The sequence below is a fragment of the Diospyros lotus genome, chromosome 6 (assembly GCF_014633365.1).
Source record: "Diospyros lotus cultivar Yz01 chromosome 6, ASM1463336v1, whole genome shotgun sequence".
Lineage (NCBI taxonomy): Eukaryota > Viridiplantae > Streptophyta > Magnoliopsida > Ericales > Ebenaceae > Diospyros > Diospyros lotus.
Genome location: NC_068343.1, coordinates 43,150,883 through 43,295,061, shown reverse-complemented (window position 1 = coordinate 43,295,061; position 144,179 = coordinate 43,150,883). Strand labels below are relative to the sequence as shown.

General features: G+C 35.9%; 4 protein-coding genes and 2 non-coding genes across 6 annotated transcripts; 4 read left to right on the top strand and 2 right to left on the bottom strand.

Annotated features, from left to right (window-relative positions):
* Positions 1-49,775: 49,775 nt before the first annotated feature.
* On the top strand, positions 49,776-51,765 carry LOC127804546 (uncharacterized). Its single transcript, XM_052341421.1, has 3 exons — positions 49,776-49,934; positions 50,266-50,568; positions 50,806-51,765. The coding sequence occupies exons 1-3, from the start codon at positions 49,776-49,778 to the stop codon at positions 51,763-51,765; spliced, it is 1,422 nt and encodes a 473-aa protein (XP_052197381.1).
* A 20,847-nt stretch (positions 51,766-72,612) lies between these two features.
* Positions 72,613-74,258, top strand: LOC127804270 (uncharacterized). The gene is made up of 3 exons (XM_052341105.1): positions 72,613-72,896; positions 73,532-73,626; positions 74,230-74,258. The coding sequence occupies exons 1-3, from the start codon at positions 72,652-72,654 to the stop codon at positions 74,232-74,234; spliced, it is 345 nt and encodes a 114-aa protein (XP_052197065.1). The 5' UTR covers positions 72,613-72,651; the 3' UTR covers positions 74,235-74,258.
* A 6,803-nt stretch (positions 74,259-81,061) lies between these two features.
* On the top strand, positions 81,062-84,659 carry LOC127804545 (uncharacterized). The gene is made up of 3 exons (XM_052341420.1): positions 81,062-82,757; positions 83,876-84,020; positions 84,575-84,659. Exons 1-3 carry the CDS (start codon positions 81,062-81,064, stop codon positions 84,657-84,659), a joined length of 1,926 nt encoding a protein of 641 aa, XP_052197380.1.
* LOC127805358 (small nucleolar RNA R71) lies at positions 81,491-81,597 on the bottom strand. Its single transcript, XR_008024095.1, has one exon. It is a non-coding gene; the product is annotated as a small nucleolar RNA R71 (small nucleolar RNA).
* A 5,837-nt stretch (positions 84,660-90,496) lies between the features above and the next one.
* On the top strand, positions 90,497-92,563 carry LOC127804544 (uncharacterized). Its single transcript, XM_052341418.1, has one exon. The coding sequence runs from the start codon at positions 90,497-90,499 to the stop codon at positions 92,561-92,563; it is 2,067 nt and encodes a 688-aa protein (XP_052197378.1).
* Positions 91,037-91,143, bottom strand: LOC127805394 (small nucleolar RNA R71). The gene has a single exon (XR_008024127.1). It is a non-coding gene; the product is annotated as a small nucleolar RNA R71 (small nucleolar RNA).
* Positions 92,564-144,179: the final 51,616 nt, after the last annotated feature.

Here is a 144,179-nt window from a genome sequence, read left to right as displayed (position 1 = left end):
ATATAAATTAAAATTAAAATACACACCAATTAGTACTACTACTAAGAGAAAAACACATGTTGCATATATTTTAATCTTAATATTATTTTTAAATTTTAATTTAATAATAATTTGAAATATAAACTTTTGTAGGATTGGATCGAAAAATATATGGAGCTTAAAAAGAAAAATACAACTACCTTACTGTGATGGAAATATAATAAGGTAATTTCAATCTCAAAGTATATTTTGATATGCATATTTTCAACAAATGTACTAATCTATATTTTTTTTGTTTCATAAATTACCAAATTATTGTGCATGTTTCTTATTAGGGATACATACAAGTTGATACGAAGATTTTTTGGAAAGTAATGAGGAGGAAGTTCGGGCAAACACATGTTTGAAGACATGTTATTGACACATTTTTTGTAAAGCATACATATATTATAAAGATTTAACTCACTTTTTGTAAAATTTTGACCCACTCTTTAATTTGATGAATGACAATATAATGTTTATTGGCAGCAATAACACTAAATGGTGTGCATTTTAATTTTAATTTCTATTTGTAGCAGTATTAGTAGTAGTATTTGATATTTGATTGGCAGCAATAGCATTAACTGGTATGTATTGTTTGATATTTAAATAAATATTTAATTTGTTCAGATTATAGAATACTTCTTTTAATTTAATTTTTTTTATTTTTTATTATAAAACATTAAGAGAAAGGAAACAAATATACAATAACTTTATTTTTTATTTTTTATTCAGTGTTTAATCTTAATATTATTTATACCGTGCCTTTAGGCACGGGCATTCCCTAGTTATATTATATATTAAATTATAATATTTATTTATATATTATATTTTATCTTATATTATTTATATATATAATATTACAATAAGATAACTAATATATGTAATAATAAATGGCGTGAATGACATGTGCATATTTACATATATATATTATTAAATAAATCCAATGGCAGTGGCGTGAATTGAAGGCTTGGGCTAGGGCTCTATCCCATATATATATACTAGGGAATGCCCGTGCCTAAAGGCACGGTGTAAATAATATTAAGATTAAACACTGAATAAAAAATAAAAAATAAAGTTATTGCATATTTGTTTCCTTTCTCTTAATGTTTTATAATAAAAAATAAAAAAAATTAAATTAAAAGAAGTATTCTATAATTTGAACAAATTAAATATTTATTTAAATATCAAACAATACATACCAGTTAATGCTATTGCTGCCAATCAAATATCAAATACTACTACTACTACTGCTACAAATAGAAATTAAAATTAAAATGCACACCATTTAGTGTTATTGCTGCCAATAAACATTATATTGTCATTCATCAAATTAAAGAGTGGGTCAAAATTTTACAAAAAGTGAGTTAAATCTTTATAATATATGTATGCTTTACAAAAAATGTGTCAATAACATGTCTTCAAACATGTGTTTGCCCGAACTTCCTCCTCATTACTTTCCAAAAAATCTTCGTATCAACTTGTATGTATCCCTAATAAGAAACATGCACAATAATTTGGTAATTTATGAAACAAAAAAAATATAGATTAGTACATTTGTTGAAAATATGCATATCAAAATATACTTTGAGATTGAAATTACCTTATTATATTTCCATCACAGTAAGGTAGTTGTATTTTTCCTTTTAAGCTCCATATATTTTTCGATCCAATCCTACAAAAGTTTATATTTCAAATTATTATTAAATTAAAATTTAAAAATAATATTAAGATTAAAATATATGCAACATGTGTTTTTCTCTTAGTAGTAGTACTAATTGGTGTGTATTTTAATTTTAATTTATATTTGAAGCAATAGTAGTAGTATTTGATATTTAATTTTTTTATATTTGATTAGCAACAATAGCACTAACTGGTATGTATTATTTAATATTTAAATTTTAATTTAATTTATTCAGATTACAGAACAATTTTTTTATTTTTTATTATAAAACGTTAAGAGAAAGGAAACAAATATAAAATAACTTTAATTTTTATTTTTTATTTAGTGTTTAATCTTAATATTATTTAATCTTATATTATTTACATCGTGCCTTTAGGCACGGGCATTCCTTTATTTATATAATAAAACACAACGGTTTTTGAAATAATAAAAAGAGTATATGACACTAAATTTCTAAAAATATTTATATGATAATATTCAAAAAAAAAATTAAAAATTATTAAGAAACCATACCACGGGATGGGCATTTTTCTTCCATTTGCCAGAAGGGGCAAGCTTTTCTTTTTTCCTTTGCCTTTCCCTATAATAATAAAAAATAAGTAGACTATATTTATAATTTTTTTTAAATGATAAGAAAATGCATATCCAATCTTGAAGTAACTTTTAGGCTTACCTCACGAATGCGAATAGTATTAAGATCACGTTCATCGCGAATAACAACATTAACATTTCTTTCTTGAAAAAATATAACCTATACATGTAAATATTTTAGAGTGATAAATAAAACTTTATACACATAAATAAAAAAATTAGTAAACGAAGTCGATATTAAGGTTCGATGTAAGTCTCCATCCACCTGTAAAGTATGAGGAAAAAAAATTAGATATGATAAGTATTTTTTTTTTTTAAAAAAGAATAGGCCTTACATTAAATTTATATGAAGAAAAAAAAAATTTACTTGACCAAAAATAGTAATATTGTCCATAACTGTTGTACTTCAACCTAAAAAATAAATCAGTTGCTACCAAATTAGATAATAAAATTAAATATTTTATTTAAATAAATAACGAAATCAGATAATAGAATAGATGATGAGAAGAAGAAAAAAAAATATAAACCAAAATGATAAAAGGCCAACCCAATGTTTAGAATAAATTTATTTTAACAATCACATTAAAATTAAAATCAAAACCTGGTATAAATAATTATCAGTTGGAAAGTCTAAGATGAATAATTAGAAAGTAAAATTAAGGAAGATGACGACCCTGATTTTTTACGCCTAAATTTTTTTTTATAAAAATAAAAATAAAATAGCATTTATGTTGGGTTAAATGAGCTTTCGGGCAAATTGGGTCTTGATAGAGGATTTGCTTGGTACATGAAATTATCATTGACTGTTTTTAGTTGCTTAATTTAAATTTAGAATTTTCAATGAGTTATAATTTACGTACACTCCTCTTATGAGTTATAATTTTTCTCAGAAAAACTTAAATAAGTTATATTATATAAAAGAATAAACACTTATATTTGAGTCCAACTCATGAAAAAAATAAAATTGTATAAACACATAAATGGATCCAACTCATTTTCGTCCCATAAAATTTTTAAAAGATAAAATCATATATTTGGATCAAACTCAATTGTACCCAATATAATTGTTAGATAAAATTAAAATGTTTGAATAAATTAAAACTCATTTTCTTTTCTTATATTTTTTTGTTCTTCCAATACTAAATTTCTTTTCTCTAGAAAGATGACAAAAATTACAATTTACAATTTTTTCATGGATACACATATATATGACACTGATTTACAATTTAAATTTAATTTATTATTTAAATTAATACACATACACATGACACTAATTTAAAATTTAAATTTAATTTTTTATTAAAATTAATATAAAAAAATCTCAATTAAAACTAAAGCTATATTACATGAAAATGTATATGAATGGGTGAGATGAAATTTAATATCTCTGACCAAAGTACTTAATTAAACAACTTTAATTGAATTAGATCAAATGGCCCATTACCTAAATTCTTAATTATTACTAATTTTAAATATAATTATTATGAATTTGTATTTATTATTTTACATTATAATTATTATAAAATGGCCCACTACCTAAGTATTTATTATATAAATTATTATTATGGTCCCAATCTTTGTTTCCAATGAGATTTAATTGCCCTCAATGTGTACAAAATGGGTACACATTAAATATATACCCACAGCGCTTATACATACATTAAGAATTTTGCTATAGGCGTATACACATTTTATTATATATAGCAGAATGTACACACGCACACACAATGCTGAAATACACACGCACACACAATGCTGAAATACACACACACACACACAGCAGAAATATACACACGCATACTGTGTGCTTCCTTGCTTCTTTAATATATAATATAGATTATTATATATACATACATACATATATGCAAGCACGGCAGAGTGCTGCCTTGATTCTTTAATTTTTATACATACATACTACATCTATGAAGGAGAGAGAGAGTGACTGAGAAATCAAAACAAATTATATATACATACATACATATATGCAAGCACGGTAGAGTGCTGCCTTGCTTCTTTAATTTTTATACATACATATTACATCTATGAAGGAGAGAGAGAGTGACTGAGAAATCAAAACAAAACCCAGAATGAATTGACACTCTCAAGATTTGCAGCAGACTCACCACAAATATGGAGAGAGAGAGAGACCCAGAAATCTGAATCAGCTTGCAAGAGAACAAAACCCAGGAACCATGCTGCACAAAAAACCCACTGCGCTCTCCATCTACCTGAGACCAAATACAGACCCACATTATATAAATATAGACCCACATTATATTTTCTAGAAGAAGAAGAATATATACATACACACAGTTGCGATATACATACAGTGACTTAAAGCTTCATGCGCGGCGGCAGACATAAATGAAGATCAGCAACCTTAGAGTAAAACAAATAGAATAACAAAAAAACAAATAACACAACATAACGAAAATGCACATACAAACACAAAATCTAAAGCTTTGATAAGAGCAGAAAATGCACAGTGACTATATATATACATACAGTCGCGATGGATATACACAATGACTATGCACAGTTACTAAATATACATACAGTCGCGATGGAGAGAGAGATAAGAGATGAGAGAGACACACAGTGAATGAGAGATACACACTTTGAGCAGTGACTTTGAGTAGCGATGGAGCTTCATGCGCGGACAGCTTCGGCGAATAGTTGAGGGAGTGGGAGAGAGGGAAAAAGAGAAAGGGCAGTAGTGAGTGAGACCAAATGTGACTGAAAGAGTGGGAGAGAGACAGAAAGAGAGAGGCAGCCGCCCACATGTCCATCAATCAGCCATCAAATTGGAGGAGGATTGTTGGGCGGGAAGAATTTTAATCTCAACCATCAAATACAGCAAAAAGAATCCCAGCCATTGAAATGTCTCAAAAGTGAGACATTTTCAAAAACAGTTGTGTTTTATTATATAGATTTTAAAATTAATTTTATAATATATATTTTTCTTTTTACGTCCAAATCTTCAAATTAATTTCCTTTACCAGATTTTTACAAAAAGAGATTAAAATAATGTAAAATCCATATAAATACACATCTATGTAGAAAAATTAACACAAGGTTAAGATAAAAATTAAATAAAAATATGTAAATAATTAAGCCCTATCACTGGAATCTAGTCCTCTAGGTTCCATTGGGAATACTCCAAATCTGCATATAACACCAATTATCAGGCAAATATAATACGGCTGAACTAACCTCTTACCCAAACACTTAGGGGCAGGCACAAATCCTAAATAAATCTCATTCATACCATCTTACGATCCATCCTAACGTGCACTTATCACCCCCGCAGGAATATAAATTGGGACATAATCTCGCAAACAAATCAGCAAAACTCAACTTGATGCAGCCTGCCCCTATTCGATTCACCTAAACCTCCCTAACTCTACCCGACAACCTTGGTGTAAAGGAATTCGTCCCCCAAAAATTGACTCAAATTACGCTCTGATACTAGCAATGTAAGCATCCCCGCCCGGATATCCCAACCACCCGAACTACCTGAACGAGAGCGCCTACAGAAGGAGAAAGAATGAAACACAAGACAAAAACTACCCTGGCATGCATACACAAGAATGAAAATAGCGGAAGCTAAGCTATACACATGCTATACTGCGGGTACTTCGCTAGCACAGCGGTAACATGATAAATAGATGAATACAGACTCATGTGCCAACATACATGAGACACGAGGAATGACCTGGTACATTAAAAAATAAGAGAGTCAATCCCTCTCAAACATTAGAGTCAACTAGGGCTGACGGGGGAAAAATGAGGACTGACGGGATTACCTGTACACCATACTGACTTTGCCGCTAGATGTTGTCTCTCTTGCCCTTGACCCACGCTACCACTACCTGGACTGATGGAAAACAAAGTGAAATGAGAGACTTAGCAAGCATAAAGAAAAGAAGGTTGAACATATCCAGAAAACTTTCCCCGGAACACCAACCCCCAAGCACACACAAGCTATGAGACTCCAAACCACTGCAAGAATTTAAGCTTCTTATGATAAATTAATTTGTCATAATAACTGTAAAAATTGTCATAACATAATTATAGTGACGAAATTGGTTTGTCACACATTAGTCACAACAAACTTGTCTTAATAAGTATATTGTGACAAAACCAAGTTTTGTCACAATATCATCAATTTTATTGTGACAATGAGTATTTTGTCACTTAAACTAACTTATTATGACAAATTATTTTGTTGTAAAATAAAATATTTTTTGTCACAATAAGTACTATTTAGTCACAATAAATCTAAATTTTATATACAAATCATATGTTTTATCGTGACAAAATGTAACTAGTGAGAAAAAATATTGTCACAATTTAAATAGTGACAAAATTTATTTAACATAATTCTTAATATGATAAAATAAATTTTATCACTTATTAGCTAAATTGATAATAAATTTTTGTTACACATTTTATAATGACAAATAATTTTGTCAATCATTTAATATTGTGACAAATATTTTTTTGACAATATAAAAACAATGACAAAATATTTTTTAAAAAATTATTTAATAGTGATAAAATATTTTTCTCAATGTTTCAATAATGACAAAAATATTTGTGTCAATTTATACAAGTGAAAAAAAAATTTAGTAAGAAAATATTAACAATGATGAAATTATATTTTCAGAAAATCGTAGAGTGATAAAAATGTTTTGTTAAAATTGAAATATTTTTTAATAATCTAATATTGCTTGATATTTTTAAGAATTGTGTCCCTATATAATTAGCAATGAAGTAATTCAAGCAAAAAAAAAAAAAAGAAATGGCAGCTCAAATAGGAGCAACATAAGTATGACGAATATTGAAACTAATATTACTTAATAATTGATAATCACTTTGCATAAGTTAATGTTGTTGAACAATCTAAACAAAAACAAATATATTGATTCTCCTTGTATGAGCTAAAACTAACTCACATAAGCTTAATGAGCTAAAAAAGAACTTAAAATGAAAGAAAATCGTTCTATTTAACAAATGAGTTCGACAATAAATCTCTTAAAGAGGGTATTAGGCTAGGAAGTCCACTCAGAGGCATCGATTGTCCAGCTCTCTTTGTCAAGGCATGCCTGCACTTCAAATAGAAGGAACAATTAGAACAAACAAATCAATGCAAACCAGTATATATATGGTGATAGAGAACAGAATTATTTCTCATTTATTGCACAACTAACAAGCCATTAGGAAACTCATAGTGAACTTTGCAGATAAAGAAAGTTATTAACATTTCACAATTACAAAGCATATAGCACAGCAGTAAACAATTTTTGAAGTGAAAACCAATATATGGTTATACTTACAATTTTTGCAAGCTGGTAATTGTTCCAAGCGAGAATAGAATTGGACCATGAATATTGTTTCCACTCAAGTTTATGTAAATGTGCAAGTTAAACCAAGGGATTGAAGATGTGCCCAGTCACAGTGACTATCACTTTAACAGGCTCAAATCAATTTTTGTAAGTGGCTTTTCTTGTTCACTACCATTTCATTTACATTAACAATTTATGACTGACCCATTTTTTCCAACCCCAAGCTAACATGGTAAAGAGCATAATCATGTTACCTTCCTCTCTAGAAGCAATCTTATTATCTAGGTAAGTCAAGGTCTCTCCTGTTAATTACAGTGCACAATCATGTTCCTAGGTTAGAGATGAGGAAGTCTAGTGTTAGGAACTAAAGCTTTAGGAATAGAACACATCTTCAGTACATTATTTGTAACTGTTTGAAGATTATATTGATATCAAGAATTAGAGAGTAAGATTTAGTGATATTAGCTTAAGAGACTAAGAAATCTAAACTTGAGAGGTTCTGTCTTCTTGGTTGAAAAATCTATATCTTGTACTGTAACTATGTGAAATTAAGTATATCTTAACATTTATAACTTTCAAAAAATTTTATTCAGAAATTCTTATCTTATAGCAGAAATATAAAATACTTCAATTTAATTTATGCATGCAGAGCATTCATTAAATATGTCAATGGATTGCAAGAGATCATAGCAATACCAATGATATATACAATAGAGCACATACCTAATATCAATTTCTTGTTTCCTTGAACTATGTCATTCCCAGCAACGTTTACAAGGCAAAATTTCAATTGCTGCCCAATCTTCACTAGTTGGTTGCAATTTTCACACACTGATGATCTAAATCAATGTTCGCGTCGTCGGTGTGGATACTCGACTGCACACCATGACCTTGTATATGAACTGCCACTAGATTCCTTGATTTGGATCACCCTGGGCGCTTGGAAACGCTTCCCATATTCTGGTCGAGAGTCGACCGGCCACGAGAACACGATCTTGCCGGCGAGGACCCAGCAACCAAGAGAATACCTATTATAGGGTTTGCATGCTCACAGCTACAATTTCAGTAAAAATCCAATACCAATAAAAATCCAAATACAATCAGTAAAAATCCAATAACAAAATTACATTTAAATTCAATTATTCTAATTGGAACAACCCCTAGATCTAGGTTTTAATTTTTAGAACATACCTCTCAGTGATGCACATTCTCAAGCGGTGGTCGATCGAGTTACAATGGGATTTGAGGGAGAACCAAATTAACTCATCAATTTCGATCAATTCTATTGTTGATTTGGGGAAGGATTTTGAATATGCTTTGAGAGATGAAAGGGCTTTGAGAGAAGAAGGATTTGGGGAAGGAAGGGTTTGGGAATTTGGGGGTTTGGGGTCAAAACAAGCGGGGCATCTCCCGCTTTTTGGCTTTTTTTATTTTATTAATTAATATCAAAGTTAATATTATTATTACAAAAATTTAATATCTGTAATAATTAATATATTTTTAATTATAATAATATTAATTATTTAAAATATTTTTTATTTTCTTCTTTTTTCTCCACCTTCCTCTCTCTCTCTCTCTCTCTCTCTCACTCTCGAAACTCATCCCCTTTTCACTTTTCGACTCCACCTTCCTCTCTCGGTAGCCACTCAGATCTGCACCTGCCATCGCTGTTGGTGTCGCCCAGAGCCGACTAATTAGTCAAAAATTAATTATTATTTTATTTTCTAATATTTCTTTTATAATTTATTAATATGTTTGTTAGGATATCTAATTAATATTGAGACTAAAAATTTATGACAAAATATTATAATAAAATATTTTTATCACTACATGTCTTTTATTTGTTTATTATGATAAAATATTTTGAATTTCTTTTGTCACTAGATTATTATTTTTTATGCCTTGTATTTTTATAAAAAAATAAATTTAATAAAATTATTTTTGTCACAAAAAATTGAATTTCTTGTGACATACATATTTTTATCATATTTGTTTTTATAATACTATGTTGTGACAAACTATTTTTGTTATAAAAATTATTATTTATTGTGACTAAAAAATTTTGTAATTACATCTTATGTAATTAAATATTGTGACAAAATTATTTGGTCATATTATGTAAGTTGAATTGGCGCAAAAAATTTGGTGCCAACTTGATGTGACAAAATTTTGTGACAAAAATTATTTTATCATTATAAATTATCTACATCACTATATTATGACAAAATATTTTGTCAAAATATTGTTTGTCACAACTTTACTCACTTTTTGAATTTAGCATGAGAAAACTCTATTTTGTCACAATTTTGTCACAAAAAGATACTTTTTGTGACAAAATTTAATCCATCACAATTATTTTTGTCACAATATACCAAATTTCTTGTAATGAACATAGTATAAAAGCGTAAATAAAAGCACGTAATGGTCCCTGGGGCCCACACAAGACACACGGCACCCGAGTTCCATACCAACGTGCCACTGCCTTGAAAGGTAACATAGATCTCCAACAAACATGTGTGCGTCATCCTAGGTCGGTACTCCTATCACCCGTGTGATCGCGTCGGTACTCCCAACACTCGAGCTTTAGAATAGTCGAGCTATAGGCTCCCTCGGAATGCTCCTCCCATCCGAGACCTATGAATTGTCGGTAACCATGCAATGCACATAAAAATGCAAGGGCTTAGTGAGCATCAACTAGATACACAAATGCCCATATATCCAGGCATCAGGCCATGTTCCGCCCATATAGTAAACCACACGCGATGCATATGCCCATGTCAGATGCAATCTAACCATGCTAGAATGTCTGTGTCCAACCATACTCAATAAATGAATACCCTAACATGCATCCCCTACCCATGTGCATATCAAACCATGAACAACAATACAACATATCGAATCATGCAATAAATCACATAGTGGCAGAGCTAGTCAGCAATGTCCGGCACCAATCAATGGTCAGTGACTAGGAGTGTCCGCCCGACGATCCACTTCAGGGCCATACAATAGTCTACTCCAACGTCACCAAACAGATAACCCCATTGCTCGATAACCCTAGCCGACCCACACCCGATAAATCCATACATAAACCCGTACATCTAAGAACGTAGTCCCCAAGCTGGGTTCAACATCATTCCGAAAGGAATGGGGGTGGTACAAACCCCTGTAAGCTTTCAACAACTAAAACTTATGAAGTCCCGGATTTAATTTAAATTAAACCCAATGAATAGCAACTCAATAAGTAATGCTAGGCGTCGAATTAGAGTAAGAGAAGTCATAAAATAGAAGAAACAACGAGCTCTTACACGACAGTTGTAGGGTTTACAGAGGGGGTTTAGAGCTTGCATTTACACTGCCGTTTCTTGCCTTTCTTGCACTCCCGCTGCGAAGTAAAATGTTTCATAACAATTAATAAAATCATAACTTACATTAAGCAAATCTAACCGTGTAATATAAATAATTTAATCGTATAAAATTCTTAAACATATAATGCTTCTAATAATTTTTACCCACATACCTAGTCACTTTTCATACCAAGACAATCTCGGAATCTCCTCATTTTTCTCATATTTTCTTTCTTTCTTCTTTTTTTTCTTTTTTCTTTCTTTTCTTTCTTCTTCTTCTTCTTCTTCTTCTTCTTCTTCTTCCTCGCACCTTCTTCCCTACGCACACCAATGGCCACCCGCCATAGCCCAACTCCACCAAATGCCGCCACCTCCTCCCAGTAGCACCATCAACCACCCCCGTAACCGGCTCTGCCACCAACGGCCTCACCACCGCCATATGCTGCCAACGCTGCGAATAGCAAAGACCCCCCTGCACTAGCCAGCCTGCGTGTAAAGTGTTGTCACTGCTGCTTGGCCTCCTACCACAGCTGTAATACCCAAAGTTTTTTTAGGCATTGTTGTTCAAGAAGTAAAACTTTTCCTTGGAAGTCGAAGGATATGGTGGATACATGTGAAGTTCCTAGGTAATCACCAAGGAACAAATGAAGGATTTTTCGAAAGATCAAGGAAACTATCGCGTGGAGGCATCGTCTTAAGGTATTTTGGAGAGGTTTAAGGAGCTCTAGGGCTGAAGTGATATAAGTGCAAAGAAGTTTTGGGCTAAGGAGCTATTTATAAGAAGTTTAAAATATCTTGTAACTAATTGGTTAAGGAAAACCAAATGCACAAACTTATAGTTAGGAAACATAATCATGAGCAATTATGAGGAATGTTGAAAAATCTAATTAACATGTGGTGGAACATATCTCAATGGAAACATGTCACAAAGGGGTGAAATGGTACAAATCACTAGGGACACGTGGCGCGATCCTACGAAAGCAATGATTACCTACCTTATCCAAGTGACACATGGCACACTCGGATTGGCCGTAGATTCCTATAAATACCAAGCCTTAGAAGGGAAAATCTCACCATTAATCAAAAGGGAAAAAGGAGGTGAGTTTAAGAGGAGAAACCTTGTAAAAGAAGGAAGTAGAAAAATGCTTTGCTATAAAATTTGGATTGCCATCGTAAAAGGAGTGAAACAATATCAAAACAAAAATGTAAGTCAAATTTATTTCCATGGTTTGATAGATAATTGAATAAGGGTCATGTGGGTTCAAACAAAGGTCAAATTAGAGTCTGGACGAGGGAGAATGGGCCAAAAAAGCATCAAGAGGTCAAAATAGAAGGGGTCGCGCGTGCAGCTCACACGCCACCTGCTTGCTACGAATGCAGTGCATGGGGGTCCTTCCCCCAATGCATGTGGGCACGTGAGGGGCCCCTTTGGCCCAAAATTTTGTAGTGTTGGTCCTTAAATTTATCCCTAGGTCCTTATGTAAAAATATTTTAGGTTTGAGTTACGAAAGTATGTTATTTTTGCAAAAAAGCATTCCCGAACCCTGTGAACAGTACCTTAACGCTTCCAAACCAACAAGCTGAGTGCTTCTTGCATCCTTATGATACATACTAAATATTTTTTCTTCACACGAGTAAGGGTGATTTGATAGAGCGCATATTTTCATATTATTTAGCCCTCATATTTAGTCTTTTTGCACGTTAGTTGTGTCATTTTATTCATCTTGATTTTGTTTTATTTTATTTTATAGGAATTGGGATTCACACTATTTTATTTTATTTTAAACAGATTAGGGTTTCCTGGGTCATAAGGAATTTTGATGGCAAGAAGGGAAACAAGGAGATTGGAGACAAAGAAGCAAAAGTGTGCTGACAAATTTGACCTTCTGTGCTTCTTTCAAATTTTTGGCCAAGTTATAATCTCAGAACGTGAATGATGTCTTCAGAGATATTGTAGAGGACTTCTTGGGATTTCTGAAATGGTATGGTTTGTCCAAATCAGAGTTCTTTTGGGCCTCCAAAAATCGCTTCAAAGTTGGGGCCGAAAAGTTGGGTCAAATTAGGAAAGCTGCACAGACGCTGAATCTTTAAAAGGCCATAACTTGGGCTTCCGATATCCAAATCAAGTGATTAAAAATCCAAAATTCATATACTCTTCCTGATCTACAATTTTTATGAAGGGTCCGAAGCCCAAAACGCACTTTATCCTATTCCAAATCAGCTGTGAAGTTTCAGTAACCTAGGGTTTCCTCCCTAAGCTCTATTTAAGCACATTAAGAGGCCATTAGGGGGGGATTATTCTTTTCTCATGTGAACAGTAGCCAATTTTCCTTTTCTCCATTGTTCTTGTCAAGATGGAAGGCTAAGAATTTTGTAACCGGTTGCATGCCATACTCCTTATCCGGTTTGAATCTTTGGACATTTTTGTATATCTGTTTTCATCTTTAATCCTATGGTTTTGTTTCTTTGCTTCTTCTCAAGTGTGTATGTATTTTATGCGATCGTATGAATGCATGCATGATGCTTGGGCAGATTTGACTAATAGGCTCGATTGGGGTATTGGTTTGCAAGAAACAACATAAACTTAGTGGGCGATTGTTCATGTCGGTTTCAAATCTGTGTGCTAAAAAATTTGAAACTTGTATATTGATTAAGAAGATCTTCTGTGATTTTTATATTTGTTTCGATTTAGTGTTCGGCGATTGTCAAGCATTTTTTTTAGATCTGGGGATTAAAGATAAATAGGTTCTTTATATGGTGGATGATGATACCCGGGTAGGGAGGAAAGGTTGCAACTGATTGCATCTCGGTTTACTGTGTTCTTGTTTATTTTGTTTTCTGTTTTTCATCAAAAAAAACCCCCCGTTTAGTCTTGTTTTGACAGATCCGTTTGAGGTTCATTGGGAGACGACTTTGGGTTGCACCCTTATTGCAAATCCGAATCATTATTCATCTAATCTATCGGTGTTCGACAGCCCGACCAGGTGATTACTTGCATAAGCACTACTTTCCTTTAAACCAAGCATTTTCTCTTTCTTTGTCAAGCATCACTTGGTGTGTGTGGCTAGTTGAAGTCAGGATCTCATGTTAGACTAGTGAAAAGTCATGGAGATGTGAGAACAAGATTGATCGTCTGGGGTGATTGCAACTCCTCGGCGTCACTACCACACAGGGGGTTTCATGTCATTTTGCATAACTCATTTACATGCAAGTTATCTCTTTTTTCTACACTTACTTAGATATAACTATCTAACTTAGGTGTCTGATACCCTTGGAACATTCAATGTTCCAGGTGGGTTAGTCTTGATAGGTGCCTTGGAATCAAGCTAAAGGAAAGGAAAGGAAGTGGTTCTCGGATAGCTAGCTTCTTTACGTTTTAATTGTAAAAGCGTTGTACTATGGCTTTAGTGTGAGTTTTAATTACTGTAAAAAGGGAACCTAAATGATCCCTAGATTCCTAGGTTGTATTATGGCTTTTCAGGAGGTTTTTATGTTAAAAACATATAGTGGAAGCCTTAAATATCTAGCTTATGGTTTTTATAAAGCTTTCAAGTTCGATCCTTTGCTTCCGTTGGCAAAGGCTTCCATAAATGGCCCTTTAATTATCATGTGGTTGCTAGCGTCATCATGCATCTTTGTATACGCGTTTGGAGAAAAGAAAAGTGGGGCGTTACAGTTGGTATCAGAGCTGGATTTACATAATTCGATTTAGTTTCCTTACATGATTGACTTTGAGGATATTTTTGGTTAAATACAGGGAATGGACCCCAATGTAGTTGAACATCAAAACCAGCGCATTATCATGGGATAGTGGACCATGTAACTAGGGGGAGTGTACATGATTCCCGGATATGCCTTAGGGGATTTTCTTGATGCTGTGTCACCTACCATTCTAGAGCTTCCACTAGACGTAGTGGTGCCATATCTGGTAAGACTCCAAATAGCCTGCTTAGTTTCCTTACTCATCCCTGAGTGGAAAGATGCAGGAAATCATCTCATTATTCATGAGGTTCACCCCGATTTCATAACTTTCATGAACTGCTTACGTGAGGTCGAGGCTCTCGTGGCTGATCACGTCATGCCTGCGCTTGAGGAGGTACCCATGTAGGAGCCCGAGGAACGTGCCCTGACACCCCCATCTGGGTCCGAGGATGAAGAGGGATTTCGGTTGGAGGTGTAGGAAGACAATTTTGGTTCATGTAAATTTTGGATATGTATATAAGGGAAGTGGAATAGTGGCAGATATGGCTTATAGATATGTATACATAGAATAAAAATAATGGCGGATATGGCTTATATATATGTATACTTAGAATAGCAAGGTAGAAAGGTTGTGGTAAGGCGATGAATTGCTATGTATGAACAAATAAAAGGTGGTGATGTAATATACAAGATGTTATAGTCATACTAATCTTGATGGTTTATGGTGACAAGTTATGTAAAACATAAGGAAGAAGGAACCCAGAGGAATGACACCTAAACTCGATGAGTAAATGGATTAAGGTAGGAAAGAGTAAGTTGATCGTTCGGTAGGTTAAACCACTTTATTGCCATAACTAAGAAGCATATTGGATTTTGGGAGGCAATTTTGGTTTGACATATAAAGTTCTAATTATTGCTTTGGGGTTGTGATGGTTATTATCATTTGGAGATTTGTTGATTGCTACTCTTTAGGAATTTGATGAACTAGGACTAACTGAATTATGTTGATAAGGATACCTTGAGTAATGGTTTGTGAAGTGAACAAGTGATTGTAGGCGAAGGATTAAGAACCTTGACGACAAACAGACCTGGTAAATTGTCGATGTTGTAGGAATTTTGGAGATGTATTATAAACTTAAGGGCCTTGAGTATGTAACAAGAACCCTAAGAGGTTGTTATAATATGGAATTTGGGACTTAGGGATTTGCATGCTTGATAATGGCTTTATAAGACCCCTCATATGGGTATGGATAGGTGGGTGATTGTCATATAGAAGGATATGACGTGTTGTTGCATGCTTTGTTCTATTAACTAGGTGTACATCTTTGGGAGAATATGTTTATAAAATTGTCTTTAAAATTTCTTGTAAATGGTTTTAGATTGTAAACACTTGCCGAACTAGGAACCCTAGGCGCGGAAACAATATTCAAGAGGAGGAGATGCAAGACCTCCACGAGGAAGGGATGGAGAAGCCCCAAGGTAACCCATTGCCAGAAAGGAACCAAGAAGGAGGGACTCGTACGGATCAAATGGAACGGGTCCTAGAAAGTATGGTCACCCTTATATGAGGAACGCAACCAGCGGGTCAGGCTATCCCCCGAAATCCTAATGTTAGCGATAGGTTCTAGTGGTTGAACCCGTCCATTTTTTGAGGAAAGGCAGGGACCGATCCCTGTGAGAATGAGTTTTGGCTAGAGCAGATCGAAAAGATCTTTGACTTTATTGGCTGTGAGGAGGAGGACAAAGTTGGTTGTGCAACTTTCATGCTTCATGATGAAGCTGACCAATGGTGGAAAATGATGCAGAGAACCCTGCAAGGCCTCGAAGGACAAGGTACGCCAGTTACCATGTGGGTGCAGTTTAAGGAACTTTTTAATACGAAATACTTTCCTTTGTGTAAGAAAATGGAGAAAGGCCGAGAGTTCATGAATCTAAAACAAACTGAGGACATGTCCGTCGCCTAATATGAAGATCACTTCACAAGGCTAATTAAGTATATGCCTATATACAACCTGGACGAGGAAGCCAAAGCATAGAAGTTCCTTGGGAGACTGAAGTGAAAGATTCAAATAGCCTTAAGCTCCTTGGGGACACGCACCTATGTAGAAGTGGTGCAGAACACCTTTATGTTGGACCGAGGTGGGAGAAAGACAGATTTTGGGACCTGAAATGGTGCAACAAACTAACGAAAAGATTAAAGTGATTCATGAAAAGATTAAGGCAGCCTAAATCCGACAAAGCTCATATGCCGATAATCGAAGGAGGAGTTTGGAATTTCAAACTGGAGACAAGGTATACTTGAAGATCTTACACGAGGGGAAGAAACGAGAAAAGTTAAACCCACGCTACATTGGGCTACGTGAGATTTTGGAATGTATTGGGCCAATAGCATATCGGTTAGCACTACCCCCATCAATGTCTGGCGTACACGATGTGTTCCATGTGTCTCGTCTATGAAAGTGCGAACCCGATCATTCCCAGAAGATTCCAGAAGAAACGGTTGAGCTACAAGAGAACTTAACCTATCCCAAGGAACCCATTGAAATCTTGGACCGGAAAGAAAAGGTGTTAAGAAGCAAGGTGATACCACTAGTGAAAGTGTTGTGGAAACACCATAACATTGAGGAAGCCACTAAGGAAAGAGAAGAAGAAATGCAGCAGAAGTTCCCACACCTCTTCAACCATATGGAGACCTAAGGGGTGTATTTCTAGGACGAAATCTTTTTTTAAGGGGGGGAGGATGTAATACTCGAAGTTTTTTTAGGCATTGTTGTTCAAGAAGTAAAACTTTTCCTTGGAAATAGAAGGATACGGTGGATACATGTGAAGTTCCTGGGTAATCCCCAAGGAACAAATGAAGGATTTTTTGAAAGATCATGAAAACTACCATGAGGGAGCATCGTGTTAAGGTATTCTGGAGAGGTTTAAGGAGTTCTAGGGCTCGAGTGATATAAGTGCAAAGAAGTTTTGGGCTAAAGAGCTATTTGTAAGAAGTTTAAAATATCTTGTAACTAATTGGTTAAGGAAAACCAAATGAGATAACATATAGTTAGGAAACATAATCAAGAGCAATGATGAGGAATCTTGAAAAACCTAATTAACATGTGGTGGCACATATCTCAATGACACATGTTGCAAGGGGGTGAAATGGCACAACTCACTAGGGACACGTGGTGCGATCCTACAAAAGCAATGATTACCTACCTTATCCAAGCAACACATGGCACACTCGGATTGGCCATAGATGCCTATAAATACCAAGCCTTTAGAACGGAAAATCTCACCATTAATCAAGAGGGAAAAATGAGGTGAGTTTGAGAGGAGAAACTTTGCCAAAGAGGAAGTAAAAAAATACTTCACCGAAAAATTTGGACTGAGACAATAAAAGGAGTGAAATAGCATTAAAATAGAAATATAAGTCAAATTTATTTCCATGGTTTGATAGATAATTGAATAAGGGTCGTGTGGGTTCAAACAGAGGTCAAATCAAAGTTTAGACGAGGGAGAACGGGCTAAAAAGGCATCAAGAGGTCAAACCAGAAGGGGCGGCACGTGCAGCTCACGCACCACCTGCCTGCTGCTAGTGCAGCGCGTGGGAGTCCTTCCCCTAGCTCGTGTGGGCACGTGAGGGGCCCCCTTAGCCCAAAATTTTGTAGTGTTGGTCCTTAAATTTATCCCTAGGACCCTATATAAAAATATTTTAGGTTTGAGTTACGAAAGTATGTTATTTTGGCAGAAAAGCATTCTCGAACCTTGTGAACAATACCTTAATGCTTCCAAACCAACAAGGTGAGTGCTTCTGGCATCCTTATGATACATACCAAACATTTTGTCTTCACATGGGTAAGGGTGATTACTTGTATAAGCATGAGTTTCCTTTAAACCAAGCATTTTCTCTTTCTTTGTCATACATCACTTGTTATGTGTGGCTAGTTGAAGTCAGGATCTCATGTTAGACTGGTGAAAAGTCATGGAGATGTGAGAACATGATTGATCGGCGAGGGTGATTGCACCACCTTAGCATCACTACCACACTGGGGGTTTCATGTCATTTTACATAACTCATTTACATGCATGCTATCTTTTCTTTCTGCACTCACTTAGATATAACTATCTAACTTGGGTGTCTCATACCCCTAGAACATTCAACGTTCCAGGTGGGTTAGTCGTGATAGGTGCCCTGGAATCAAGCCAGAGGAAAGGAAAGGAAGTGGTTCTCGGATAGCTAGCTTCTTTACGTTTAATTGTAAAAGCGTTGTACTGTGGCTTTAGTGTGAGTTTTAATTATTGTAAAAAGGGAACCTAAATGATCCCTAGATTCCTAGGTTGTATTTATGGCTTTTCAGGAGGTTTTTGTCGTTAAAAACATAGTGGAAGCCTTAAATATCTAGTTTATGGTTTTTATAAAGCTTTTAGGTTCGATCCTTTGCTTCTGTTGGCAAAGGCTTCCATAAACGCCCCTTTGATTATCATATGGTTGCTAGCGTCATCATGCATCTTTGTATACGTGTTTGGAGAAAAGAAAAATGTGCGTTACAACCACTGCAACCAGGTCAGTCACCAGCCAACCCCATGCCGCTGCAGCAGCTCCACCCTGCTTCAGTGTCGGCCATGGCAGCCCGCAACTGCACCAGCACGCTGCCACCGCCGCCTCGCGCTGCACCCGGCTACCTTCGACCAGCCCTCGGCCACCAGCTCTTTTGGTCGAGCTCTCTCCCTCTTCCAATCTCTCGGTTCCCTACTTCTCACGAGCTCTCCCTCTCTCTCTCTCTCTCCTCTGTTCTAACTTCATAGAAAAAGCTACTGTGCAAAACTTAGCCTCCAAGCATATGCGCACAGCCACACATATATAAACATATTAATTAATTTAATTTAATTTAAGTTAATTTGATTTACTCTTTTATTATTATTATGATTATTGTTATTATCTCTATTATTATTATTTTTACCATCATTATGATTTCTATTATTATTTTGTTACCTTAAATCCTCAAATACTCAATACGGACCTCAAATACCAAAATTTGATAATTATTAACTGCTCCCGATCAAATTAATAATCGTTAATTATTCCTGAATTATCGAGATATTACAGGGTACCCCGTCCCTAAATAACTAAAAAAAATAAAAGTAAAATAAAATTTATTTAGCGACGGGAAACCCCGTCTCTAAATAACTAAAAAAATAAAATTAAAATGAAAGTTGTTTAGCAACCGAGTGCCCCAACCCATCGCTAAATAATTAAAAAAATAAAAGTAAAATAAAATTTATTTAGTGACGAGACACTTGTCGCTAAATAATTAAAAAAATAAAAGTAAAATGAAAATTATTTAGCGACAGGAAATCCATTCGCTAAATAATTAAAAAAATAAAATTAAAATAAAAGTTATTTAGTGACGGGTTACCCCATCCCTAAATAACTAAAAAAATAAAAGTAAAATGAAATTTATTTAGCGACGGGTACCCCGTCCCTAAATAACTAAAAAAATAAAAGTAAAATGAAATTTATTTAGTGACGAGGATATCCTATCACTAAATAACAAAAAAAAAATAAAATTAAAATGATAGTTATTTAGTGACGGGGTACTAATTAACTTATATATTAATTTTATTTTTTTAGTTATTTAGTGACGGGTCCCGTCACTAAATAACTAAAAAAATAAAATTAATATATAAGTTAATTAGCAACCAGATTATCCGTTGCTAAATAATTAAAATAAATAAATAAAATAAAATTTATATGGCAACGAGACATCCCTAAATAATTAAAAAATTAAAATTAAAATAAAATTTATTTTGTGATAGGGTACCCCATTGCTAAATAATTAAAAAAATAAAAATAAAATGAAATTTATTGATTATAGCTAAATAATTAAAATAAAATTTATTTAGTGATAACTATCCTATTGCTAAATAATTAAAAAATAAAATTAAATAAAATTTATTTAGTGATGGGATATTTTGTCATTAAATAATTAAAAAAATTAAAATTAGAATGAAATTTCTTTAGAGACGGGATAATCTATCGTTAAATAATTAAAAAATAAAATTAAAACTAAATTTATTTATCTACGATATAGGGTGTTGCTAAATAATTTAAAAAAATATAATTAAAATGATATTTATTTAGCGACAGATATTTTGTCGCTAAATAATTAAAAAATTAAAATTAAATTAAATTTACTACTCTGTAGCTAAATAATTAAAAATGTAAATAAAATTAAAATTATTTAGAAATGAAATATTTCATCACTAAATAATTAAAAAATAAATTATTTAAGAAATTTAAAATTTTGAATTATTTAAACAAATATAAATATAACTTCTATAATACACTAAAACATATCGAGAGTTTAATTTTTATTTAAAATTTTCACTTAATATATATAAATTTTTAATTATTTAGTGACGAATATTACTTAGTATATATAAATCTTTTACGTAATATATATAAATCTTTCCACCAAGTTAAGTTGTGTACTGAATATATATAAATCAGGACCACTTAACAAATTGGTATAAAATAGTGCATAAGAAAATGAGAAATAATTTGTCAATTTGATGAGTTATATGATTCAAAATTTTATCCACTCTAAATAAAATAAGTGTAGAAGGAGATATGGGTAGCCCGCAACATGAAGAAAATTTTCACTAAATTATTTATGCGGGCTGGGGCCGCCATCTAATTAAAATATGATTACTTGACAAAAAGATTATATATAATTGAATACAAGTTTTCATATTGAATGGTTTTATAGTCCAAATGAAATTATGCATCTTATAGAAATTTTTCTCACTCATCTGTTGATGTATCATTAATTTTCTTGATAATAAATTAATATTTTATAATACCAATTTAATTTTTTGAATCCAACCAGGCATTTTTCTTAATTAAGCTTTTTGATTTCTCTTCAATTTTCTTATCTTTAATGCATTTGATAAATTAGCACATACTGGTGATTAAAAAACTAAGATGTGATATTGTATATGACACTTTTTTAATTTCATATGAGCATACATGCTACGCATTATATATCTCATGTAATTTCTTCTTCTTATTAATCTTATTGCCAACTTTTTGTTGGTTCAAATAAGTTCAATCATAGATCCAACAAGCACTATAAGTAAATATTTTTTTTTTTAAAATAAGAATAACTTTTCATTCACCTAAACAACAAACATTACAATAATTTTATAGATAGAGATTCAATACAAAAAATCTAACGTAAACATTTGGATCATATCATTATCTCAAAATAATTTTTTTATTATTTTAAAATTTAAATGAGATTGCAGAGATCAATGGGATCGTTCACGTCCTAAAGGAAAAATATATATATACACACATGAAAAAAAATTAAATTAATATATCGATCAATGATCATACGGACAAATGCATCCAAAATGACATAATATTACGTAAACTAATTTTGATATATGCTCTCTATACTAATCAAGAAGTACTTTTCAAAAAATATATAGAAATTCCTAGAAGAAATTTATTTTATCATTGGAATTGATGCAACAAGTTTTTTGAGTAATACCCAAATTAAGATTATTTTTGTTTGTAATATTCTATAATTCTATATGCATGAATCAATCAACCAAAATTTATAAAGAACCCCAATATTAGCACAACCAGTGATCGAATATTTGATAATACTTAACATGATGTACCAAGTAATAATGAAATTAAAAATTTAGCAATTAATATCAAGTGCCTTCAACATTTATAGTGTAAATTCAAAAACATAAATATAGGGGCATAAAGATTCAATGAAATAATCTTGATGAACAAGAATTATGATTTTTAATTCTATATTTGATTTATTTGTATATTTATATTTTATTATTTTTTAAAATTAATTTATATCTTATAATTTTTATATTTATATTTGATTAATAAAATATTTATTTTTATTAGTATTTATATTATTTATATTGTTTTATATTTTAATTTTTAAAAATAAAATATTATATTTAAATATTTTAAAATTAAATATTAAAATAAATAATATTTAGTTTTTATTATTAATTTTATAATATAATATTTTATATTTTATATGATATTATAAAATATTATATTTTATTATATAATTTACTATTTATTTATATTTTTTAATTTATTTTAAATCCCCCCAACGTGTCCCCTCCCTGCCCCACCCCTACCCCCCAACCTCCTCCCCCCCATGTGTCCCCTTTCTCTCCAGCAAAATTGATATCCCCCCCACCCAATTATTTTAATCCCCCCCGGGCTGCGTTCCTTCGTGCGTCTCTCCCTTCCTTCTTCAGTTCAGCATCACTCCATCTTATAAGGTATTTTTTATTTCTTTTATTTATATACTAGGGAATGCCCGTGCCTAAAGGCACGGTGTAAATAATATTAAGATTAAACACTGAATAAAAAATAAAAAATAAAGTTATTGTATATTTGTTTCCTTTCTCTTAATGTTTTATAATAAAAAATAAAAAAATTTAAATTAAAAGAAGTATTCTATAATCTGAACAAATTAAATATTTATTTAAATATCAAACAATACATACCAGTTAATGCTATTGTTGCCAATCAAATATCAAATACTACTACTACTACTGCTACAAATAGAAATTAAAATTAAAATGCACACCATTTAGTGTTATTGCTGCCAATAAACATTATATTGTCATTCATCAAATTAAAGAGTGGGTCAAAATTTTACAAAAAGTGAGTTAAATCTTTATAATATATGTATGCTTTACAAAAAATGTGTCAATAACATGTCTTCAAACATGTGTTTGCCCGAACTTTCTTCTCATTACTTTCCAAAAAATCTTCGTATCAACTTGTATGTATCCCTAATAAGAAACATGCACAATAATTTGGTAATTTATGAAACAAAAAAAATATAGATTAGTACATTTGTTGAAAATATGCATATCAAAATATACTTTGAGATTGAAATTACCTTATTATATTTCCATCACAGTAAGGTAGTTGTATTTTTCCTTTTAAGCTCCATATATTTTTCGATCCAATCCTACAAAAGTTTATATTTCAAATTATTATTAAATTAAAATTTAAAAATAATATTAAGATTAAAATATATGCAACATGTGTTTTTCTCTTAGTAGTAGTACTAATTGGTGTGTATTTTAATTTTAATTTATATTTGAAGCAATAGTAGTAGTATTTGATATTTAATTTTTTTATATTTGATTAGCAACAATAGCACTAACTGGTATGTATTATTTAATATTTAAATTTTAATTTAATTTATTCAGATTATAGAACAATTTTTTTATTTTTTATTATAAAACGTTAAGAGAAAGGAAACAAATATAAAATAACTTTAATTTTTATTTTTTATTTAGTGTTTAATCTTAATATTATTTAATCTTATATTATTTACATCGTGCCTTTAGGCACGGGCATTCCTTTATTTATATAATAAAACACAACGATTTTTGAAATAATAAAAAGAGTATATGACACTAAATTTCTAAAAATATTTATATGATAATATTCAAAAAAAAATTTAAAAATTATTAAGAAACCATACCACGGGATGGGCATTTTTCTTCCATTTGCCAGAAGGGGCAAGCTTTTCTTTTTCCTTTGCCTTTCCCTATAATAATAAAAAATAAGTAGAGTATATTTATAATTTTTTTTAAATGATAAGAAAATGCATATCCAATCTTGAAGTAACTTTTAGGCTTACCTCACGAATGCGAATAGTATTAAGATCACGTTCATCGCGAATAACAACATTAACATTTCTTTCTTGAAAAAATATAACCTATACATGTAAATATTTTAGAGTGATAAATAAAACTTTATACACATAAATAAAAAAATTAGTAAACGAAGTCGATATTAAGGTTCGATGTAAGTCTCCATCCACCTGTAAAGTATGAGGAAAAAAAATTAGATATGATAAGTATTTTTTTTTTTAAAAAGAATAGGCCTTACATTAAATTTATATGAAGAAAAAAAAAACTTACTTGACCAAAAATAGTAATATTGTCCATAACTGTTGTACTTCAACCTAAAAAATAAATCAGTTGCTACCAAATTAGATAATAAAATTAAATATTTTATTTAAATAAATAACGAAATCAGATAATAGAATAGATGATGAGAAGAAGAAAAAAAAATATAAACCAAAATGATAAAAGGCCAACCCAATGTTTAGAATAAATTTATTTTAACAATCACATTAAAATTAAAATCAAAACCTGGTATAAATAATTATTAGTTGGAAAGTCTAAGATGAATAATTAGAAAGTAAAATTAAGGAAGATGACGACCCTGATTTTTTACGCCTAAATTTTTTTTTATAAAAATAAAAATAAAATAGCATTTATGTTGGGTTAAATGAGCTTTCGGGCAAATTGGGTCTTGATAGAGGATTTGCTTGGTACATGAAATTATCATTGACTGTTTTTAGTTGCTTAATTTAAATTTAGAATTTTCAATGAGTTATAATTTACGTACACTACTCTTATGAGTTATAATTTTTCTCAGAAAAACTTAAATAAGTTATATTATATAAAAGAATAAACACTTATATTTGAGTCCAACTCATGAAAAAAATAAAATTGTATAAACACATAAATGGATCCAACTCATTTTCGTCCCATAAAATTTTTAAAAGATAAAATCATATATTTGGATCAAACTCAATTGTACCCAATATAATTGTTAGATAAAATTAAAATGGTTGAATAAATTAAACTCATTTTCTTTTCTTATATTTTTTTGTTCTTCCAATACTAAATTTCTTTTCTCTAGAAAGATGACAAAAATTACAATTTACAATTTTTTCATGGATACACATATATATGACACTGATTTACAATTTAAATTTAATTTATTATTTAAATTAATACACATACACATGACACTAATTTAAAATTTAAATTTAATTTGTTATTAAAATTAATATAAAAAAACTCAATTAAAACTAAAGCTATATTACATGAAAATGTATATGAATGGGTGAGATGAAATTTAATATCTCTGACCAAAGTACTTAATTAAACAACTTTAATTGAATTAGATCAAATGGCCCATTACCTAAATTCTTAATTATTACTAATTTTAAATATAATTATTATGAATTTGTATTTATTATTTTACATTATAATTATTATAAAATGGCCCACTACCTAAGTATTTATTATATAAATTATTATTATGGTCCCAATCTTTGTTTCCAGTGAGATTTAATTGCCCTCAATGTGTACAAAATGGGTACACATTAAATATATACCCACAGCGCTTATACATACATTAAGAATTTTGCTATAGGCGTATACACATTTTATTATATATAGCAGAATGTACACACGCACACACAATGCTGAAATACACACACACACACAGCAGAAATATACACACGCATATTGTGTGCTTCCTTGCTTCTTTAATATATAATATAGATTATTATATATACATACATACATATATGCAAGCACGGCAGAGTGCTGCCTTGATTCTTTAATTTTTATACATACATACTACATCTATGAAGGAGAGAGAGAGTGACTGAGAAATCAAAACAAATTATATATACATACATACATATATGCAAGCACGGCAGAGTGCTGCCTTGCTTCTTTAATTTTTATACATACATATTACATCTATGAAGGAGAGAGAGAGTGACTGAGAAATCAAAACAAAACCCAGAATGAATTGACACTCTCAAGATTTGCAGCAGACTCACCACAAATATGGAGAGAGAGAGAGACCCAGAAATCTGAATCAGCTTGCAAGAGAACAAAACCCAGGAACCATGCTGCACAAAAAACCCACTGCGCTCCCATCTACCTGAGACCAAATACAGACCCACATTATATAAATATAGACCCACATTATATTTTCTAGAAGAAGAAGAATATATACATACACACAGTTGCGATATACATACAGTGACTTAAAGCTTCATGCGCGGCGGCAGACATAAATGAAGATCAGCAACCTTAGAGTAAAACAAATAGAATAACAAAAAAACAAATAACACAACATAACGAAAATGCACATACAAACACAAAATCTAAAGCTTTGATAAGAGCAGAAAATGCACAGTGACTATATATATACATACAGTCGCGATGGATATACACAATGACTATGCAGAGTTACTAAATATACATACAGTCGCGATGGAGAGAGAGATAAGAGATGAGAGAGACACACAGTGAATGAGAGATACACACTTTGAGCAGTGACTTTGAGTAGCGATGGAGCTTCATGCGCGGACAGCTTCGGCGAATAGTTGAGGGAGTGGGAGAGAGGGAAAAAGAGAAAGGGCAGTAGTGAGTGAGACCAAATGTGACTGAAAGAGTGGGAGAGAGACAGAAAGAGAGAGGCAGCCGCCCACATGTCCATCAATCAGCCATCAAATTGGAGGAGGATTGTTGGGCGGGAAGAATTTTAATCTCAACCATCAAATATAGCAAAAAGAATCCTAGCCATTGAAATGTCTCAAAAGTGAGACATTTTCAAAAACAGTTGTGTTTTATTATATAGATTTTATTTTTATTATTTTATTATTTTAACTATTAGATATTGTCGACGTACGAGATTGGTCGACCGTGATTTGTTGGCTCGCAGTGGTGTAGTAGATCCAAGAGGATGAGGATGAGATATCTGGTGTGATTTGCTGACCCGCCAGCCCGTTCCTGCAAGACACTCCGAAGCTCAAGTCAATGAACGAGTGAGTAAGTGTGGGATCTTAGTAAGTTGGCTGAGCCAGAAGAATATACCCTGGCCCTCAAAAGAGCTGGCTAATATATAGGAAGAGATGTCCTCCTACATGTGCAGTGCGTTTGCTGCAGGAGATGGGACAAAATATCTAGTGCCGGCGAGAACGTCTATACAGTTGAAAGGTGCTGACGGAACCTTCATTAATATGGATGGGATCTATCATTAATGACGATGGGATCTGTCATTGATGGAATCTGAGGTGAACGCGCGAAAACCCAGGTACGACTGCGATGATGTTGTTATAATGGGCCAGGATGGGACTGGCATGGTCCAGCTGGATGGGCCGAGAGACTGAGGTCAAGCTAGGTCCGAACAACCCAGCTGGGCTGACCCCCAGCTTGTTTATACTCCCTAACACGTAATGTTCTCATTGCACGACCTGACCAACTAAGTTGACGAATCTGCATGACTGGTCGGGAGCTCGTTCGAAGTGAAGTTCGGAGTTCGCTTGGATATATTAATGAACTAGGGGGTACTTTGGGAAACTTGCTTCTACCTGCAATCTGAGCTCGGGTTTTGGCTATATATGAGCTCACTTTAACGAGTTGAACTTGGTGCTTGTTGGGCTTCATGTAATCAGGCTGATCTGGTGGGTTGTGCCCAACCCATAAGGAGTAGAGTGGGAAATACCCATAACAGATATATTTTAAATGTTTCTAAGATAAAATATTTATGTTAATTATAGATTGTTTTCTTTTAACACATATGTCAATTTTATTTTAATATTTTTGTTATTTATATTTATCGCATATATGTTATTGTTTATTTTACGTTTATATAGTTGTATATTTTGTATATATTATTATGTATTATGTATATATTATTAATGATTTATACAAAAAATCATTAACAAATGTGTAAAAAAATTATTATGTCAATTAACATTCGTAAATAAAATATTAAGTGGTTATAAAAAATAAAATGAATATACGATATTTTTTAAAACAATGTTTTGCGTAGTTATTTATTAAATATATTATAATAATTTTAAATAAATAGCTTAATATTTATATTTTAATTAGTTTTTATAAATATTGTTAGTTCGTTGGGTATTTATTAAATACAAGCTTTAAAATTGGAAATAAGAATATAATGTTATAAAATTTAATAAAAAAATTTAAAAATAATCTTTTTACTAAAAGAAATATTAATTATATATAAAAAATTTAATAAATATACTATTTTCTTTTTGTAAAAACAGTGTTTTTAGTTATTTGTTAAATATATTATAATAATTTTAAATAAAAGCTAAATATTTGTATTTTAATTAGTTTTTATTTATATTTTAAAATTAAAAATACAAATTAATGTTATAAAATTTAATAAAAATTTAAAATATAATATTTTTTAAAAGAAATATTAATTATATACAAAAATTTAATAAATATTCAATTTTTTCTTGTAAAAATAGTGTTTTAAGTAGTTATTTATTAAATATATTATAATATTTTTAAATAAAAAGCTTAATATTTGCTTTTTTTCTATTCAATTAATTAATTAAATTTTTAATTATCAAATTTTGTAATTGTATATATAAATATAATTATCAAAATCTTAATTTGTATTTTTAATTAAAATATTTCTTAATGCAATTATATAAATTATAAAAATATATAAATTAAAAATTTTAAATGTGAACATTCGTAAATAGTAAGATTTATGAAAATATTTTTTTTATATAATAATTAATTTATATAATTATATTTATATTTATATTTTTATTTAATTAAACTTAATTAAAGAAATTATTTTTTTTCATTTTTATATTCTTACATGATTTAAAATAATTTAATTTATTTAAATTTTAATTTATTATTATTATTTTTTAAATTTAATTTAATTTTAATATCCAATTTTTATTATTATTATTATTATTTTAATTTTTAGATTCTTACCTAATTTAAAATAATTTAATTTTACTGAAATTATAATAATATATACTTTTTATTTTTAAAAATAATTTAGTGACGGGAAACCCCGTCGCTAATCTATGATGGGGTTCACATCGCTATAATTTAATTTTAATATAATTTTATTTAAATTATAATATATATTTTTTATTTCAAAAAATAATTTAGTGATGGGAAGCCCTGTTGATCTATGACGAGGTGATTCCCGTTGCTAATTTGTGACGAGGCTCCTGTCGCTAATCAGCTTAGGATTAAAATAATTTAATTTTTATTTAATTTTAATATATATTTTTTATTTTTCAAAATATTTTAGTGAGGGGAATCTCGTCGCTGATCAGCGACGGGTAGCCCCCGTCACAGATTAATGATAAAAATAATTTAATTTTAATTTAATTTTATTTATATTTTAATATATAATTTTTATTTTTTATTTAAAACATATTTTAGTTACGGAAAGGCTGTCGCTGATCTGTGACGGGGGCTTCCCGTCAATGATCTGTGACGGGGTTCTTGTCGCAGATCTGTAACAGGAATCCCTGTCACAAATCAATGACGGGATAATCCCATCGCTAATTCTGTGACAAAAATCGTCCATCACTAAATTTGTGACTAAATTATTTAGTGACAAATTTTCTTATTTTAGCGACGAATTCTCCTATCACTAAATTTGATTTTTCTTGTAGTGATTTAGAGATTTTGAAGGAAAAGAATAACATTTAATTATGGAGTTAAAAGAATTTGTCAAAGTGGCAATTTAGTAATTTTTAATTGAGAATAGTATTTAAATAACATTTAATTACCTTTATTTATTGTGGAAATTAAATGCAAGGGTATGAAGGTAATTCTGGAGTTTTATTATTATTTGAGAATTTTAATAATAATTTTGTATTATTATTAATTAAGTGAGATTATGTATTTAAGAGAAAGTGAGAATCCATGTATGAGATGGATATGGATTGAGAGTCTCCTAGTTAGATTTAGAGAAGGAATCCAAGTTGTAGAAGGAGCGTAATCTAGGGATTTTATGTGTATAAATATAGTCATTAGCCATAGTTTCTCCTCACACCATGAAAGAGTAGGAAGCCAAGAAGCAACACAGAGAGTTCAAGATTGCTTAGGAGATTTTCATTTTATCATTTGAGAAATCCGATCAAAGCATAAGGTAAGTATTCTTGCTGTAATCCCTTCCATTACAGGTTTATATCAGTTTGATTCCAGATTATTTCCAGTTCTTCATTGAGTTCTAAGATTTTATATCAGTTGCAGTGCGTGTGTATATATATATATATGTAAACATTGAATGCATAATCAAGATGTGCATAATTTTATAGCAATTCAATCCAATATTATCATCCTTAGACTTGTTTCATATCAGTTGGGATTCGTTTTTCCAAGATTTCTTTTAGAATGGTATAGTTTCATTAAGATTTGTTCAAGTTTCAGTCTTTGTTCGTTTGTTTTTGGGTTTAAGAATTACAGATATCTGGATGTGAGCCTTCATATTCAGATGAATTTTTCCAAGTTTGTGAGTAACATCCGGATGGGCTAAAGGCTATCCGGATGTGTCAAAAAGTTTTATGTGAGTGATATCTGGATGGTCTTCGAGCATATCCGAATGGTTCAAGTTCTGTGAGTGACATCCGAATGGCCATTAGACATATCCAAATGGCTTTAGCAATATATCCGGATGGTTTGTATCACATTTGGATGGGTCCAGTGCCTATTGTGAATGGTATCTAGATAGATCTTGTTCATATCCGAATGTGTCCAGCAGTGATTGTGAGTAGTATCCGGATGCCTTGAGTCATATCTAAATGTGTCTAGTTGTTTGTGAGTGATATCCGAATACTCTGTGTTGTATCCGGATGAGTCTAAGGCTTTCTATGAGTAATATCCGGATGCCTTGAGTCATATCTGGATGTGTCTATTATTCTCTGTAAGTAATATCTGGATGTCTTAGTCCATATCGGATGAGCCTATAGTTTTTTGAGAATGATATCCGAATGCTTCTCTATGTATTTGGATAGGTCCAGTATATCCGAATGCCTCATTCAGTATCCGAATGCCTCTCTCACAAGTTGAATTTCATATTCGAATAGTCTCCAGTAGCATCCAAAACCTGAGTAAGATATCTGGATGACCTGAATCATATCCGGATGTCTTAGTTCATATCTGAATACATCCTAGGATATTCAAATAGTTTCTGTTTTGAATGCCAGTGTATCCGGATAAGCCTTCTTTGTAATATCCAGTGTTTAATATTATAAGCATTTTAGAAAATTATGAGGTTAAATTTGGTATTTAATTATAGTTTTGAGCTTTTGTGTAATATTCAAAATGCAACCGAAGGGTGAGGGACCATGAAAAACAAGCCGATGAAGGTAAAAATTGCCCAAATAAGCGACATTCGACAAAAACAAGAGATTTTTGAAGGTTTGAAGTCAAAAATGCGCAAATAGGAGCATTCGGGCAAAAATGCAGATTTTGTAATTATTCGAGGGAGGTCGAAATGACGAATTTTTCAAAAATTTCTTGAGGAAATGCAATTTTTAGATAGTCTAGGGGTATCTAAGAATGGGAGAAAATGCAATTAAAAGTTGGCTAGGGGCTAAAATGCAATTTTTCAAAAATTGCATAGTGTGAATCCGACCGACCGCATTGTGGCCGCCGGCCAGCCGCCTAGGGACGTCGGGAAGCTGGCCTAGAGGTGCTAGAACGGTCTTCAGGTGATAATGAAGTCTCAGGGGGTGGCCATTGGCCGAGCACGGCGGCGACGTGACCGGTTTTAATGGCGGAATAAATTTTTGATTTGGCCGAATCTTTCAAGGGTTGTAGCTCGTGATTTGGGGTTGTTTAATTGGTTTGGAGGCTAGATCTAGGGTTAAGGGGATAAGAGCAATCGATTGGTGGTCGAAATTTGGGTCGAGGTCGAGTATAAAAGGAGTTCTCGACCGAGAGGGTTAAAGCACAAATCAATCAAATTTCTCTCATTTTGGCAAGAATCAACCAAAGAGATTAGAGGGCTTTTGTTCTCCAAGTCATAAGGATCATTTCTAGAGAGTTTCGAACAGTTTTGTGTACGTTTGGAGGGTTTTCAGTTAGTTGGCCGAAAAATCGGGAGCTGCCGGATCGACACCTACAACTGGGTTTTAAACCCTTTTTCGGCGACTTTTTCCAACAAGTGAGGGGTCCATTGAGGTTGTCTCATCGAGATCTTCAAGACCCCATCATTGTTTTGACCAAAGGAGATCGCCGGAGAGCCACCGTGGCCGAAAAAGAAGACCGAAGAAGGCAGCAGTGCGTGTGCACGCACGAACCCCAGCTGCACCCACGTGCTAGCGCGTGAGGGCGTGTGAGACCCAAGTTGTAACGACCCGTTAGTGGGTCTAGAAGTTTATTAATATTTTAATTGTGAAAATTTGGGGATTTTCCCTATTAAATTGAATGTTGGAAAATATTCTTAAGTGTAAAAATTTATGTATTTGAATTCATGAATCGAGTTGCCCATTTGGGCCAAGTGTTTAAAGTCCATGAATGTGATGGGTTTAGAGAAATCCTATGGCCTAAAATGAATTGGGCAATTAGTAAAGTGGGTATGGGAATTATATATGTGTGCATATCTTGATGTGGCAAAATTTATATAAATAAATGATGTATTAAATTTATGGATTAGTCTTTGGAAACTTGGGTTGAGCCCAAGGGGAGACTTTTTATATGCCAAGTGTTGTATGGTTGTGAAGCCCATAGGGCTTAATATTATGTTGAGGCCTTTTGGTGGGCTAATAGAAATGGACCATTATAATTAATTGAGCCAATGAGTTGGGCTTGGGCCTATGTAAGTGTATGAGTGGATTTTTGAATTGGGCTTAGTCCCATGTGTAAAATATGAGAGATGCAATTTAATAAATGAAATTATATATATATAATTATATTTTATGGATTAAAAGAAAAGAAGAAAAGAATTGTAAAATGCAAAGTGACCAAATGGTCCTTGCTTTATTGAAAAAGGTAAGGGCAATTAGGGAATTTCATAAAAGGATATTATTATAAATGAAATTATGAGTATTATGGAGTAGAAAGAAAAATGAAAAAGAAAAGAAAAAGAAGCAAAAGACCAAAAGGGGTTTAATGGCTTGTGGTGTGTGTATAAAGGAGATGGGCAAAATTGTAATTTGGCACATGGAATGGTTGGAAGGTTGGTGGGCGGTCATCCCTTCCTCCATGCCTTCTTTCTTTCCTTGTTTTTTTTTCTTTTCTTCCTTCTCTATCCTCCCGATCGGCCATCTTCTTCATCTTCTTCTTCTTCTTCTCTAATTTAATGTCCATGGAAGCTTGAAGTGAAGTTGCAGCTGGGTGCATTCTTCTCCGTGGGCTTTTCTTCATCAAAGGCAAGTTCGTCTTGCATTTCTTTTCGGTTATGCAAGTTTCCACTTCATTTCTTTTACATGTCAGTTTCCCTTTCCTCCTTGTTTTGTTTTAGAGACAAGTTCATGTTGATTTTTCTTGTTAATGCAAGTTTGGGTTCTTTTTCTATTGGGTCATTTTTGTGAGTTTTCATTAGGGTTTAGTTCACCATAAATTCTCAAAGGAATGACACTTGATTGATTAGGAATGTTAGAGAAGCAAGATTTGATGTATCTTACTTGGGAGGTTGAATTTTGTGAGTCATCGTTGTTATTTTTAAGTTTCAGGTCTCTGTTGGTCGACCAAGTATTTCTATCGGTCGACCAAGTATGTGTTCTGTTCTTCAGTTGGTGGACCAAGCATTTCTATTAGTCGACTAAGTATATGTTTTGCCTTCTGATTAGTCGACCAAGTATCTTTGTTGGTCGACCAAGCATATATTTTGCTTTCTGTTAGTCGACCAAATGTTCAATCGGTTGACCAAGTGTTTTAGTCGGTCGACCAAGTGAGAAATTCAACTTCTGTTAGTCGACCAAGTGTTTTAGTCGGTCGATCAAGTGGTTTCAGTCGGTCGACCAAGTGATAAAATAAGCTTCTGTTAGTCGACCAAGTGTTCCCAATCGGTCGACCAAGTCCCTATTTAGTCGACTAACTCTTCTTCATCGATTGACTGAGCCCTCAGTCGGTTGACTAACTCTTTTATTCTTTCAACCAACAGAATGCATTGATTCTGTCTTTGTGGTCCGATTCTTTTCTAATGATTGTAATTCTTCCCCAAAACTCTTGTGTTGTTTTAGTTGGCTTCAAAAATCATCTTGTGGATATGTAGATGTTCCAAAAATGGGGAAGTTAATTAATAGTGTGAATTAAAAATGAAAATCATGAGTGTTAATGGTGAATTCATGTAATCAACTCATTTGGTCTTGAGAAATGGTATGAAGATGAATCCCAATGAATAATGCTAAATCATGTGATGAAAATACCATTAGCTCATGTGAGGATATAACCTTGAAAAGTCTAAGTGTGCACAATGATCATGATGAGAACACTTCAAATAAGGAAGCATGTCGATATGTTTACTTGAAAACCTTCATGAGCATTGCATGGTATTAATATTTATGGTATGGAAATGAACCTCAATGAATGATGCCAAATCATATGGTGAAAATATCATTGGCTCATGTGAGGACATAATCCTGAAATGTCTAAGTGTGCATGATGATTATGAGGAGGACATTGCTAATAATGAAGCATGTTTGATATGTCCATTTGAAATCTACATGAGCATTGCATGGTATTATAATTTGCGCACTTATTATTTTGCGCGGCGGCTATGTACCGCGGGTGAGAAAAGGATATCCTAAAGAGCGCTTGACGCGGGTAAGGTGGCCATAAACCCGGTAGGCGATGTTGAAGCGAAGTGAATGGCTAAATGATTTTTCTATGTATATGTATGCATGAATGGGAATGAAAGTCCTTGAGGGTCGAGATGCTGCATGAAAAATTATATATATTCATGAGAAATGAAATGATGCATAAAATGCATAATGCCAATAGCATGGAAATGATCATAATGATTGAGAAATGAAATGATGCATGAAATACATAATGCCAATGGCATGGAAATGATCATAATGATTGAGAAATGAAATGATGCATGAAATGCATAATGAAAATGGCATGGGAATGATAATAATGATGGGATCCAATGGTAAATGTTACTCGTACTTGGGAAGTCGGGTCTATTCCATCTTGGTTTATCCATGCCTTGACTCTATTATCTTTATTCTTGTATATATATACTTGCTGAGCCTTGTGGCTCACCTTGCTTATTCCTGTCATTCCAGGTAAGGGATAAGCTTTTGCTGAGGGTGAGTCCAAATGAGGCTAGAGCCCGGGTTTAGTTGTGTACAGGGATGTCCCAGCCTCAAGATTTATAGGGCTAATGTTGAGGGCAAGAAATAGAGGGTTCATTTGTTGTTAGAACCTTAATGCCCTTTTATTTGAAAAAAAAAAATATATGGGTTGTAAGCCCAAGATGAAAATGTTAAGAGTTTGTAATATTTATTTTGAAATCCTATTGATAGTGAGCAAATGTGAAGATGTTTTATTTTGGCTCTTGATGATTAGTGAGTAAGTAAAAAAAATAATAATAATATAATAAAATGGTGTTTATTTTGAGTTTATTGTTCTTGTATCCATTTTGTGACGACCTTCTTTCGGATTTCCTATGCTAGCAGGATGATCCGGGAGAGGGCCGCTACACAGTTTTTCCTTGATTTTAATTTTATAATTTTTATAAAATTATTTTAGGATGGTTTATGTAAAAATATTTGAGAAAAATGTATGTTTGGTATTTAATATAATTTTTCGAAAGAGAAAAAGGTTTGATAAATAGGAGAAAATAGGAAAAATTAAGGGAAAATAGAAATATTGATTTCTAGGGTCGTAATGGTGAATAGGAGACGATTAGTGTGTTGAAAAGAAGGATTACACGTTTTTCGAGACGTGACACGTTTTTTGAGATGAAAACCGGACTTTTCCAAATTGAGGTGAGTGGTTTGATTCTAGCTTTATCTTGTCTTGAATGTGTTTTGAAGTGTGTGTAGAGGGTTCTGGTGAGTGGTTTTACCCTCTCGAGGTTAGGATTCACGTGATCGGACTGGTTCTAGTGAGCGGTTATACCCTCTTGAACCCGGGTTGTTTTACAAAGGCATTACACTTATGTACATTATGGCATCATTTGTGTATTTAACATGTGATATATTGCATCAACTGTTTTTACTTGTAAAATGAGTCGGTGCATGGTGTGTATTTTCATATCATTGGGGCATTAATTTTCGTGTCATTGTTGGGTCCATATGGGACGAGATGGGGTCTTCTTGAGAATAAGACAAGGTTAATCCTAGTGAACGAGTGATACGGTAGGGCACTTAAGAGATTAAGTATGTCGCGGCAAGGTCAACCCCAACGGTGTGTGGAATGGATTTTCCATGGGAGGTTGAGTATGTCAGGGAGATTTCTCAAGTTAGATACGTTGCGTGTTGTCATTATCTATTTTTGCCATGCTCGTATATTGTTCATGCATTGTATAAACTGTTTCATGTCATCACTTAGATGTTTTATCATCTAACCTGGGTTATACCCCTGGAACATTCAACGTTCCAGCCAGGAATTGTTGTGAGGTCGAGGACATGGCCGGTGGGGCTAACGATGTTTAGTTGGTAGTTAATGTACCATTTTGGAAGTGTTAGTGCCTAATTTAGAATATTTATGATCAATTACATGATATGGTTGTAATCCTTTTCGAAGCATTGTAATATGTATCTTGGTGTGAGTACACTATGAATGAAACTCGTGGTAGGCCACGACATTTTGATGTAAAGTTTAATCCGCTGTGTTGTGACTCATTTAGTTTAAGATTATTTATCTTATTGATTAAACGGGCAAGACTGGGGTTCTCGGGTTTTGTGTCCTCATGTGAAGGTTTCTCTTGGAATCACTGCAGGCGCCAACCATTATGTGTATCATGTGTTTCATCTGCATGTGAAGATTGTCCTCATGGCGTCGCGTGTGACAGATTTGAAAAAAAAAAAAAGATTCCCAAGAATTTTCTTATAGTAACACGTCCATGTAAGGCAGGGTGTTACATTCTTCATATTCGGATGTCTTTCCTCCTATCCGAATATACTTCCTGATATCCGGGTAGCCCAGAAATCCAATTTAACTTCTAGTGATATTTTAATCCAAGTTTTAATTAAATTAATATATTCAATACTCCTAAATATTGAATTTTCATACAAAGAATGATAAATTTAACAAGTTAATCATGCCCATACCATAATTCACAACTCATAGAATCTTTATATTTCAATATATTAAAGATCATATTACATGGTTAATATTTATTATGACATGTTCAACATTATTCTGTGAGATTATGTGCATACATTGTGGTATAAGCATTTAACATGAATTTATATGGAGCACTACATATCATGTGCCAGCATGTATATGAGCATAGCATTGCATTATGTGCGCCAGGTGGCTTGTATGTGGGGATCCCACCAGTTTCAATTTCAGCTTAGTTTATGAGTTGCTCGCCTGGTGGCCACTAAGGGGCTAGGGGTATATTGCCTATAGTATGTGCTTACAGTTTTTCTATTTGTAGGATTTAGATCAGTCAGGTATGTTTTACAGTTATGTAGGCTTATGAGCCAAAGGTGCATACCTGGATTTAGTTTACAGTTTATATGCATTACATTTTTATGAATGCAATCAGACAGTAATTATACAATATAAGTTTAGTAAGTTATTTATCAGTATCGATATTCTTCGATTCAGCTTCAATTATTCTTTCTACCTTATTACTTGTTGAGTTTTGTAGCTCACCTTGTACTCTTCACCCTTCTAGGTTCTAGCGGGAGAGTGTTGATGTTACATAGTGTCTTGTCAAGTTTAGTAGTATTTCATTTATACTACAATTGAGGAATTATCCCTTAGACAAAGTTTTTGGTTTTCAGTTTATTGTATTTTATCTATTTTCCCCGTAGCACCTCTTTTTGGGTAGTTCTAAGAGAGGGGGTGCTATAGTATTAGTATTAGAGCAGTGTTTTGAGGAGTCTGTCGTACACATATAGGATGTCGGGTAGAGTTAGGATTTGTGTCCGTCAGTTAGTTATGTTGGCCCAATTAGTAGTATTTTAACCCTAAGTGGTGATGCAAGAAGATGAGTAACAAAAGTGGACGACCCTAGACTCATAGTCAGGCTGTTTCTATTCTGGTGGAAGTTCTATTATCCACGCCTGGCTCACCAGGAGAGTCTAGTAGTAATCTACGGAAATGATTGGTCGAGATGTGAGGTATGTTAGTAGGATTGATGAGGGTCGTAGATACCCTAGTTACTAATCAGGTAAGGGAATCACAAATTCCTCAAGAAGTAGGACGTAGTAGAGGCGATAAGCCAATCGCTCCAACAACTCCAGTTGTGGAGGTAGATATAGGGAGTCAGCTATTAAAGGATTTCATGGCCTTCTAACCACCAGCGTTCCAGGGAGGCACATGTAACGCCCCGCTCCCACTTACGGGTGTTACTCGTGATCAATCACCTGAATTGTACACTTGCCCGGCCTTAGGTGAAGGGTGGACCATGTTTCAAGATGAAACGCCCTAGATGGGAACTAGGCTCGTCCTTCCCTTCCCTGAACCCCAGGATTCACTAACAGAATTGGGCTTTAACCACACCGCATAGGCTATAAAGAAAATCTCCTTCAGACGCTCAATCGCCATTTTCTCATTTTTATTTAATTCTTTTCCTTCCAAGAATTTTACCGGGCTCCATAAATCACCATTTAAATCAATCCATTGATTGATTACTAATTTTGGAGGAAAAACTTAAATTTTCAATTTTTCAAATTTCGGCGTTTTCTCCAAAAATGTCCGAAAAATCCCTTTATTTTGAAAATTCCTCTGGGGCCCAAAATCAATTAAGAAATGGCCCAAAATCCCCAAAAAGTCCGAATTTTAAAAAAAATTGGACGGCGGGGCCCACTAGCGTGCCCGGGGCCCGCACGGGGCCCCGCGCAGCCTCCTGCTGCCTGCTTCACTTCTTTTCTCCCTTTTTTTTTTTTTTTTGGGCTATAAAACCCCAAATTTTCCAGAAATTTAAATGAATGAAAAATACTTCACATCCTTCAATTTTTGCCTTTATTTCTCCATAATTAAGGCTTAAATAATATTCTTGATGCTTCCACAACATACATCAAACACCCACTAATTTTTCCAACAAAAAAATCATTTACTTATATCTTGGTTGCTTCCCACAACATACCCAACAATGAGGCTTTCACCCAGCCTAGGCTTCAACATGCCTTAAGCCAATGCCTCATTTCAACATAAAATCAAACATTACAAAAATGAAATACATTACATTTCATAAATCAAACACATCAACATAGGCTTCCATAAGCCATAACATACACTTGAATCTTCTTTCCATGCTTCCACATGCCATTCCACCATTTCCTTTACTTTACCATGCTTTCACAACCTACATGTGAGGGTAAAAACCTCATGAGCTATTAAGCTCAATAAGGGTGTAATGCTAAATAAATATGAACATAACAAGTTATATGATTCCAAATGCATGCAAGTGTGGCTAGGTTTCTTTGCCCTCACAACCCTCCAAGGTTAGAGGCATCAACCCACCATTTCAACCATGTTCTCAAACTAACCTATGGCCATAAGTCTCATGAACATAAAAGAACATGCCAAATGCAACATATACATTTATGAAACATATTTAAAGCCCATTGCAAGGCCACCCTCCCATGGGGCCATCCCTTACCTCTTCTTGAATAATTAAATCTTCACTTCAAGAGAGCTTCCAACATCACTTTCTCCCATCTAAAATGGCATTCCAAAAGAAATTTACTTTGCATACAAGCATACTAAAATGGAGAGAAGAAAGAATAAAGCTTACCTTAACTTCTTCTTCTTTTCTTCTCCATTTCTTTCCTCCATGAGAGACTTCTTCCTATCTCTCTTCTTTCTTCCTTCTTCATTTCTACCAATGGCCAAAAGGGAGACAAGTCTCCCATACTTGCCCTTTTATACTAGTTTTCCCATATTTCAAGAATGCATCCTAGCCATTCACTAAAGGCACAATCCATGTGCTTAAGGGAAAACTAATCTCAACCATTGATTTAAAACAAACAAGTTTCCTCTCTAAGAGAAAACACACCTTTAAATATGTTGGCAATCCATGCCATTTACTTTCTTTAAATCCCCACCATTGGATTTATTCTCTATTTCAAGAATGCATTTCAACCACTAGATCTCTTGAAATTTCCATTTAATTCTCATTTACTTAATTAAACTATTTTCATATCCATCTTCAAGACTTAAATATAAGCCATTGGATATATCTCACCTTTTCAAGAGTTGATCCTAACCCTTGGATCATTTTAGTCTTCCAATACCAAAATTACCCATTTTCTCATATATTTATTTTGACTAATTTCAACACATCACACTTGAGAGACATAATTAATTTCCTTCCCATTTAATTTAATGGGACTAATTTCCACCATCACATGAGAGACCACTTGAAAGACATAAATCCCTCATTTTCCATTTAAATAAATCCCACAATTTTCCAAGCATTAATGGGTGACTATTTTCCCATTTTCCATTCCATTTATTTAATTCACCATAATTTCAAACATTAATGGTGACTATTTTCCCATTTTATTTGGATTTTCTTTAATCCAACACCATAATGTCTCTCATTAAATGCTTGAAAGACCAATTATCCTTTCTTTTTGCATTTAATTAAATCCTTCTCCAACTCATAAATCCACATATATAATTTCTCTCAAATTTCCAAGATTATGCCAAGTGTCACTCTAAGACACAAACTTGGCTTCCAATTCTTTATCTTGGTCATCCATGTGGCATTACCACATTAATTCACTAACTTAGGGAAAATTTAATTATTCTCCTCAAATAATTTAATATCCACCATTTTCCCTATTTCCAAAATTAATTTCTTTCATGGAATCACTCCAAAATTCCCAAATACTATTTGTGAATTTATTAATCCCACATATCTCCTCATAAATACCAAATTGGGATTTTTATTCACTTACACACCTAATTCCACATAGGAATTATTTTTAATTTATCAAAATATCCTTTTATTGGATTTCTCTTTCCAAATTACCAAAATACCCTTCTCATGAGCATTCTCAATCTCAAGGATCCATCTCCTTCTCAAGGGAATTTTTGGAACTTTACTTACTTCCTTTCCTATTCTCTTAACACCGGTTACACCGGGTGTTACAGCACAGATGTAACAGCGATTGAGAATTGGATGTTATCGATTGTATAGACGATCGCCGAGTGCGACTTAGCACATTTTTATTCAGAGGTGATGCCGAGAGATAGTGGAAGACCGCCTGCCAAAGGTTTGGTAATCAAGAACCCACATAGGTGAAGGATCCATAAACGAGGATACATAGCATGCAACGGAAGCGGTTTTTAAAAAAAAACTTTCCTCATATTGATTAGAATCTAGGAAACTTACTTTTCCTTCGGATTATCGGACGGAATGAGGCGATAGGCGGAGGATGGGCGGGAGCTTCTTCTCGTGGTGGAGACAACGGCTGTCCTACAATCCTTCGGCTCCTTCGCATCAGAACTTGAAGGCTCTCTTTCGATCTTCCGAAGTATGACTCGAACTCGTGGCCTCTCTTTCGGTGAAGAAGAGTAAAATCGACTTAGGTGAAAAACAAACAAGGAGAGAATATATAGGGAGAACCCTAGGGTTAAAACCCTAGTGGGCCAAGTCCATTTAATTAATTTTCTAATTGGGTTAGCCCAATTAATTAATTAAAAACCGATGAACTATTATTTTATTCTAGCCCAATTAATTATGGACCATTCTGAATAAAATAATTCTCTCTCAATGTAATTCATCCAACAAGCCAAATGTATTAAATAATACATGAGTTATATCGAGCTACCCCGGGGACCAAAAGACAAATTATTCACGGCTACTAAAATGACCAAAATATCCCTGCTACCTAGTAGCTATATTTTGTCATTCTAAGTGTTCCAACTATCACCATATGGTAACACTGACCCCACGAATAATTTTTCATATGCAATGTCTTTGACCTACTAGTGTAATGACGAAAATACCCCTCTGCGTAACACCCATCATTTAGAAAGGAATAATGTACTAACACCTCTCTAAATGATTTTTACCATCCTTAGATCACTAGTCCAATAATCCATGACTACTCGAATGTACTTGCTTATCACTAGGAGCTACCCAGAAGCACACACTCTTAAGTCACGTTCCCAGGGCCCTGGATTATTTGATTATTCTTGGACAATCACAAGGGGGTGAATCACAGAAACTATCTTGTATCAGTCTGTCTTAGCTAATTAGAAACCATACTCCCAACTCAAAAGGTTATTGATCTTTGATAGACCTCACCTACAGTGAATCTAAGAATATAGCTCTAAGTTCACTAGACCACCAACTAATACTCAAGTATTAGAGTACTCGTCCACGTAGTAGCAGTGATAGACTAGCTCCATGATAATTAGTACTTTGTCATTAGCTTCTATCACAGGTCCACTCTACGCATTCCGAATGCGCTTGTACAATTAGAGTAAATGGACTGTTTACTGGCTAAGGCAAGCCATCATCCATTAGGATCTATTGCACAATGATCTTATCATGATAGAATGCCCAGTTCTATCAAAAGATTAAGAGTAATATTTTCTTGCTCATTAAGTACCCATGATTCATACCTAACTGTGAAGAACGACCCATCACATGAATCACTTACTTAATAGCATGGACACTTTTTCAACAATTAAATGCAAATAATATATGTGCCATAAACTGAATAAAAGAAACATCATTACCATAAATTAAACAAAACGTGTCTTTAGGGCATACATTTCCAACAATAGGTTGAATTTCAACAAGTATTCAATGACGCTTATTGCCCAACATGGGTTATGGACAAGAAAGTTTTTGAGTTCGTTGAGTTAGTGTAAGGTACCAAGACAATGGCCTAATGTGAGGCAGAGTTTACAGCCTTGACTTGATAGGAAAGACTTCTAAATTTCAAAGAGGATTGCGTGCTAATATTTGCCACGCTTTTGGAGGAGCTCAAAGTGTGGATTATGCCATGGTAGTTTGTTCAGAAGCATACGCTATCAAAAGAAATGTTTGAGAATTGTAAGACTGAGGTACATGATAAGAAGCTATTTGGGAGACTTAGAAATTCTTGATGTTAGCAATTTTGATTTGATCCTTGGCATGGATTGCTTTTCACGGCATTATGCCAGAGTTGATCGTCGATGAAAGATTATTGACTTTGATCTACCTCGATAGCCGATTCAAATATATAGAGGAGTCAAGTCTATGGCTACGATTCCTATAATCTCAGTGATTAAAGTAGAGAAGCTAATGCGTGATGGATGTGAAGCTTACCTAGATTTTGTTACCTTAGATGAGGGAAGTAAGAGGACGTTGTTTGGGGCGCCGGTAGCATGAGATTTCTCAGATGTTTTCCTTGATGAATTACCAGGATTACCTCCTCGAAAAGGAGCATAGTTTACTATTGAGTTATTGCCTGGTATGTAGCCTATTTTTAGGCTCCATATCGAATGACACCTAATGAATTAAAAGAATTGAAGGCTCAGTTAGAAGAATTAATAGAGAAGGGTTCCATTCGACCTAGTTCCTCCCTGTGGGGCGCACCAGTATTATTTGTGAGGAAGAAAGATGGATCTTTAAGATTATGCATTGATTATCGCCAATTGAATCAGGTGAAAGTGAAGAACATGTACCCCTTACCTCGAGTGCATGACTTATTAGATCAGTTGCGAGGAGCTAAGGTATTCTTAAAAGATAGACTTAAGGTCAGATTACCATCAGGTACGAGTCAGAGATGATGATATTCAGAAAACTGCTTTCAGGACTCGCTATGGACATTACGAGTTCGTGGTGAAGCCATTTGGGTTGACGAATGCCCCAGCTTTTTTCATGGATTTGATGAATCAAGTTCTGCGTGAGTACCTAGATCAATCCATTATTGTCTTCATCGACGATATTCTAGTTCACTCACCTAATGTGGAGGAGCATAGAGAGTATCTTACTTTGGTACTATAGAGGCTTAGGGAAGAGCAACGCTATGCCAAGTTTAGTAAGTGTGAGTTTTATCTCACTTAGATTGGATTTCTAGGCCATGTGGTGTCTAGAGACGGTATTTCAGTGGATCCAGACAAGACTAAAGCAGTTATGGATTGGCCGAGGCCGATGACAATAACAAAGATACGTAGTTTTCTAGGTCTTGCAGGTTATTATAAGCGATTCATTGAGGGATTTGTTTGTTTATCTTCCCCTATGACTAAGATAACAAGGAAACGAGAGAAGTTGGAATGGAATGACGCATGTGAACGTGCTTTCCAAGAATTAAAGCGGAAGTTAACTATCGCACCAGTTTTAGCGATTCCAAGAAATGGAGAGAAATACTCCATTTACAGCGATGCATCCTATTCAGGTTTGGGTTGCGTATTGATGCAAGAGGGTCGAGTTAATGCTATGCTTCTAGATAATTGAAGAAACATGAGATGAATTACTCTACTCATGATTTAGAGTTGGCAGCGGTAGTATTTGCATTAAAGATATGGCGACACTATTTATATGGTAAGAAAGTTGAAATTTATACAGATCATAAGAGTTTACATTATCTTCTGTCCCAGAAAGAATTGAACATGAGGCAGAGACGTTGGGTCGGACTTCGATTGTGAGATTCTATACCATCTAGGAAAAGCCAATGTGGTATCCGATGTTTTGAGTCGATGAGGAGCTTCTATGGCTACGATGATGGTTTAATAATGAAAGTTATTGGAGCAACTGAGTGCTCTATAGTGATGAGTTGTGCTTATATGAGGGTGCAACCTGAGTTATTTGATTTAATCAAGGACCAGCAATCAAAAGATGAGAGTTGGCATGAATTTTAGCAAATATCGAGAAATTTTCTCCTTTGGGATATACAATACGGAGTGATGGTATCTCTTATTTCAAGAACGTATTTGCATACCCGATGATGGAAATCTTAAGCAAGAAATTTTGAATGAAGCGCACAAGAGTCGTTACACTATTCATCCAGGTGTTGCGAAAATGTACCACAACCTAAAGCGGTAGTATTGGTTTGTAGAATGAAATCCCTACTTAGAGATTTGGCAATTGTCTGTTAAAGTCTTAAAGTTCATTGGATTTAAGTGTAGTGTAGTGGAAGCACAAGTCTAGGAAAGTTCTAGCTAAGGAAAGACTTGGTATTTAAGTGTGTCTATTTGTGACCCACCACTCTTTCCTGCGAACTTACTTGGTGTATTATTCATATACAGACACTATTCCAATATACGATTACTATTCATAGTGAATAGTGGAAGCCTGATGGAAGCTAGTGCAAGAGAATTATTAGTCTGATGTGACATAGCCTAGCTGATGAGTTAGGATAGAACGATAAGTATTTTCAAGGATCATTTAGTATCTCAGAAATAAGATGTGCAGATCAGGGATCCACCGGATTGGGTTAAACGAGAGGCCGAAAATGTCCAAGTGATGGCGTGTGAGTTGCGTCAATTGATGAGGCAACAATGATGCAACAGAGACGGGATAAGGAACCCTAGCAGTGTGACGGTACTACTGGCTCAGTGTTCACAGTGACAGATCAGGATCTCGGGACCCACGTGTAGAGGGATGATGGAAGGCTTGCGATAAGGTACGGGAGACCTGTCGACCGAAGCATCATAGACTGCATGGGAGACGATCAGATGCTGAAGATCTGGGACAGCCCAGTAGGGTCTGTACCTTGTATAGAGTTTAAGTCCCAACGGTCTAAGATGTAAGGTGTGCCACTAATTGAGGTTGAAAGAGGCCGAAAGCCTAGCGAATCAACCTGAAAAGAGATGGATTGAATATGGATTGAGTGTCATATTTAAAGAATTGCATCGAGGTTCACGATTATCTTGAGAGTGGGTGACACGACGAACATTGCGAGACTCGAGGGATAGATTAACCTCAGTGTCTAGTATGACAATGCTAAGTGAGATAATGAGATAGTCATGCTTGCAATTGCCTCAAAGAAAGAGTTGGGTGTGTAATACCCTTAATGATTCATTATAAAATTATCAATTAAGAGAATAATTGTATATAAAAATTTCCATAATTGCCCTTGAATCAAAGGGAAGGCACATAATATATAGGATGCCCTAAGAAGGGCAAAACGGTAATTTCGAGTCCCGTCCCATAAAGGTTAATTAATTTTGTGGAGAAAATATTTATATACTGGAGAATTGGATTTTTTTTGGGAGAATTAATTCTTGTTTAAATGCATGGAAAAATGCAAGGATAATTACGAATTAAGATGGAAGCCAAGAAGGGTAGATTGGTGACACTTGGCAAGATCCCATGAAAAGGATTCAATTAAAAATATTGAAATAAGAAATTAGTTGGATTATGTGTAAATGGGACACTTGGCAAAGTCTTGTGAAGCAAGAGTGAGATTAAAAAGAAATTCAAAAAAAAAAAAAGGAAAATAGTCTCTCAAGCATTAAATGAGAGTCATCATGGTGTAAATTAAAGAAATTCTTTTTAAATTGAAAATTAGTCATGCATTTATGTGGGAAAATAGTGGATTAAAGTAAATGCAAATTAAAAGGGATTATGTCTTTCAAGAGTGATTTAAATTAAATAAAAAATAAACAGATATTAGTCTCCATTAAATGCTTGAAAATCTAGGGGATTTAAATTAAATGAGAAATGTTGGAAAATAGTCAATCTTGAAATTAGTCAATATTTCTTAATTTTGAAAATTAGGTAATTATGGGAATTGGAGCCTTGATCCAATGGTGGAAATTAAATCTTGTAAATTGATGCAATCCAATGGTTGGGATTTAAGCCTACCAATGGCATGGATTGCCACATAGGTAGGATAATTTCAAGAAGAAATATAATAGAAGGTGAGGATTTAACCTCCAAGGGAAATCAAGGGATGAGATTTAAAGATCCTAAGTCTCTTGGATTGTGTTTTTCTAGAGGGTAGAGATTGCTTCCTTTTAAATCAAAGGCTAGGATTGAGTTTATCAAAAGCACAAGGATTGTGCTTGTATTTGAGGGTTGAGATTGAGTCTCTCAAATCAAAGAAAATCAAGGGCCAAGATGGAATCTTGAGTTTTAGCATGGATTGAGTAGGAAATTTCTATAAATAGGGAGATGAGATTCTATTTCAAAGTTTTCCACATGTTAAGTGGTTGAAAGAAAGGAAGAAGAAGATTAGGAGAAGGAAGAAGAAAGGCAAGCAAGAGGTAAGCTTTAGCCTTATTTCCCTTTCATGTAGTAGTCTTTATTTTGTTTATGAGCTAAGGTTATGTTTCTTTTCTTCTAAAGTGGCTTGAACCAAAGAGAGTCTTGGTAAGTGAGGACTTGAAGTTTCAAGGAAATAGAGGTAAGGGATGACCCCAAGTGGTAGGGTTTGCTTGCATTTGTAATTTCTTTGTATGAGTTGCATGTAATGGTCGTATTTGCATGATTTGTGTTCTAGTGTACCTATAGCCATATGGAGGACTAGTGATGTGGGAGGGGTTAGTTGGTGCCTTAACCTATGGAGGTTATGAGGACATGGAAGACTACCCATTTATTGCATTGCATTTGCATTACATGTTTTTCTCATGTTGCATTTACTTATGCATAGCACCCTTACTGAGCAATGGCTTATAAGGTCCTTTGACCTCTTTGTAGGTGCGGAATCTTCTAAAGGAAAGAAAGTTTTGGAAGGTTGAAGGAAATGGAGCAAGAAAAGTGTGTGTGATGGTGTATGTTTTAACTTGTATATTGATGTATTTATTTAGTTGAATATGTATGTATGCTTAATGTGGATGTATGGAAGAAAACTTTGAGGTTTTGGATGTATTTTGGGTTGAAGGGCTATTCTGGAAATTTTGGTTTAAAAAGGAAAATTTTTTTTTTTTTTTTTTGTCACTGTCGGGCCGGGGCAAGGCAGGCACGGCCGCACGCGCGGGGCAGAAGGCCAGGCGGCCTGCGGGCGGCCAACGCCCGGCCTCCGTGCTGGGGGCACGGCTGGTGCTACCGCAACCCCTTATTTCTGTTTTTTTTAATTTTTATTTTATTTTATTATGCTATTGGAATTTCTGGAATAAAGGCATGAAAAAAAATATAATAATAAATAAATAAATGTGGGTTTGAGCCTCCAAAATATTTATTAAATTAATGTAAATGTTGAGGGATTTTGTGGAAAAATTCCTATATTTTAGAAAATAAATAATTGAGTATTTCCTTGAATTTGGAAAAATGGATGAGGAATCTTGATGTTTTGAAGTTCAAAAAAAAAAAAAAATTCTTCCTAAAGGTTGGAAATTCAAGGTATTTTTTTTAAATAAATGAAAGGAAAATCAATGGAGATTTGCTAAGAAAAATCTATTAAATTTTCCAAAGGAATATTAACCCAAATAATTTCTGAAGGATTTGGAAGTGAGAAAATGGGTTAATAATTGGGCCAAAATTTATTTTCTAATAATTAAGGCCTTATGCCATAATTTAAATAAAGCAAGGGTCATTTGCTTATTTTTGTTGTATCCTAGGAAATGTCATCCTTGGCTCTTCATTAAGAGTTAGAGAAGGGTGACGCTTCACCAAGGTTTCGGATTTTATTTCCGCGAGGTCTTTTTGATATTTTTCTCGGATCCTTGAGTAGAGTGAAGAGAGGGCGAAGCCTAGTTCCCACCTAGGGCGTTTCTCTTTGAAACATAGCCCGTCTCTTCATTTTTTCCTTAGTGAGTGAATAGTTAGTTGATTATTCACAAGTAACACCCATAAGTGGGAGAGGGGCTTTACAGTTTGGTATCAGAGCCTAGTTATCCATTTGAGGGCTTGATTGGCTATTTATGTGTGGACAATACGATTATGGTGGCTAATTTGGTGATTTATGGTTGGAGTTGTGAGTAGCATTCATGCATTATGTTTGGATTTTGGTTTTGTATATGATGCTAGTGGGTGACTTTCTTTTCCTTAGGCATGGGGAGATCAATGTCTTTTTGCTCTGTATGGCTGGTCAAGGACTACATTAGGCATTTGAAAGCCTAGTGGACCTTAGAGCTGCCTATGATGAGACCCAGGGAGTCAATCCAAAGGTACCTGAACAAGGTAGAAGATGTGATGGATCGGGTTCCAGGCACAACCTTGTCCAAAGAGCTACTTGAAGAAATAAAAATGAGTTTTGTGAAGGAGTTATTGCATGGCGGGTGGAGGAGGTACACTCGCAGGATCGCTTGTCGAGATTACGTATTGTAAAATTTTGCCCGATTCATTGAGATGCTCAGGGAGTCAGACATGTGGAGGTCTAGGCAGTGGAGTATCAGCTCGTGAGTCCTAATGAAGGAAGTGTAGCTAGTAATGATGATTCTGAGAGCTCGATGGAGGGTGACATGGGCGTGGACTCTCCCAATGACTCGTATGATGGCCCTATTAAGGAGGCAGAGACCCATGACGAGCCGTCGCCTTATGTTACTGGTTCTTCTAGCAGGAAGAGGATTGGAAGACCCAGCCGAGGAAACTATCGTGGTAGTTTCGAGGTCGATGGGCCTCGCATTTAAAGGTAGGACGTGAAGGTCGTGGGTAGGGCTAAGGCCCAGTAGGAAGACTGTAGCCTCTAAGGGTCAGGTCAGGATGTCTTTTGGGAAAGATTGTCTTGTTTTGCTTTAGTTAGAAGCCAAGTGTAGCTAGGGCAGATCCCATCTTTTGATATGTATGTAAATGGGAAAGCCTTTGTACTCCATGTTATGATAAATAAATAAGTCACGTTGGAAAATTTCACCTTGTATGGCATTGCTAAAAACTTGTGTTATGTATGTATGTGTGGTTATGGTGTAGTAGAAAATGAATGTTGCTTGTGCCATTGTGCAGATGAATCGTGAAGAGCGACTTAGCAGAAGGAGGGGCCAGGCCCAGTCATCATCTCGAGACATCCCGGAAGGAAGCGGCTTAGGGCTGCCAAGTGGCGACAGGTCATTTGAAAGGTTCGTTGAGATGATGATGAATTCAATGAATAGATCAGAAACCCTTACCATTAATTGGCTGAAGATGTATCGGGATTTACATCCACCAAGTTTTAAAGGTGACTCGGAGGTGGATCCAAGCCTGAAAGAATATTGGATGGAGCAAACAGAAAAGCTGTTGGAACACTTAGAGTGCCCTGAAGAGCATTGGGTAAGATGTGTAACGTTTATGTTAGAAGAAGAGGCAGTTATTTAGTGGAGGTCTATGTCGGGAGTCTTAAGGACCTGAAATACTGTTCAAGAAAATGGGGAGGTGCGGGTGGCACCTATTTCTTGGGAGCAGTTTAAGACTGCTTTTAATGATAAATACTTTCCTGAGTACTGGAGAGAAGTGAAAAAGCAAGAATTCTTGAAGTTGACTCAAACAGATGATATGTCCGTGGTATAGTATGAAGCTAAGTTTTCCAAGTTGATAAAATATGTGCCAATGTACACCACTGATGATCTTGAGAAAGCCCAGAAGTTTTTTCAAGGGCTTAGAAAAGAAGTTAAGCAAGTTCTGTATGCATGGAACATACGCACATTTGAGGATGCAGTCGAGAAGGCCATTACTGTTGAGAGGAACATGATGGCTCAAGGAGAATTGAAGCTTCATAGTGATTCGAAAAAGGAAGTAGAGAGCAAAGACAAATCAACAAACCCTCCAACAGTCCAATTCAAGAAGCCGGAAGGAGCAAAATTTAAAAGGGAAAGGTATTGCAAAAAGTGCAAGAAAAGACATGCCGGCAATAAGTGTGGGACCAAAGGCAAGGAAGCAGGCTGCTTTGTTTGTGGTGAAACTAGACATTTTACGAGAGACTATCTTTCGAGGAAAACATTAAAAATTAAGGAAGCGCCCAGAAAGGAGGTGACATGTTATGCTTGTAAACAGCGGGGACACTATTCATGGAACTGCCCCCAACGAGGCAAAACTGACCAAGGGAAGAAGCTAGAAGGAAAATCAAGTCCACTACCAGCTCGAGTGTTTCATTTGACAAAGGCGGAGGTGGAGATCGACCCGAGCGTGGTGGAAGGTACGCTCTTCATCCATACTACTCCTGTACATCCATTGGTAGACCCTGGTGCCACTCATTCATTCATAGCAAATGAGTCTACTAGGAGTTTGAACCTTAAATCCTCATCAATAGGGCATGGAGTTATGATTCAGTCTCCAATTGGGGAGACTATGGAGACTAATTTAATATTCCAAAATTGTGATGTGGATATTGAGGGTGAGAAATTTAAGATAGACCTGATACTTATGGAGATGCAGGACTTCGATGTCATCTTAAGTATGGATTTTCTTTCTCGTTATTGTGCTAGTATGGACTGTTTGGGAAAGACAGTGGAATTGGGATGTGCGGGTTGAAAGGTGGTGAAATTTAAGGGACCACAGTTTGGCAGGCAGTTAAAATTTGTGTCAACCTTGAGGGAGTGCAAATGGTTGGAAAAGGGAGCATATGGATTTATAGCTCATGTTATGGTAGATTATAAGTCAGAAAAGAAGCTGGAGGATGTAAAAGTAGTGAGGAAGTTCTTAGATGTTTTTCCAGAACACTTGTCAGAACTGCCTCTGGATTGAGAAGTGGAGTTTGCCATTGAACTGCTGCTGGGAACAAAACCAATTTCTATACCCACTTATCTCATGGCCCCGACAGAGTTGAGGGAGCTTAAAGTACAACTTCAAGATTTGGCGGATAAAGGATTGATTTGACCAAGTATCTCTCCATAGGGAGCTCCAGTTTTGTTTGTAAAGAAGAAGGGTGGCAGTTTGCGATTGTGTATAGATTTTCGAGCACTCAATAAAGTGACAGTGAAAAATAAGTACCCATTGCCCAGAATTGGAGAGTTATTTGATCAATTGAAAGGCGCCAGAATAATCTAACAAATTGACATGTGCTCAGGGTACTACCTACTGAAAGTTAGAAGTGAGGATATACCCAAGACGGCATTTCGATGTCGATATGGACACTTCAAATTTTTGGTGATGCCGTTTGGGTTAACTAATGCACCTGCAACTTTTATGGATCTTATGAATAGAGTGTTTAAACCATTTTTAAACCAATTTGTGATCGTCTTTATTGATGATATCTTGGTGTACTCAGCTAGTGAGGCGGAGCACCGTGAGCATTTGAGGATGGTGCTAGAAAAGTTACGTAACGAAAGGCTATATGCCAAATTTTCTAAATGTAGCTTCTGGCTGAGAGAAGTGGCGTTCCTTGGCCATGTAATTTTGGGTGACAGTGTATCAGTGGATCCATCTAAGATAGAGGCCATTAAGAACTGGCACCGACCGAGGTCAGTGTTCGAAGTGAGAAGTTTTCTAGGGTTAGTTGGATACTATTGACAATTTGTTGAAGGATTTTTAAAAATTGCTCTGCCAATGACATGTTTTACCCAAAAGAATGTGAAATTCATATGGGATGACAGGTGTGAGCAGAGTTTTGAGGATCTTAAGAAATGGTTGACCATAACGCCGATTTTGACCCTACCTGAAGGTTCTGGAGGATTTGTGGTCTATAGTGATGCTCTGGGTTCGGGATTAGGCTGTGTGTTGATGCAGCATGGTAAAGTGATCGCTTATAAGTCACGTTAATTACAACCTCATGAGAAGAATTACCCCGTCCATGATTTGGAACTAGCTGCAGTTATCCACGTCTTGAAGATTTGACGACATTATTTGTATGGTGAGAAATTTGAAATATATACTGATCAGAAAAGCTTGAAATATATCTTCTCCCAAAAAGAGCTGAACATGAGACAACATCAATGGATGGAGTTCTTGAAGGACTATGATTGCACCATCCATTATCATCCAAGGAAAGCGAATGTTGTGGCAGATGCCCTTAGTACTAAGGATCTTGCAGTCGCGGCCGGGATGATGATGCAGGAATGGCAACTGATAGAAGTGTTTAGTAGCCTAACGGTGGGTGTAGTGCCTGGGAAAGGAACGTCCATGGTGGCTAATCTACAAATTCAACCAGGTTGGTGGGAGGAGATACGTCAGGCTACCGGGAAGGATCAGAGGCTTCGCCAATGGGTGGATGAGAAGGGACTGCTAATGAAAATAGGTTTTGAGTATAGAGATGGAATCTTAAGGATGAATGGGTGAATTTATGTTCCCAACAATGAAGAATTAAGGCAAAGGATTCTAGACGAAGAGCATCGATCGAAGTACATTGTTCATCCAAGGGCAAACAAGATGTATAAGGACTTGAGAGAAGTTTATTGGTGACCTGGAATGAAGTGGAGTGTGGCTCAGTATGTAGCCAAGTGTCATGTATGCCAACGTATTAAGATTGAGCATCAGCGACCAGCGAGATTGTTGCAACTGTTAGAGATTCCAGAATGGAAATGGGAGCACATCTCTATGGATTTCATCATGGGATTGCCTAGGACATTCATCATGGTATTGCGTAGGACAGCCAGGAAGAAAGACTTGATATGGGTTGTGGTTGACAGGCTGACAAAGTTGGCTCATTTTATACCTGTTAGAACTGGTCAAGGTGCAGAAGAGCTGTCGCAGATTTATGTTCAAGAGATTGTGTAGCTACATGGGACACCAGTCAGCATTGTGTCTGATAGAGATTCAAAATTTTTTTGGAGATTTTGGACAGGTCTTTAAGAGGAGTTGGTAATGAGATTGAATTTTAGTACTACATATCACCCCCAGACAGACGGCCAGACAGAGCAGGTGAACCAGGTTTTGGAAGACATGTTGTGGGCATGTGTCCTAGAATTTAGAGGAAATTGGGACGAGTACCTACCATTGGTGGAGTTCTCTTATAATAACAGTTACCAGAGTAACATTGGCATGGCGCCATATGAAGCATTGTATGGCAGGCGATGCAGATCACCTTTGTGCTGGCTTGAGATGGGCGAAAGACAATTGGCCAAGACTGAACTTGTGCAGCAAGCCTCTAAGAAGATTGATGGGGCGAGAAGATGTATGGAGATTGCTCAAGATTGCCAGAAGTACTATGCAGATCACCGCTCTAGAGATTTGGAGTTTCAAGAAGGCGATAGAGTATTCCTTTGGATTTCACCGCAACGACCATCAATGAGAAATCAGAAGCAAGGGAAGCTTAGTCCGAGGTTTATGGGACTGTACAGGATCGTTGAGCGAGTGGGTCCTTTAACCTATCGATTGGCCTTGCCCAACGAATTAGCTGGATTTCATGACGTGTTCCATGTATCCCAATTGCAAAAGCACATACCGGATCCAAGAATGGAAGTTCCAGAGGAAGAGGTTGAGGTTCGTCAGAACTTAACCTATATTGAGAGACCAGTGAAAATCTTGGATCGCAAGGAGAAGGGGCTGAGGAGTAAGTCAATTCTGCTAGTTAAAGTTCAGTGGAACCATTACTGGGATTGGGAAGCAACGTGGGAGATAGAAGAAGATTTAAGGCGTCAATTTCTCGAATTATTTGTTGATGTAATGGAAGAGTAGCTTTAATGTATTGATCAATTTTATTAATGGAAATCAAATTTTGAGGATAAAATTCTTTTAAGGGGGGTGGAATGTAATACCCTTAATGAGTCATGATAAAATTGTCAATTAAGAGAATAATGGTATATGAAAATTTTCATTATTGCCCTTGAATCAAAGGGAAGGCACATAATATATAGGATGCCTTAAGAAGGGAAAAACGGTAATTTGGAGTCCCGTCCCATAAAGGTTAATTATTTTTGTGGAGAAAATATTTATATATTAGAGAATTGGATTTTTTTGGGGAGAATTAATTCTTGTTTAAATGCATGGATAATTAGGAATTAAGATCGAAGCCAAGAAGGGTAGATTAGTGACACTTGGCAAGATCCCATGAAAAGAATTCAATTAAAAATATTGGAATAAGAAATTAGTTGGATTATGTGTAAATGGGACACTTGGCAAAGTCTTGTGAAGCAAGAGTGAGATTAAAAAGAAATTCAAAAACAAAAGGAAAATAGTCTCTCAAGCATTAAATGAGAGTTATCATGGTGTGAATTAAAGAAATTCTTTTTTAAATTGAAAATTAGTCATGCATTTATGTGGGAAAATAGTGGATTAAAGTAAATGCAAATTAAAAGGGATTATGTCTTTCAAGAGTGATTTAAATTAAATCAAAAAGAAATAGATATTAGTCTCCATTAAATGCTTGAAAATCTAGGGGATTTAAATTAAATGAGAAATGTTGGAAAATAGTCAATCTTGAAATTAGTCAATATTTCTTAATTTTGAAAATTAGGTAATTATGAGAATTGGAGCCTTGATCCAATGGTGGAAATTAAATCTTGTAAATTGATGGAATCCAATGGTTGGGATTTAAGCCTACCAATGGCATGGATTGCCACATAGGTAGGATAATTTCAAGAAGAAATATAATGGAAGGTGAGGATTTAACCTCCAAGGGAAATCAAGGGATGAGATTTAAAGATCCTAAGTCTCTTGGATTGTGTTTTTCTAGAGGGTAGAGATTACTTCCTTTTAAATCAAAGGCTAGGATTGAGTTTATCAAAAGCACAAGGATTGTGCTTGTATTTGAGGGTTGAGATTGAGTCTCTCAAATCAAAGAAAATCAAGGGCCAAGATGGAATCTTGAGTTTTGGCATGGATTGAGTAGGAAATTTCTATAAATAGGGAGATGAGATTCTAGTTCAAATTTTTCCACATGTTAAGAGGTTGAAAGAAAGGAAGAAGAAGATTAGGAGAAGGAAGAAGAAAGGCAAGCGAGAGGTAAGCTTTAGCCTTATTTCCCTCTCATGTAGTAGTCTTTATTTTGTTTATGAGCTAAGGTTATGTTTCTTTTCTTCTAAGGTGGCTTGAACCAAAGAGAGTCTTGGCAAGTGAGGACTTGAAGTTTTAAGGAAATAGAGATAAGGGATGACCCCAAGGGGTAGGGTTTGCTTGCAATTGTAATTTCTTTGTATGAGTTGCATGTAATGGTCATATTTGCATGATTTGTGTTCTAGTGTACCTATGGCCATATAGAGGACTAGTGATGTGGGAGTGGTTGGTTGGTGCCTTAATCTATGGAGGTTATGAGGGCATGGAAGACTACCCATTTATTAAATTGCATTTGCATTACATGTTTTTCTCATGTTGCATTTACTTTTGCATAGCACCCTTACTGAGCAATGGCTCATAAGGTCCTTTGACCTCTTTGTAGGTGCGGAATCTTCTAAAGGAAAGAAAGTTTTGGAAGGTTGAAGGAAATGGAGCGAGAAAACTGTGTGTGAAAGTGTATGTTTTAACTGGTGTATTGATGTATTTATTTAGTTGAATATGTATGTATGCTTAATGTGGATGTATGGAGGAAAACTTTGAGGTTTTGGATGTATTTTGGGTTGAAGGGCTATTCTGGAAATTTTTGTTTCAGAAGGAAAAAAAAAAAGAAATTGTTTTTTGGTGGCGGTCAAGCTAGGGCGTGTCTAGGGCGCAACCACGTGTGCGGGGCAGGCGACCAGGCTGCCTGCACGTAGCCAGGCAGCCAGCGCGTGGCTTGCAAGCTGGGGGCGCAGCTAGTGTTGTCGGAACCCCTTGTTTCTATTTTTTTTTAATTTTTATTTTATTTTATTATTCTATTGGAATTTTTGGAATAAAGGCATGAAAAAAATTAATAATAAATAAATAAATGTGGGTTTGAGCCTCCAAAATATTTATTAAATTAATGTAAATGTTGAGGCATTTTGTGGAAAAATTCCTATATTTTAGAAAATAAATAATTGAGTATTTCCTTGAATTTGAAAAAATGGATGAGGAATCTTGATGTTTTGAAGTTCAAATAAAAAAAAATTCTTCCTAAAGATTGGAAATTCAAGGTATTTTTTTAGAATAAATGAAAGGAATATCAATGGAGATTTGCTAAGAAAAATCTATTAAATTTTCCAAAGGAATATTAACCCAAATATTTTCTAAAAGATTTGGAAGTGAGAAAATGGGTTAATAATTGGGCCAAAATTTATTTTCTAATAATTAAGGCCTTATGCCATAATTTAAATAAAGCAAGGGTGATTTGCTTATTTTTGTCGTATCCTAGGAAATGTCATCCTTGGCTCTTCATTAAGAGCTAGAGAAGGGTGACACTTCACCAAGGTTTCGGATTTTATTTTCGTGAGGTCTTTTCGACATTTGTCCCGGATCCTTGAGTGGAGCGAAGGGAGGGCGAAGTCTAGTTCCCACCTAGGGCGTTTCTCTTTGAAACATAGCCCATCTCTTCATTTTTGCCTTAGTGAGTGAATAGTTAGTTGATTATTCACAAGTAACACCCATAAGTGGGAGCGGGGCGTTACAAGGTGGCACAAAGGGAAAGCTGCCCGATGTATGAATTGGACATGGTAGATGCATACTCGTGAGCCGTTTTAAGTGCTATCTATGAGGTGATGAGATGATCAGTCGCAATAAGGGCCTGGGATGAATGTTCTTACAGAACGAGTTAGACTCGTGGCAGGGACAACGAATGATAGTTCTTGGAGGACTACGACAAGACCATGCAGTTTTCACCCGGGGCGTACCCGTGTAAGGGTCGATGCTTGGCGTAGGAGTAAGCCTACTATGTGATCGAGGTGATGATGACAGCTTGTGTGTTGGCTGATGGTAAGTGTAGTGCCTAGGAAGAACTAATTTAATGGTCGTGTGCCGATAATCAACTACATCTGAAGAACAAAAAACGAGAGTCAGCTCATTGGATTTTTGGTAAAAGAGATTTCAAGTAGTGGAACGTAGCTAGTCTAAAACCTTGACAATGAATTGTGAGATGCCAGTCTTGACTCAAGGTAAGAGTTCGGGTACCGAAAATGAAAGAGTTGATTGATAGGTTGTATCAACCCTAAAGGAATGATGAGGAGACCTAGTCAACAGAGGTTGTGACTACGTTTCAGTGTGCCAAATGGACCTGCGGAATCAGGTAAAGTTGTTGGTGGTTGACCTGACTAGGAGAACTTGAAAGCACCATGGCGAATGGTGGATTGAGGGCAATGGTTGTAAAGAAAATTGAGTCCTCGGAAGATGATTGGAACCAGATATCATGATTTGATTCAGGATCTTTGGAGATAAATTAGTTTGGGATTCTTAAGGAATTTCTTGAAAGAATAAATTGAGGATCTAAGGATTTGTGAGGAAACTTTAGAATTTTGAGGAAGAAATCTAGCGGGAATTGTAGTATCGTAAGTGACGTAGGTACCTACCTACTTTAGCTGGTAGTATAGTTATAAATTGTCATTTTGAAGATTGGCCAAATCTTTGGAGTGATTGAGAGAATTAAGTAATGGTAGATGTGCCAGGATAACGAGTTTCAATAGGGAAAGCTACAGACCTTAGATCGATTAGAAATCCGAGATTTTTCGATTTTGGAGAATGAAACTCTCATATGGTTAGACGATTAGTGTAGGTAGGCTGGTAGGCAAATTGGGAGATGTATAGCTGGACAATCATTAAAATGGTGTCAACAAGTTATGAAAATAAGGTGCCTATTGATATGAGGTATAGGCACTTGCAGTTAGTGAAAAGCCGTAAGAAAAATGGAAAATACAAAGATATATTCTCGGAAGATTGAACGGGATTATTTCTTAATGATGAAATTGCCAATGATAGCTTGAGGTTATTGGATGATTAGCTATGTGTGGCTTGATTGAGGACGTAAATTATCAGGCTTTGAAAGAGCTAATAATTAAGAGTTGATGTCTTTTACCTCGAAATTGATGAATTATAAAATAGCTGCAAGAGGCTGGGATATTTCTATGATTAATGTGCGATCAAGGTTAAGATAAGGGAATGAGGCATTCCAGAAATTGGCAATTTGAGTCATAATTTGACATTGCCTTATGATTTGACCAATTTACCATCTGCCTTGAAGTTGCGTTGGTAATTGTGTTTATTGATGATACATTGGTGTACTCCTCGAATAGGGAGACGCATGAGGAATATTGAGGATAATGCTAGGGAACATCACGATCGATGTTGAGATTGGTATTGGCTTGCTAGGTCATAAGCAAACTGTGACAGAAATGATGAGAGCATGAGGCTCTATGTCGGTGTAACACCCAGTGTCATTGGTGTTAGGAGAATGAGAAAGGAAGTGAGAAACTTCCAAAAATGTCCATTGCGAATTATTAATCCCGTTTATCTAACATCTAGTGTTGCTGGTGTTAGGAGAATGAGAAAGGAAGTGAGAAACTTCCAAAAATGCCCTCGAGAAGGTGATGGATCCTTGAGAATAAGGGTGCCCTATGAGAGGGGCATTTTGGCAATTTGGATAGTAAAGTCCAATAAAGGATAATTTGGTAAATTAGAAATAATTCCTAGGTGGAATTAAGTATGGAAGTAAATTAATTTTCCATTTATGTATTTATGTGGAGATAAATGGGATTAATAATTCACAAGGGGCATTTTAGTAATTTGGAATGAAATTCCATAAATGAATTAAATTATGGAAAATGGAGGAAAAATTGAGAATATTCAATTATGTGAGGAAATAATTGATTTTTCCTAAATTGGTGAATTAATGTGGTGATGCCACATGGATGGCTTGGATGGAAACTTGGAAGCCAAGGTTAGTGTCTAGAGATGACACTTGGCAAAGTCTTGTTCAAGTAAAATGGTGGGATTAAATAAATTCAAATGTTAATGGGAATTAGTCATTTATGTAATGATGGAGTGAGATTAAAAAAAAATCCAAATGAAAATGATAAATGGTCACCATTAATGGTTGGAAAATGTGGGATTTATTTAAAGGGAAAAGAAAGGGATTGTGTCTTTCATTTCTTGATGGGTGAAAATTGTCTCAATTTATTAAATGGTGAGAAATAGATAAATCCAATGGATGAGATTTATTCTTGGAAAAAGAATGGATCCAAGGATTGGGATTTAAAAAGAGGAAATGGCATGGCTTGTGTTTTCTCCAAGAGAGGAGATTGGTTTATTTGAAATGGATGGTTGAGATTTATTTTTCACAAAGCACTTGGATTGTGCTTTTAATTGAAGGTTGAGATTAATCAAGGAAGATCCAATGGTTAGGATTTGTTCTTGAAAAATTAGAAAGGTAATATAAATTGGCAAGTAAGAAGACTTGTCTCCCTTTGGCCATTTGAAGAAAGAAAGGAAGAAGAAAGGAAAGAATGGAGAAGAAGAAGAGAGGTAAGGTTTCTTTTGTATTGATTTATGCTATGTAATGGGAAGAAGAAAAGAAAGAAGAGTCTTCTTACTCCTTTATTTTCTAGTCTTCAAGAGAGTAAATAATGATCAAAAGATTTATTTTTTAAAGAGATTGGAAGCATGAAGGGTCTTGAAAGAAAGGAGGTTCTTGAAGCTTGAAAGAATGAAAAGAGGTAAGGGATAGCCCCATGGGGTGGCTAGCAAGGTTGTAAGTATGGTTCATGAATTTTATGAGTGCATTGGTATGTTGTTTGCGTTCAAGGACCTATGGCCATGAGGTTGTGTGGGGTAGGGTAGATTAAACCCTCAAACCAAGGTGGATGTGAGGATGTGGAAGCCCTAACTTTATTGCATTGCATGCATTGGCATCACATTTTATATTCATATTCATGCTTATTGTCATTGCACCCTTATTGAGCTTAATAGCTCATGAGATTTTTACCCTCGCATATAGGTTGTCAAGGCAAGGATGGGATAGCATGTGGATGCATGAGAATGAAGGTTCAAGACCATTAAATGGCTTATGGAAGCCTATTGTGTTATTTTTATTTATCTTTAATAAGCACCATGAGTGGTTGTAATGAGTATATATATATATATATATTTTTTTTTTTGTGTAAGCTTTTTATGGAGAAAAGTGGGTATTTTGATGTATTCATGGTGTGTATGAATTCTAAAAATTTTGGGTTAGAAAGCCCAAAAGAAAAAAAAGAAAAAAGAAGAAGGCAGCAGGTGTGCACGGCCAGTGACCAGCGCACCGCGGGGCCCTGGGCGCACTAGCAAGCCCCACTTGCCAATTTTTTAAAAATTTCAAAAAAAGAGGATTTTTGGGACATTTCTTGATGGATTTTGGGCCCCAGAGTAATTTTTTTAAAAAAAAGGGATTTTAGGTATTTTTGAAGAAAATGTCAAATTTTTTGAAAATTTAAATTATATGAGTTTTTCCTCGAAATTGGTGAAAATCAATGGATTGATTGGAATTTTGAATTATATGGAGCCTGGTGGAATTCTTGGATAGAGGAAGAATTAAAAATGATGATTTGGCAATCTTAATGGAAATTAATTAACCAAGTGTATTATGGTTAAAGCCCAAATCTGCTAGTGGATTCTGGGATTGAGGGAAGGGAAAGATGAAGCCTAGTTCCCACCTAGGGCGTTTCGCGTTGAAACATAATCCGCCCTTCAAAAATGGTCGGGCATGTGAGCAATTCTAATGATTGTTCTCGAGTGGCACCCGTTAGTGGGAGCAGGGCATCACAGTTGGTGAACGTGAAATCAAAGTTGATTGTCATAAGCATCATGAAGATCGAAAGTTTCGAAAAGTTAGATGTCCTGATAGATTTTGGGAGACGAGCCAAAAGTTTTGAATAAAGGTTAGCTCGAGCAAAAGTTGGTAACCTTAGTAAGTGTAACTCCGAAGGGATCAGGATCTGTGAGAAATGGAGATTTAGGCTGGTATTGAGAAAAGTATCAGAAGTGACGGGAGTCCGATCAATTACAACACTTGAAGACGGGATAAGGAGGCTCTAGAATGACGATAACACCATGGGTGTGTGGCCTGTAAACAGCGGATCTAAGCCTAGGGACCAGGGCAGAAGATTAGTAATGAGCTCATGATTACTAATGACCGAAGTAGCTGGCCTGGCATGCGGTGGGGGTGGGACCCCTGGGTCTGAGTTGCTTAATGAACTACAAAGGAGATAATCAGATGCCAAAGTTTAGGTAACACCGTGATTGTTATGTCTTGACTAGGATCCAAGTTCCAAGGGATCGGAGCATTGTGATAGGATCCCTATCTATCTATGAAAAGATTGAAAATTTTTGAGGTTGGCAAACTGTTGTTAGGGGTTCGTGAAGGGAACTCTTTGAAATAGTTGTGTCCATGATAGGACTCGTGAAGAGAGTCACATGACAATGATTTGCCGAATGTAGTAATAGCTTGTGACAGCTTAAAGGATCGGGTTGCGTGTTAGTGCAACATGACCGAATGATTGCGTGTGGATCATTCCAAGGCACAAAGAGAACTACCCTATGTATGACTTGGAGCTGGCAGCTGTGGTATGTGCTCTTGAGGTTATGGAGACATTACTAGAATGGTGGGACATTTTGATGTGCTCACAAACCATAATGAGTCTGACGTATGGGTTCTCGCAGAAAGAGCTAAACGAGAGGTAGCGACGATGGATGGAGTTCTTTGAGGACTATGACTGCACTACTTCGTATCACCTGGGGCATGGCAAAGAGGTGCTCGACGCATGACCTGGGTGGATAGATGTGAGTGTCAAATGTAGGAGGCTTGTTGGCCTACTGACTATGAGTGTACTGCCGAAGGGATTGTCTGTTTTTATGGCTAGCCTGGTTGTTTAGCTGGATCTAGTGAACGAGATACAAAATGCATGTGTAGTTGACAAGTGTACTTGTCTATGATTGATGATTATGGCCAGCCCAAGGGTTATGATTTTTAAGATGCGAGAGGGCATTCTTTAAAGTTTCGAGTTAGGATGTGTGTGTCTAAAATGTTAGATGATGTGTGGTTGTCTGAAAAGAGCCACAATAAGAAATTTTATAAATGACATGGTATGATTGTAGGCATTGGACGTGTAACGAATACAAACTATGGGGTTTGTTAAGAATTGAATCAATCTGGGATTGAGATGTTCAAGTAATAAGCATTATATTGTCTTAGATACTTAATCGGTCAGATGAAAATTTCGAAGATGAAATTTTTTTAAGGAAGGGTGAATGTAATACCCAAGAATTTCAAAGGTACTCAAGAGTAAATTATCTTAGGGCAAAAGTGAAATTTGCAGATAAATTGAGGTTATAGGGTAATTTCTTACTGTTATAAATAACTAAATTGATTGTAGGGAGTGCCCTGAAGCCAGGACGTCGAAGAAAAATGATGTGGCATTAACAAGCATCCGAGATAGGATTTATGGTATTGAAAGAAATCGAATAAGGAACGATTTACAGTACAGTTAAAATGCAGTTGCGATGTGGGCTGCAAAATTGAATTAGCGTATATGACTTTCAGGAAGTCAACGGAAGCTTGAAGGGGTTTTGGTTTTTCATGAGGAACAACCCTAGTGGTTTCAGGAAGAAACAAAACGGTTTATGGCCAAACAAAGATTCGAGCCTAAGTGCAGTTTTTCGAAATTGCCAGAGGGAGGTCGAAATGACATTTTTTTGGAATCTTCGGGGGTCAAGTGAAAGTTTTATGACTTGATGGTCTTGAAAGTAATTATGCAAAGTTGAGGGGCGTTGTGTAAAAGAGCTAAAAAGGTAAAAGCCAAAATTGGAGAGGCCAAAATGCAATAAAGGAAAAAGCTGGGCAATGGGAAATCGACCAGCATCTTGGCCTGTTGGCAACCACCGATTTCGGCCATGGGAAACCCACGGGGGTTGGATGGGGATGCCTTTTGGTGAAGGCTTGGCCGACAATAGCCACGAGAGTGGCTAGAATTTGAAGAAAAGACGACCAAAAATCTGGTCGCTTGGTCGAGCACCTGCAAGTGATGATTATGGTCAGGTGAGGTCGTTTCCAAGGTGATCTGAGAAAGGTAGATGCTCTAAGAGGCTTGGGTTAGCCTAGAAAGGGCATTTCAAGGCCCGAAATGGCCTATAAATAGGGGTCCATGGTAGTCGAATCTAATGAGATTTTTGGCTTCAAATCGACCAAGGTTTTGAATGAATTGAGAGGTGCCAATAAGGGACTTTTGTTCCCCATGAGGTGAAGAGCAAATCTGGAGATTTCGAAGAATTTTGGTTGAGGTTCGATGAGGTTTTGAGGCCTCGCCAGAAAAGGGTGGCAAACCGCCTAGCTGAAGCTTTGGTTGGCCAGTTGACGCCCTTTTGGTGCTTATTTCAAGCCTCAAGATGGGCCATTCTGATTGACTGGAAAAGGAGATCAAGATGGTGAAGGAACCCAACATCTCTGGTGTGCCGAAGCCGAAGAAGAAGGCTGGAGTATGGGCTTTACTCGCTGCATTCACACGCAGGTACGTGGCAGAGCATGTGGCAGTGCGTGCGGGCACGTCCTAGGCTAGAAAAATTGGGAAAAAAATCCCAATTCTAGAAAAAGGTTTTCTCGAGGGTTGTGCAAAAAGTTTTGGTGTTTGTCTTCCCGATTTCTCGATTTCCTCAACTACCAACCTCGTTTTTCATGCAAACGAAGCTTGGAGGTAAGTTCTGGAATTTTCTGCTGAAGTTCTTAGATTTGATGAATTTTTGTGGAAATAGATTTGAGAAAATAGTTATGCAGGTATTTATTTGGATTTTTAGAAGGGAAAATGAGAGAAAATAAAGAAAAATATTAAAATATTGAGGTATTGAGATATTTTATGAATGAATATGATTTATAGGATTGTTGTGCTCGAGAAATAGTGATATGTGCAACTTTTGAGGTTTGACATGAAAATCGAGGCCGAGCACGCAAATCGAGGATATGCGCATTTTTTGAGGTATTTCAAATTTCATGCTAAGGTGAATGGTTTTATCCCAAGAACTTATATGTACGATATTATTGCTTATTATACATGATATTTATTGAAGTCATGATCATTTTGTCATATTGCATGGAAAGTTGTGATTTTTGCATGGCACGATATTATTGGCATATTGATATTCGTGCATGGGATTGGGTTGTCGCCCTGATAGTGTAACCGTAATTCTCCAAGGGCAATTGATAGAACAACATTAGGATTATCCTGTCGAAGGTGTTAGGATTCTGCCTAGGGTTCCGTGCCGAGCTTGTGGGCCAAGGAAGTTACACTATGACATGTGATTGTTCATGTTATTGCATCATGCATTCATGTATATATTTTTGGACCCTTACTAGAAGTTTCATCTTCTAATTGGGTTATGCCCCTGGAACATTCAACGTTCCAGTTGAAACTTACAGTTTAAGCAAGGAGGTGATTGAGTGACGGCATGGGGTGACATGTCCGATGGATTCAGCAGGTGGTTCTGATAATTTGTCTATCCGGATATGTTCAGGAGTTGTGAAATCACAATGTATGGTTGAGGTATCATTTTATTGCACATGAGGTGTTTAGTTGTTGCCTCAGAAATCGAGTCTCCATGTATTAAGGCTGTAGAAGATATGATGTTAGATTATGGTACGAATTCTTATGTTATAAATAAAGTGAATTGAGTATGTACCATATGAGGTTTCGATTATTACTTTCGCATTTGTAATGATATGCTGGGGGTTTCTCTTTGAAATACGGTATTTGAGGTTTAAGAAATGTATTTAAGGAAGAGAATATGTACTTATATGTTGGGCCCCAGCATAGTGACATGCTCAGGAAAAGCGGGGTGTTACACATTCTCTCTCTCATTGATTTGCAAAATCTAATAGTCCGATCTTAGATCTAACCGCATTTTCACCATAAAAGCGACCCCAATCTACAAGAAGGTTAGTCTTTTAGTTTGATTAACTAATGTTTTTAGCATAAATCCATAAATATATATGTATATATGCGAGGTTGAGTTTTGGCTGAAAATATAAAGTTAGATCTAGAAAGATCTGGCTGTCAAATCTTATTGATTTTTTGATATGTTGGCCTATAGGGTAAGGGTGCCGAGGTGGCAGTGTGCAAACGTAGGAAATGATTTAGCTCATTTTTGGATATATTGAACCCTTGACTTGGGGCTTCTAATGGTAGAGTCTGATCGTTGGAAAATTTAGCCAATAGTGATCATTGAAGGTGTTTTTGATTCTAGCTGGAAGGCCCAACTCTTGGGCCTTATTTTAAAGAGGCCCAAGAAAATGGGCTTAGGCCCAAATGGCCTTAAAACCCATTTGGGTTTCCCTCTCTTCTTTTTACCCCTTCTTCTCCTTCTTTTCTTGCCGTCTCTCTCTCTCTCTCTCTCTCTCTCTCTCACTGATTTGCAAAATCTAATCGCCCGATCTTAGATCCAATTGCAGTTTCACTTGAAAGCGACCCTAACCTGTAAGAAGGTAAGTCTTTTAGTTTGATTGACTAATGTTTTTAGCGTAATCCGTAAAATATATGTATATATGCGGGGTTCGATTTTGGCCGAAAATATAAAGTTAGATCTAGAAAGATCTAGCTATCAGATCTTGTTGATTTTTAGATATGTTGGCCTATAGAGGTAAGGGTGCTGGGTGGCAGTCTTCGATTGCCGAAAATCGCTAGCCACGATGGCCGGAAACGGCATTTCAATCTTTCCAAAAATTTAAAAGTAGATCTATGAAAATCCAATCGCTAGATTTAACACATTTTTGGATATATTGAACCCCTTGACTTGGTGCTTCTAATGGTGGAGTCTGATCGTTAGAAAATATGCCCAGCGGTGATCATCAAATTTTTTTGATTATGGTTGGAAGGCCTAACCCTTGGGCCCTATTTTTAAGAGGCTTAAGAAAATGGGCTTAGGCCCATATGGCCTTAAAAATCATTTGGGCTTCCCTCTCTTCTTTTTCCCCCTTCTTCTCTCCCTTCTCCTTCTTTTTCTCTTCCATCCTCTGCCGTCACTCTCTCTCTCTCTCCCTCCCCCCATCTCTCTCTCTCTCTCTCTCTCTCACTGATTTGCAAAATCTAATCGTCTGATCTTAGGGTGCGTTTGATTGGAGAATGGAAAATGGGGTGGAATTTCAATTCCATGGAATTCCAATTCTCACCCCACCCCCTAGGAATTCCAATTCCTTGATTTCAAGGAAAATCTCCACTTTTTGAACTAAAATGGAATTCGAATTCCATGAAAAAAAAAAAGCTGTTTGATAGAATTTCTTGGAATTTGGGTGGAAAATGAATTTCACCCTCATTTTTCATGCCTATCAAACGCACCCTTAGATCTAACTGCATTTTCACTGTGAAAGCGACCCCAATCTATAAGAAGGTAAGTCTTTTAGTTCAATAAACTAATGTTTTTAGCATAGATCTGTAAAATATATGTATATATGTGGGGTTGGGTTTTGGTCGAAAATATAAAGTTAAATCTAGAAAGATCTAGCTGTCGGATCTTGTTGATTTTTGGATATATTGGCCTATAGGGGTAAGGGTGCCAGGTGGCTGTCTCTGATCGCCATAAATCCCCGGCCACGATGGCCGGGGGAGGCATTTCAATTCTCTCCAAAAATTTAAAAGTAGATCTATGAAAATCTAACTATTAGATTTAGCTCATTTTTTGATATATTGAACCCCTTGACTTGGTGCTTCTAATGGTAGAGTTTGATCATCAAAAAATTTGGTTAGCAGTGATCGTTGGAGGTGCTTTTGATTCTTGTTGGAAAATAAAAATTAGATTTAGGCAAATCCAGTGGTCAGATCTAACCCATGTTCATGTATAAGAACCTCATTGGGTTGGCGTGTCAAAAGCTAGGACCTAATCATAGGATTGTTGGTCGGCCAGTGATCGCCGACAGTCACCGATGGTGACAGTCGTGGTTGTTTAGGTTGTTTTTGGTTTGGTTAAGTTAGTAGGGCTTATTGGGTTCATGGGGTAGCATTTGGGTCTATCCAAATCTTAGGTGATTTGATTTTTTTTATTTATTTAATCCTTATATAATTTGGTAATATTGTTAGGTGACATTGATATGCCCAAGTCGAGAGGTACTTGAGGGATTTTTTGATCTTATGTGTTAGGTGAGTGGGTGAATCTATTATGGTGGTAATTGTTGCATTCATATTGCTAACTGATATTCTATTTAAAATATGCATGAATTTATTCTTTACTTGCATATGGGAAAGTATAATCCATCTTGCCTTCTCTGCGCATATTGACATTTGTAATTGTTTTCATTTCTTAAATTTGCACTTGAAGACTATAATTTATGTTCTCATGGACTAAGAATGTTGATACCTATATGTGGCAAATGTTGCACGTGGCATTTGATAATAATTAAATAAAAGCATTAAATATGATTTAAATGGAGTATCAATTAGAATCCTGTATAGCTAACTGCAAAAAAATGTTAGCCGTTGGTGCATCATGTATATGTTGGCTTATTGGCGAGAGAGGGACCTCAATGGTAAGCCCGGCCCGCCTAAGTTGTACGGATAGAGCTTGTCCACCACAAGGGGAAAGGAATAAGTAAACGTTGGTTCTAACTTGATTACCGTGAGTGAATAAGTAAAATTAATCATTAAATTTACCTAAAATTTTATGACATAATTATATGTATTTGTTGCATTAGTTGTACTTTCCCCCCATTATAATGCCTTTTACCTCTCAGGCTGTAATTTCTTGCAATCCAAGGGGCATTTCAGCTGGACGATGTGTTTATATGTGCACTGAAGAACAGCTGGAGGAATACGCACAGAGGGGCCTTGGAAAATCGGGAGAGAAGGGAGCGCACAGCACAGTGAGAGAGTGCTGGGCGCTGGGAGTTTTCGGGAGAACAGTGTGTGCTGGAAGCTGTGCGCTGGGGACTTCTCGGTGAGCAGAGAGCAACACGTAGCTGGGAGCAGTCTCGCACGGAAGAAGGCAACACGGAAGGGAGAGGTTTTCTGTTTCTTCAATTTACATACTGTAGAGATCATTGTTTCTTTAATTTCCAGCTTCAAGAACATTGTTTCTTTAGTTGCTGTTATTCATTACTGTATTAAGATTGCTGCTCTTATTTTTACTGCCTATCGTTGCTTATATATTTCTGTTATAAATTTCTGTCGTTGCTTACATTTCGTTATAAATTTCTGTATCAGTTTTAGATTGATGCTTTATATTCTGTTTTGTTTTTATTTTTAATGTTTTTATTTATTTGCTTTACCATTTTTATTTACTATAATTAATTTCTGTCTTTTAATTTCTACAATTTAGTTATTTCAATACTTTAATTTCATTAATTTTAATTTCCACCATTTAATTTATGTTATTTAAATTTAATAATTTATATTTCTGTCATTTAAATTCTGTCATTTAATTTTTGTTAATTAATTTTTAAATGGAGACATGTGGCTAAATAAGTCTTGACCAAGACAAGGACAGTGTTCGATGTCATGAATAACCCGAGCAAGCCGAACTTCATTGCTTGGTTGAGATTTTGAAATTAGATTAAAAATTTTTGCCAAAACATTTAGAGTTGTATTGGGGTATATGTCTAACGCGGAACTCTCATGCCAAGTATGTGAGTTGCCTAAATTGAAAATACCGTCATACCATACCTAAGTCTAAGTGTAATATATTTGCTTGTTGGTTTATGATGGTTGTTTAAATTATATCTTCTCATGCCATGTATGGAAGATGTCATAAATAGAACCATCATCATCCTAAAGTGTAATTAATAGTAAAATTCTATGATCTAATTTTCAAACCCGATGATACTATAATTTTATGCTTGCTTGGGGGAATGAATGAATCGGCACTAAAATTGTCTTGTCTTAAGACGTTTTATTTTCAGTGTTAATTCACTATCTCAATTTTCTCTATATCACATCACACTACATTACAATTTATTTTTATGCACTATCTTTATTTTCTTTTAATAATAGGCTTTTCCGTGGATTCGAGCTGGACTTACCAATTTTAAATTTTGTTCTACATAAAACCTCGTACACTGGCGAGTGTGACCTCTTTGTGTGTGTGTGTCTTTAAGATAATTAATTTTACACAAGGGAAGGAGTCGAACACCTAGGCACACTCTGGATACAGCATGAATTCTTCACTTCATGGGGATGGTGCATAGGGGGGTTTAAATTTGTTTCTAAGTGTATTTTTGGATTCACATATAATAGGAGTATGATGAACTTCAGCCAATGGGTCTTTTTGTCTTAGTTTGAGGATAAGAAAATTGTTGTTATTTTATTTGTATTGTTTAGAAGCTCAAGGTTATGCATATGGTAATTCTTACTGATTCTCGTTGGAGTCCGTGGCTTCCCAAAGGTTAGTGTCGGTCAAGACCCCGATTTTGGGGCATTACAATTCCCTTCTTCTACCAAGAAGCTAAACAGACAGAGAATGGTACTATATGTGCTGTGTGTGCAAAATATCCAAACGAATTTAATATAAAGAATATAAAAATAAGCAAGAGTTCATACATGTGAATCCAATTTTTTCAAGCTCAAAACATGTGTGGGTGTGCTGTGTTTCTTTCTGTATGATATCTTTGTGTTTCTAGTGAATTCTGTCTGAGTGTCTATGCTCTCTGTTGTATCATGAATTTCCCTGCTTGTGTATCGAATTCTCCTGACTGAATATTGTTGTTTGCTCTGTTTTGGGTCTCTCTTTATAGCAAGAGCTATGTTGAAATTTCTCTTCACCAAGTTGCGCAAGTTGCAATAACAAGAAGTTGCAATAGGAGCTGAGCTTTTAGTCAAAATCTTGCTTTGCTTGAACCTCTAAATGGTTGAGAGTAAGACATTGGTGAGTTCAAGTTCGAATGAGCAGGTTCGATTGCTTCATTTGAACCTTCCCACATTGACTGACGAGAATATCAAAAGCCAAGTGCAACAAACCCATTCAAGTGGTTATTCACCGCTGCTTCGCGAACCACTTCTTGTTTGCATTTCTCATATCATCAAGCCTGCCACCCATTTTGTTGATTCAATATTATTGGTAAGAATTTTACAAACTACCACGACAAAGTAGGTGGGTTTCACATGTAAGATCCACATATAACGTTGATAATTTATGTCTTCTTACATATAGACAAATGTTTTAGTGAATTATTATACTTTCACTTCTTTGAGGTGAGAGGTAGCGTTATCACCCTCTCAATTTTTATCTTAGACCGAATTAGTTCTAATTTTTCAGTTTATTGCGAAGCTATGCTTAATAAGAGCAACATTGTATGAGTCAAAATAATTAAACACCAGTAAAAGTGACATAATTTAAAAGTTGTAAGATAAATTTTATGCAGAATGACATTTTTTTAATGGCCTAACAATTAATGCATTTTAATTACTATTTAACTATTTTCAATCAAGTGAATCACTTTAGTTTTTTTTTTTTTTTTAATGATTCAAATCTTACACATTATCTCGCATAGTGTATGCATAGACTTTCTCTTTATTTTTATTTTTAATTTTAATCAGATTCTGACTTTATATACATACACATATATGCAGAACAAGAATGTAATTGAAAAGGGGGTTGAGTTAGAGAACTCTAATCTTCTGGAGTTTAATTCAGCGTTATCTGAACTTATGACATTTAAAGATTCACTCACCACAATAACTGACTTAGTACTCCACGCACTGCTTTTGTTCTTATTTCTCCAACCGAATGTCCCATATTCATGCATTCTTTTCTTAGAAATGATATTTCCATACATAAATATAAATTTATTAAATAATTTGACATGCATAAACAAACTAGGTTGGTAATTACAGTTTCAATTAAATCCGCATGTGTAAAAAATGTGGGCAAGCAAAAAAAAGAAAAAAACACTTTTTTGCTCTAATTTACACACCCATAATTGTATATCTATGAATTTAATTAAAAGTAGTGTTATTTGTACAACTGCAAAAATGCATTTTATCTGTCATACAATCTTAGGTCTTTTATCGCCAACTTTAACTGTTGACATAATCAATTTTTGACATGTTATCAAAGCTTCTTTGACCAAGTAATAATATATATGTTTAATCATTGCTACCCATATTTGTCCATAATTAAATCAAATCAAATTTTGCCACAAGCTATGGACATTGTACTTTGTTCATACTTGGAGTCCAAAAGACAATTGCATGTGAGAGAATTTTAAATGTTAAATTATTCTTTGAATTTTACCTAATAACTTTTAAGTTTTTTAAATGGCTGCTTTCATGATGTGATCCAAACTCAAATTAGATCCACTTAAATTATTATTTTTATCTTTCATCTCAATGTGCTATGATAATTGCTCTTTAATTTACACACATGCACCCATTTAAACTACTTTATATTCTTTAGATTCTCTACACCTCCTACATGTAGTCCATAGTCATCATTTTTTTAAGTAGTAACTATTGTGCCTACTCGCTGATGGGCAATGCTGCAGACAGAGACGAGGTAATGTTTGATCAGATTATTGACCAAATGCCAATCTATCTACTTCATGCTGTATCAGAGTCAACATGGGATACAAAGGCACTATTCATCATGGAGGATTTAGTTATAAAATTTGTGAAGTTGTTGCCTCTTGGTCCGAACAAATCATCCATTAATTTAGCCTCATCAATGTCAGCCTTGAAGGAAAACCCTGTTTCCATTGCTGGGACTCTTATTGAGAAATTTCAACAACCACTTGATCAGCTTAACAGTATGATTAAGATCACATTGGAACTAATTCAGTACATCTGTGAATTAACATTATTGTCGGACACAGAGTACTACAAAGAAGATATTGTCTCAATGGGTGTATATTGGGCAATTGTAAGTGCAGTTGCTGGTTATATTCAAATTAATTTGATCGTAGACAATGGGTGAGTTCTTGTTCCTTTCAGTGTTGAATTCTCACCTACCTATATGTGTCTAGTCTGGATGAACCTAGTAACGTTAACTTTCTGATTTGAGTACATCATTATCATCTCTTAATCAATTTTTTATACATTTTAAAAAGTTTAGGCTCGTGATTATGTTTTAGGCTATTATTATGAGAAAGCTTACTTGAACTGGAAAAATAGGATGAAAAAAGCAATTATGTGTACAACTTTAAATCAGAATATTATAAGATAAGTAATCACATAACATGTGAGTTTAATAAAAATTCCTTTAGTCATAATTAAGAACCAAAATATTTTATGTAAGGGGTTTAATACGCACTATTCTGTAGTGCTTTCAGATCTGTTGTCCAGAAAAAAAAAAAAAACCAAGATTATGATCTGTTTGTGACAGACATAAATAATAAATTTGGAATGGTAGTTATTTGCATGCTACTCATCACAATTATATTTTTTGCTAAAATTCAGAATGAACATCCATGTAATTTCTATAAAATTAACGTATTGTGGCATGGGATATCTTTATATAATCTCTTTTTATTTTTTCACTAAGCAAAATATTTAATATTCAGTGGTTGGTCTTATTTAGTTCAAATAATGCTTGTTTTGTTTTGCAGGGAAGTGGCATTAGAACTCTCCCACCTAATTTCCAATCTTAGTCAAATCCTTAACGACCTCATGCACCACTACACAATTTGCAAACCACAAATAGGTAAGTATATCCACCTTTTTTATATATTTTTTAAATTTTGTATTCATAGTCTTCAGTTTTACATTTTTTTAACTACTATCATTAATTTAAACTCAATGAAGTAAGTATATATTGGTACATTATATTACACTATATATATTTTCAAAGTTATGATTAATTAATCCATGTAAAGGAGATGGAGGCTCATATTCAATCCAATGCATTGTTTCACAATATTTTTAAGACTAAAAATGAATCATCTAATGCTCCTACTGACATCTCGGAGATTATGAAGAGATTCATATACGTCAAAGATGGTCCCCAATCAATAATTGATGGTTCTATTTTGTATGAGGTTATTTTTTTCTCAATAAGTAAAGACAGTTATAATTTTTTTTTTTTTACTTGACTGCAATTAAGAGATTTAACACAGAACCTACAATTGTGAATCTACAGTGTTAATTAAAAATGAAGTGCACATAATTTATCTCCTTTTGAAAGATATTTAGTCAACATTTGTAATAACTGGAGATTTTAAGACTTCAACTAATGTAATTAATTTTGGAAAGATCTTATCCTTTGTTGAGTGACTACCCTAATATTTTTTATTTTGTGTGCAAACAGGTTGACATTGAGGTCTTATAAAAAAAAACTATCTTGCTGCTTATTTCGAATCTAGATATATCCACTGAAGACATTTCAACACTCTTCAGAATTTATGAGGAAATAAAAACAGAAAATTATTACAAGATTGTTTGGATTCCATTTATGTTGAAATGGACACAAGAGCTGAGGAAGAAATTCAAAATTTAAAATCCAAGATGCCATGGTACACAGTTTGCTATGATTCACCAATTGCAGGTCTTTGGTACTTCAAAGGACATTGGATCTATAAAAAGCCTTCGGTTGTTCTGATTAATCCACAAGGTGGAGTGGAAGAATATCCAGCTTCCTTAGATGAATTATACATCTATACAGAGTCTTCCTCCAAATGCATTATGATTGGTTAGTAACATTATTATACACACAAACACTATTCAGATTACTGAAACGTAGTAGGTTAGGGAAATCATTCTTGTTTACTAAAATCTTTTATTTTTCTTCTAACATGTAGGTGTAAGGACATAAGTCAGATTACTTCATGCATTCATATTTACATTCATATATGATTTGCCTAACCAAAAAAAATATATAACTATATATTAATTCTATAAGTTGCATAAAGTAAAGGAAATCCCTAACTAAACTGGAAAAAAATATTATTTCAAATACTGAAAAAGATTTTACGAGATAATTCTTATGACATTGCAGATTTTGATGTGACTTAAACGTTGTTTCCTTGTAGTCCGACTTTCTGGAGCTACTCCGCCATGCTTCCAGAACTTTATATAAATAAATCAGCTGAAGGCCATAAAGATCGAAGTCGAAAGGCTGTTGTCCAATTAAGCAATCCTTCAAGTGGGTTCCAAGGTTTACTTTCCAAGAATAAAAGAGGTAGTTATCATAATCATATTCTTATAACTTTAAAATGTAATGTTTTGAATTCATCCAATTAAATCTGCAACAATCTAAGACCATGTTCAATCTTTTCCAGGAAAAGAGAAAGGAGGGAGTTCCCAGAAAAATTAATTCTACTCATGACCATTGGAACTGCAGCGACGAGTTAGAAAATACAAGGCTATTATGGTTATCATTGTGTTTGTTTCTATGGCTCATAAGACTATAATCGCTATTGACTGAGAATTTAGGTGGAAATTTAGAGTTACACATGCTAGAGAATTTTATGTTATTATATGTTGTTTAAGAATATGCTATTGCTTTCTTGTTTCGAATAAAAGATTGGACTTTATTTGTCATGCACTAGTTTATAGGTTTGATTTTGCAGAATTAATGTTTTCAATCAGGAAGTAGCTAAGAGAAATATTAATAAAACCCTAAGAAAATAAGATATTGATAAAATTATTCTTGATCCTTATCTTAATATCTTAAGCTTTTGGGATAATAGTTTCTTAATATGACATAAGAGTTTTTTTTTTTTTTTTTTTTTTTAGCCATAGAGCCAAAAGTTTTATTCTTTCCACCCGTACTTGCTTTTTTTTATTTTTTTAAACAAAAGGTATACTTGATCTCTGCATTAAGCTAAAATGACTTTTCTGTAAAGGAGCATGTCAAGTGAGGCATAAAAAGCAGATATGGACTAGTTAGCTATATAATAAGAATGAGTAAAGATTAATTAGCAGTCATCATCTTATAAGAATTTTATAAATTGAATTTCAGTGTGAACTGTAATACTCTTTAGTATTTCTAAAACCGATCTAGTAGTCAGTTGTTTTTAATGCAAGACAGTCTTAAACAAGTTGTAATTAGAAAAAACAAAATAATAATACAAACTTTAGTGATTTACAGTGATAATTGAAGAAAAATTCCTACTTTTACTAAACACAAAACCAATAACAAAAATTTAGATTAACTAAAACTCATCTACTTAGCAACATTTTTTTCCATGCTTCAAAAATAACTTAGTCATTCCATTTTAGTCATCGAAAGCATAGTGGTTTCATGCCATTTCACAAATTCATTTTCAAGGCATATACCACTGAATTTACATTGTTCAAGCCATTCTTCATACCAAATAAGTTATTCCAAATAAACAATATACAATCAAACTTACAATACCCAATACAAGAAACACAACATTGAAGATTGAAAACTTATCGTTTGTTATCAATTCAATCTCTACAACTTACCAACATAATTTACAAAAATCGTTCCTCCTTTAGTACCCTTCTTTCTATTTGAAACTCTAACCCTTCTTCTCCTTCTATCAACTTAGTTCTTAAATGAAATGAGGAGCATCAGTTAATTGTTACTAAAATTCCATCGGTAAGTTCATAATTTCATAACAAATAAGTGCATATTTTCAAATTACTAAGCAAACCAAAATCATCTAGTACCCATTCAAAACCACCATCTTGTCAAATCCATAGTCATACAACACCTTAGTGAAGGATTAGTGAGGTCATCCTGGTTATGTTTTTCATATTTGAATTTAAAGTTGTAACCAAATTTTGTTTTTTAAAAAAAGGTACAAAGTAAATACTACATTTATCCCATGTTATCCCATACTAATTTAGTTTGTGCTTCCAAGTCAAAGTTTTAGTAGAATCCATTAAACTTTGTTAAGCTAAGAAAATATATTGTTTGAATGGGCTAAATGTAATATCCCAGATTTTCAAAAGGGCTCAAGAGTAATTGTAACAAGGGTCATAGGTGAAATTATCAAAAGATTTGGGACTTAAGTATAATTTCTTACAGTTATCAGTACCGAATCGACTGCAGTGAATGCCCCAAATTGAAAATGTATATGGAAAATGATATGGTCTCGGAAAGCATTCCGAGATAGGATTTATGGTATTAAAAAAAATCAGAATTGAGACAGTTTTTGGTATAGCTAAAATGCAATCATGATTTAAGCTGAAAAATCGAATGATTGTAGGGGACATTCAAGAAGTCAATGGAAACTTGAGGGGGCTTCAATTTTTCATAGGGATCAACCCTGAGGCAATTTCGGGATGAATCAATAGCCCGGTGAGGACACTGGGATGAAAGCAGTCTTTATCTAGTAAATGTCGGTTATTAATTTTGATAAATCAAGATATTGTGTGGCTTTAGGGTAATTGTTTTAACGCCTTAGAGGGTCCAAGAGCTATTATCAAAATTTGTAGGGCAATTATAAAAATCCCTAAGTGCAATTAAGTAGAATTAGAGAGGGTAAATGTGTAATTTATTCACATATATATACATGCTGTGATGCTGCTACCCTAGCGTTTCTTCAGCAGATCTGGATTTGGCCGACAACAATGGAGAGAGAGATTGTGAGAATGAGAGATCGAGTGAGGGAAATGGATGAACGGTGGTTGGCTGGGGACGCAGCCAATGGTTGACCAGCGAGCAGCAGCCAGCGGCCATGGTTGGCTGCGATGGAAGCTAGGTAGAGAAATGATGGGTGGCAGTAGCTGTGCAGGTTGCAGTGGAGGCTGGTGTGGCAGTAGGAGAGGCTGAAGGCGGCCGGAGCTAGCCATAAGGCAAGCAGCGGCCATGGCCACAAGCTTCAAACGGCCATGGCAGCCCGCTGCAAGGTGGCCACGCGCAGGAAGGCGGGCCTGGATGGCTGCGGTGGAGCCAGCTATGCACGACGGTGTTGGCCGCGGGCGTGAAGCTGGTTTGCACGCAGGGAGCTGGAGGAAGAAGAAGAAGAAGAATGGAGGAAGAAGAAAGAAGAAGAAGAAAAGAAAAGAAAGGAAAAATAAAAAAAATGGAAAAAAATTCTGAAAAATGCCAAAATAATTTTGGGAATTATCTTGGGGCTAGAGGAGTATTTCGAAGCCAGAAAATTGATCAAGCTCGCTTTTCGATGTCAGGACACGCATACCAAGGAAGCCTGAGATGCTAAGTCAAGGTGAGTAAAATTTCTTATAAAATTTTTAAAATGCAGGAATGTTATTTTATGAACTGTTATAGTGAAATATTTGAAAAATATTTAGTTTGTATTTATTGAGAAAAAATAGGAAGAAAAAGAGAGAAAAATAAAAAAAAAATACAAGAAATTATGAAAAATAGGTTTTAATGCTTATTTAAATAAATATGATGATTATAGTGCCTTAAGGCTTAAATTGAAGTGACTTGTGAAAATTTTGAGGTTGGCACGCAAATCGAGAAAATGTTCATATCTTGAGGCAAGGCACAAATATTGAGGTAGCCCGATAAGGTTGAGAAGGTTTGGATTCTCAGGATTTTGCTCGATCGTCTCCTTAAGCTTGGACTTGAGTCATTCCTTCCCAAGTGAGTTGTAACGACCCGTTAGTGGGTCCAGGCAACATATTCTGGTGTAAGATATTTATCTCATTAGAATAATGATAATTTGGTGGAATATATGTGATATTATAGGTAATGTGCAATGGAAGTAGAAAAGTCAAATATTTGACTTAAGTGGTAGTGGGACTCGATATAAGGCATGGTATTTGTTGAAATATTATTTGGAGTTTAAATGGTGTCCAAATTAATATTAGAATGATTTTCATTTAAAAGGTTATATCATAGGGGCATTTAGTAATTGTGGAGATGTGTGTATGTATATATAAGTGGAGTGGCCAATTTACATGAGAGGAAGGAACAAGAAGAACAAAGGAAAGAAGGGAAAGGGGAGAACCGATCGAGAGAGAGGAAGCAAGAGGTAGGGTTCATTCTCTTCTCTTTTTCTTGCTTGCTTGTGATTTCAAAAGGGTTATGGGAGTTAGTTATCTCCATCTTCTTCCTTTCTTTCTCTTTTTTCTAGTTCTCTTGTTGAGTATGTAAAGTAAAAGGGCTTGGAAGCTTGTTGGCTTAAGAAGGATCACTAAGAGAGGTTGCCAAGGCAAGTTCTAGTTCCCTTAATCTTTTTTGTAAGCCTTATTCATGTTGTTGGAGGGATGATGTATGGAGATTGCATGATTTCCCAAGGAGTTCTTAGTTTGGAGGGTTATGTAGAAACCTTTTTAAATCTCTCTTGTGGTTGGTTTAATCTTGTTGGTCTTGTTTGGGCCTCAAAGTAGGGATAGTTTCACCCTACAATCCTAAGAGGAATGATGTTTTTGGGTTAAGGGATGACTTGTGTGTGTTTTTTCCCTCATTTGGTTACATTCGGGTATGTTTGGGGGTTTTTTTCCATGCTACCAGTTGACCGTTTGTCCATAATCGGTCGATGGTTGGGTGTCGAAGCCACTGTCGTTCGACCGTTTCCTTCCCATCGGTTGACCGTTGATAAGTGTCTTTTATACACTTATTTTGGTCTATAAACTTAGCATTTATACATTCAATGGGCATGATTTCTACTTGATTTGGTTCTATATATGGTTATGTAGATGTGGAGCATGTGTTAAAGCGGACATGGAGCAAAAAGAGTGATTTTTGGTGCATGATGGGAGTGAAATGAAGCTTGGAGGCATGGTCGGCTTTCGAATTAAAAAGAAGCAAAAGAGTATCGAAAACAAGAAGTTGAAGATGATAAAGCAAGAGACCAAAGAAGAAGGCTAGCGGGCTTATAGCGGTATGCATACCGCTGTAGCACTGCTATAAGACTTAGTCTCTGGAGCTCACGGTCTTACAGCGGTATGCATACCGCTGTAGGACCGCTTTAGGAATTATTTTCTGGAGCTCACGGGTCTGCAGCAACAAGCATACCGCGGTAGGACCGCGGTAGCGTTCTGAACTTCAAATCAAAGCTCGATTTCGGCCCATCTCCGTCCAAATCAATGAAAAATGAGAGTTTTCACTATGCACGACTTTAATAACCTAAAAACCACTATATAAAGACTTATTTTGAAGGGTTTTGGGAGTTTTTTGGCATGGAAGAGAAGCCGACGGAAGATTGAAGATTTTACTATTGGGTTGTATTTTTCTTTTCTTTCTCAACTCTTTGCTATGGATTCCAACTCTTTTCCTTTTCTTTTGATTGAGAGCATGCATAGCTAAGTGTTTATAGCTAGGGTGAATGATGAAACCTCGACTTCTAATGGTTTGATTTAAAGTTATTTGGTTTGCTATTTTCTTACCTATCCGGGTTGATTGTTTGTTATGTTTATAATGTTGTTTTGATGCTTGATCACCATTGAAACTTATTTGTGATTTGTATTGCTTTCGAGAGATTCAATACGGATTAGATATGGTAGCAAACAACGTAGGGTCCGATAATAGGTAGAGATACCGTTATGCCCTATGAAATCATTATGTGATGATCTCCGTGATTGAATGCATGTTTATATGTTCGAAGGTTGACTAGAGATAGTTAATCTCATATATATACATAGAACTAAATGACCATCGAGAGAGGCTTTTGGTTGTAATTGGATTATCGATTTTCAACCTAAGAGAAGGAATAGCAACACCCGAGTAATGAATAATTGAATCATAGAGGTCGACGGTGGATTCACAAACCCTAGTGCCTTAGTCTTGTGAGTTTTAAATCAAAGGAATTATTTTGTTTGCATCTTTTATTCATAAATTAGTTTTCATTACAATTGAATTCTTCGTTAATGTGTGTGTTAGGTTAAGGTTAAATCAGTTAGAGTAAACGTCAAAAGTTAGTCCTCGTGGGTACGACACTCTATTCATCACTATATTACTTGTCACGATCCGTCCACTTGCGGGATAGAATTTAGCCGGACAAGTTTTTGGCGCCGTTGCCGGGGACTAACTCTTTTGATTATTGCTTTGATTGATATTAACTTTAACTGTTAAATTCTATTTTCATTATTTTCTGGGCTAAGCTATTTCAATTTGTGTGTGTGTGCAGGGATTGAGATAGTGCATGAGTCGTTCAGAACGTTCGGATATTTGTGAGTTTGATCCTAAGATAGAAAGAACGTTCCATCAATGGCGTCGTGAACAAAGAGCAAGGAGGGAAGAACAACTGAGTAACATGGGTGACAACGTAAACCAACTTGTTCCAATGGCACAGCCCGTTGAAGTTAATGAAAGAGACATTCTGATGGGAGATTTCATGATGCCCCCTCTAATTGAGAATCGGTCAAGTATAATTTATCCTCCCTACGGGCATGAGAACTTTCAGTTGAGGCCGGATGTGATCAATCTCTTTGCCAACAACATACCATTTTATGGAATGAGCGAGGAAAATCCACACTATCACTTGTCTCGGTTTCTCGAATATTGTGGGAATTTCAAGTATCAAGGAATTAATGAAGAGGCACTCAAGATGCGCCTTTTCCCTCACACTCTGAAGGATAGGGCTCGAGAGTGGTTAGACTCATTACCACCGGGTAGTATTAATACATGGACAGATTTGGTACAGAAGTTCACACTCAAATACTTCCCACCGGCCAAGATTACCAAACTTAAGCATGAGATTTCAACTTTTCAGCAAGCTGAGTCTGAAAACTTTCATGAAGCATGGGAGAGGTTCAAGGAGTTATTGAGAAAGTGTCCGAGTCATGGCTTTCCGTTACCAGCTCAAAATCATTTTTTCTATGCTGGACTTACTCCTCACAGTCGCTCTGCAGTTGATTCTACAGCCGGAGGATCAATCCGAAATAAATCAGCCGGGGAGCTTCATGACCTTTTTGAGACAATGAGTGAGCAGTTAGTGATGTGGCCAGATAGAAGCTCACATAAAAGAGTGGCCGGAGTGCACGAAGTGGATATTAACACATTAATGTTGGCCAAGATTGACGCACTATCAAGGCAGATGGAAGCCTTGAAGTATTCTTCAAATGTTAATATGGTGCAAAGATCGCTTTCAATATGTGCAACTTGTGGAGCAACTCATCCATCGCCTGAATGTCCGTTGCTCCTAAATCCACCATTCACGGAGCAAGCTGCCTATGCTCAGAATTTTCAACATCAGCAATATTTCCAAAGGCAACCAAATAATCCATTCTCTCAAACATACAATCTCGGTGGGAGAAACCATCCTAACTTCTCCTATGACAACAATCAAAATAGTCAAAATCCACAAAAAATGGGAAGACCACAAGAAGAAAGAGGAAGATGGGAAGAAGCAGTCTCAACGCTTCAGGAACGAAATGACCAGACTGACGCAGCCATTAAGAATATTGAGAATCAGATTGGGCAGCTAGCAAAAATCCTAACAGAAAGGCAACCGGGCACATGGCCAAGTAATACTGAAGTTAACCCAAAGGAGCAAGTGAATGCGATCACAACAAGGAGCGGGGTGCAATTGCCAGAAATCCATGTTAAGAGACCTAGTGTGGCAAAAGAAAATGGTACAGTTAAAGAGAAAATAGAGCAACTTGAAGAGCCTGAAGTAGCTGCTGAACAAGAAAAAGTAATTCCGCCACCGGTCAAGCCATATGTTCCTCCAATTCCATTCCCTCAAAGGTTGCGCAAACACAAACTGGATAAGCAATTTGAGAAGTTCCTCGAGGTATTCAAGAAGCTTCACATAAACATCCCATTTGTTGATGCCTTAGCTCAAATGCCCAGCTATGCGAAATTTATGAAGGAAATTTTATCAAATAAGAGGAAGTTGGAGGAGCATGAAACTGTTATGCTAACGGAGGAGAGCAGCGCTATATTGAAAAACAAACTACCACCGAAACTTAAAGATCCAGGGAGTTTTACTATTCCTTGTACTATTGGTAGTTTATTATTTGAACGAGCTCTATGTGATTTGGGTGCTAGTATAAATCTAATGCCTTACTCTATTTTCAGGAAGCTTGGATTAAAAGAACCAACACCCACCACTGTTTCTCTTCAATTGGCTGATAGAAGTATCAAATATCCGAGGGGAGTAGTGGAGAACGTTTTGGTAAAAGTGGATAAATTTATTTTTCCTGTTGACTTCTTTGTTCTGGACATCAAAGAAGATTATGATATGCCTTTAATTTTAGGGAGACCTTTTCTTGCCACAGCGAGAGCTTTGATTGATGTCCAGCAAGGAACACTTAGCCTTAGAATTTATGATGAGACAGTTACGTTTAATGTATTTAAGGCTATGAAATATTCTAGTGGCAATGAAAAAGAAGTCTTAATGAGAGATGGTATTGTTGATTTAGTAGAGAGACCTAATGACCTTAAAGAAAATTGCATTGCTAACTCTTTTGATGAGCAGGAGCAAAGTTTGGATGCCAAGAACAAAGTTATGGTCGTGGGTTCTTTGGGAGAGAAGCAAAAATATTGTCCATCCAAAAGAGACAAATTGTGTTCTTTGGATGTTTCTTCTTCTTCAAAAGCCAAGCCACCAAGTCATGAAAAGGAAAAGTTGGTAAGGGTGTTGAGGGAGCAAAAGAAGGGAATTGGATTGAAAGTTGCTAACATTCAAGAAATAAGTTCATTAAATAGCACCCACAAAATGTTGATGGAAAAAGAATTCAAGCCTCCTTGAAGATGGAGGCCTAGTCAAGCTAATGACTTTAAACAAGCGCTTATTGGGAGGCAACCCAATTTCCTATCTCTTTCATTTATTGGCATGTTGCATTTATTTATTTATTTTTTCTCTTCTTTTCTTTACTTTGTGTTAGGTTAGAGTGTCATTCTTTAGGATTTTTTTGCACAAAAACAATGTTGAGGTCATCATAACAGCATGCACTTGGTGTTTGATAAAATACCCCAACCAATGTTCACCTGCACATTGCACCTTAAGTTTGGGATTATGAGGTTTAAGTTTGGGGGGAGTTTGGGCATCCATGTGACTCTGTCCACTTCATGTCATTCTTATTCATTGTTGCCTTCTCATGTTCAAACTTGTGCATTGTAGGTACATTTTCAGAAGTGATAATGCAATCGAAGAGCCATCCTACACCAGCTGCTTACAAGGGCAAAGCCATTGTCGAAAGTTCCAATACCTCAAAACGAGCCTATGTTGATCTACCTACCATCGCAACCTTGACACTATGGACCGGGTACACTCCTTCCTTTTCTTTCTCTTTGTTCCATTGGGACAATGAAACGTTTAAGTTTGGGGGGAGGTTCACTATGGGCAACTACATATGTTACATGATCTGGTTGAATAGTGTTAAAAAAAAAAAAAAAAATTTGTCTTATGTTGTTGGGTAGACGTGCCATCAATGATGAAGCTTATTTGGTACCATTTTGATGAAATGAGTAAAGAGAGTGATGCTATTCATTTTGTTTTGTGATTCATTATCCATGATAGATGAATGTGAGCACAAGTGTCAGGAGGTTAAATGCATAGGTTTCCATTTAAACTTTCGCCCTTAAACCAACCTTGTGAGTAACTCAATCATCAAACATTATGAAAAGAAAAGTTTGGGGAAGATTGAGCCATGATGGCAAATGTTGAGGAATGTGTTGACTCCGTGCTTTGTGTGGAATGTGTTAGGCATACTAAGGGAAGCTAGGCAATGACCATAGGCTAGTGATCTAATCCCTATGTCACTATATCGTGCACCAATGTAAATTTGAGCCTGCATATATCTTATACCTTTCTCCGTAGCCTGAATGACTTGAGTGATTATGCCCGTAGAGGTATCTTAAAACCTGGTGCCCCGTGGTCATCTGGCTTGGGAGTCATCGGCTGAAAGCTCGTTACAAGGGTCATTCAGAAAGCTTAATGGAGTGAAGGCTTGCACATAAGATATAAAAAAAAAAAAAAAACGAGATGGAGCATAAAATGCACTCGTTCAGCAAAAAAAATAAAAATAAAAAAAAAACTCAATAATGGTGCCGATGTTTGTAACTCTTAGGGATTGAGAAAACTGGGGGGTTTGACTGTCTAGTGGATGTTAGCATGCCGAATCATTCAAAATAAAAGAGAGTCCTCACAAACCAAGACAACGCCATTTTTGGCTGAGTCCAACCAAACTTGAACAAGAAAGAAAAGAGTGATTGAGAGCACCTAAGGGCTGAATGAAAAGACCAAGTTTGGGGGTGGAGTGCATATTACGAGCGAGAAAGTGTACAGGACCATCAAAGGGTCGGGATACCAACAACCTTATGCATGATATTGTACCTGACAGGATTCGCACACACACACGTCAAAACATGGAATGGGTCCAAAACATTTGTGTAGCATTACTAGAAAACTTTGTGTGAATTATGAATGGTACCAAAATCTGAGGCTACTTGGAAGGCTATCCAACTTGTGATTGAGTTTGAAATATTAACTATTCTTTACTTGAGGGGTGATACATTTGAGTTGATAATTTTGCTCGGGACGATCAAGAGTCTAAGTTTGGGGGTATTTGATAAGTGTCTTTTATACACTTATTTTGGTCTATAAACTTAGCATTTATACATTCAATGGGCATGATTTCTACTTGATTTGGTTCTATATATGGTTATGTAGATGTGGAGCATGTGTTAAAGCGGACATGGAGCAAAAAGAGTGATTTTTGGTGCATGATGGGAGTGAAATGAAGCTTGGAGGCATGGTCGGGTTTCGAATTAAAAAGAAGAAAAAGAGTATCGAAAACAAGAAGTTGAAGATGATAAAGCAAGAGACCAAAGAAGAAGGCTAGCGGGCTTATAGCGGTATGCATACCGCTGTAGCACCGCTATAAGACTTAGTCTCTGGAGCTCACGGTCTTACAGCGGTATGCATACCGCTGTAGGACCGCTTTAGGAATTATTTTCTGGAGCTCACGGGTCTGCAGCAACAAGCATACCGCGGTAGGACCGCGGTAGCGTTCTGAACTTCAAATCAAAGCTCGATTTCGGCCCATCTCCGTCCAAATCAATGAAAAATGAGAGTTTTCACTATGCACGACTTTAATAACCTAAAAACCACTATATAAAGACTTATTTTGAAGGGTTTTGGGAGTTTTTTGGCATGGAAGAGAAGCCGACGGAAGATTGAAGATTTTACTATTGGGTTGTATTTTTCTTTTCTTTCTCAACTCTTTGCTATGGATTCCAACTCTTTTCCTTTTCTTTTGATTGAGAGCATGCATAGCTAAGTGTTTATAGCTAGGGTGAATGATGAAACCTCGACTTCTAATGGTTTGATTTAAAGTTATTTGGTTTGCTATTTTCTTACCTATCCGGGTTGATTGTTTGTTATGTTTATAATGTTGTTTTGATGCTTGATCACCATTGAAACTTATTTGTGATTTGTATTGCTTTCGAGAGATTCAATACGGATTAGATATGGTAGCAAACAACGTAGGGTCCGATAATAGGTAGAGATACCGTTATGCCCTATGAAATCATTATGTGATGATCTCCGTGATTGAATGCATGTTTATATGTTCGAAGGTTGACTAGAGATAGTTAATCTCATATATATACATAGAACTAAATGACCATCGAGAGAGGCTTTTGGTTGTAATTGGATTATCGATTTTCAACCTAAGAGAAGGAATATCAACACCCGAGTAATGAATAATTGAATCATAGAGGTCGACGGTGGATTCACAAACCCTAGTGCCTTAGTCTTGTGAGTTTTAAATCAAAGGAATTATTTTGTTTGCATCTTTTATTCATAAATTAGTTTTCATTACAATTGAATTATTCGTTAATGTGTGTGTTAGGTTAAGGTTAAATCAGTTAGAGTAAACGTCAAAAGTTAGTCCTCGTGGGTACGACACTCTATTCATCACTATATTACTTGTCACGATCCGTCCACTTGCGGGATAGAATTTAGCCGGACAACCGTTTTTCACGTTTTCAGCCTACGCATGCTACGTTGTTTTGAGCATAACTTTTTATAGAAATATTGGATTTGTAAACCGTTTGAAGCGTTGTAAACCTGACTCGATGGGCTTCATTTTGGAATAGAATTCAAGCCGTTTGGATTATCTTTGAGTATTATCATCTTGGTTCCAAATTATGTTTAGAAGAGTTAGGGTTTATAAAAGGCTTATGTTAAAAGGATGAGTTTGGGGGGAATTCTCTATGATCCCCAAGAATGTTTATATCCTCTTAAGGGATTATTTGGGCATGATTGGGTATAGTTGGGGGCATGATTTAGGGTTATACGAGTTTGGTAATTTGGTGATATATTATTAAGAGCTTGGTTAGAGATGTTAGGGTGGGCATGCTTTATGGGTGAGCCAAGGCATTGAGTGGAGCTGATTGGCCTCTAAGGTTGCTTGTGCAGGGGTGCATGCCCTAGGTGTTGAGCTATCTGGCCTCAATGGCCTCATGGCACGAGACATGTGTAGGCCTTGGGTGGAGCTAGCTGGTCTTAGGTGTTAACCTGGAGTTGAGCTGCCTGGCCCTAAGTGTCATTCGGTGTGTGCATAGACCTTGGGTGGAGCTGATTGGCCTTAGGTGTCATCCTGGAGTTGAGTGGTTTGGCCCCAAGAGTCATTAGATATGTATGTAGACTTGGGTGGAGCCGACTAGCCTCGGGCATTACCTTGGGAGTAGAGCTATCTAGCCCCAAGTGTCCAATATTATTTGGGCTTATAGCACTGAGATATGGACTTGGGTGCACTGTGTGGTTGTGATATCATAGGCGTGTACTGGTAGCCTAGAGTTGAGAGCGGGTTAAGACTGCTGTTATAGTAGGACCACTGCTTGCTTGGTGTGGGGTACCGTAGATGTGTGATAGCGCTGTGGAATGGATGGGTTTTATGAGTCCCTAGTAGGGTGCCTTGTGGCATGATCATCATGTTACTGCGAGATAATAGGTGTGGTGCTTATAGCATTATGTGGGTTCTGAAGACTATGTGATAGTAGAGACACTGGTTTGTACCTAAATTATGGTAGGAGTTGGTTACTTGGGTGGACTATAATGATTTCTATTATGTCTTTCTGATGGTGCTCCTTATTTCTATTTTGTCATTACTACGCTACGTTATGATCCTACCATGTATTGCCTATGTCTGCCTTCTGAGTCTTCATTGTGCTATACTCGTGTTGCATTTCGTTGTGTTATACTTGTTGAGCCTTGCGGCTTATTCTTTCCTTTTGCATCATTCTAGGTACAGGTAAAGCAAATGATGAGAAGAATTCTAGCAGGGCATGATCTATTGAGTTAGATGTGTACAGAGCTCACTCGAACAAAAGGTCTTGGGGACATTGCTGAGTTGTGTCATACTCGTGGTTGTACGTTTTATTATTTGGGATTTTTGTACCTCCTTTAGGATAGCCTAATGGATTGTAAATGTATATGTTTGTTTTGTTCTGTATGAAAAAGAACGGAATCATTACTATAGGTTGTTATTGGAATTTGGGTCATTACATGAGTAGACATGATATTTTATGTTTATCTTATTTCATGCACGTATATACTGTTCCATGCATAATTTGTATATGATTTTTATATGTAGATCATAGAAAAACACTTTTAAATGTTTCTAAAATGCATGAAATATTTTCATTCTACTAGGAGAGATATAAGCAAAAAGATACCTTAACTGATTCTTGTTTTTGAGTATGTGAAATATTGAATGATATGGTGCATTTTGGGCACCACATGAAATGAGAAATGGTTATGACTTGTACATTAAATAGAGTATCATTTGCATTATTATTAGAGGACTATCTAGTAGATTCTCTGGTGACTCACAAAAGGAAAATATCATGGTACTATGAGGCTTGGCATGCCAAGGCCATGAGAGACATGGATAGTATGTTTTAGCACTGCTATCACGTGGGCTATTATAATATTATAGTGTGATGATGATGTATGTAGTATATGTACTTGTGTGCATGTGTGTATAGGCGTTAGTCCAGTTTCTACTAGTGTGTCCTCAGAATCAGTGCATGCATCGCATATAAAAAGTATAGGAGACTTAGGTGGTTAGGTGAGCAACTTATGAGGGTTGTCTCTAGACACCTATTTTTCCTGCACTATGTTTTTCTTTTGAACTTCAGATTATGTAAACCTATGTGATAAGTGTCTTTTATACACTTATTTTGGTCTATAAACTTAGCATTTATACATTCAATGAGCATGATTTCTACTTGAATTGGTTCTATATATGGTTATGTAGATGTGGAGCTGTGTTAAAGCGGACATGGAGCAAAAAGAGTGATTTTTGGTGCATGATGGGAGTGAAATGAAGTTTGGAGGCATGGTCGGGTTTCGAATTAAAAAGAAGCAAAAGAGTATCGAAAACAAGAAGTTGAAGATGATAAAGCAAGAGACCAAAGAAGAAGGCTAGCGGGCTTATAGGGGTATGCATACCGCTGTAGCACCGCTATAAGACTTAGTCTCTGGAGCTCACGGTCTTACAGCGGTATGCATACTGCTGTAGGACCGCTTTAGGAATTATTTTCTGGAGCTCACGGGTCTGCAGCAACAAGCATACTGCGGTAGGACCGCGGTAGGGTTCAAAGCTTCGTGACAAGGCCGTTTTAAGCCCGTTTTAATCCAAATAAAAGGAAAATAGACTCCTTCAAGGTGAAGGACTTTGATAACCTAAAGAGGGCTATATAAAGGCTTATTTTTGGGAGATTAAGGAGTTAGTTTTGAAAGGAGGAGAAGACGGCAAGTTGAGGCAAAAAGAGAAGACTTTCTTGAAGAACTTTGGTTTTGGTTTTATTTTTCTGTTCTTTATTCTTTGCAACATCATGAACTCCGTTTTTATTACTTTCTTGTTGGTTGAAACTATGTTAGGCTAAGTACTTTGTGGCTAGGGTGATTGATGAAACCTAGTTCAATGATGGTTTAATTAAAAGTATTTGGGTTTTATTTTATTCTTGTCTTTTGAGTTGATCGTTTGTTATGCACTAATTCCGTTTTGATGCTTGGCCGCCATTAGAACGTATTTGTGATTTATATTGCTTTCGAGAGATTCAATATAGATTAGCACTTGATAATAAATGACATAAGGTTCGATAATAGGTAGAGATACCGTTATGCCTTGTGAAATCTTATTTTTGATGATCATTGTGGATAAATGCATGTTTGTATATTTGCAGATTAATTAGAGATAATTAATCTCATATGTGAGCATAGATTCGATTGACCATCGAGAGAGGCTTTTGATTAACTTAGGATCATCGATTTTCAGTTCAAAACAAGAATTATAAAACCCAATCACTGGAAGATTAAACCAATTATAGAACTAAGGTGGATTCATGAACCCTAGTGCATTAGATTTTTATATTTAAAACCTAAAGAGTTATTTTGTGTTTTCTTCTTGCTGAGTTACTTTTAACTTATATAAAACTTCTATTGATTATTCTTTTAATTGTGTGTGACTTATTAAAGTTAATAGTGGTTAAAGTAGGGATTAAAAGCTAATCCTCGTGGGAACGATACTTGATTCATCATTATATTACTTGTTGCGATTCCATTCACTTGCGGGAAAGAAAAAGGCGAACAAGTTTTTGGCGCCGTTGCCGGGGATTGGTTATTTTGATTACTACTTTAATTAAGATTAGCTTTAATACTTGTGTTGCTTTCCTTATTCTTGACGCTGAATTATTTCAATTTTTGCTGTGTTAGGATTGAAAATAGTGCATGCGGCGTTCAAAACGTCTTAATCTTGTTGAGTTTGATCCGGAGATTGAACAAACCTTTCATCAAAGACGTCGTGAACAAAGAGCAAAAAGGGAACAACAACAAAGCACAATGGACGACAACGAAAATCAGCTTGTTCAAGTGGAGCGTACTGTTGAGATCAATGAGAGAGATATCTTGATGGGAGATTTCATGATGCCTCCAGTCGTTGAGAACCGGTCGAGCATAGTTTATCCTCCATATGGGCACGATAACTTTCAGTTGAGACCGGATGTGATAAATTTGTTCTCCAACAACATTCCATTCTATGGGAGAATTGATGAAAATCCACACTACCATCTCTCTCGGTTTCTAGAGTATTGTGGCAACTTTAAGTATCAAGGGATCAATGAAGAAGCAATGAGGATGCGACTTTTTCCTCATAATTTGAAAGACAAAGCTCGGGAGTGGTTGGATTCGCTATCACCTGGTAGCATCACTACATGGGCTGATTTGGTTCACAAGTTCACACTTAAATATTTTCCACCAGCCAAGATCAGCAAATTAAAGCATGAAATTTCGACTTTCCAGCAAGCTGAAATTGAGAACTTTCATGAAGCATGGGAACGGTACAAAGAATTGCTAAGGAAGTGTCCAAATCATGGGTTTTCTTTACCAGTTCAAAATCACTATTTCTATGCCGGGTTAACTCCTTACAGCCGTTCGACGGTTGATTCTACAGCAGGTGGTTCCATTAGAAACAAATCGGCTGGAGAGTTACATGATCTTTTTGAAACAATGAGTGAACAATTTGTAATGTGGCCGGATAGGAGTTCAAATAGGAGAGCAGTTGGAGTACACGAAGTGGATATGAATACATTGATGTTGGCCAAGATTGATGCTCTTTCAAAACAGATGGAAAACTTAAAATACTCTCCATCAGTTAACATGGTGCAAGGATCTCTTCCAGTTTGTGTAACTTGTGGGGCAAACCATCTGTCATCCGAATGCCCATTGACCGTTAGGGATCATTCACTCACAGAGCAGGCTGCGTATGCGCAAAATTTCCCACGTCAACAAAATTTCCAGCGTCCACAAAATAATCCATATTCTCCAACATACAATCCCGGTTGGAGAAACCATCCAAATTTTTCATATGGCAACAATCAGGGAATTCAAAACCCACCAAAGCAAGGAACACCACATGAGGAAAAAGGAGGATGGGAAGCAGCAATTTCAAAACTTCAAGAACGAAGTGAGCAGACCGATGCAGCCATAAAAAATATAGAGACTCAAATTGGGCAGTTAGCCAAAATTCTTACTGAGAGGCAACAGGGCACATGGCCAAGCAACACTGAAGTTAATCCTAAGGAGCAAGCAAATGCAATCACCACAAGGAGTGGAGTGCAACTCCCGGAAATCCATGTTAAAAGACCAAGTATGGAAAAGAAAACTGATGCCGAAAAGGAGATAGCAACTGAGAATAAAGAGCCCGAAGATATAGCTGAACAAGAAAAAGTGGTTTCATCACCAATCAAGCCTTATGTTCCACCAATTCCATTTCCTCAAAGATTGCGCAAGCACAAGTTGGACAAACAATTTGAGAAATTTTTGGAGGTGTTCAAAAAGCTACATATCAATATCCCATTTGCTGAAGCTCTATCTCAAATGCCCAGCTATGCAAAATTTATGAAGGAGATTATATCGAACAAGAGGAAGCTTGAGGAGCATGAAACCGTGATGCTAACAGAGGAGTGTAGTGCCATTTTACAGAATAAATTACCACCAAAGTTGAAAGATCTAGGAAGTTTCACCATCCCTTGCACCATTGGCAGCTTATATTTTGAACGGTCCTTATGTGATTTGGGTGCTAGCATTAATTTGATGCCATTCTCTATCTTTCAAAAGCTTGGTTTAGGTGAAGCAAAACCTACAAGGGTGTCATTGCAGCTAGCGGATCGGTGCGTGAAACATCCACGTGGAATTGTCAAAGATATCTTGGTAAAAGTGGACAAGTTTATATTTCCAGCAGATTTCATTATTTTGGATATGGCTGAAGATAGGGATATTCCCCTTATTTTGGGGTGACCTTTTCTAGCTACTGGACGAGCTCTTATTGATGTGCAAAAAGGACAACTCATGTTAAGGCTGAATGATGAGCAAATCACTTTTAATGTGTTTGAAGCACTAAAATTTCCTACTGCTTCAGATTCTTGTTTTCGAATTGATATTTTGTACAAAGAGATAGAAAACACATTCGCTTTGAATCAACCATCAGATCCTTGGGAAGCATGTGTGATGCACTCACAAGTTGAAGATACTGACTCGGCTATGATTGAAGAATGTGTCAAATATTTGCAAGGATCTGAACTTATTCAAAAGGGAAAGCATTACAAGGCATTGGGCACAGGACCTCCACGACCTTTACCTTCCATTCAACAAGCTCCGAAATTGGAGCTAAAGCAGCTGCCATCCCATCTTCGGTATGCCTATTTGGGTGAGTCCTCTACTCTTCCAGTTATCATTACTAAATCCATTAACCAAGAAGAAGAGGAAAAGTTACTCCGAGTGCTTCGGGAACATAAGTCAGCTCTTGGATGGACTATAGTTGATATAAAAGGTATTAGCCCATCTCTTTGCATGCACAAGATATTAATGGAAGACACTTACAAGCCGGTAGTGCAACATCAACGACGGCTAAATCCTCATCTGCAAGAAGTGGTTAGGGCTGAAGTACTGAAGTTACTAGATGCTGGAATTATCTATTCTATCTCAGATAGTGCTTGGGTTAGCCCGGTTCAAGTGGTGCCTAAGAAGGGAGGTATTACAGTGGAAAAGAACGAAAATAATGAGCTCATTCCAGTTCGACCTATTACCGGATGGCGGGTTTGCATCGACTATCGTAAGTTGAATGATGCAACGCGAAAGGATCATTTTCCTCTACCATTCATTGATCAAATGTTGGAGCGCTTAGCAGGTCATTCCCACTATTGTTTCCTTGATGGCTATTCGGGATACAATCAAATTTCAATAGCTCCAGAAGACCAAGAGAAGACAACGTTCACTTGTCCATATGGTACATTCGCCTACCGACGGATGCCGTTTGGTTTGTGCAATGCCCCTGCCACTTTTCAGCGGTGTATGATGTCAATCTTCTCCGATATGGTAGAAAGATTTATTGAAGTGTTCATGGATGATTTTTCGGTCTTTGGTTCTTCATGTGACGAATGCTTAAAGAACTTGACACTTGTTTTGAAGCGTTGTGAAGAAACAAACTTGGTGCTCAATTGGGAGAAATGTCACTTCATGGTCCAAGAGGGAATTGTATTGGGACACCGAATTTCAGTTAGGGGTATTGAAGTTGACAAGGAAAAAATTCAAGTGATTGAGAAGCTACCTTCGCCCACATCCGTCAAGGGTATCCGCAGTTTTTTGGGACATGCCAGTTTTTATAGAAGATTCATTAAGGATTTCTCCAAGATTACAAAGCCTTTATGCAACTTGTTGGAGAAGGACGTAAAATTTGAATTTTCTGAGGAGTGCCTAAAATCATTCACCACTCTAAAGGAAAAGTTAATTTCCGCACCTATTATTGTGGCACCAGATTGGAACATGCCGTTCGAATTAATGTGTGATGCTAGTGACTATGCAGTTGGGGCCGTTTTGGGACAAAGAAAGGACAAAGTCTTACATGTGATTTACTATGCTAGTCGGACTCTCAATGATGCCCAAATGAACTACGCCACAACAGAAAAAGAGCTCCTAGCAGTGGTCTTTGCTTTCGAAAAATTTCGATCATATCTCATTGGTTCAAAGGTGATTGTCTATACGGATCATGCCGCATTGAAATATTTATTTTCAAAAAAAGAGGCAAAACCAAGGTTAATCCGCTGGGTCCTACTTCTCCAAGAGTTTGATTTGGAAATTCGAGATAAGAGAGGATGTGAGAATATGGTAGCCGACCACCTCTCAAGATTAGAGCAACAAAATCAATCCGAAACAGGGGATATTAATGAAAAATTTCTAGATGAGCAGCTTCTAAGAGTGGAACGAGCAAGCAATGAAACAGAGGTACCATGGTATGCCGACTATGTCAATTACCTTGCAAGTAACATCGTACCTCTTGATTATGATTACCATCAAAGAAAAAAATTCTTTTCGGAGCTCAAATTCTATTTTTGGGAGGATCCCATCCTTTATCGGAGAGGAGCAGATCAAGTAATCCGGAGGTGTGTTCCAGAAGATGAGATGGAGATGATCTTAGAGCAATGTCATGCCTCCCCCTATGGTGGACATTTCGGAGCAACAAAAACAGCAGCTAAGGTACTCCAATCTGGGTTTTATTGGCCAACTCTATTTAAGGATGCTCATACCTTGGTAAAAAAATGTGATAAATGCCAAAGAATGGGGAACATCTCCAGGAAGCACAAGATGCCCTTACATGGCATTCTTGAGGTTGAATTATTTGATATTTGGGGCATTGACTTTATGGGGCCGTTTCCATCCTCATTCTCCAATTTATACATCCTAGTGGCAGTGGATTATGTCTCCAAGTGGGTCGAAGCAGTAGCACTACCAACTAACGATGGTCGAGCAGTGGTAAGTTTTCTGAAAACGAACATCTTCACTCGTTTTGGAACTCCTAGGGCCATTATCAGTGATGGCGGGAAGCATTTTTGTAACCGGCATTTTGAAGCTCTTTTGGCGAAGTACGGGGTAAGGCATAAAGTTGCTACGCCATACCACCCCCAAACAAGTGGCCAAGTGGAAATTTCGAATAGAGAGATAAAGAAGATCCTTGAGCTTACAGTGAGTACTTCTCGAAAGGATTGGTCTAAGAAGTTGGACGATGCATTATGGGCATACAGAACGGCCTTCAAAACTCCGATTGGTATGTCCCCATATCGCCTCGTTTTTGGCAAAGCATGTCACTTACCTGTTGAGCTAGAGCACCGGGCATATTGGGCAATGAAGAAGCTGAACTTTGATCTCAAGCAAGCTGGTGAGAAACGGTTGCTACAGCTAAATGAAATGGATGAGTTCCGGTTGGAGGCCTATGAGAATGCCAAATTTTATAAGGAGAAAACCAAGAAATGGCATGATCAGCATGTCCACCGAAAACAGTTCCAGGTGGGGCAAAAAGTGTTGTTATTCAACTCACGTCTCAAGTTGTTTCCAGGCAAACTACGTTCGAGATGGTCAGGCCCGTTCACCGTGGTCCAAGTATACCCATATGGTGCAGTTGAAGTGACGCATAACACCAAGGGCATGTTCAAAGTGAATGGGCAGAGGCTCAAACCTTATCTTGGCGGTGATTTTACAAAAGACAAGGTTTCCACCGTGCTGAGCAATCCAGAATGAGCAGCAGCACAGTCAAGCTAATGACTCTAAACAAGCGCTTTTTGGGAGGCAACCCAATTCTCTATCCTTTCATTTTTTTTTTCTTTCAGTTAATTGTGTTAGTTCTTTTATTTTCGTTATTTTGCATGTGTTAGAGAGTGCTTTGGGTAGGAGAAGTTTATCCTTTAGAGCTTGGGTTTTATTTAAAAAAAAAAAAAAAAAATTTAAAAGGGGGAGCTCGCGCCATAGCCGCGGCATGCATGCCGCGGCCGCAAGCGCGAGCCAGCAGAGCTTCTGCTGCTTGCGGGCGGGCCGCGGCATGCATGCCGCAACCTTACCGCGCCACAACAAAGTTGCTGTGGCTAGTGGGTCGGCCGCGCTGCTGTGCGGGTCGGCCTATTAAGGCCGACCCCCCTTTGCTTTTTATTTCCCTCATTTTGCTCTCACTCTCCCTTTTCTCCCTCCCCCCGCCTTCGCATCTTCTCCCAGCTAGCACCCAGCCCAATTTTCCGCACTCTCCCTCAAGAGCCCCCCCTCCACTCCCTCCATTTGTTTGCACGAATTGATACGTTTTTGTGAAAATGGGTGGTGAGTTGCTTGTGAATGGGAGTAATGAAGTTGTGGTTGGTGATGTTGGGGTTGAATTGTTGCTTGCTTCTATGCTTTTAATTGGGAAAATTTCATGGATCCTAAGCCCTATTTTCTGTTTGTCCTCTCAGCATGCCCACCAAGTGTTCGCTCAAATGCCCCAACCACACATCTCCACACATTTGCACACACATTGCATTAGGGTTTGAGGGAATGAAATAACTTAAGTTTGGGGGGGTCTTGTTGCATCTTTGGCTTCTCCAACACATTTAATTCTTATAAAAATAAATAAATTAACAAAAAAAAAGCAATAAATCAACAAATAAATGCAAAAAAAAAAAAAAAAAAAAAAAAACGAACAAGCCAAGAATTATTTGATTCTTTCTCTTATTCATTCTTATGATTGATTTTGTGCTTTCAGGACCGCGCCCAAGCAAAGATGGCACCCAAAACCTGCTACACTCTAGCCACAAATAAGGGTAAAGCCGTTGCAACCAGTTCAAACACTTCCAAGCGGTCGCGAGTTGATCCGCCACCCTATCCAATCTACCTCACTGTCAAAGCAGAAGAACGAGCTCGAGTGATAGAGTCATGGCCTCTCCATCGAGAGCGGGAAGTTGACTTGGCTAGCATTGCAGTTACTGGGGTTTCTGAGATTATTCATGCCAAGCAGTGGCTCAAGTTTTGTGCAAAGCCTCCCAAGATCTATCCCTCCGTGGTTCGAGAATTCATCGCCAACTTCAACGACAACATCCTTGGAGGTGACGATGATGATGAGGAAATTCATGCCTTCCATACCTATGTGTGCGGAGTATGGGTGCCATTCAGTCCCAACATCATTCAAAATTTCTATCAAGTGCCATCCGGGGCAGATCTCGGGGACATAGAAGATTGGAATCAAGTGGCTCGCCTTTGCTTTAATGAAGACATCCCACCGGTGTGGCCAAGCCACAATGTGGTGCTCCATAGTGAGCTTAACCTCAAGGCGAAGATGTTCCATTACATCTTATCTTCTAACATCGCTCCATCTTCACACATGACAGAGATATACCCTCCACGGATGCAGCTTCTTTATGCCTTGACTACTGGATATGTGGTGAATTTTTGTGAGCGTATCTTCCAACAAATAGTCGCCCTCGCCTTGACCAAAGGTAATAAGAAAAGGATTTACTTCCCAGCTCTCATCTCTGCATTATGCAAGCAAGCCAAAGTCCCTACATCTGCATCTGAGCTTGACAAGACGAAGCCCGCACCGATCAATTTATACACTATTCGGCAGTCATATACTTAGATTGCCCAACACCGACATGCAGCTCGCATGAGAGACATAGCAGCAGAGGCTGAGGAGGAAGATGAAGCCGAGGAGTACATGGAACCCGAAACACCACCAGCCGTGAGACCACCACCCCGACGCCGACCTGGAGGGGTCAACTTTGGCCCCACATTGGAGGCAATGCAAGCACAGATCCAAGAAAATTGAGTGGAACAGGATCGACAATTTCACATGCTGCAAGCAGGCTTGGATGTTCTTCATGCCCAGCACGAGGAGATGAGATCCATGTTAGTCCAGCTACTCCTGTCACAGGCGCCGCCACCTCCCGAAGACCATTGATTCACTTTGGCAATCCTTGCACCAACTCTTTTGCCCAGGTACCTTCCTTCCTTTTTACTGTCTTTCGAGCCCTTGGGACAATGGCTCATTTTACGTTTGGGGGGAGGGTTTTGATGATCCAATCATGCATTATATGCTAATCTACTTGGTCGTCTATAAAAAAAAGAAAATATATATATATATATAAAAAAGAGAGAATTGTTTTGTTGGGTAGACATGCCATCAATGATGAATCTTATTTGGTACCATTTTGATGAAACGAGTAAAGATAGTGATGCTACTCATTTCGGTTTTGTGATTCACTATCCATGTTAGACGACTATTTGAGCACAAGTGTCAGGAGGTTAAATGCATAGGTTTCCATATAGACTTTCACCCTTAAACCCACTTTGTGAGCAATTCCATCATCAAAAAAAAAAAAAAAAAATGAAAAGAAGAGTTTGGGGAAGATTGAGCCATGGTGGTAAATGTTGAGGAATGTGTCGACTCCGTGCATGTTAAAATTTGTGTGGAATGTGTTAGGCATACTAAGAGAAACTAGGCAATGACCATAGGCTAGTGATCTCATCCCTATGTCACTATGTCGTGCACCAAATTAAATTTGAGCCTGCATATATCTTATACCTTTCTTCGTAGCCTGAATGACTTGAGTGATTATGCCCGTAGAGGTATCTTAAAACCTGGTGCCCCGTGGTCATCTGGCTTGGGAGTCATCGGCTGAAAGCTCGTTACAAGGGTCATTCAGAAAGCTTAATGGAGTGAAGGCTTGCACATAAGATATCAATCAAAAAAAAAAAAAAACTCAATAATGGTGCCGATGTTTGTAACTCTTAGGGATTGAGAAAACTGGTGGGTTTGACTGTCTAGTGGATGTTAGCATGCTGAATCGTTCAAAATAAAAGAGAGTCCTCACAAACCAAGACAACGCCATTTTTGGCTGAGTCCAACCAAACTTGAACAAGAAAGAAAAGAGTGATTGAGAGCACCTAGGGACTGAATGAAAAGACCAAGTTTAGGGGTGGAGTGCATATTACGAGCGAGAAAGTATACATGACCATCAAAGGGTCGGGATACCAACAACCTTATGCATGATATTGTACCTGACAGGATTCGCACACACACACGTCAAAACATGGAATGAGTCCAAAATATTTGTGTAGCATTACTAGAAAACTCTGTGTGAATCATGAATGATACCAAAATCTGAGGCTACCTGGAAGGCTATCCAACTTGTAAATTGATTTTGAAATATTAACTATTTTCTACTTGAGGGGTGATGTATTTGAGTTGATAATCTTGTTCGGGACGATCAAGAGTCTAAGTTTGGGGGTATTTGATAAGTGTCTTTTATACACTTATTTTGGTCTATAAACTTAGCATTTATACATTCAATGAGCATGATTTCTACTTGAATTGGTTCTATATATGGTTATGTAGATGTGGAGCTGTGTTAAAGCGGACATGGAGCAAAAAGAGTGATTTTTGGTGCATGATGGGAGTGAAATGAAGTTTGGAGGCATGGTCGGGTTTCGAATTAAAAAGAAGCAAAAGAGTATCGAAAACAAGAAGTTGAAGATGATAAAGCAAGAGACCAAAGAAGAAGGCTAGCGGGCTTATAGCGGTATGCATACCGCTGTAGCACCGCTATAAGACTTAGTCTCTGGAGCTCACGGTCTTACAGCGGTATGCATACCGCTTTAGGAATTATTTTCTAGAGCTCACGGGTCTGCAGCAACAAGCATACTGCGGTAGGACCACGGTAGGGTTCAAAGCTTCGTGACAAGGCCGTTTTAAGCCCGTTTTAATCCAAATAAAAGGAAAATAGACTCCTTCAAGGTGAAGGACTTTGATAACCTAAAGAGGGCTATATAAAGGCTTATTTTTGGGAGATTAAGGAGTTAGTTTTGAAAGGAGGAGAAGACGGCAAGTTGAGGCAAAAAGAGAAGACTTTCTTGAAGAACTTCGGTTTTGGTTTTATTTTTCTGTTCTTTATTCTTTGCAACATCATGAACTCCGTTTTTATTACTTTCTCATTGGTTGAAACTATGTTAGGCTAAGTACTTTGTGGCTAGGGTGATTGATGAAACCTAGTTCAATGATGGTTTAATTAAAAGTATTTGGGTTTTATTTTATTCTTGTCTTTTGAGTTGATCGTTTGTTATGCACTAATTCCGTTTTGATGCTTGGCCGCCATTAGAACGTATTTGTGATTTATATTGCTTTCGAGAGATTCAATATAGATTAGCACTTGATAATAAATGACATAAGGTTTGATAATAGGTAGAGATATCGTTATGCCTTGTGAAATCTTATTTTTGATGATCATTGTGGATAAATGCATGTTTGTATATTTGCAAATTAATTAGAGATAATTAATCTCATATGTGAGCATAGATTCGATTGACCATCGAGAGAGGCTTTTGATTAACTTAGGATCATCGATTTTCAGTTCAAAACAAGAATTATAAAACCCAATCACTGGAAGATTAAACCAATTATAGAACTAAGGTGGATTCATGAACCCTAGTGCATTAGATTTTTATATTTAAAACCTAAAGAGTTATTTTGTGTTTTCTTCTTGCTGAGTTAGTTTTAACTTATATAAAACTTCTATTGATTATTCTTTTAATTGTGTGTGACTTATTAAAGTTAATAGTGGTTAAAGTAGGGATTAAAAGCTAATCCTCGTGGGAACGATACTTGATTCATCATTATATTACTTGTTGCGATTCCGTTCACTTGCGGGAAAGAAAAAGGCGAACACTATGATACACATACTTGTTGTTCATCTCACTATTATGTTTTTGTATCCATGATATACTTCCTAGCATTATTATTGCATACTCTCCTAGTGGGCATGGCATACCTTATACTCGCGAGTCCACAAGACTCACCCCTTTTTTTAAAAAATATTTTTAGGAGATTCTTCTTTTGAATACTTGTCCAACAAATCTTCTAGTATGATGTCAGACCTCTTTTGATTCCTGATTTGATATAGGATGCTTTGTGGAGATACACACTTATTGTTGAGTCTTTTCTTTTGTACCTTATTTTTTTGGTACACATGTGTGCCAAAAGCCCGCAATATGGGACTATATAAGTAATTATGATAGCAGGATTTTTTGTAGCTGTTGTATATGAGATATCGAGATTTTTTTATGGGAAGTTGATATAGTGTTTTAAGTCTTGTCTCTATATCTTGTTAGTCTTATTAATGCTTATAGAAAATCAAACTAGAGAAGAGAATTACTAATCCATGGTAGGGCCGCTGGGCGTAGGGATTGGTGCCGGTCAGGACCTATTAGAAATAGGGTCATGACACTAAATATATTGACTTCCATTAATTTATCCTCATATGGATGATAGATCTCCTGCCATAAACTATTGTTCTTCATGACCAGTGGTCATTTCAAGTTTTATATAACCAATAGCCATTTTGTGATTACGTGTGACTAGTAGAGACAAGATAATGAATACAGTTGACAATTGGAATAGTTAGTTGAGTGTTTGGGCCCCCTATCCATGGAGCATAAGCTGAGTGCATCTCATGATGAAGGAACTTGTAATGACCCATTAGAGGGTCTAGGATGGTTATTAATATTTTATTATTCGTGTTGCATCTCGGGCATTGTTTGAATTAATCATGTCAAAAGTATTTTGTGTGTTGATAAAGAGGCAAATTAATTAAAATGATAATTTTGTAGGATGATTAATGTAAGTGTAATTAAAATTGATAAACCCATATAAATGGACTTTAAATGTGTGGAAGAGTCCAAAGTTATGGACTAAATGGGCTTGGGCCTAATATGGGTAGATGCTTGATTTAGGCTTAGGCCCATGTGTAAAATAAAGTGAGTAGATTAAAGTAAAGGGAAGAAGGAAATGAAATGATAATTGACCAAAATGGGCTTGGGATCATGTGTGTGTATATGAGAGCGCGCAATTGAGGGGCAAATGTGCAAGTGGAAAAAGGGGGATGGGAGAAGTTGGGGGCAGACGAGAATGTCAAACCCTCTTCCTGTCTTGATTTCTTCCTCTTCACTTCATCTCTACCCCTTTCCCAACATCTTCTTCTTCTCTTCCTTTCTCCTCTATTTTCTTCTTCTTCTATTGTTCTTGTGTTGGAGCTTCAAGAGGGTGGACTTCTAGCTCTTAAAAATTGCTTCTTCTTCTTTGATTTGAGCTTCAAAGGAAAGTTCCATTCTCCTATTTTTGTTAATGCAAGTTCTTTTCTTTGATTTCTCTTCAAGTGCAAGTTCCATCCTCCTTATCTTTCAAGCAAGACTCCAATACCTATCTCTTCTGAAGGATGGCTTTAATGGATCTTTTGTGGGTATGATCATGGGTTTGTTCTTATTGTAACCTTGAAAACCCTTTTCAGTAGTTAATGGGTTTTCTTTCAATGTTTTGGAATTTTATGGATTTTCTTGCTTTAGATGTCATTGAGTCTCATTAAAAGTCTTTGTGGGGTTTGTTTCATCCCATTTTCATTCAAGTCTCCATCGATTGACTGAAGTTGTAACTTCAATTAATTGAAGTTGTCGCTTTGGTCGACCTAAGTCATCCAACAACTTGTGGGTATCTTCGGTCGAGGGTTCGGTCTACCTAAGATCATGGGTTAGCTTTTTGTCTATCTTCAATTGACCTAAGTTGAATTTTGGAAGACTGAAACTTAAGAGTCAACATTTTGCCCAACTTTGGTCTACCTAAGTTCGATTTTGGTTGATTGAAGCTCGAAAAGCCGCATTTTGCCCAACTTCGATCGACCGAAGTTCAACTTCAGTCGACCTAAGTTACTTAGTCGTTTCAGCCTTTGGTCAGATTGCACACCTTATACTTTTTCAGGTATAACTTTTTGTGTAGATGTCCGATTTGCAAGATGTTTGGTGTGTTGTAAACTAGACTCGATAGGCTTCGATTTGGTATATAATTTCAATTATTTGAATAAGAGTTGATCCTGATAGAGGGCCATGAATTACCAATTCAAAATTAATTTTTTTGTTTATAGTCCAAAAATGTTCTAGTAATTGGGGAGTAACTCTCTGGGATGTTATCCAAATTGAAATTTGATTTCATGCCATAATATAGAATTCACAAGATTGTTTTGGCATATTTCTTGAATTATGTTGAGAAATTTTGATGACACGTACATGGTTGGCATGATCATGGGATTTCATGTGTGATGCATAACATGATTACTATTATTTATGCACCTATTATTTTGCGCGGTCGCTATGGTCCGTGGGGTGAGAAAAAAATATCCTAAAGGAGCGCTTGACGTGGGTTAAGGTGGCCATAAGCCCCATAGGTAATGCTCAAGCCAAATGAGTGGCAAATTGATTTTTATATATACATATATGTAATATCCTAGTATTTGAAGAATAATAATAATTAATTTTTATTGTATTTAATATATTTTTGGCATCCATTAGAGATTATAATTGAAAAAAAAAAAAAACTAATGGGCTTAGAGTTAGTGGGCTAAGGAAAGGCTAAGTAAATGGGCTGAGAGTTAGTGGGCTAAGTTAAAAATAAGAAAGGTTAAATAATTGAGCATAGAGTTAATGGGCTAAGTAGAAAAAAAAAAAAAAAAAAGACTAAGTAAATGGGCTTAAAGTTAGTAAGCTAAGAAAGTGAGCTTAAAATTAAACTAAATGAAAGAAAATTTAGTAGAAAATAATTAAGGTGACAAAATAATTAAAGATGATGGGAGAAATAATTGAGAAATGTGGGAGACAAAGTAGAGTGTGGATAAATAATAAAAAATAATAGATGAAATAATTTAGAAATGTGGGAGACAAAATAGGGTGTGAACAAATAATTAAAGATTATGAGTGAGATTTAGTGAAAAATAATTAAGAAATGTGACCAAATAATTAAAGATGATGGGTGAAATAATTGATAAATATGGGAGACAAAGTAGGGTGTAGACAAATAATCAAAGATAATGGGTAAAATAATTGAGAAATGTGGGAGACAAAGTAGGGTGTGGATAAATAATTAAAGATTATGAGTAAGATTTAGTGAAAAATAATTAAGAAATGTGATAAAATAATTAAAGATAGTGGGTCACTACAATTATATTAAACTTAATTCAACCTCTATAAATAGAGAAAACTTGAAAGGTTGGAGGATTTGAATTAGAAATAGAAAGGTTGTAAGAAAGAAAGATTAGAGAGTAAGAGAGAGATTTGAAAAAGAAAAAGAAAAAATATAGAGAAAAATACCAAAAATTTCTAGAAAAATCCTATAGGCTGAATTTAGTAGTTCATGTGAAAATTTATGGCAGAAGGAGTTGTTGGATGCGCAAACCGAGGCTTCGACACAATATAAAAGAATATCGAATCGCTCCGTAGGAATGTGAGTTATCTTCGAAAATTTCTTTAAAAATTTCAAAAATATGAGAATGAGATTTTAGAATTTTTGATGATTAATTTGGAAGAGAAAAGCATGATTGATATTTGTTAGGGATTTTTAGACAATAGATGCTTGAAAATCAAAGAAAAAATGAGAAATAAATAAAACATGGATTCTGAAAATTATGGGGAAATTTCTAGGACTTAGGAATATTGTTTTATGAATTATTGTGAAGAGAAATTGAGAAAATTTTATGAGAAATTATTTATTCCATAATCTTGAGGAAATAATAGGAGAAAATGGGAGAAATTAGGAAAATTAGAAAACAAATTAGAAATATGATTTTCTTAACTAATTATGATGCCCAGGGTACATCAAGGTTCATAATTGAGTATGATTGGAAGTCCGACGAAAATTTTGAGATAAAATTATGCTAGGGGCAAAATTATCTTTTTACAAGGTAAGTGGTACTTCTCAACTGGATTTTGTTTTATGAAAATGCTTGGTTTGTAAGTGGTTCTACCCAAAATCTGATCTTTAAGTAAATGATTTTGATCATACATCGCATAAGGGTTTTAAAGTGCGGGTCGGGACCGCTGCTCTACCAAGGGTGCACCCATACACCTCGGCCTGGTAAAGAAGCTGTGAAAATGAGGAGTAACAATAAGGTACAATTGGCTGAAACCAAAAGGAAATGGAAAAGGACATTTTGCATTTTGCATTTATGCACGAAATTTGTTTATTGTTCCCTTACTTAGATGATTCATCATCTAACTTGAGTTTTGCCTCTGGAATATTCAAATATTTCAGATGAATATTGGAGCAGAAATGAGGATAAATTAGGCATGAAATGGCACTTAGCAAAGTGCATAATGAGTTGTACGATGAGTTGAATGTATGTTATATAATCCATGTTTTTAAGTTCTGCTACTTTGAATTCTGAACATTTTAAGAAATGATGATGTATAGTCTCATTTATAGTTAATGATGATGTATAACCTTATTTATGGTTAATGAGAATTTAAGAATTGATTTACGATTAATGTTAAGATGTTAGGTTCGATTCTATCTTCCACACTTAATGTTTATGATGATTCTCTTTTGAGATAAATGTATGGAAATTTTGGGATGGATAAGTGTAATGATATGGTTTAGTAATAGTTTTTTTTTTTTTAAAAAAAATTATTACCCCAGAATTGTCCTAAGTTATAGCGCGCTTGCAAAACGGGGCATTACAGTTGGTATCAGAGCTTAAGTTTATTGGAAATCTTAAGTAACTCTGATGTAGTTGATATCGAAGTTAAATCTTATTTGGAGATTAGGGAATAGCAGCTTGGGACTTAAGAGGATCCGATTTTGATAGAACCAATTAGTAAGAATCCCAAGTGGAGGCTTAGGGGAAAGAGACTAAGGATTTGTAAGACAAAATCCATATTTGGAGATATGGGGATTGTCGGTTGAAGGGTTAAAGGTTATTGGATTTAAGTGTTGTGTAGTGGAAGTGCATGTCTAGGAAAGTTTTAGCTAAGGAAAGACTTGGTATTTAAGTGTGTCCATTTGTGACCCACCTCTCTTTCTTGGGATCTTACCTAGTGTACTATTCATGAACATACACTATTCCAGTATACGGCTACTGTTCTCAGTAAATAATGAAAAAATGATGGAAGATGGTATAACCAAAATGATCTAGCTATTGAAGTTAGGATTCGATGATATGATTCGAGTGTAAGGTTGACTTGGTAACCATGATTATGGATCTGAGAGAATTAATGACTGTTGATTTGAGGTTATTAGTCAAAATCCTTACAAGGAAAGATAGGATAACTGTGGTTATCAAGGATGATCCAATCATGGATAATTAGTTTGATGTGATAGGGCCTAGTTGATGAGTTAAGGATCGAAGGATAAGGATTGTCGAAGATTATTTAGTGTCTCGAAAATAAGATATGTAGATCAGGGATCCAACAGATTGGGTCAAACGAGAGACTAAAGATGGCTAAGTGATGGCACGTGAGTTGCGTTAATTGATGAGGTAATAGTGGTGCAACCGATGTGACTCGCAAAGACGAGACAAGGAACCCTTGCAACGTGACAATACTATTAGTTTGGTGTTCGTAGCGAACAGGTCTTGTAACGCCCCGCTTTCTCGGGTGCTACTAAACTGGGACAATTCAGGGATAATAATTTTTTTTTATTTAAAACCACCACTAAACCATATAATTGCTCTTAACCATTCCAAAATTTCCATACATTTATCTCAAAAGAGAATCATCATATATATATCAAATGCGGAGACTAGAATCAAACCTGACATCTTAACATTAATCATAAATCAACTCTTACATTATCGGTTCTTGAACTTAATCCTTAATACAAGGCTATTCATTAATGGAACATAAGTTCTCAACATAACTTAATACATAACATAAGTTCTTAACCAACATTAACCCTAAATAGGGTTATACATTATCATTCCTTAAACTTCAATTATAAATCATATCTTACATCATGGACTTTCAAAATGTTTAGAGAACAAAGTAGCAGAACTTAAATACATGGGCTAGATATCATACTTTTCATTCACATTCATTTCATCATACACTTTGCCAAGTGCCATTTCATGCCTCATTCATCTTTGTTTATGCTACAATCTCCATCCGGAACGTTTGAATATTCTAGGGGTAAAGCCCAAGTTAGATGATGAATCATCTAAGTAAGCATTCATTTAAAAATTTGCATGCGTGAGTGCAAAATGCAACAATATCCTGTCCACTTGGCCGTTTGAGCCGACAAGCCTTTAACAACTTTCAGATCGACCTGAGCCGACGTATAACTTACATACTGGCCTGAGCCGACGTTGCTTGTCCATACTCTCAAACATATGCAATGCATGATGAATGGTAACGTTTATGTATGTATGCATCTCATCATAACATGTCAATGCACCTACGTGCAAACACATCGTAACATAATATGTTAACATGCCAAAACATACTTTGAAACCTACATCATTTCAACATGTAGGCATTTCATCTCAAACAATAAGGCAGGTTTTCAAAAAATACTTTTCATAAATAAATTAAGTTTTGAGAAAACTAGCTTACTTTTGAAATCTGCTTAAACCTCGGGAAGCGTGTTTTTAACCTCAAGTGTGACTACCTCAATTTGCGTGCCAACCTCAAAATTCGCACAAGTCACTTCAACTTAAGCGTCAAAACATCATAATCATCATATTTATTTAAATAAGCATTCAAACATATTTTTCATAATTTCTTGCATTTTCTTAATTTTTTCCTATTTTGGATTTTTTTTAGGAAATTTTACTCATTTTAACTTAGCCTCTCAGCTTCCTCGATATGCGTGCCCCGACCTCGAAACGAGTGCCCGAATAGTTTTCTCTCTCCAAAACGACCAAAATAATCATAAATCTACATTTCCTATTTTTCTAGATTTTTGTTTGAAATTTTCTTCACCTTTTTCCTATTTTCTTTAATTTCTTTTCTTTTTTCTCCTTTTCTTTTCTTTTTTTTTTCTTTTATTTCTTTTCCCTCTTCTACTATTCACCTTCTTCTTCTTCTTCTTCACATAGCAACCTGCAACACCTTCTTCTTCTACTTTTTTTTTCTTTTTCTTCTTTCTTTTCTTTTCTTCTTGTCTTCTTCCTTCTTCTTCTCTCTCTTCTCTTTCTTCTCTTCCTCTTCTTCTTCTTCACCCGCTCACACGCACACTGCAGCTCGGCCATAGCTACTTGTAGCCGCACCAACATGCGGCCGCCACTCGCCCTTGCCGTTGTTCATGCCACTACCTACTTTAATCGTGATCGTTGCTCGCGTGCACCACTACCCCTGCCTCCTCATGTCGACCAGCTCACTGACGAATAGCCATGGCCGAGCTTTGCTCAGCTGCCATGGCCGCCTGTAGCTCGCGGCTTATGACCGCTTGTTGCTCGCTTCCTTCGGCCATCTTCATGGCTCGATCACTTGAACTCTCAAGCTGCTCTCGCGATCTCTCTCTTCTCTCAATCTTCTCGCACAGCTCTCGGTCCTTCTTTGCTGCAAATTCTTCCTTGCCTCAGCTTCCATTCATACATTGATCTCTCTCTCAAATTATGAAATCAAATCCTTCCAAATCTTGCACACACACAGCACACACGCAGCATTGGCTGAGCCTCCCACGCCTCCATTCGCATACATTTTTTATCCTCATAGCCATGACACCAGCACACACTCGCACAGCTAATATTCATAAATATATATAACATTATATTATAATAATAAAAATTATACATTTAAGTTTCACTTTTTATCTCTATTTCACTTGGCCAATTCCCTAATTGCAATTTTATCCTTAAACGACAAATTAATTTGCGTTACGATACATTAAATCCATAATTAATAACTTCAAAGTTACTCAATAATGCCAATTTCACCCTAGCATCGTTACCGGCTTATCGTTTCATCTCGAAACCACTGAAGGGTTGATCCTTGCGAAAAATCGGAGCCCCCCTAGGGTTTTGTTAGCTTCCCGAAAGTCTCTACGATAATTCAGTATTTCAGCCTAAAATGAAACTGTATTTTAGCTGTACCAAAAACCATCTCAATTCAAATTTCTTTTATTTTCATAAATCCTATTTTGGAACGTTCATCGAGACCATATCATTTTCCATAGCCAATTACACTTTGAGGCATTCCCTACAGTTGATTCGATGATCCATTTTGCTATTAAACCCACTTTTCGGTATTTTAATCTCACCGAAATTATGTGGCAACCTTATGCTGAAACAGGGTCTTACAAGTCTGGATCTAGGGACCCACTACAAAGGGCTGATGGATGGCTTGTGGTAAGGAATGGGAGACCCATCGACCAAAGCGTCATAACAGATGGCATGGGAGACAAACAGATGTTGAAGATTTGGAACAACATAATAGAGTTTGTACCTAGTCAGGGGTCCAAGTTCCAATGAACTGGAGTATGAGGTGTGCCACTAGCTGATGATATGACTATGGATTGCTGTTCCAATAGCTGTGAGAAATCTTTAGGACAATCATTTATGAAAATAATGAGCCTGTTAATATGTGGTGCAGGCACTTGCGGTCGATGAAAAAACTGTAAGAAAATTGAGGTAATGAGAGAAATACCAGGATTTGTTCTTGGAAGCTGTATTAAAATTATTTCTTGACAAATAAAAATGCTATTAATAGCTTGAGGTTATCTGACGATTAGCTATGTGTGGCTTGACTGAGGACGTAAATTATCAGGTGAGGTGATAATTAAGAGTCAATATTTTTATCTTGACTTGATGAATTATTAAGCAGCTGCAAGAGACTGAGATATTTATGATTGATATGCGATCAAGGGTAAAGATAAGGGAATGAGACATTAAAGTACTCAAAAATATAACATTCATTCCATATGTTCAATACAGTTACAAGAGATCAAGCCATACAATTACAAAAAAAAAAAAAAAATAGTTAAACCCCAAAATGTCACCAATGCTCAATGTTGATGATGATTGCCGAAACCATTGAGTCCAAGCTCATCGACATCGTCATGAAGAGGCCACTGGCTACCGCTAGTTTCACTGGGGTGAAATAGAGTAGTCTTTGGAAAACTAGGAAGTGAGGCATGTTCAGGCATAAGGGGATATTCAGGCCACTGACTACCGCTAGTTTCGCTAGGGTGAAACAGAGTAGTCTCTGAAAAACTAAGGAGTGAGGCATGTTCGGGCATAATGGGATATTCAGGCTACTGACTACTGTTAGTTTTCCCGGGGTGAAATCGAGAAGTAGCTTCTGGGAAACTATGAAGTGAGACATTCTTTGGGATAATGGGATAATCATAACTTCCGAATGGATTTGGATCATCCATGGGTAGTGATCCATGTGAGATGGGTCCAAAAATGTCGGCAAAACTCGAATCAAGTTTTGGGATAGAATTTGGGTCAGGTCGGGGGTGAGACCAATTTGGAACAGGTTGAGCATATGAATAATAGTTTGCAAATAGTAAATCTTGCAATAAAGCTACATGAGCTTGCAGATCAACAACCTGTTGTTAGAGATCGACAACCTGTTGTTAAAGAGCAAAAATGTGGGAGACATAGCCGAAAACATGATCTTGAAGCCGAGCTAGAGCTTCCATAGTGAGTGTAATGGCTGCCCCCTATCGGTCACTTACCGGAAGTTGGGCTAAGATTTTGGAGGCATTACTGGTACCAAAGGCCTGATGGATAGCAGAAAAATGAATAGATGCTCCCTCATAGCAGAAGTAAGGAGCAAAGACACACGATAGGGTGCATCTCCTCCTTGAGACTCTACAGGCAACGCATGGAAACCCGGATTCTGACATGATTTCCATATGGATATGGGTACTGACTAAATCTAACCAGATATAAGAACAAATCTAATGGGTCGGATCTAGATGGATGGGATAGATCTAAGTGGATTGGGTCGAATCAGATCTAATTTAAGATCTACATTGTAAGATTTCAGAACTAAGGCTAGGAGGGAAAGAAATGGCAGACCTGAAGTGTAACGCCCCACTTTTTCGAATACAAAATAACGTGAAATATAGGAAGATATCAACTACGGGCGTTATGAAAACCCTTACCAACGGAAGCATTGGATCGAACCTGCAAACTTAATTAAAGCTAAATAAAGGGGTTTCCGCTATATTTTCTTTACAAGTACATGAAATGTAAAAGACTCTCAATACTCCAAAAGGATGTAACTTATTAATGTAGTACAACTGTAGGGTGTCCTTTTGTTACAAACTTTGAGTACCCTAGCTACTATTCACAATATGTCACTTAGGTTACAAGAGTACTTAATGAATCCAGGATCCCAAAGTTAGCGAAGCTCCACCTCCTTGCTCATGCTTTAACCTGGAACCTGTAATACTTGATACTTCTGATAAAGCTGGGACGATGAATGTCCCAGGGGTAAGAAACACCTGAGTTAGATTGTTACATCTAAGTGAGTAGTATAATGAAAGAAACTATGCATGCAAGAGCAATATGCAGTTATTCCAGGAAACAAGCAGAAATAAGTATAAACCTTCCAAGACCATATCAAAATAAAACCTCCCCGAGTCACCATCATCCCTTCTAGCACTTGTGTCAAACCTCATAGCCTCACCTCCAGGCTAAGCCCCACCTCTAGGCATGTGGTCATGGTCCAATCCCTCAGCCCCACCTCTAGGCACGACCCCACTTTTAGGCACGGGATTACAAGCCACCACTATACCCGTCGGCACTTGTGTGAAACATCTCAGCCCCACCTGTAGGCACAAGATCGTGGTCTAACCCCTCAACCTCACCTCTAGGCACGACCCCACCTCTGGGCACGGGATTACCACCCCGATCCTCGTGATGTTCCCAACAAGCAGCCAACAAGTTCCCAATCCATCAATAGCAACTATCACCAAACAACATGTTGAAGACAAAGCAGAAGGAATATGTACAAACTAAGGAATATCAACTAGGCACGGCCTTACCTGTAGACACGGTGCACAAACCAAGGAAAATATGATATGCAATCCACAAGCTATGAGCAAGAGTAGTCATGTTTAATCCATCGATGAACCACAATAACAAATTCCACGATGCAAGCAAAATAGGAAAGAAATGCTCGAAAATAGGGAAACATGAGGTGTAAGCAACAACCACCCACAAGTGGAAACCCAGATTGATCAATAGGAATCACGGAGCATGCATAATAACTTATCACAAATGAAACCAAGAATGATCAAGAGGAAGCATGCACGAGAACCACTCACCTTGATCGTTTTCCCTTCGATAGCACGGTTTACAGCCTGGTTTCTTGCACTAGGGGATGTTTATGCAGAAATCATGGATTTAAGTAAATCAAACCTTGAATATTTTTGTATAGGGTTGTAGGTAATTAAAATAGGAGAACATCGGTGAAAATTTCAGGCCAATCGAAGGCCGGATGCGCCTTCACATGCCCTCGGAAGGGTGGCCACGCGCTGCCCCCTTCTTTATCTTGCAACCTAAAATTAAAACGGTTATATCTTGCTCATTTTAACTCTGATTCACTCTCCGTTTGAACCTACGGACTCCTCTTTTCTTGCTCTACGATCTTACAAAAAGAAAAGTAGCTTATCTTCTTAGTTTTCTTTCTGTTTTGACAGTTTTCCAGCCAGGTCTCTGTTCCCTTTCTTCTTTGCTTTTTCCTTGCACTTTCTTTCTTTCCTTTCTCTTAGCTTCTCGTGGCCTTAATTCATTCCCTTTATATAGCCTTTAAATGCCCAAATCCTCAAGATTTTACTTGGCCTCCAAGTTGCTCATTTTCCATCCTAGTAATCATCACACTTTGAAAATTTTCCAATCTTCTCAAGCAAGCTTCCACTTCCTCCAATCCTAGGCTTCCAACTACACTTCCAAGATAAGCATTATCATCTTCTTTCCTTGCAAGCAACTCTTAGCCTTTACGTTATCTACTTTTCTTCCCTATTAATGATGGCTTATCTTTGAAATTCTTTCACTTGATTCTTCCTTCCTTTAGAAGCCTTTCATTCTTCCATTCCCTTGCCTCCAATTGCCCCTCACGTGGCTTCCAAGACAACTCTTCTTATCCTTTCTTTTTGGTGAGCCAATATAACTCTTCCAAGTTCCATTTACTTTTAACTTTAGGGTGTAAGTAATTATTGTTATCACCAAAGCTTTAAGACTTTTAAGTTAACCCTCCAATCCAATTTCTCCAACTCAAAGCTTCTTAAATAAGCATTTATAATTACAATTATTCTCATTGTTGGAAAAGTTATCCTTTGATATTTGCATTTGAGTCCTTAAAACCATTTTCATTTACACTTAATCCAAAATTTCCATTAAAACACTTTATTACATCATCCAACTTTTACATAAAATTTTGGGGTATTACATCCTCCCCCCCTTAAAATAAATTCCGTCCCCGAAATTTTCCTTCTTATCTCACTCAGTATTTATTTTTCCCAAACAAATTCCTCAAAATCATGGTGTCTCTAGAGCACCTTCTCCAAGAAATATTATTTTACTCCTCAAAACCCACTTCGAGGTCAATGATTTATTTGACTTAGTCACCTTGACCAATGTGGTTTGCCTTTAACTCTTGGCCTAAGGCACATATTTTAACTCAGAAATCAAAATGTTTCCTCCAAAAATCGGTATCAAGGTTTTCGACCCTTTCCCAATTGTCAACTCGTTACCATACCTTCAAGTTTTCTAGAATAGCTTTCCAGGTTTGTTCATCAGATGAGAGTGAATCGCCAGGCTAGCAACGTAAATAGATGTTCCATCAGGAATCACATCAAATGCCACAGGCTAAAAAGCCTTTACCAGTCCCTACTCTCGGGTCAATAGAATAGGCTCATTCCCGCATTAGCCACCACATTCACCTAGAACAGGCTATTACAGCAGGCCCGTTAGCCACCACGTTCATTTTCCCGAGATGGTACTGGATCACACAACCACAACCCTTCAAAAAACTCTATCCACCATCGTTACCTTGCATTCAAATCCCTCTGAAAGAACAGGCTCCTCAAGCAATCATGAAGACCTCGAACTTTTCATACAGATAGCATTGCTAAAGCATTCCCACTACTACATCAACATATGTGTTAGGGCCAGATCAAATCAGAGCCAATTGCTCACAATAGCTGTGGTGTATAATAATTCGCACACTAAACCGAAGGTCAGGTCAGTAACCAGAATAAATCTCCCTTCCCAAGGCTAAATCCGAGGAACACACATATCCCCATGCTCGCTATCCTAGGAAACACACTTTCCCAAGCAAGCCCATACCACACACATGCCTACACTGGTAAGCATTCCACCCATGGTTATGATCTACCCCGACCCATGTATGCAATCACAGTTCCACCACCCCTTTCGCAAACCTCCAAATTCCCAAGTCCACTTAGCACACAATGCAGTAGTCATGACTCCCAGTACCCTCATTAACCTACTTTCAAACCCATAAGGGTTAGCCAACTCAAATGGCATTATCAAAATTCATAATATCCACCATGGGTTTAAAAAAAACAATTTTTGCATGTCTGCCAAAAAGGACAACCTAGACCCTTTTGGACGATCCCAGGCTAGCAGTCACCCCTTTCCTCAAGTATAACATTTTTTGGCCTCCCATTTGGCCCCAACCAAGTTTCTAAACTTGCAAGATTTTCCAAAATAAAATAGCTGGGATAGTTACCTTTTGGTTTGAAGTTTCCTTCCTCATATTCCCAAGCCATGTCTTGTCCCAAGCCTCGGGCATTCCTTGCCTGGAACAGTCATACTCAAAATCATATGATCAATACTCAAACCTCATCAGTAAAATAATTCCAGAAACATTCATAACCAACTAATCATTGGTAAACCATAAATTAATCACCCTACTATTCCCAAAAATCCAAGTTATTACAACTTACCCTTGAAACCTTTCCCATGTCCCATAATCGTCTTGCAACTCTATTATTTTTAATCGACAATCAATCTTGACATCAGGGACACTACCCTTTGTCTTAAGGTTTCTTCCTTGAGTTCCTAAGTTGTGTATTTTCCCAAATTTTGAGAACATTAAGTTTTTGTCATCAATCCAACAAATTCCAAATATCCATATCCGCAATATGTATTAGGACTTTCACGAACTAGGTACTTACCAAACCTTTATCAGGTTCGTAACCTCAATCCAAACAATTTCCCGAGCACTTGCTACCTAAAGTCCTCAAAATTTTGAAGCCATCAGACACTTGCAAAACATTTCCAACGAACTGTGAATCAAACGTCCTCAAAGTCTAGTTAGTCTCCCCAATGGTCTCCAACTATCCACAATCAACTAGTAAATCGTAGCCCAAGAACCATGGGATTTACAGGATTCTTCGCGAGTCTATTTGACCGTCAATCCTAGGTTATCATCACCCAAATATCCTCAAGATTGATATAAGAATTACTAGACTTACCTCAAGTCCGTAATCATTGGTCCCAAATTCCAAAATTCCTAGAATCCTCTAGATTCCAGGTTTATCAAGTTCCTGTAAAATAGTCGTTACACAGGATTCTAATGAACCACATATATATGTATCTCCAAGACCTAATAGGTCCCCCAAATACTTATTATCAAAACTCCTCGAAGCAATAGAAACAGTGGAGCATTCTCCAATGGTCATTGCCAAACTCCTGCAACACATAATCATTAATACGAGATTCTAGCAAAATAAAAATGTCTCCCAATTCCTCATCTCCTCAAGGTTCTCATTACTGGCTAGCTCAAAATGGTTTGGGTCCTATGCGGTTGCCTAAGGCATAACCTATCCACATGTCCCATTCCACATATTGTACCCAGACTTTAGATTATCGCGTGTTTCCCTTACGCGTACCATTTGAATCAAATCATCATGATCATATAACGACCGTCCATCTTTGATCTTTCGCTTGACCCAATCACTTAACAAGGTTAGCATCCTCAAATCACTTAACATTTAAGAAAACCTCAACCATTAGATTTCCAAAAAATGGTTTAATGGATTCCACGAAGCCTTATCCAATTTTTTCCTAAAATGCAATGAGTCACCCAAAATAATAGCAAAAGGGGGTTCAGTCCATCACACAATTAAAGTACTTGCTTGTATCACACCCCCAACTTACATACTCAATAGATTCTGCCAACGACCATCTATGCTTCTCAAATGGTTCCATGACCTACCCTATCATCAAAATTCAAAGATTAATAACATCAAGTATATACCTTAACGTTTCATACCACCGTTTCATCTTCCAAGATCCTCAAAGGTAAGTCAAGTAACTCAACCTATTACCAAGGAATCCCAAATGTTAGTATCACTCGGTAACTATCATATCTCCTGTTGTTGCTTATCCCATAAATACACATAGTCATAAAGCAACAACCCATCACACCCATTAAATCTTCAAATTGGCACAGGGTCCCATGGACTAATATTAACAAATCTCCCAAAGCACAAAATAATCAAACCATCAGATAAAATAGGATACTTGCATTTCATTCCAACTTACTCACTCACCAAGTTACCTCGATCAACATGTAACCTATCTTGTCATCAAAACTCAAGATTAGTAAAACCTACATAACACCAAGCATACCTCAAGATACCACATACCACTATTGTGATTACCAAGAATATCCTCTAGTAACACGTAACCCATCCTGCCATCAAGGCACCTCAACGGTTAGTAACATTTGTCAACATCATCATCATCATATACTATCCGTTTTAGTTATACATAGACAATTTTCATATGTGTACATACACATAATCCTCAGTCTCGTAAAAATAGAAATAACAATCATTCTTCAGGTTCATCTACGACTCCCATCATGCCCTCTGGCCAAGGTACCCACAATATTAGACATATCAATCTAGATCAAGACCATACCCAATATTAAACCCAAACTTGAATCCAACCCATTTTGTACATACGTTCCTTAGTCTCACAAAATCATTCCTCTTCGATTTCAAGTCCACTCCTGCCATAGATCAAACATCCTCAAGTTTAGTCAACTCAAATCTTAAATCAAAACCATAAATTCTAGCTCTGATACCAACTGTAACGCCCCACTTTTTCGAATACAAAATAACGCGAAATATAGGAAGATATCACCTACGGGCGTTATGAAAACCCTTACCAATGGAAACATTGGATCAAACCTGCAAACTTAATCAAAGCTAAATAAAGGGGTTTCCGCTATATTTTCTTTACAAGTACATTAAATATAAAAGACTCTCAATACTCCAGAAGGACACAACTTATTAATGTAGTAAAACTGTAGGGCATCCTTTTGTTACAAACTTTGAGTACCCTAGCTGCTATTCACGATATATCACTTAGGTTACAAGAGTACTTAATGAATCCAGGATCCCAAAGTTAGCGAAACTCCACCTTCTTGCTCATGCTTTAACCTGGAACCTATAATGCTTGATACTTCTGATAAAGCTGGGACGATGAATGTCCCAGGGGTAAGAAACACCCAAGTTAGATTGTTACATCTAAGTGAGTGGTACAATGAAAGAAACTATACATGCAAGAGCAATATGCAATTATGCCAGGAAACAAGCAGAAATAAGTATAAACCTTCCAAGACCATATCAAAATAAAACCTCCCCGAGTCACCATCATCCCTTCCAACACTTATATCAAACCTCACAGCCTCACCTCCAGGCTAAGCCCCACCTCTAGGCATGTGGTCGTGGTCCAATCCCTCAGCCCCACCTCTAGGTATGACCCCACCTCTAGGCACGGGGTTACGAGCCACCACTATGCTTGTCATCACTTGTGTGAAACATCTCAGCCCCACCTGTAGGCACGGGATCGTGGTCCAACCCCTCAGCCTCACCTCTAGGCACGACCCCACATCTGGGCATTGGATTACCACCCCGATCCTCGTGATGTTCCCAACAAGCATCCAACAAGTTCCCAATCCACCAATAGTAACTATCACCAAACAACATGTTGAAGACAAAGCAAAAGGAATATGTACAAACTAAGGAATATCAATTAGGCACGGCCTCACCTGTAGGCATGGTGCACAAACCAAGGAAAATATGATATGCAATCCACAAGCTACGAGCAAGAGTAGTCATGTTTAATCCATCGATGAACCACAACAACAAATTCCATGATGCAAGAAAAATAGGAAAGAAATGCTCGAAAATAGGGAAACATGAGATGTAAGCAACAACCATCCACAAGTGGAAACCCAGAGTGATCAATAGGAATCAAGGAGCATGCATAAGAACTTCTCATGAATGAAACCAAGAATGATTAAGAGGAAGCATGCACGAGAACCACTCACCTTGATCTTTTTCCCTTCGATAGCACGGTGTATAGCCCGATTTCTTGCACTAGGGGCTGTTTCTGCAGAAATCATGGATTTAAGTAAACCAAACCTTGAATATTTTTATACAGGGTTGTAGGTAATTAAAATAGGAGAACATCGGTGAAATTTCAGGCCAATCGGAGGCCGAATGCGCCTTCAAACGCCCCCAGAAGGGTGGCCACGCGCTGCCCCCTTCTCTATCTTGCAACCCAAAATTAAAACGGCTATATCTTGCTCATTTTAACTCCGATTCGCTCTCCATTTGAACCTATAGACTCCTCTTTTCATGATTTACGATCCTACGAAAGCAAAGTAGCTTACCTTCTCAGTTTTCTTTCTGTTTTGGTGGTTTCCAGCCAGGTCTCTCTTCCCTTTCTTCTTTGCTTTTTCTTTGCTTTTTCCTTGTACTTTCTTTCTTTACTTTCTCCTTAGCTTCTCGTGGCCTTAATTCCTTCCTTTTATATAGCCTTTAAATGCCCAAATCCTCAAGATTTTACTTGGCCTCCAAGTTGCTCATTTTCCATCCTAGAAATCATCACACTTTGAAAATTTTTCAATCTTCTCAAGCAAGCTTCCACTTCCTCCAATCCTAGGCTTCCAACTACACTTCCAAGATAAGCATTATCATCTTCTTTCCTTGAAAGAAACTCTTAGCCTTTAAGTTATCTATTTTTCTTCCCTAATAATGATGGCTTATCTTTGAAATTCTTTCACTTGATTCTTCCTTCCTTTAGAAGCCTTTTCTTTCTTCCAATCCCTTGCCTCCAATTGCCCCTCACGTGGCTTCCAAGACAACTCTTCTTATCCTTTCTTTTTGGTGAGCCAATATAACTCTTCCAAGTTCCATTTACTTTTGACTTTAGGGTGTAAGTAATTATTGTTATCACCAAAGCTTTAAGACTTTTAAGTTAACCCTCCAATCCAATTTCTCCAACTCCAAGCTTCTTAAATAAGCATTTATAATTACAATTATTCTCATTGTTGGAGAAGTTATCCTTTGATATTTGCATTTGAGTCTTTAAAACCATTTTCATTTACACTTAATCCAAAATTTTCATTAAAACACTTTATTACATCATCCAACTTTTACATAAAATTTTGGGGTATTACATGAAGAAGAATAGCAACGGGCAAGATTCGTGGGTCAGTGGCGGCCGGGGAAGCCAAGCGGAGGTCGGTGGCTACAGGCGTAGGTGGCAACGTGGCCGGATTTGGCCGACGGAGGGTCATTTGGGCGTTCAAAGATGGTGATCAGTGACTGGGGGCGCGAGAAAGCCACATCGTGGCTCACGGTCGATGGCAAAGTTGGCGTTGGAAGTGGAGGGAGCGGCGGTGGGTGTCGAAGGTGGTGGCGATGTTGGAAGGCAACGGGCGTCGATGGTGTTTGCATGCAAGGTTTGTGCATTCAAGAGGAAGGAAGGAAGAAGAAGAAAGAAGAATAAAAGAAGAAAATATATATATATATATATATAGATAGATTTTTATGGAAAAAAAATGTGTTTTATTATTCCGAAGATTTTGGCAAGAAGAAAAAAAATTGACCAGGCATGTCAAAGTTGAGTTTGGGGTTTTTCGGGTATTTATAATCCCAACCTTATGTTTCAAAGCACGAAACAACATAGATAGGTAGGTTCTTCCCCAGTTATTCAACCAATCTGGTGCTAATATTAAGGATGAAATTTTGAGATTTAGAATATATGGCAAATTTCGAGGATGAAATTTTTGTAAGGAGAGGAGAATGTAATATCCTAGTACTAGGGAATGCCCATGCCTAAAGGCACGGTGTAAATAATATTAAGATTAAACACTGAATAAAAAATAAAAAATAAAGTTATTGTATATTTGTTTCCTTTCTCTTAATGTTTTATAATAAAAAATAAAAAAAATTAAATTAAAAGAAGTATTCTATAATCTGAACAAATTAAATATTTATTTAAATATCAAACAATACATACCAGTTAATGCTATTGCTGCCAATCAAATATCAAATACTACTACTACTACTGCTACAAATAGAAATTAAAATTAAAATGCACACCATTTAGTGTTATTGCTGCCAATAAACATTATATTGTCATTCATCAAATTAAAGAGTGGGTCAAAATTTTACAAAAAGTGAGTTAAATCTTTATAATATATGTATGCTTTACAAAAAATGTGTCAATAACATGTCTTCAAACATGTGTTTGCCCGAACTTCCTCCTCATTACTTTCCAAAAAATCTTCGTATCAACTTGTATATATCCCTAATAAGAAACATGCACAATAATTTGGTAATTTATGAAACAAAAAAAATATAGATTAGTACATTTGTTGAAAATATGCATATCAAAATATACTTTGAGATTGAAATTACCTTATTATATTTCCATCACAGTAAGGTAGTTGTATTTTTCCTTTTAAGCTCCATATATTTTTCGATCCAATCCTACAAAAGTTTATATTTCAAATTATTATTAAATTAAAATTTAAAAATAATATTAAGATTAAAATATATGCAACATGTGTTTTTCTCTTAGTAGTAGTACTAATTGGTGTGTATTTTAATTTTAATTTATATTTGAAGCAATAGTAGTAGTATTTGATATTTAATTTTTTTTATATTTGATTAGCAACAATAGCACTAACTGGTATGTATTATTTAATATTTAAATTTTAATTTAATTTATTCAGATTATAGAACAATTTTTTTATTTTTTATTATAAAACGTTAAGAGAAAGGAAACAAATATAAAATAACTTTAATTTTTATTTTTTATTTAGTGTTTAATCTTAATATTATTTAATCTTATATTATTTAGATCGTGCCTTTAGGCACGGGCATTCCTTTATTTATATAATAAAACACAACGGTTTTTGAAATAATAAAAAGAGTATATGACACTAAATTTCTAAAAATATTTATATGATAATATTCAAAAAAAAATTTAAAAATTATTAAGAAACCATACCACGAGATGGGCATTTTTCTTCCATTTGCCAGAAGGGGCAAGCTTTTCTTTTTCCTTTGCCTTTCCCTATAATAATAAAAAATAAGTAGACTATATTTATAATTTTTTTTAAATGATAAGAAAATGCATATCCAATCTTGAAGTAACTTTTAGGCTTACCTCACGAATGCGAATAGTATTAAGATCACGTTCATCGCGAATAACAACATTAACATTTCTTTCTTGAAAAAATATAACCTATACATGTAAATATTTTAGAGTGATAAATAAAACTTTATACACATAAATAAAAAAATTAGTAAACGAAGTCGATATTAAGGTTCGATGTAAGTCTCCATCCACCTGTAAAGTATGAGGAAAAAAAATTAGATATGATAAGTATTTTTTTTTTTAAAAAAGAATAGGCCTTACATTAAATTTATATGAAGAAAAAAAAAACTTACTTGACCAAAAATAGTAATATTGTCCATAACTGTTGTACTTCAACCTAAAAAATAAATCAATTGCTACCAAATTAGATAATAAAATTAAATATTTTATTTAAATAAATAACGAAATCAGATAATAGAATAGATGATGAGAAGAAGAAAAAAAAATATAAACCAAAATGATAAAAGGCCAACCCAATGTTTAGAATAAATTTATTTTAACAATCACATTAAAATTAAAATCAAAACCTGGTATAAATAATTATCAGTTGGAAAGTCTAAGATGAATAATTAGAAAGTAAAATTAAGGAAGATGACGACCCTGATTTTTTACGCCTAAATTTTTTTTTATAAAAATAAAAATAAAATAGCATTTATGTTGGGTTAAATGAGCTTTCGGGCAAATTGGGTCTTGATAGAGGATTTGCTTGGTACATGAAATTATCATTGACTGTTTTTAGTTGCTTAATTTAAATTTAGAATTTTCAATGAGTTATAATTTACGTACACTACTCTTATGAGTTATAATTTTTCTCAGAAAAACTTAAATAAGTTATATTATATAAAAGAATAAACACTTATATTTGAGTCCAACTCATGAAAAAAATAAAATTGTATAAACACATAAATGGATCCAACTCATTTTCGTCCCATAAAATTTTTAAAAGATAAAATCATATATTTGGATCAAACTCAATTGTACCCAATATAATTGTTAGATAAAATTAAAATGTTTGAATAAATTAAACTCATTTTCTTTTCTTATATTTTTTTGTTCTTCCAATACTAAATTTCTTTTCTCTAGAAAGATGACAAAAATTACAATTTACAATTTTTTCATGGATACACATATATATGACACTGATTTACAATTTAAATTTAATTTATTATTTAAATTAATACACATACACATGACACTAATTTAAAATTTAAATTTAATTTGTTATTAAAATTAATATAAAAAAATCTCAATTAAAACTAAAGCTATATTACATGAAAATGTATATGAATGGGTGAGATGAAATTTAATATCTCTTACCAAAGTACTTAATTAAACAACTTTAATTGAATTAGATCAAATGGCCCATTACCTAAATTCTTAATTATTACTAATTTTAAATATAATTATTATGAATTTGTATTTATTATTTTACATTATAATTATTATAAAATGGCCCACTACCTAAGTATTTATTATATAAATTATTATTATGGTCCCAATCTTTGTTTCCAGTGAGATTTAATTGCCCTCAATGTGTACAAAATGGGTACACATTAAATATATACCCAAGCGCTTATACATACATTAAGAATTTTGCTATAGGCGTATACACATTTTATTATATATAGCAGAATGTACACACGCACACACAATGCTGAAATACACACACACACACACACAGCAGAAATATACACACGCATATTGTGTGCTTCCTTGCTTCTTTAATATATAATATAGATTATTATATATACATACATACATATATGCAAGCACGGCAGAGTGCTGCCTTGATTCTTTAATTTTTATACATACATACTACATCTATGAAGGAGAGAGAGAGTGACTGAGAAATCAAAACAAATTATATATACATACATACATATATGCAAGCACGGCAGAGTGCTGCCTTGCTTCTTTAATTTTTATACATACATATTACATCTATGAAGGAGAGAGAGAGTGACTGAGAAATCAAAACAAAACCCAGAATGAATTGACACTCTCAAGATTTGCAGCAGACTCACCACAAATATGGAGAGAGAGAGAGACCCAGAAATCTGAATCAGCTTGCAAGAGAACAAAACCCAGGAACCATGCTGCACAAAAAACCCACTGCGCTCTCCATCTACCTGAGACCAAATACAGACCCACATTATATAAATATAGACCCACATTATATTTTCTAGAAGAAGAAGAATATATACATACACACAGTTGCGATATACATACAGTGACTTAAAGCTTCATGCGTGGCGGCAGACATAAATGAAGATCAGCAACCTTAGAGTAAAACAAATAGAATAACAAAAAAACAAATAACACAACATAACGAAAATGCACATACAAACACAAAATCTAAAGCTTTGATAAGAGCAGAAAATGCACAGTGACTATATATATACATACAGTCGCGATGGATATACACAATGACTATGCACAGTTACTAAATATACATACAGTCGCGATGGAGAGAGAGATAAGAGATGAGAGAGATACACACTTTGAGCAGTGACTTTGAGTAGCGATGGAGCTTCATGCGCGGACAGCTTCGGCGAATAGTTGAGGGAGTGGGAGAGAGGGAAAAAGAGAAAGGGCAGTAGTGAGTGAGACCAAATGTGACTGAAAGAGTGGAGAGAGACAGAAAGAGAGAGGCAGCCGCCCACATGTACATCAATCAGCCATCAAATTGGAGGAGGATTGTTGGGCGGGAAGAATTTTAATCTCAACCATCAAATACAGCAAAAAGAATCCCAGCCATTGAAATGTCTCAAAAGTGAGACATTTTCAAAAACAGTTGTGTTTTATTATATAGATTTTGAGAATAATAATAATTAATTTTTATTGTATTTAATATATTTTTGGCATCCATTAGATATTATAATTGAAAAAAAAAACTAATGGGCTTAGAGTTAGTGGGCTAAGGAAAGGCTAAGTAAATGGGCTAAGAGTTAGTGGGCTAAGTTAAACATAAGAAAGGTTAAGGAAATGCGCTTAGAGTTAGTGGGCTAAGTAGAAAAAAAGAAAGGCTATGCAAATGAGCTTAAAGTTAGTAGGCTAAGAAAGTTGGCTTAAAATTAATGAACTAAATGAAAGAAAATTTAGTGAAAATAATTGAGGTGATAAAATAATTAAAGATGATGGGAGAAATAATTGAGAAATGTGGGAGACAAAGTAGGGTGTTGACAAATAATTAAAGATTATGAGTGAGATTTAGTAGAAAATAATTAAGAAATGTGATAAAATAATTAAAGATGATGGTGAAATAATTGATAAATGTGGGAGACAAAGTAGGGTATGGACAAATAATCAAAGATAATGGGTGAAATAATTGAAAAATGTGGGAGACAAAGTAGGGTGTGGATAAATAATTAAATATTATGAGTAAGATTTAGTGAAAAATAATTAAGAAATGTGACAAAATAATTAAAGATAGTGGGTCACTACAATTATACTAAACTTAATTCGACCTCTATAGATAGAGAAAACTTGAAAGGTTTGAGGATTTGAATTAGAAAAAAAAAGGTTGTAAGAAAGAAAGATTTGAGAGTAAGAGAGAGATTTGAAAAGGAGAAAGAAAGAATATAGAGAAAAATATCAAAAATTTCTAGAAAAATCCTATAAGCTGAGTTTAGTAGTTCGTGTGAAAATTTGTGGCAGAAGGCATTATTAGATGCGCAAACCAAGGTTTCGACACAATATAGAAGAATATTGAATCGCTTCGTGAGAATGTGAGTTATCTTCAAAAATTTCTTCACAAATTTCAGAAATATGAGAATGAGATTTTAGAATTTTTGATGATTAATTTGGAAGAGAAATGCATGATTGGTATTTGATATGGATTTTTAGATAATAGATGCTTGAAAATCAAAGAGCAAATGAGAAATAAATAGAACATGGATTCTGAAAATTATGAGGAAATTTTAGGACTTCGGAATATTGTTTTAGGAATTATTGTGAAGAGAAATTGAGAAAATTTTATGAGAAATTATTTATTCCATAATCTTGAGGAAATAATAGGAGGAAATGGGAGAAATTAAGAAAATTAGAAAAAAAAATTAGAAATATGATTTTCTTAAGTAATTATGATGCCTAGGGTACATCAAGGTTTATAATTGAGTACGATTGGAAGTCCGATGCAAATTTTGAGATAAAATTATGCTAGAGGCAAAATTATCTTTTTGCAAGGTAAGTGGTACTTATCAACTAGATTTAGTTTTATGAAAATACTTGGTTTGTAAATGGTTCTACCCAAAACCTGATCTTAAGTAAATGATTTTATCATGTTGTCATGTTTTGATATGAATATGTCATGTAAATTGCATTTACATGTTATGATGAAATGTGCATATGTACACGATGATATTATTGATCATGCATCGCATAAGGGTTTGAGAGTACGGGTCGGGATCGCTGCTCTACCAAGGGTGCACCCATACACCTCGGCTTGGTAAGGAGGCTGTGAAAATGGGGAGTAGCAATAAGGTACGGTCTGCTCAAACAAAAAAAAAATGGAAATGGACATTTTGCATTTTTCATTTATGCACAAAATATGTTTATTGTTCCCTTACTTAGATGATTCATCATCTAACTTGGGCTTTGTCCCTAGAATATTCAAATGTTACAGATGAAGATTGTAGCAGAAAATATGATGAATAAAGCATGAAATGGCACTTAGCAAAGTGCATGATAAGTTGTACGATGAGTTGAATGTATGTTATATAATCCATGTGTTTAAGTTCTGCTACTTTGAATTCTGAACATTTTAAGAAATGATGATGTATAGTCTCATTTATAACTAATGATGATGTATAACCTTATTTATGGTTAATGAAAATGTAAGAATTGATTTATGATTAATGTTAAGAAGTTAGGTTCGATTCTAGCTTCCGCACTTAATGTTTATGATGATTCTCTTTTGAGATAAATGTATAGAAATTTTTGGATGGATAAGAGCAATGATATGATTTAGCAATAGTTTTTTTTTTAAAAAAAATTATTATCCCATAATTATCCTAAGTTATAACGCGCTTGAAAATCGGGACATTACAATATACACGCATGCATGTGAATGGAAGGCCTTGAGGGCCAATGTGATGCGTGAAAATCTATGTATTCCTGAGAAATGAAATATTGCATGAGATGCATAATGATGATGGCATGGAGGTTATATTAATGATGGGGATTTAATAAGTGATTATTATTTGTAATCGGAGAGTCGGGTGTACTCTACTTTGGACTATCTATGCTTTAATTTTATTGCTTCATTTGTTGAAAATATATACTTGTTGAGCCTTGTGGCTCACCTTGCTTACTCATGTCATTCCAGGTAAGGGAAATAAAATTGCTGAGGGTGAGTCTAGTGGGGTTAGAGCCCAGAATTAGGTTGAGTACATAGATGTCCCAGCCTCAAAATCCAGGGATGTTGTTTTGAGGGCAATGTAGAAAATTTATTTTGTAATTAGTTTATTGCTCTTTTATTTTGAAATTGTGTGGGTGGCAAGCCTAATGTATGTAGAGAATGATGCAACCTTTTATTTTGGCTTGTAGCTAATGTGAAATGATGAATGGGTTATTTTGGAAATTTTTTGCATTTGTGTCCATTTTGAATGGACCTTCTCTCAGACTTCCCATGCTAGCAGGTAAATTCGGGATGGGGCCCTGGCAAACTAATCTGATTGGTTCGATTTTTTTTATTTCCTTTATGTACATGTTAATTATTATCTTCTTTAAGAGTAGTTGCTGCTTCTTTTTTATACTTTTAGGGTACAACTCTAAATTTGAATAAGTTGTTGTTTCTTGCTAAGTTAATATTGGAAGTTACAATTCTTGAGACATGAGGGTGTTAATATCTTAGAAATCCTATGAAAAGGCTTTATAAGCAAACATGGATACCAATATGTGCATGCATGGTTATTGACTCTACGTCTTTATGATTTTTTTTTTTTCATTTTTGTGGTAATTTTCCTAACATGACCACAATGGTGGCAAATTCCACCGGTAGTTTTAAAGAATACTGACCATAAATCATTTTTACGCCTCCGTTGCTACTTTTGAATTGAACTATTTTAGCTTAATTTAAAAGCAAACATAGATATCAATATGTGCCAAAAAAGGTCTAATACTTTATTCAAATCAAGAAAGCATTTACAATCTCAAAAAACATATAAGATTCTTAAATTTATACAACAGAAAAAGATAGCTTTATATTGTTGTACTTTATTATTATAAATTTCCACCTAAATACACAATGAATAACATATTACAGTCTTATTAACGAAAAAAGAAAAAGAAAAAAAACACAATATAATTATTACACGAAACTCGCATTCCTGAGGACGACTTTAGTACCACTCAATCGGTTACAAGCCGTTTGGCACATTACCACTTGTTAAAGGATTCAGATGAGATGCCTAGCTGGCTGCATGTACTGGATTGAGTTTCGCCTCTTAAGGATTTAAGTTAACTCTTGATCTACTCTTGTCAAGCAAACCTTGGAACCCACTAGAAGGCTTCTTTTGATTCACATCCTCTTCATGTGGTTCTCGATACAGCTCTTTAAGATTTGGAGGCAAAGAACTTGGACGTGATCCTCCTACAATTTAGAAAACAACTCTTTTAAGTCACATGTTAAAATTTAAGTTTAATATAAAAACAATACTGTAAAATATATATAATCCTAACATTAACAGCGTTTATAAGTTGACTTCGAACCTTTCAAATTTATTTATTCCCTAGCAGATACACTTAAAAAATTCAGAACTATTTGGCAAACTAAGCTAAAATATAGACAACTAGTAGGTTCAAAGTTAAACTAATTTTATGATTTAGATTGGAAAACAATAGCTTCAGAACTATTTGGCAAACTAAGCTAAACTAGAGACTATTAGCAAGTTCAGAATTAAGTTTTATTAAGTTAAGTATCTTTTCCCTAGATTTTGGACAAGTTAGTCCCAATATCAAATATTATTTGGTAAGTTTTTTTTAAAAAAAAAACAATTTATAATAACACTTTCATTTTTCTTAATTTGTTAGAGAGATTCCCTTCGCTATATGCAAGTAAAAAAAGAATCTATAATTATTGAATTAATTTATAGCTATATGTAAAAGTAAAATAAATCTCAAAGAATTGAGATCCTAGGTTAGAATTCTCATTTTTTTTGTATCATCTGTTAAAAAATGTAGCTCTATTTAACTAGATAATAGTAAAAAAAAAAAAAAATTAAGTGCATAAAATAATGTGATGTCTTGTGTTTTTCCCCCATAAACAAACTTCAATAAACAAGAAGCATCCCAATCTTATAAGTCATGTAGTTGATGTACCAAAAGGCTAAATAAATAATTAACAACTAGCTGAATAAAGTGCCTTTTGAGAATGTGTAATGACGTTACTAACTTACTACTTACCACCAATGTATAAGCCATTGCGGTACTTTTCTTCTTTCACCTGAAGATAAATGCTCAACTTTTTTGGATCAGAACTTGAGAATGGGATTCTATCCTGTAGATCAATTATAACAAATGAAGGTTTGCCTCTGAAGAAGGACAGTCGTCCCTTAATGTACTAGACACCAGCAATTGGTGAATCATAGCTCACTATGTACCATGGCATCTTTGATTTTAAATTTTTGAATTTCTGTCTTATCTCTTCTATCCATTTTAACACAAATGGAACCCACACAATCTTATAGTAATCTTTTTTTTTTTATTTGTTTGTACACTTCTTGAAGTTCCGTCAATACTGAATTGCCTATATCTATGTTCGAAATAAATAATATGATAGCTTTCTCCTTTAGCACCTCTAAATCAACTTGATGTAAAAAAAAAAAATATTGAATTAATATAAATAAATTGTAAAAAGAAAAAATATCAAATATTACTTAGTCAAATAAATTGTATCCACCATCAATTCTCTCTTTTGTTGTTTTGGAGCAACACTGTCACTTCTCTTTTCTTAATAGTTTATAACTATAGAACCATCATGTTTAACTATAGATTTATGCACTTCATCTGTTTATGGCAAAAGATCTATCATCCATAAGAGGATGAAAATGTAATCGAACAAAAACAATTAACATTGTTTGTCATAATTTAAAATAATGGAAGTCAATATAATATACCCCATTGGGATGAATTAATATTTTCTTACTCCTATATCATTTTTTTTTTTGTAGATCCTAGGTATAATTAACATCTAAGTTTAGCAGATCCTACTACTTTAACCTTGAAGGACAAATTAGAGTAGTGTGAGATATATAGTATGCATTACATGCTCGTATGATACATTAAATAAAAATCATGGAACGAAAGTGCAAGTACCAAGTGCAAGTGCAAGTGCGAGTGGAATGGAATGGTATGGTCATGCCATTCCACAATTTGGTAGATCTAAGAATGGAATGACTTTCCATTGTTTGGTACAGGAAGGAAGCCTGAAATAGAATTAGAATTAATAGTAAATTATTAAAATACCCCACATTTAGAAATACATGAGTAGAATTATTTATTTATTTATGAGTGTTAAATTTTATTTAACAAATGTAGCTTGAGACTTTTGTAGGTTGGGGGACAAAAAAGATAAAGCCCGTTCGAGGGGAAATGGAATGGCCAGGTAGGAATGCCCATTTGAAATGGCATGTCTATTTTAGGTTTTGTTTTTTTACTACCAAATGTAGAAATTAAATAAATGTTGATTTGGAGACTGGAATGAGAGCATTTAACTTTGAGAATACTTTAGTTATATATGCACCCACAGCTTTAGTTTTATGTGGAGAGCACTTTAAGACCCTTCTTTGTCAATGAGAGGCCTTGAACACCAGACTGGAGCACTTTGAGACCCTCATTTGTCAATGAGAGGCCTTGAACACCAGACTCTTTTCTTGCAAGAAGAACCTTGTGACCAACTGATCTACAGCTGCTATCCAATTTTGAGCACAATCAAAAGCATAATATGCATGCATGATTGAGACTTGTTCATTGAATTGGCCCCAGTGGTTGGGTGTGAGTGGTGAGTGTATGTGCATATATATATATATATATTCGAGGGCTTGTGTGTGATTATGTGTTTAGACCTTTAGCTTTCTAATGTACAAAATAAAATAATTTCTTATGTGGGACATAGTAGAATCATCAATGAATGAATGACACCCATCTTTAGAGTACATAAAGCTTTTCATTAACTCTGACATTTCAGCTGGAGTGTTATATAATTTCTTTTTCTTGTCAAAAGCATCTTCAAAAAACGCAATGTGTTGCAAATAGGCCTCCATTTCCTCTACAAAAATCAATTAATAATAATTCTTAGAATATATAATATAATATAAATTGACAAAACTTGATTGAATTTAACTAATGATTGGGTGGTTGAAAATATTTAAAAATTGAAGAACCTAAATTTAAGTTATAATATTAAATTCTATGAAACAAGTACACACAATATAATTATTCTAAACATCGTTTAAAAAAATTGATCTTTTAGATTTGAATCCCCATCTCTCTTATCCTCAACTAAAAACTTTTGCTCTACCTATCTAATAATAATAATAATAGTTATAAAATCAATGTACCTATTTGTGGTTTGCAAATTGTGCAGTGACGCCTGAGATCGTTTAGAATGTGGCTAAGATTGGATATTAGGTGGGACAATTCCAATCCAATTTCCCTGTAAAGTAAAACAAGCATTATTTATTTAAAGAAAATAAGAGAAATGAGTTAGTCAAAAAATAAAAAAGAGAAAATAGTTAGAAATCAGAAGCCGCATTACATTACGGTGATTTTATATGAAATTACCTTATCTTAACCTTTTGTTTTCTCTTTATATATACATGTTTATTCTTAATTTGAATAAAAGTAACAATTCTACAGTGACAAAACCAAGACTCTCCTTAATAATGTGTTTTGCAAATTAACATAATTCTTAAAGCATCTCACTTTACAAACTATTTTAACTATTACTACATTTTTTTTTTTAATTTTTTAATATTTTCTGTTTTAGCAAAAAACTAGATGATAAAGAAGTTGGCTCACAAGTGACGCAATTAATTAGGAGAATTGTGTCCCCATCTTTTCGTGAAAGTTTTTGCAGTGACAAAAGGCCTATCGTTGGTCTTGGCCCTTACTGAAACTGTTAGATGCTTTAGGCACGTAAATGATTACCAAGTTAGTTGCAAGTGATTATGAGAAATTTTGGCACAATATAATATATAAAGAATAGGAATATTAATCTAATTAAGTCTTTTTCTAATAATATGTGAGTTTTTGTTAATTTATATATTCTCCGTGATTGTTTCTAATTTTCAATTATTTTATTATTTTGCTATGGGAGAACAAAGAAGACAAATAGATTAGCTAATTAATAATATACTGAAATCAAAAGATCAAAGGGAAAAACATAGCGAACTACTAGATTAAGTAGTTCAATAACATTCCTACATTTTTTTCATGTTCAAAATATTTAAATATGGGACTTTTGAAAGTTGCAACTGAAAGATATAAGAACTTACCCATTGTGCATGAGCAAAGTGATTTGAACCTAGCAAACTACCACACTTAGAATTGCCCAATGTGCACACATTGACAAGGGGTCTTCTTTGTTGTACTTTGTGTCGGCCAACAATGTAAATTTAGAGATGTATTCAATCACTTCTAATGTGAGCTTGATGAGATTGTTAAGCTGGTGAAGTGGTACTTGAAATTTCTCAAGTGAGGAGCCCATAAGAGAAATATGGTTTTCCTTTATGGCTGCCAATATTGATGATGCTAAATCAATTATTGGTTGGTTAGTACCATGAAGCAAGAACCCCAAGAACTCTAGAAATTTATTGCCTTTGCATCCCATGATAAGTCCGATAAGAATTCAAGTAAATCCATTGACACCTTATGAACATTAATCTCACCAGACATTTTCACAGCATTGTTTGCAGTATTTTCCATCTGATAGTCAGCAAAAACAGTAAGTAATTGATGGTTTGCACACTAGGTGTAAGAAGTGTTAAGAATCTATATCATTGAAAAAAAGGTTATGTGGATCTAGTAAGGACCATGAGAGTAGCAATCATGAAATAATCATGTCCCAGCAATGTTTTCAGCTCAGATATGGTTGAAAACTCTTGCAGAATAGAGATTCTTGACTTAATATCTCTATCGGCTACTTCCCTATCATGCATGTACCCATTCAAAAGTATCAATGAAGTGCACCATGTCTTTTAAAACAACATGTGATAAAAACAGCATAACCGAAGTAGATATAATATATCCTTGTTCTCATAAAAAAAATTTAGAAGTTAACTAAGTTTAAATAAACATTTTCATATTACATTCATGAGAATATAAGATCATTTTCAATTGTCATATCAAACAAAGAATTTAAATAACCTTCAATGTCATACATGTATTTTTCCATAAAAATAGTTTAAGTGGATACATCTGCTATTTAAACTTCAGGTAGATTCAATTAAATAAAGTCAGCGTACTGAGTGTGCAACTATAAGTTTGTAAAAGCATAACTATGATACCTAAAGCAATGAATGCACAGGTATACAGAATATTAACGAAAAAAAAAAAAAAACTTTGTTTGGAGTATGCACCAGAAGAGTGCGAGTGCTGAAATATCGACCACCTACCAATGCATCCAGCTCTAAAAATGTTGAGTTAAGCTCTAAAAGATTAGTGGTCTCTAACTCAGTCCCATTTTTGGATACTTTGTTGTCCTGCATGAATGCATTTGAAAGTCAGAATTTCTAAGTCAAAAAAGTTCATTGAAAGTGAAAAAAATGTGTATCCAAGTGTTTGTGTGTGTGTGTGTGTGTTTGAGAGAGAGAGAGAGAGAGTGAGAGAGAGAGACTTTTACAAACTACAAGTTATTTGATTGTGTAAGCTTTTGCAGAAAAAGAGAAAGAAATTGAAACCCGAGACCTCATTGAGGTGGCTGTGTATGAATCGATTTCCTTTTATTGAGTGGCAAAATAGCAGCTATAAACTGACCAAAATGAACTGCTATTCATCTATTGAAAATATTTGTGAGAACTAGATCTAATTTACCCATTTAAAAAGGTATTTATAATATTTTGTAACTACAATAGAATTAATATTAATACTTCTCCTTTAATAATTAAAATCTTCCATAGACTTGAATGATGATTTACAGCAATGCTTAAACATTGTCTACTAAGAAAAGTATATTAGCAGCAGGAAATCAAAAACAGAAGAGAGAACTATATATATCTAATTTATCCCATTTTGTTTGGCAGATTGTAATTTCTTACCAGCAATATTGAATCAACAAAATTGGTGGCAGGCTCCAGGATATGGGAAAGGGAGACCAGAAGTGGTTGACATAGAACCAGTGCGTAATGTTTTCCATGGGTTTGCTTCACTTGGATTTTGATTTCCTCGTCGTTCAACCTAGGAAGTTTTAGATCAACTAACCGAAACTGCTCTCCAGAACTTGAACTCGCCGATGATTCACAGTTAGCCATTTAGATGCTCAAGCAAAGCAAGATTGATCCAAAACTCTATTTGTGGGCATTCTGCTGAAGGAGATTTAAATTAAATAAATGAGTTAGCATGTGAATGAGGCGAACATGCCGTTCGGAAACGCGTTTCGTACTACGCGTTTTCGAACACCCCAAACCTTTTATCTAGCTTGCAGGCTTTTTCTCGATAGGCTCAGTTAATTAAATGAAAGACTTATTGGAAGGGAAGGGGTATTTAATTTTAAAGATGAAGTCAAGGTCTTTCAATAATATAATATAATAATAAAAAGAACATCAGTGATGATAGATATAACACTACTACTGTATTAATTATCAAACAATATTTTATATATAATGGATTTGTTTATATCTTTTATTAATTATAACAATCTATCTTAATTTCCTTTTCATTAGGTCAACACATGGGTTTACTGAAATGAGGACAATGTTTTCCGAACTCGATCAACATTAACTCCCAATGAACCATTTAATTTGTTGATGATGAATACTATCATGAATTGCAACTTAATTCCTTCTTTACTAGTGCTTACTTTCCTGCGAGTTAATATTATATATATAGAAGTTGTGCTCAATTACTTTTCTTGAATTCAATTTGTCAACTATCACATTTGAAATGAATTCTTTTTTAAATATCTCCCACAAATTTTCAAGATTAATTAAAAATTTTCAGAATTATATGGGCTGATATATATATATATATTTAAAAAATTAAGAATAAAATAGTTTAAGATATCTCACTAGTTTAAATAATTTGTTCTTTTCTGTTTAAGAATAAAAAATGTCATTTGTCCAATTCACTACATCTTTTTGGAAAATTGCAAAAGAAAACAAAGCATATGAGAAAAAGGATAAAAGGAGGGGTAAGAATATTATGCTACACTCCCTGAAAGTGACGTTTCTGTCTTTTTTATATAATTTTGGTTTTATATTATATCAGTTTCATATAATTGACATAATTTTAATATTATTAAATTAATATTTGAGTTATACTAAAAAAAATTAAATAAATTTAGTAAAATTTAAATTATTTAATTATGTCAGATATATAAAATTAAATTTATATCAAAATTAAATAAAAAAAATATAAAAATGCTATTTTTATAGGGGTAACACAACGCACTCCTAAAAGAAAGAAAAATTCTATTCGCACTCACCTATGCTCTCCAAAACCAACCTTGCCAAAATTCAATCTAAAAAATTAAAATTTCCATTTTACCCCTTTCTCCTCACACCCACCCACCATCTCTCTCTGGCAACACTTATATATACACATATATACACATACACATACATATACACACGCAGATATATTATACATATATACACACACTTGCTGCTAGCGGCCGCTATGGCTGCGGCCTCAGGGAGGCTGACCATGGCGGCCACGGCGAGGCCGACCATGGCTAGGGGTGAGCATTCAGTTTAACTGAATCGAATCGGCTGATTTTTAGCTAATCAAACCGAATTGTTTTTGCTAGGATAACCGAATCAATCGAACTGAACAATCTATACTAATTGATGTAATCGAAACCAAAATAACCGACAGTGGGTTTGATGTAACCGAACTAGGAAATTGAACCAATTAATCATAGCAATAACCGAAAAAACCTGAACCGAGTTTACACAAAACTGACATAACCGAATTCCTACAAACAAAATCAAAATTGGTTCATTTTGGGGCATGAAACTTCCAATTAAAGCCACCAACCACTAGCCTTTTGTTAAAACCTCAAAATTCAGATCAAAATCTAAAAGTATGATTTAGACAAGTGTTGTACAACAATCTTGTTAATATTTGTGATTCAAAATGTAATTTTACATTTGGGCTGCATTTCATATGTATTTGTGTATATGTTTATAGATTGAATTGGGCCAAAGCCCAAGCCCGTGTCTTGCTTCCTTTTTTGTTATTTCCATTCATGTCCCTTGGCCCATATATATAAAGGCTGGCATTTGGGGGAGAAATGTGAGTGCAACAGTTAGAAAAGAAGCCCTAATCGGGCATCAAGAACGCACACACAGAGAGAGAGGGTAGAACGGAGAAGATCGCGAGGAAGATCAAAGGCGCTCTTTGCAGATCAGAACGAAGAAAAAGACAATGGTAGTTCCGATCTCGAATCTCGGTAAGTGCATAATTGCTTGGGTGGTTTGAGGGAGAGATTGGTGAGGTTTGAGTGCATGTGTTGCTCGGGTATTTGGAGCTTTGTACTCTGGTTTGGTTTGTCTTCTTATTTTGGTTTGGTTTCTGATATGTGAGTGGCCGAGAGGATCTTGTATATGTATTCTGTAAATCCCTTGATTATCATTTCTAGTGGATTGACTAGAGGCGAAGCCTCTACCGTGAGTAGGATTCGTTTCGGATCCGAACACATATATCTTGTGTTCTTGCGTGTGTGTGTTGTGTGGTTCATTTCTATTTCTTGGATTGGTACTGCTCTTGGCTTTATGGTGGTGTGGCCGATTACAAGAAAATACAACAAGTGGTATCAGAGCCACTCAAAGGAGATCAAGATCCGAGAATCACAAAGCCAGTTTCGGCATCAAGATCCTAGACCTATCCAAAGGCGATCCAAGAACGAGTACGGTAAAGAGCCATTAGAGACCAAGAATAGAGGATGCGATTGAAGCCCTAATTCAAAGGCTGAACAGAGGTGTTCGGTAGATTCGAAGGTCGTGATCAGTGCCGATTGGGTAAGCGTGATGTATCATTTTTCCCTCCTACTCTAATTTCTTTCGATTTGGAAATATATTGGTTGAATTGTGTATTTGGTTCATTATTTTGGGCAATGTTGCAACCCTTGAATAGGTGAGTACATATGGCTGTATAGGCGATTAATTTCTGTTCTTGGTACGTTGCTTCGGTTGTTTTCTAGTTTCTTTCTGGGTTCTTATTTCTGTTGTGTTCTTGTGGGTGCATTTCCTGTTATTTTTGGGTTCGTGTTTTGCTGTGGGTATGTTGCGATTCTTAAACCATTTTCATGGGTTTTCTGATTATACACCCTGTTGGCTCTGGAGATTGTTTGCAATTATATTCTTGTATTTGCTGTTGTTTCAAGCCTTGATCTATTTTCTATTTCTGTCTCATGTTTCTATGTGATTTATTGCAGGATTAATTAGGGATTGAAGCATGAATTACTCCCTGTTGTAAGTATAAATCACTTGTTTTTGGGAAAGTTTGTGAGGTTGATTGTGTGTAATTGCTTGATGTATATTGGAAGCATTGCAATCTAATCATCTCACTGTTCTCAAGTACATTTCTGTTGCTGTACATGTTCTGTGTTACCGTCTATTGGTCTGTATTTCCCCCGGCCCGTTTCCTATTTTTTCTGCTGCGTTGTTTTGCGTTTGCTTGGCTGTTGGTTCTTTGTTTTTCCTTTGCAAGATATTAAAGAACCAAACTGGAGATTGTATCAATTAAGGTGGAACTTGAATAGTTCGATGGCCATGGAAACTTCAGCATGTAACAGATCAGAAAGAAGTAAAGGCAGACAGGTAAACAAATAGGAAAAGGATAAGCAGCTCTCCATGACCGCCCAAGAAAGGTTGGACATAGATGAGATGGCTTATTCCTTGATAATCCTCAATTTGGGAGACAATGTTTTACATCAGGTAAATGAGGAGATCACATCATTGAAGGTATGGATTAACTTAAGAGTCTTAGTAAATTGTTAAGTCTCTGTAAATTGGTAGTGCTGTCCATTTTTGGATTTAGGCATGAAAAGGCTAGGGCACATTGGTCATAAGAGAGCTGCTAGAGTTAAGTATGTTGGGCATGAATGGATTTGTTTAGGTTTATAACCTAGAGGGCTGTATAAATCCTGTTTTATTATATGGGGTAGAGTTTCCCATAGATGCCTGTGTTTTGATTCCCATGGGTTGTAAGTTGCTTTCTCTGTCTCTTTATTGGGAGCTATTCCGAGTTCTCGATTTCTGTCTAAGACCTGATATTTCTTTCTTTGTTGATGGATATTCTGGAGAGATTTTGGGTATTCTTCCTTAGGTGTAAAAGTGAATCTTTTGAGAAGTTTAAGGAGTGAAAAATCTTTGAATATTGGAACGAGAAAGAAGATTGAGTTTCTAAAACTGATGTAGGTCCAGATGTTGATGTGTGCCTGGTCTTGTAGTATTTGATGGCCTTATAGAATTAGACGTACCTGAATAAACTGATAATGTACAATTTGAGGTGGAAATTTGTTATCCTTAAGGTGGAACCTTAGGAAATTTCTGTATCTAATGGAAGGCTGAGTGTTAGCCCTGATGTCTTGCTTATAGAAGTCTTGATAGAGGTTTCTGTTGCTCTTAGTAAGGCATGTATTAGTCGAGTCTGTCTCGAGTCAAAGTTTGAGCAAGCTGTATCGTTCCTAAATGTGATCCCGTTGTAATTGGGAGAGTTGTAGGGGTCTCTAGTCAAGTCCACTATTAATCCATTCTTGAATCAAGGTGGAATTTGTTAATATTTGTGATTCAAAATGTATTTTTACATTTGGGCTGCATTTCATATGTATTTGTGTATATGTTTATAGATTGAATTGGGCCAAAGCCCAAGCCCGTGTCTTGCTTCCTTTCTTGTTATTTCCATTCATGTCCCTTGGCCCATATATATATAAAGGCTGGCATTTGGGGGGAAATGTAAGTGCAACAGTTAGAAAAGAAGCCCTAATCGGGCATCAAGAATGCGCACAGAGAGAGAGAGGGCAGAACGAAGAAGATCGCGAGGAAGATCGAAGGCGCTCTTTGCAGATTAAAACGAAGAAGAAGACGATGGCAGTTCCGATCTCGAATCCCGGTAAGTGTATAATCGCTTGGCTGGTTTGAGGGAGAGATTGGTGAGGTTTGAGTGCATGTGTTGCTCGGGTATTTGGAGCTTTGTACTCTGTTTTGGTTTGTCTTTTTGTTTTGGTTTGGTTTCTGATATGTGAGTGGCTGAGAGGATCTTGTATATGTATTTTGTAAATCCCTTGATTATCATTTCTAGTGGATTGACTAGAGGCGGAGCCTCTACCGTGAGTAGGATTCGTTTCGGATCTGAACACGTATATCTTGTGTTCTTGCGTGTGTGCGTTGTGTGGTTCATTTCTATTTATTGGATTGGTACTGCTCTTGGCTTTGTGGTGGTGTGGCCGATTACAGGAAAATACAACAAATCTAAAAGTAGTTTTAAAGCAATTGACAACACTTTTAGCCTAATCAAAGACTCACGCATTTAGAAATTAGGAGGAAGAAAAAAAATCTGTTTCGGTTTATAAGAACTAAAATTATTAGCACCATAATTGAAGTAATGATAAAATATGTTGATAAAACTTCTCAACAATAAAGTGACAAACACACTATTTTTGAATGTTGCAAGGTATATAGCTTCTTGAACAAATGTATCTATATGTCAGACTTATCTCAATCTAGCACAAAACTTCAAAGAAACCTTTGAACTAATAGTTAAGCATATACTCATAAGAAATATCCGAGCATCAGAATGAAAGTTCAAATAAGCCAAAAGCTAGTGCTGAAGGAAGTATAAAAACAATATATTGCGGCAATCAGAATTTTTATTCCTAATCAAGTTTTACCTTGTAATTTTCTAATGCAAATCGACTATCAAGCGGAACATGTCCTAAGTTATATTTTCCAGTTAGAACTCCAGATGCAAGCAGGCTCCACGTGGTAAGACCCAAACCATAATTATTATACAGAGGTAGGTACTCAGGTTCAACCTGTAGAAGCAAAACACGCCCTATAATTATGCATGTTACGATAAATGATGACATATTAGATACATTGGTGTAATACCCGGTATTACATGGTATTGAAAATAAAAAAAAAATGGATTATTTTGTCAGGATCTCGGGTGGTCCGAAAAGCCCAAGGGGTCAATCTCGATAAATTAATTAATAAAATTGCCGAATTGGCGGCTGGGAGTGCCCCGGGACTTGGATGTCCAGAGAAGAGGGCAAGAGATTGATGAGAGTCTCGGGATGAGAATAGTGATGCTGGAAGCGGTCCGACTGGGAGTAATTTTTGAAATAAATTCTGTATAAGCCCGAGTAGGTGCCAATACCGAATGGTCGTAGGGGACCTTCGGGAAGCTTACGGGACCGTAGGGGTGGTCCGGTTTTACAGATAAGGCAACCCTTAGGCATTTTAGGGTGGAATAAAGGTCCCGGGTAGGCGTAGGGACGAAATCGGCTTTATTGAGTAAAGTCGGTTATTAATTTTTGAAGAAATCAAGTCTTGGTGTGGCTTAAGAATAATTAAATTAGGCTTGGAGGGCCCAAATGACATTACTAAAAATTCCTAAGTGGAATTGGGGATTCTCAAGTGTAATTTATGAGAATTTATGGGTTTAAATTTAAATTAGTATATATAGATATATATATATATATAGACGTGTAGACAAGGAAGCTTCCTTGAAGCTTCGTGTCTTTGCCTATTTGAAAATGCAGAGAGTGAGAGATGTAGAGGAGGCCGAGAGTGGATTGCAAGAGAGCTTAAGAGAGAGAGAGGGAGAAAGAGAGATAGAGGGATGGCCGATTGGCCGTGGCAGCAGCCGCCATGGCTGCCATGGCCGACGATGAAGCTCGATGAGCTTGGCGGACGATGGGGGCTGCTAGTGGCTGGTAACTCATAGGGGAAAGCGGCCAAGGTCGTGCGGTGATGCTCGGAGGTGTCAATGGTGGCCGAAGGAAGCAGCGGCTGAGGCGGCCAGGAGCTCGGTGGTCAGCCATGGAAGCCGGCAGTTGCAGCGCAAGGAAAGCTTGGCCGCGGTGGCTGCTCACTTCGATGGTGGCAACGACGAAGCGGTAGGGACGACCGGCGAAGCTGGAGGCAAGCCTCGGCAGCGTTGGAAGGCCAAGTGGTGGCCGGCGGGTGGCGCGCGCAGGTCGGCCGTGGGTTGAAGAAGGAGGCCGCGCATAGGAGAGAAGAAGCTGGAAGAAGAAAGGAAAAAAAAAAAAGAAAAGAAAAAGAAAAAAAAATTATAAAAGAAAAGAAAATAAAGGAAAAGGAAATAAAGGAGAAAATATGGAAAAATTCTGAAAAATTCCAGAAAAATATGGGGAAAGCCTTGAAAATTAATTTGGGGCTCGAGGAGTGGGCCGGAGGTTCGATATGGGAGTCCGAGGGCATTATGGCGGTTCAATAGGTGATGCCAATGTGGGCGATTAGCTGATTTTCTCTTCCTGATTAACTGAGGTGAGTTAATAAATTCTTTTCAAGATATTTCCTTTATGTGAGATATTAAATTGTGTAGAGTAATTTAATTGTTGGATTAAACCTTGGGTCGGGGTTGTTTGGAATTTATTGACGATTGGTGTATGCCGTGGCTAGTGTTGTTTGGAGATAGTGTTAATGCGTGATTTGCGGTGTAAGCAAAAACGAAGGCGTTGGTGAATGCTTGATATGGTGGGGTTTTGTTTGTTTGTCTCTAGGTTTGTCCGAGAAGGCAATGATCCTAGAGGAACTTGAGGTTCAGGCTGGAGTGCGTGCCGAGGCAGAGATGAGGCTTCGTGCCAAGTAAGGGATGACCCCATGTGGAGGTGGCCTTGCAAGTTAGTAAATGTGTTTGATAATGTATTTATGTTGCATTGGCATGTAGTGATTATATCTTATGTGATGCAAGACCTAGTGGACCGATGGCCATATGGAGGACTAGTGTGGTGGGGGCTGATAGGTTGATGCCTCAAACCTTAGTGGGTTGTGAGGATGAGTGGACCTAGCCTCATTTGCATGCATTTGGCATACATAAATATGATTATATTCATATTTACATGCATTGCACCCTTACCGAGTCTTTATGACTCATGAGGTTTTACCTCATGTGTAGATATTGCAAGTCCAGCTGCAACGAGGGATGGCGCCGGAAGGCTGCTGTGGCAACTAGCTGTGTTGCCCGAGTTGTGTATTTTTTATTATCTCTTGTACGTAGCCATGTGGTGTTATGTATGTATACCTTGTGAATAAATGTATGTGTTGATGAGAGAGTTAAATGTATTATTTGTTGTAATCATTATAATGTGATAAATGAATGTGAGATTGTTCGTTGCATATGGCCTAGTTGGCCAAAATGAGTTTTGGACCAAGTAAAGATCAGCGAGGTAAGTTCTCATAAATCCCCAATACTCAGCGAAGTGTTTGTTATGCTAGCTTTGTGCCTGGGTCACCTCTAGCTTGCTTTGAGGCGAGCTGAAGAGAGGTGAAGCTCACTCGGGTTTCGGGTCTCGGTCCGCTGAGTTTTCTTGTTAAATTTGGGACCGATTTATTGAGTGGAGCGAAGGGAAAGACGAAGCCTAGTTCCCACCTAGGCCGTTTCTTGTTGAAACATAGTCCAACCCTTCAGTGATGGTTTGTCGGGTGAGTAATCCGGTCGATTATTTACCGGTGGCGCCCGTAAGTGGGAGGGGGTCGTTACAGTTGGTATCAGAGCATGGCTAGCTGTATGAGTGGGGAAGGCTAGCGTGCTTAAGTGTTAAATATGGTCGGTTAAGTGATTAATGTGAGAAATTACCAGAGTTTTGGAATAGAGGATGTCTGGCATGATGTGAATGCAAGTCAAAATGTTGTAACTGCTGAGTTGGGGTCGAGAACAATTGATTTGAAATTTTGAGATTTCATTGTAAGGTTGGTCCGATAACCTTGAAGGTTGGACATATGGACCGAGAACCCTAAGGGATTGGGTCAAGTCATTGAGGCCTGCAATGGCATGTTTGGATATTCCTGTTCTTGGGATGAGAAAATATCCTGGATTGAGAAGATATACCTGTGAGAGGTATACGAGTTTAGCAATGAGGAACCGAAAACCCGAGTGTGGGTGTTGGTGTCAAGAAAACTCGAATGTGGCATTTCGAGGATATGAAGTGTTTAAACAATGGGAACTCCTTGAAGTTGAAGTGTTGAGGCTCGTGTGGGGACACGAACCCGAAGCATGACTAGTCCGGGAGGGGATTAGTGGAGAGTCTCTATGTCAGGGATTTGCCGAGCATGTTCGAGGGAATAGAGTTGTCCCTTGGAAGTTGTGCAGTAAGGCATGTACGCTTGAGATAAAATGAGCTAAAGTGGGTGTTAGCTCGAGGCTCAAGGAAAAGATTCGACATCAAGCAATGTGACGAACTGCTGGGAATAAGGTTGCTTGCTGTAAGGCTCTATGGAGAGTATGCGTGTAATGCATCAGTATGTCATGGCTAGTGAAGGCATGACGTAAGCAAAATCTGAAAGGACTCTGAGGGGAGTCAGGATGCTAGATAAATATGATGCGATGTGATCGTATTGTTATGATAATCCCAGAAGGGATGTGCCTAGGGTATGAGTGGACCCTAGTTGGTCTCATGATGAGACAAGGTCTATCCTTGAGAATGATAAGCATGTGGCAAGTGGACCTTAGTGGGTGTCTGCATGAGATGGAAGTCCCAAGTGAGTTGAGTTGGAATCCAAGGGAATCCAGATCTGGGGTTAAGGAGTTGGGCATGCGTTGATATGCGTGTGAGAGTCATTGGGTTAGAAGTCCTAGTTGTAAAGGGCCAAAAGACCGTTCAGGTGAGTGATGGATGAGGGGTCAATCAAAACTCTCATTAGAACGCTTGGGGTCTTGTGGGACTCCTAAGGTAGGGAGATGAGAGGTGAATAGACCCTCATTATGATGCTTGGGGTTGTGATGACGCCTAAGGTCTCGAGACCCTTGATGGGAGACGAGGAGGTCACCCAATGAAGGGTATGAACGGGTATGTGGGCCTAGGGCGATGAGTTTGTGGCAACAGGACATTCGTGGGCGATGCGCGCGCAAGAAATGCCAACTTTGGATGCCAAGTGGGCAGGGGCATGGCGAGTAATGTGGAGGCCTCGAATTTAAATTCCAAGTTATGGAAGCTCGTGCGAGGCGTGTGGGAAGGCTAGGCCGGGCGTCGTGACTAAATGCACTATGGGTGTGCAAGAAGAGACTGGAGGTCTCAATGTACCTATAAGGTAATGCAAGGCACTCCAGGGTTATGGGTGTAGGAGCTTGAGATAGGCTCAGCTTGTCGGTTATGGATTGAGGGATCGTAGATAATCAAGCTCTAGGATGAGTTGGGTGGTAAAATGAATCATGATGGATTTGGATCCATTGTCATGGAAAGTTGGAGCTTCCAAATGTTGAATGAGAACCGTGAGATATGATCTTGTGGGGTAAGATCATGAGGCCTCAAGATACGAAGAGGTCTGAGAGTCTCTTAGGTGATAGGAGATGTAGAGTCCTGAGGAGCGGGGCTTATGGTACGAGCTTGAGGTTATCAAGGCAAGGATAACCAAGTGAGATGGCTCGGGTAAGATGGTGGTGGAGCCATCGTAGCTCGGGAAGCTTTAAGTAGCTTGGATGCTATGGGTGCAAGGCTTGGTGTGACGGATCCGATA

Excerpts from the sequence above, each read along its gene's own strand:
- LOC127804270 (XM_052341105.1), top strand. The coding sequence starts at position 72,652 with ATGTCAGCCTTGAAGGAAAACCCTGTTTCCATTGCTGGGACTCTTATT. Across the intron at positions 72,897-73,531 it reads AATTTGATCGTAGACAATGG|GGAAGTGGCATTAGAACTCT; the intron begins GTGAGTTCTTGT and ends TTTGTTTTGCAG.
- LOC127804545 (XM_052341420.1), top strand. The coding sequence starts at position 81,062 with ATGGGTGACAACGTAAACCAACTTGTTCCAATGGCACAGCCCGTTGAA. Across the intron at positions 82,758-83,875 it reads TACTATTCCTTGTACTATTG|GTACATTTTCAGAAGTGATA; the intron begins GTAGTTTATTAT and ends TGTGCATTGTAG. Across the intron at positions 84,021-84,574 it reads ACCTTGACACTATGGACCGG|CCTGAATGACTTGAGTGATT; the intron begins GTACACTCCTTC and ends CTTTCTCCGTAG.
- LOC127804544 (XM_052341418.1), top strand. The coding sequence starts at position 90,497 with ATGCGGCGTTCAAAACGTCTTAATCTTGTTGAGTTTGATCCGGAGATT.
- LOC127804546 (XM_052341421.1), top strand. The coding sequence starts at position 49,776 with ATGGAGGGTGACATGGGCGTGGACTCTCCCAATGACTCGTATGATGGC. Across the intron at positions 49,935-50,265 it reads ACTATCGTGGTAGTTTCGAG|ATGAATCGTGAAGAGCGACT; the intron begins GTCGATGGGCCT and ends GCCATTGTGCAG. Across the intron at positions 50,569-50,805 it reads AGTGCCCTGAAGAGCATTGG|TATGAAGCTAAGTTTTCCAA; the intron begins GTAAGATGTGTA and ends TCCGTGGTATAG.